General features: G+C 45.9%; 2 protein-coding genes across 6 annotated transcripts; both read left to right on the forward strand.

The window, feature by feature from the left end:
* The first annotated feature begins 28658 nt into the window (after positions 1–28658).
* Positions 28659–121098, forward strand: ALKBH1 (alkB homolog 1, histone H2A dioxygenase). 5 transcript variants are annotated; one of them, XM_068131162.2, is made up of 6 exons: positions 28659–28769; positions 69583–69691; positions 76866–76972; positions 99349–99439; positions 105168–105361; positions 120183–121098. In XM_068131162.2, the coding sequence occupies exons 1-6, from the start codon at positions 28750–28752 to the stop codon at positions 120607–120609; spliced, it is 948 nt and encodes a 315-aa protein (XP_067987263.1). In that variant the 5' UTR covers positions 28659–28749; the 3' UTR covers positions 120610–121098. The 5 variants fall into 5 exon arrangements, with proteins under 5 accessions (XP_067987263.1, XP_067987262.2, XP_067987259.1 ...); XM_068131161.2 differs by having other exon boundaries at positions 28660–28799; XM_068131158.2 differs by having other exon boundaries at positions 28668–28799; positions 76825–76972.
* On the forward strand, positions 43325–51774 carry LOC144894348 (uncharacterized). Its single transcript, XM_078787073.1, has 2 exons — positions 43325–43414; positions 49857–51774. The coding sequence occupies exon 2, from the start codon at positions 49860–49862 to the stop codon at positions 51675–51677; it is 1818 nt and encodes a 605-aa protein (XP_078643199.1). The 5' UTR covers positions 43325–43414; positions 49857–49859; the 3' UTR covers positions 51678–51774.
* Positions 121099–121896: the final 798 nt, after the last annotated feature.

Raw genomic sequence — 121896 nt, forward strand, 5'->3', positions numbered from 1 at the left:
GTTATTTATGACAAGAGTGCGGCATTTATAAGAAAGAGATCGCAGCAGTCCTTCCCATCGTTTCAACCGGTGTGTAATTTGTTCAATCATTCCTTCCCAGTTCTTCATTTCTACTTCCTGGTTGCCAAGATAGACACCAAGATATTTGACCCCATCTGTTTTCCACTCTAAATTATATGGGAGTGACGGTGGCAGTGTTAAAGAAAGGTTATCTGGACCACACCATAAGGCCACACTCTTGCTCCAATTTACTTCACCGGAAGAGGCCGCAGAGTAATCTTTAAGGCAACGCTGCACTGCAGCAACACGACTTGGGCCTTTAATCAGGACGCAAACATCATCAGCATAAGCTGTGACCACAAATCTTGAACCAACAATGGCTCCCACATCCTGAGTTATTCACTGCCTGATGGATGCTAAGAGTGGTTCAAGGGCAATTATATACAGAAGTCCAGAAAAGAGACAACCTTGACGGATACCCTGTCGGAAAGGAAAGGGGGAACATAAACTGTTGTTTACTTTCATCATACAGAAGGTATTAGTGTATAACAGCTTAACATAGGAAATGAAAGTTTCGCCAAAACCCATCCGCTCCAGAACAGAAAACAAATATGTGTGATCAACTTGATCACAAGCCTTTGTTTGGTCAAGAAACAACAACCCAAAACTGGCACACAAGTACTTATTACAAGAAATAATATCCCTTATCAAAAATATATCATAAATTGACCTTCCTGGTACACAGTAGGTCGGGTCAGGGTGCACAATAGAGCTGATCACAGTTCCCAAACAGTTTGCTAAATCTTGTCATCCGTGTTTGCTAAATCTTCGACAAAATCTTGTAATCCGTGCACAGCAATGAAACTGGCCACCAGTTCTCGAATAGTTGAGCGTCCCCAGCCTTTGGCAACAGGCACATGACTGCTCTTCTGCAGGTCAGGGGAAGCTCTCCAACATGAAGGCATTCATCAAATACCTCAAAATGGTCAGGTCCCACAAGGTTCCAAAAAGTCTTATAGAACTCTCCGGGCAAACCATCAATCCCAGAGGCTTTACCACCCTTCAAGCTCAGCAGCCGAAACTGACATTTTCAGCTGCGTTGCTGGTCCTCCTCAAGTCTGGGAAGCCCAGTAGTCAGCTCCTGCAAGGTCTCATTACTTATGCTCGGGGGGAGGGGGGGCGGGGGCGGGGGGAGTACAAGTTTGAATAAAAACCCTTCAAAACAGACCATCTCCTGTTGGGAGGTCACTATTGACCCATTAGCGGCACATAGTCTGTTGTAATTTTTTAACAGAGTTCTCCAAACTAAAAAAAAGCCTTATTTGGCATATCCAACGTTAAATAACTCATTCTCATGCGTACCAGGGTGCCCATTGCCCGCTACCATACCAATTCAGTCAAGATTGCCTTTTTAGTCCATAACAGTCGGTCACCTGTAGTGTCTTTCCCAACCCTATTAATGTTTTGCTCCAAGGCTGCAATTTCAGCCTTTAATGAATCAATTGAGAGATTTTGCAATTTAGTGGTATAAAGACTATATTGTTGACAGAACGATTTTGACCTGACCCTTTGCGAGGTCCCACCACAGTCGAAGGTTAGCATGCTCAAATTTGGAGGACCGAATTCTTTCCCACACAGCTCGAAAAGCATCTTTGAATTTCATATCATTCAGCAGGTGGGTGTTAAGTGACCAATACGCACTACCACCTGAGGCCAGAGGCAAATTAAAACCCATTGAAACCAGGTAATGGTCTGTGAAACCAGTTGGGAGTATCTGGGTTGTGGCCATCACATTTAGCATTGGCTTATTCACGTAGAATCTGTCTAGCCTTGCCATTGATATTGTCACACGAATGCCCTCGGTTAATACTGTGGGCTCGCGGATGGCCAAACGGACTTAAATGGAGGTGACGATCAATTACGGATTTGACTATGCTGGCACGGGAGGGAGAAGGAAGAGGAAGAAGCTGCAAGCTCTTACCTGACGGCCCGTGCGCGCCAGCGTCTTCAACCTGCAAGGTGATTAAACTTACACGAACACCGGATTTTGAATAGAAAATAAAATAATACAAGGATTTATTTACAATAAATAGCGGGACAGGAAAATAATGCACCAGTAATCACTAAACCCCTCTAATGGAGCGCTCCCACACTTGACTTCAAATACAAACAAATGGGAATGAATTATATCAAAGAAACCGTTGTGTGTGCGCTTGTGGATGTGAGCTTATCTCAGTCTGGCTGGATGTGTCCGTCAGGAATCGCCCAGGCTCGGGCGCTCGTGCGAAGCAGGCCTCCGTCCGCCTTGCTCACGCTCTGTTAGGCCCCGAGCCACCCACTCGCCCTGGTCTCGCCCGCTCAGCGGCACACGTCGGTCGCACGCGAGGTCCCGTTTACTCGGAGCACCAAGCCTTGCTCCAAGCACCAAGCACTAAGAGCACCAAGCACCAAGAGCACCAAGCACCAAGAGCACCATGAAGAATTCAGGGAAGAAAGCACCAATAGCACGTGCAGAACCCAGAAATGAATGAATGAATGAATGATCGTTTTAAGGCCATTTTCCCCGCGAGAGCGGGGGTTAGCCTTGCGGGCCCCATGACAATCATGGTTCCCTGTTTGAGGCAGAACCCAGAGCGAAGAGAGCAAAATGCCCACAAGCGAGTCGTTTTGTCCCCCCGTGGTGTGACGTCAGCCCATTCTCTCCCAATCAGTCCCTCACTTATTGGTGGTCTTTTCGTGCCTTCCGACGTCACCGGCGCTTGTCCTCCAACCAGCGACCTGCTTTTAAATAGTGTTTCCGTGCCTTCCGCACTGATTGGCCAAGTGTTCGTGCCTTCTGCACCGATTGGCCGAGGTGTCCACGGTCAGTGGCCAATCAGTGTGCCGCTTCCTTCCACCTTCCTTTCACCAATCAGTGGACAGCTTCTTACTCCAACCAATCACACGTTCCCTGGGCATGGCTCTTGCTTGTTAGCACGATGTTTGACGCCCATGCCGGCATTGTATGCGGCCGCTTCCTGCTTGTCTTTCCGGTTTGTTTTATTGTGAGGGAGGGGATTTAATTAATGTGGTGCACTAAGGGCCTATCTAAGTGTCTATGGGAGTGCGTTGCCATAAGGGACTCTGGGTTGCTCACAGAGGGAACGATAAACGAGGGAATTTTACCCATGATCCCTGTACTAATTAGTATGCCCCGCCCCCCCATGGCAGTGACACAGATACAACTTATTCCAACATCCCGCTAAACATAGAACTTATTACAGATAGATTCCCTTTCACGACAGTCGAGTACCTACCTATGCAGACCTACCTGGATCTAGATATTCCTCTACCCCTAATTCATAACAATACTTTCTGAATGCACTGTGCATACATACATACATACATACAGATAGGTATGTAGATATGTATGTACGATATGATATGATATGATATGTATGTATGATATATATGTAGTTATGTATGATATGTATGATAGGTATATAGATATGTATGTAGATATGTAGATATGCAGATAGGTATGTAGATAGGTATGTACGCATATCCCCCGTACATACTTGCAAATAATAATTGCAGAAACACATAGGATATGTACAAACAATGAGTCAATGCAACACATTGATGTATACAATACACATCTGTGCCACCACTGTTGCCTATTATAGGTCTATTTAGACCATCATCCTTGATTGTTACAACAGAATGTGAGCAACAACCATAATCACTCAGCACCCGAGACTGCTCGTTGTCACAAGGGACAATGGTTTCATCATCACAACCAATACTGGTGCTTTGGTTTTCTTCAACAAGAGCAAGGGGTGAAGTCCTATTCTCATCTGTTTCATCACCACCTTGCCCATCTTGCCAAGAATCATCAGGATAGTCTGAGATACTGTTTGCCTGTACGAGTATCACTTTACTACCTTTGTCTTCAATTTCGGCGCTCAAAAAGGTATGTTTCAAGTTCTTCTTAGCCTCGGTGCCTTTCATCAATACTTCCTCATAGACCATATTATGTTGAGGTTGTAGCCTCTTGTCCACATCGACTGGATGCTCTGCTGCTGCATTGACCTCAGCAACACCACCACCATTTGCCACACCAGGGGGGGCCGACCCAGCTGCTGTCGCGTACGTCTTCTTGGCGTCTGGACAATACTGCTTCGTGTGTCCGTGTGCTCCACATCCGTAGCAGATCAGGGTCTCGGTAGCCATGAAAATCCTATATTCATGCTCGTCTATTTTAAAGGTGTGGGAGGTGCTCAACTGTTTCGCTGCATCTTTTAGAACAACAAAACAAAAACGTCTAAACGATTGTACTGTAGCGGCTACCGCTGGGTATACACAATCGCCTTGCACCTACCGAGGACGCGGAGCGATCACCATGCCGGGCTCGCCCAGGATGCCCGGGCACACCCAGCCTCGCCTTTCCAGGGCTCGTCCAGGACGCCCGGGCATGCCCGCTCTCGACTTGCCAGGCCTCGTCCAGGACGCCCGGGCATGTCCAGACTCGCCTTTCCAGGGTTCGCCCAGGACGCCCGGGCACGCCCGGTCTCGCCTTTCCCGGGCAAACGCTCCGGGATAATGTGTATATATATTGTTGCGGATATGGGATTTGCATCCATCCATATCCGCTTGTAAATATTCCCCTATTTCCTCAATACTTCCCAACTATCCCCAATCCCCCATTCCCTAGTCCCATTTTCTGTAAACAACACTCTGTAGACCCGACCTCCCCCTATTTCCCCCATTAAATGTCGTGCCCAGGTTCACCGCATCTCATGTAAGACAACTATAGGACATCTTGCTAGTTATTCTTAGTCTATGTCAGTTAAGGACTCGTTTCCATTAATTCTGACCCTTCGTTGCACCAGAATGTGATTGTATGGCACCGTTAGGAAGTTTAGGACCTCCCGATACCTCCCCGCAGCTCTTCCTCACGGTTCAGCAACAACAACAACAACAACAACAGCAACGGCAGCGGCGGGCGCGGGAAGTGCGCGTCCTCACTCCGGCTTGGTTGGTAGGGGGTGTTGGGAGGGCACCAGGCCTTCCCAACGAGCCGCCATCGAACATGTGCTCGACGGGGTTACCAAATAGGGGCTCCCTGTCAGCTCCTCGTCAAGGGCGGAGCCCGGTAACCCCCGCACCCAATGGAAGCGGCGGACCGGCCCCAGTGGGGCAGAGCCAACCAGCCGAGGGCGTGTCACTCCCCGGCTAAGCATGCGCGGTGAGAGGGGGGTGACGTCAGATGCGCGCAGAGCTGAAGGAGAAAGGACGCACCCTCCGAGCGCCGAGAGACCTCTGCCATTAAGAAAGACCTCCCAAAGACTGAGCTGTATCCTGTCCCCGAGCCAAGGTGCACCTTGTGCCATCGGTCTACCTGCCATCAATCCCTGTGTGAGTCAGCCTTGTCCGTTTGTCCGTGGTCTGTCTGGGCCTAAGTAAGCCAGTTAGATAAGCTAATCTTTGCACTGTGTCACCTGCTGTAAATAACCTTGACTGCTCCTTTTCGTTTGTGTGGTATAAATAATAAATCCTGTTCCTCTTCTGTACGTCTTCGTCCTCTTCTTCCTCTTTCCATTCGATCGCTTTAGAGTTTTCCCCAATTGAATATCTGTGACGCGATTTGGCCAACGTTCGGGGTAATCGGGTTAACTGTACGAACACGGCGGCCATTCCGCTCGGTCAAGCAACATCTTTAGCCGTGTCCGTAACAATTGGTGTCAGAAGTGTCGGATTCGGACCTGAAGCGTTTAACGCGCTCAAAATTACAAAGTACCGAAATTGCTTTTGTTTTACAAAACCCGAATTTTGAAATCGCGCCATGGAGAATCAAGGCGATCGGATGTCGGTGGAGGAGATAGACGGGTTAGGGGTAACCCAGGACTTAGGGGAAGAAAGGGAGGAGGGGAGCAATGAGGAGGCGGTTGAGGGGGTATCAGACGCACAAAATGGCGTCCTCGCGCACGAGGCTTCAGGTGCACAAAATGGCGGCCTCGCGCACATGGTTATTGTGGCGCCAAATGTAGCCACGCCCGTGACCGTAACAGCGCCACCGATGGATTGGGGCCTTTTTATGATCCAAATGAAGGCCCTTATGGATGCTCAGAGTGAGCAAATGGGGAACCGAATGGATGCTCAGAGTGAGCAGATGAAGGCTCAGAGTGAGCAAATGGGGGAACCGAATGGATGCTCAGAGTGAGCAAATAAGGGCTCAGAGTGAGCAATTGGGGGTAATGGGGGGCGAAATGGGGGGCAAAATGGGAGAAATGGGGGGCAAAATGGGAGAAATGGGGGAACGGCTAGAAGCTAAATTTGAGGGGTTAGACAATAATCTTAAGGGATTAGACAAGAAATTTGAGGGATTAGACAGTGGGTTAGAGGGGGTGAAAAATGGGTTAATGGGGTTAGAAAATAGGATGGAAGACAAATTGCGGGAAATAGGGGAGCAATCCGCCCGGGAAATCAAACGAATGGGGAACCAGATAGAGGAGGTGCAAATCGGGTTAGAAAGTAAACTGGATGCTCAGAGGGATGAATTGGGACAGATGAGGGTGGCATCTACAAAAGAGATGGAGGAGATGAAAGAGGGGATACGACGAGGTGTGAGTGAGGAGGTTTCGGGGCTACGCGAGGAGGTAAAGCGAGGTGAGAAGCGTATGGAGAAAGAGGTGAGGAATAATACGGCTAGGTTACAGGGGGGAATAGAGGGTCTGACGAAGGGAGTAGAACAGCTGACAGTGGGACAAAAGGAACTAGTGGACCAAGTGGAAAAGAACACGGCAATAATCGGGGGGTTAAAAGCGACACAAAAAGACATTAAAAACGAATTAATAGCGACACAGAAGCAATGTCAGATGGTACGTGAGGGACTGACAATGAGGGTGGACGAGGTGACAGAGATAATGGAGACGAAGGACCGGCAGGTGAGGATGCACATAGAGACGGTCACGGTAGCCTTAGAGGACGAACTTGAGGAGACGCACCGGGAAATAAAAGAGGTGAAGCAAAAATTAGAGGAAGTGGAAGAAGAGGTGAATGAAATTAAGAAGAGACGGACAGAAACTAAGAGAGAAATACGGGAGGAGGTGATGGAATATGTACAAGGTCGGTGCTCAACTCATGATGTGCTTCTCACTAACCAAATAAAGGGTTTGCAGGTGGCAGAAGAGGTGCGACGAAGAGGTGCCAAGGTGAGTGGCAATATAATCAGAAATGTACATGATGTGAGGGGAGCTTCGGTCGGCTTGGGGGTTGATGTGGACCCGGGTGTTCGTGAGAGGCCGTTGGTGAAGTATGCGACAGGTCTGGTGTGCGAAAAAAGAGGTGTGCGAGAATGTCCGACCATGGGGTGTATGAGGAAAAAGTGCGCGCCGAGGAGTGAGGGTGCTGTCGAGAGTGAGTCGGTAGTAGCGCGTGTGCGAGGGAGCACATGGAAGCGCGGTGTGGTAAGAGTTACGGAGGAAGTAACGGGAGAGTGTGCGCAAGAGTGTGCGCGAGAAAGGTGTGTAACGGACGTGTGCATGGGGAAAGAGTGCGCTGTCAAGAGTGAGGGAGAATGCACGCCTGTGGTGAGAGTTACGGAGGAAGTAACGGGAGAGTGTGCACAAGAGTGTGCGCGAGAAAGGTGTGTAACGGACAGGTGCATGAGGAAAGAGTGCGCTGTCAAGAGTGGAGGTGAAAGTAGTGAGAGTGACACGGAGCGTGAGTTGGTTGTGACAAGTGAGCAAGGATGCACACCTGGAATGGTAGAGCGTGTGTGGAAATGCACACTTGAGTTGGTAGTGAGGGACGTGGTTGGGTGTGCGAGTGAGAGCACCCCTGTGATAGTCACAGAGGAGGTGACCGAGAAGGGGGCGCGAAGAGGTGTGTTGGTGAGGTGTGCGAGCGACGAGTGCATGCAAAGGTGTTCGGTGGTCAGGTGTGTGACCAAGTCTGTGAGCGGAATGAGTGTACCTGGGTGTGTTAGAGAAGGTACGACGAGGAGCATGGGAACAGCTGGATGTATGGGCAAGAAAGGGGTAGCGTATGCGTGTAAGCATGCAGGTGAGGCATCGACGGTAACCGGGTTAGCGGTTAGAGCGACTTATAGCCGAATCGGGCCCTCGGTGCGTGCCGGGCTTCGCGTGCCGCGAGCACCAGCGGGGATCCGAGCCACGGCGGGTTCGAAAGGACCGCCGTACGTGATCCACGCTGGGCCTCGCTTGGAACGGCCGCGTCCGTGCTCCACTAGGCGGAGCGGGCAGCCCGATAGGAAGGGTCGTCATGGCGACCACTTTTTATTGAGACGTTCCGGCAGGTCGAGATCGGGCAATTGGATGGCTCCGCGCCGAGGTGGTGCGTGGGATCTCGGCACGGGTAAGCCCCCGTCCCTGCACCGAATGTCGGACGCATCCAGCCGCCGGCACCAAAGAACCCACGTTCATTGCTCGGCTGTACGAAGCCGAGCTTTAGAAGTGAATTGGCGCACCGAGAGGATGTAATAAGTAGACGGGTGATGAGGTTAGTGTTTTGGACCCAAAATTAGAAAAAGGCAAAATTTGATGATTGGTACGGTGATTAGCAGTAAATGGCAAATTTTTGATTTGTTGGATTTGGACGAGCGAAATTGATAGTAGGATGCCCCACGTGATGGGATAGCAACTCTGCCATCCCTCACGGGGGGGGGGGGGGGGCAAAGGAGCACTAGCTTATGGGGTGTATGGCAGTGAAAACTAGCCCGGGTGGGTTAGGATATCGTGTGTAGGGATCTAGCGAAGATGACATTAGGTGACGTTAAGGTTAGTTAGTGACAAGGATACCTGTAGAGGGGACGCAGGTAGATTAGAGTGGATGATAATGACGAGGGAGCGCAATAGTTTAAAGGGACGACTGGGAAGCGCAAGTTTCAGAGGGGAGTAGTTAGATGAGATGATGCTGTGTGAGAACTGGACAGGTGTGTGGAGCAGTGTATGAGTAGTGATTGTTGTGGATCAGCGCGAATGCGCTTGGGGGAGAGAAGGGTGCAGGCGGCACCAAGTATGAGAGCACAGGTGTGCAAGCACAGGTGTGTGGAATACACCATGTGGAATATCTGGAGTATTGGAATGGATGGTCGTGGAGTGAGTAGGATGGGAACTGTGGAGTGGAGTGGATGGTGCGGAGGTGTGAATGGGGGAAGAGTGGACCCCCATCACGAATACCCGGGGCGGGTAGTGTAAGTGTTAGGTAGAGGGTATAGGTAAATTGTGGTTGGATATTGGCATCTGTGGTGCGGGTGGAAGAATGATGATTGGATGGGTGCATTAGTGTTGTGGAAATGGCTGGGCGTGTAGCCTGTTAGTGTGTGTAGTTGGTTTGGGCACTCCACCACTGTGAGGATGTCGGCCAGGTGAGGCCGCAGGTGGGCTCTGGGAGCCGGTAGTTGTGGATGGGGCCCGAGGATCCGGAGGACGGACCCGGGTAGCCCAGTGCCAGAGGGCACCGAGTGGGGTGACAGAGCCAGGAGGGGCCTTCCCCAATTAGATAGGTTAGGTAAGGAGCAGGTAAGCTCGGGTGGCAACTACAGTGGTGGAGGTGTGCAGGTGGGTAGACCTGCTGGGAGAGCTTCACGTCACAGCCCAGAAATTGTGCAAGGGCACCGGGAGATGAATCGGGGGAGTGAGACCCCAAATTGAGAAGCACTACAGTTTGGTCAATGGGAATTGGTTTTTAGAACCCATAGAGTAAGTTGGCCAATGGATTGGCAGGGAAAGACCCCGGGTAGTGTAAAGTGTGTTAATGTCATTTAGAGGATAGTTAGGATTGAAGTCTCCTCACACCATCTACATGCACTCACCTGAGATGACGTACCTCCACACCATGCCATGTTTTGTTGTTTTATTGTGCAGATGTTTGGAATGTGAGACGCATCATGACGTGGGTGTGACATTGTGCTTGATGTTCCATCTCTTCCTCCTTATGAGGATTGATGACGAATTGGGTGATGGCAAATTTTGGCTAGAGGGATTGTGATGACGAATTTGGTATTGGAGAAATATGGGGAGACGGGACATTAGCGACGAATTTGTAAATGTGTAGATTTTGTAAATATGGGGTAAGGGCAAGGGTAGTGTAGATGACAGGGGGGGTGACGTACGGTAGGGACGAGCTTTCTCATTTCGCTCTCCGTACGCATTTCGCCTTGCATTGCCTTATTGATGTGTACCCTTGTGACCTTACCCCTCGCTCATTTGTCTTGTCCCCCTTTTGTCTCCCACATGACCTGTGCGCCATTGGGCGCCGAGGGGAGCGTGCGTGAGTCGGCCATTGTGCGCCCGGAACTCCCAGAACCAGCTGTCTGCATCGATGCACCACATTATGGACCACATGTCTGTGGCCGAGCCCCACTGATGGACCCCATGGGTTGGGGCATGGCCCCTCTGCTGGAACCGGCCATGAGGGCCCGAAATCTTGCTGGCGGACCTTGGCCACAGGGCACCGATGCCCCACAGGTGAACCACACTAGTCGGCCCTGTGGGCCATAAATAAATAAAAATGGACACGTTGGGTGCATTTCATTTTATGCTCAAATAGGCCGCCAGTAAGAAAATGAAAGGAAATGACAACATCTGGAAGAAAGTAAATAGCCAGCAGAGGGAGCCGAAGAGCAAGAGACCACCTGCAGGGTTAGGGGTTGTTGGTTTATTTTTATTATTGAACATTGACGAACTATGATGACTGGGCACCGATTGGTGCCTGAGGGTGTATTGGTGCGTTTTGGGTGCTTTCATGGTGCATTGATGCAGAGCAGACTGTCTCCCCCCCAGAAAGAACAATCACAGGTCCTGGGTTAGTCTTGTAAATAAAGTAGCGTCAATTGTAAATAATGCTCCCTACCGGCTGTATGTTTAGTTTGAGGATGCTTTCCGCGATTCGGTTATCCTGTGGGTGTGTTTCTGTTAGGAGAAGGGTGCAACGTCACAGGGGGACATATTTACTCATTTGTGCACATCTGTAAAACTGTCGCACTCAGGGTTGAGTTAATAGTAGAGGGAACTACATCTGAGTGCCACACTAAAGTAGGTAAAAATTTATCGGGTCGGGACGCCCCGAGGTAGAGAAGGGTGCAATGTTGCGGATATGGGATTTGCATCCATCCATATCCGCTTGTAAATATTCCCCTATTTCCTCAATACTTCCCAACTATCCCCAATCCCCCATTCCCTAGTCCCATTTTCTGTAAACAACACTCTGTAGACCCGACCTCCCCCTATTTCCCCCATTAAATGTCGTGCCCAGGTTCACCGCATCTCATGTAAGACAACTATAGGACATCTTGCTAGTTATTCTTAGTCTATGTCAGTTAAGGACTCGTTTCCATTAATTCTGACTCTTCGTTGCACCAGAATGTGATTGTATGGCACCGTTAGGAAGTTTAGGACCTCCCGATACCTCCCCGCAGCTCTTCCTCACGGTTCAGCAACAACAACAACAACAACAGCAACGGCAGCGGCGGGCGCGGGAAGTGCGCGTCCTCACTCCGGCTTGGTTGGTAGGGGGTGTTGGGAGGGCACCAGGCCTTCCCAACGAGCCGCCATCGAACATGTGCTCGACAGGGTTACCAAATAGGGGCTCCCTGTCAGCTCCTCGTCAGGGGCGGAGCCCGCTAACCCCCGCACCCAATGGAAGCGGCGGACCGGCCCCAGTGGGGCAGAGCCAACCAGCCGAGGGCGTGTCACTCCCCGGCTGAGCATGCGCGGTGAGAGGGGGGTGACGTCAGATGCACGCAGAGCTGAAGGAGAAAGGACGCACCCTCCGAGCGCCGAGAGACCTCTGCCATTAAGAAAGACCTCCCAAAGACTGAGCTGTATCCTGTCCCCGAGCCAAGGTGCACCTTGTGCCATCGGTCTACCTGCCATCAATCCCTGTGTGAGTCAGCCTTGTCCGTTTGTCCGTGGTCTGTCTGGGCCTAAGTAAGCCAGTTAGATAAGCTAATCTTTGCACTGTGTCACCTGCTGTAAATAACCTTGACTGCTCCTTTTCGTTTGTGTGGTATAAATAATAAATCCTGTTCCTCTTCTGTACGTCTTCGTCCTCTTCTTCCTCTTTCCATTCGATCGCTTTAGAGTTTTCCCCAATTGAATATCTGTGACGCGATTTGGCCAACGTTCGGGGTAATCGGGTTAACTGTACGAACACGGCGGCCATTCCGCTCGGTCAAGCAACATCTTTAGCCGTGTCCGTAACAATATTGCTGCCCGATAAACGGGCTTTTCAGAGTACCCGAGTTGATTTGACACAATAAAGAAACTCGGACGAATTCCAGCTTTTTGTCGCGTCCATTCTTCCGATTTACGTTGGAGCACAGCTCCTACAGTACGTGCTTCAATCTGCCGTTTCTCGTACGTAGAGGAACCCTCATGATTCGAGAGACGACAGTGCCAAACTCACCTAGCTTGTGTAGGATTTCCTCGTTACCTGGCGGAACATTGCTCAAAATGACTTTAACTGCGGGCGTGTCCATCGACGACACAGGAACAAACAGATCGTCTCCCAAGGTCAAACCGTTCTGCACAACAATATCGCCAGACTTACTTGCGAAACAAAAACCACAATTTTGTGATTCATACGAGACGTGGCACAAATGTTACTCACGTCGATCAAATCCCCAATCGCGAGCAAAATGTCATCCATTTCAACTCCCTCCGGCGGGACAAGGCACAGCCACGGACGTATATATCGTGCGTTTATATATAAACACTAGAACTAGAAACAGTCCTGTAAAATAAATAAACAGTCCAATAAATGGTGATGTTTGATGTTGACGAGGAGATTGAAATGATGCAAATAATCCACACAGAGGATAGAGTATTGAAGTGTGGCGCTGCGCACACAACTTGCTTGCCAAAGAGGTAGGCCACAACGCGTTTGATAAAACCAAGAGTCTTTATTATGAAAGCTCGAACTGCAGCACTGAGCGGGCCCGAGCTTAGAGCCCGCATATATGTGCCGAGGCCATGCCTCGTCCCCGGGCGTGGCCGGTCGGTCGATAGGCGGGGCATGCATTCCAGTTCCCCGCCTGGACGTTCGCGTCACCTGCTGGTGCGCTGAATTCGTGTACCTTGCTTGTGTCCGCCACAGTATCATCTTATGTCAGCAATAGTAAACAACCAGGGAAATGATTTTTAAACCCAAATCAAGCTGGAGGAGACGTTCTCCAAAAGTAGCAATAGCACTGTTGTTAGCGGCATGTAATGAATATACCTGTCAATTTCTCCTCTCTGCAGCAGACGGCGGCACAATGCCCACCTCTGCTTTTGTATTCAGAAGGAAACGAAACCCGCAATTACAATTCACAAGGACGAGAAGGCGACTGCCGTATGGCCCAAGTGAACTGGTTGCCATTAATTGTGGGCCTCGTCGTTTCCCTGTAGCTGGTACGAGCACGGTGATCTACACTGATGAGCATTAGCACCGAAGGTCACATGTCACCATCACCAAACTGGAGTGTTCATGGAAGGTGAGGGTGAACGGCGGCTCGAGGCATGGCATTTGTCATTTCTTCTACCAGGGATACCCACCCCAAGATGAACACGACTGGCATTGCACAGCATGGAGCTCCAGGACAAGCTTCTTAAGGTCCTCAATTTTGTATTGTACTTCTTGTTGTATATCCCTGGACAGTTCTCTTGACAAGCCCGCGGCAGGGAGACAACGATCAATCTCACAAGAGTGACCCAGAGATCCCCCACATCCGGGGTGGTGTACCCCTGCCTTCACAAAGTCAGGGCCACAACAGAGTTCGAGAGGGAGAGAGACAGAGAGAGAGAGAAAAGAAAGAAAGAGAGAGAAGAGACAGAGGCAAGAGGGAAAAGGCCGGTCCATGGGGACTGATCTGTACTCTGACCATGACCGCACTGCCCTGATGCGTCCGGGCAGCAGGGAAGAATGGGGAACATTTGGCCCCCGACTTGGGTTGGGGTGTACAACTACCACGAAGAGGCGTCCCGATAGTTGGTAGATTGTAGTTGTATGATGTGCTGTGCTGGAGGTGTCACATTATCCACGGTCGGTGTGACGGTGTCAACAAGATGATCAGCCAGGTCCGCAGCGGCGGGTAGTGCCAGCCCTGCATTAGCTGCAAGTATCATCCAGATGTTGGGTCATAACCAAAATAGTCAGACCCTGCTATTCGCGGTTCCGCTATTCACGGGTTCCGCATATTCACGGTTGATAAAATGCGACCTGTTTCTCTATTCGCGGAAAAGTGTCCCGCAAATTCGCGGATTTTTTTTTCTGTTTGCGGACGTGTCCCACAAATTCGCGGATTTTTTTTCTATTCGCGGACGTGTCCCACAAATTCGCGGTTTTTCAGGGGCACAAAAAAAAAATTCACAAGCCGCGAGCTTGACACATTTATAAAACTCATCTTTCACCAGCCATGCACAAAGCAGCTGAATATACGCAAAAAAACATATTCTATGAGCCGCGAGCATGACCTGTTCTGCATTTGCTGCCGCATGTTTCGCGTTTTCATGTATTTCGCGGGATATCCCATCATTCACACTGTGAATAGCTTCACATGATATCCCACCACCGTTCACAGGTAAGCAATGTTTCACGGGATATCCCACCAGCTGCATAACACGTCATCCCTGCGAGTTACTGTATGGAATGAAAACGCTCCACAGTATCTATTAGTGCAATTAGCTGTTTCCCTTTTCCCCATTGAAACAATGGCACAGCATGCATTTGTGGATTTTCATCGACATTCGCAGATTATTGCCGACATTCGTGGGTTTTTTATGTTGTTTCACCCCATTCACATCTCGCAGTTCGCGGCATTTCCCAGGAACGTATCTACCGTGAATAGCGGGGTCTGACGGTAAATCGTAACCGTAACCTGTTTGCATAACCCCTGTTTGCGAAAATTAATTTAGCCATGCGAAGAGTGCTTTAACTTCAGCATTGTAAAGGTAAAAAGTGAATTGTAATGCCCTCTGCTTCCACCACCAGGTGGTGCTACAGGTGCACATCTGCCTAGATAATTTATGCCCCTTCCGGCCCACACACTCCCGTGGGAGGTTGCCGCCACATAGCCTATGTTCCCCCCACTCCCCCAAACCCCCCTCCCCCTTTCCACAGAAATTGTATTTGTACCACGAGTTTGGAGTTTGTAACTTAAAAGATGTGGCCGGACATAGAACACAAACACACACACACACACACACACACACACACACACAGAGAATTTTTATAGGTATAGATTGATTAAATAGCACTTCCAACTCCTCGCATTCTACTTTATTGTTAGTGGAAACAAACAGGTTGTTTATGGGTTAAGATACACTACCGGTCAAAAGTTTTAGAACGCCTCAATTTTACCCGTTTTTATTGAAATTTACGCAGTTTAATGTCTCAATGTACTCTGAAATTAAGCATAGAACAAATAAACAATTGGAGATAAAAAGAAATCATAGAATCATTTTGCTTAACAAAATTTAATTTAAATTTGTGACTCAGCAAAGTAGCCACCTTTTGCAAATATAACCGCCGAACACACTCGTGGCATTCTTTCTACAATGGAAATCAAATATTGTTCGGGAAGTTCTTCCCAACACTGTTGCAGAAGTTCCCAGAAATGTGCTGCACTTGAAGGTTGCTTTGCTTTCACCCTTCTGTCCAGTTCATCCCAAACCAGCTCGATGGGGTTTAAGTCTGGAGACTGTGCTGGCCATTCCATGATTTGAAGCCTACCATCTTGTTCTTTTCCTCGAAGGTAGTTTTGACATAGCCTGGAGGTGTGTTTAGGGTCACTATCTTGCTGTAGGATGAACCCCTGACCAACTCGGCGTATACCAGAGGGTATTGCATGGCACTGCAAAATGCTGTGATTTTCCTTTTGGTTCAGGGTGCCAGTCACTCTGTTCAAGTCACTGACTCTGGATCCAGTAAAAGAGCCCCAGACCATCACGTTTCCTCCTCCATGTTTCACAGTTGGTGTCACACACTGAGGAACCATCCTTTCGCCTACTCGACGGCGTACAAAAACCCTGCGGGATGAACCAAAGATTTCAAATTTAGATTAATCGGTCCGTAAGACCTTCTTCCAGTCTTCAGTAGTCCACTGGCGGTGCTTCATGGCCCAGGCAAGCCTCTTTTTCTTATTTTGCCATCTTAGCAATGGCTTTCTTACTGCCACTCGACCTGTCAAACCTGCAGCTCGAAGTCTTCTCTTCACAGTTGAAACTGAGACTTGCTTACTTCGACCAGTGTTAAGCTGTGCTTGAAGCTTGAAGCTCCTGTGAGCCTCCTATCACGCAAACTGTTGACTCTCAGAAACTTGTCTTCTGATTCTGTTGTGGCTTTGGGTCTGCGAGACCTCTTCCTGTCAGAGTTTCCTCCAGTTTCCAAGTGCGTTTTGATGGTGTAGGAAACTGTACTCACTGACACCTTGGCTTTCTTTGCAATTTCTCTGAAGGAAAAACCAACACTTTTAAGGGTTATAATGGTCTGTCTGTCTTCCTTTGTTAATTGCCTTTTTCTCGCCATTATGATAGCAATATACTACTTCCTGCAGTGCAATATTGTCCAAATAATGCTTCAGAGGGTGTAATAACAGTCTGTTCCAATACTGCTTTTATACAGACAGGGGGTTTGTAATCAAGTAATCAGCAAAGGTTGGGACACCTGTAGGAATTGTTTGCATCAACTTCCAAGGCTTCATTTAATTACATTGCTGCAGAACAGCTGCAAATTGTTAACCCATTACTTGTTCCCTGAAGAAGGCCTTTTTTTACAATATACAGACTTGGCATTTAATATGGAATATTTTTTTTGTGGGGGTTAACTTACTTTTCAAGATGTCTTAGAACCAAAAGTTCATTGGAATTATGTTGAAATTATTCTAGATTTTGTTAATGTGACCTTTAAAAGAAACAAAAACCACATTTGACAATTCGAAACAAATAAATTGATCCTTGAAAGTGATGTTAACTGATATCGAACTCAATTCATGGACAGTACTGTGTTAAACTTCTGTACGTTTTCCAGAAGTATCTCTTTATTTTGCACATTAGCCAAATTTTTTTTAACAAAAACAAAAGTTAAATTACGACTGGGATTACGGACAGTAAAATTACAGTTCAGTACTTCGTGTAACCCCCACGAGCATTCAGGAGAGCACGTACACGTTGAGGCATGCTGTTCACAAGATTTGCCAAGGTTTGGACAGGAATTGCTTGCCATGCAGTGACAATAGCCTGCTGCAATTCACGCACAGAGGTCGGCTGCTGGTCCAAGTGGTCGATTTGACACGTTAATTCTGCCCACAAGTTCTCTATCGGATTCATATCCAGGGACATGGCAGGCCACTCCATATGCTCGACACCACGGTCAGCAAGAAAGTGTTGGATCATGCGAGCACGATGAGGCCGTGCATTGTCATCTTGGAAGACAAAGTTTCCTCGAAAGGCTTCACGAGCAAATGGAAGCAATGTTTCTTCCAGAATGGCCCTGTACTTGAACTGGTTCAGGTTTCCATTCAGAACAACCAGGTCAGTTTTGCCCCCTGCATGAAAAGCAGCCCAAACGGTCACCCCACCACCTCCAGCTTGGACTCTTGGCACTATACACTCTTTGTTGTAGGCTTCATGCACTTGTCTGCGCACTCGGACGCGGCCATCTTGATGATAGACCAGAAATCTAGACTCGTCACTGAAGATCACGTGATTCCAGTGTCCTGGCTGCCATTGACGGTGCTCTCTGGCCCACTGCAATCGACGCTGGCGGTGTTGTCTGGTCAGGCGTGGCTTTCTCGGGGGACGCCTGGCACGATAGCCTGCTTGAACCAGTCGTTGGTTGACTAGCCTTCTGGATACAGGCACATTTGTCAGTTGCTGCCACTCAGCCCTAAGCCGATTAGCTGACTTGGTACGGCCATTGCGGACTAACCGGTGCAGCTGGCAATCATCCCTCCTTGTGGTTCTGTGGGGACGTCCTGGCCTCGGTATTGGAGTAGGGATACCCCTCTGAGCATTTCGTTTCAGGATCTTTGACACCTGACCTTGAGTGATGCCATACTGCCGAGCAATAGCACACTGTTTCATGCCGTAATTTCGTAAAGCCACCACTCCATGACAAACAGCATTGTCGAGTTGACGGACCATCTCCAGAGGAAGCGGCAATAACTTTTGGAGACGTGCAGCAGTTGTTTTCCACTAATACAGAACGCAACAACCCTTGTATACCCGACTGTGAAGCCAATCATCAAATGCACCTGTCTGTCCATTTTGCCACGCCACCTGTGATATAATCCTGTTGTTGACTTTTGCTGCGATAGACAATCAGTGACATGGTTCTTTTTACAAATAAATCACCAAAGTGTAAAAGAAACTCACCAGATTGATATACTGAGTTAAGAAAGTAAACCCAAGTCAAGAAAAAATATATATTCCATATTAAATGCCAAGTCTGTAACTGTGCAATTCGCATTATTTTCCCATTTTTGCTAACCTAAACTTTTTTAAAACCTCGAGCAGTTTACTGCTTACCTTTTTACCATTTCAGGTTATTCACTGGACTGGAATTGCTTAAATTTCAATAAAAACTGGAAAAACTGAGGTGTTCTAAAACTTTTGACCGGTAGTGTATATATATATATATATTGTAACGGTTTTGAGAAGTGTAACGAATTTGAGAAGTGTAACGGTTTTTGAGAAGTGTAACAATTTTGGAGGAAGTGTAACGAATGTGAAAAGTATGGTTTTGTTGTGTGTAACACCCTCGTAATGTAAATAATGGTCGCAGCCGTCCTCCTAGTTAATTCCATGAAACTTACACACAGGCCACGATATATCTTTTTAAATAGTGTATTTTCTTATTCTATGTAGGCTAAATATGTGTTTCCCACTAGATTGACTGCATTGTATCAAACGAAATAAGCGTAGGCCCCTTTCAATTTCCCCAATCATCTCCGCTCCCCAAAGTTCCTTTCAAAAGCGGTGCGAGTGGTGTTCAATCCCGCAAGCCGCCATTGCCCATGTGCTCATCTCAGGAGAAGAGGGGGGTAGGAGCCGCCAACTCACAGGCGTGGCACGTCGTCCTGATCAAGGGGGGAAATCGGACAGCCCTAACAGCCAATGAGCACCGCGGTGAGCGACCCGGTAGGCGTGCCCTCGCAGCCGGCGGCTTGATTCCGCCCCGAGTAATAAAAGCGACTGGAAGGGACTGCTTCAGGAGATGACCTGGGAGATGACATGAGAGAGGACATGTGAGCGGTGAGCTGTGAGCTGTGAGATGAGAGACGCTCCAAACCGAAAAGGAGAGATACTTGGAGAGGAAACCAGCTTTAAAGAGACGCGCTGAGAGGAGGGAGACGGCTCCACCAGAAGGAGAGGAACAGGTGTGACCGAGCCAGCGCGTGACGTCTACAGCATCGGCAGCGGATACGCGGCCGAGGGTTTTCCCGCCAAAAACGCGAGGAATTGAGAGCTGCTGCCTCCGACCCTGCCTCCCTCTCCAGCAACCCACCTCAAGCCATACCTGCCTGCAATATCCCCCGTGTAAGTGTGAACGTCGTCTGTCCTAATCGTTGTCCTGGGGTTAAGTAAATTGAATAGTATAAGCTAACGATGCACTGTGTGACTGCTTCTTCCATCCATTGCTTGTAAATAATTTTGGTCGCTCCTTCTTTTTGCTTGTGTGTGTATAATAAATCTGTTCTTCCTCCGTACTCTGTCTTCTTCTCTTTTCCTTCTCTTTCGGTCGCTTTAGAGGTTTCCCGATTGAATATCTGTGGTGCGATCTGGTCAACGTTGGGGGGAGTCGGGCCAATTGGGGATCCTGTTAGGTCGCGGTTGGAACATCCGCTCGGCCCATCATAACATCAAAACCGCGATCCGTAACAATATATATACTAGCAGAAGTACCCGGCATTGCCGGGCGGGGGAGGAGGAGGGGAGGGGGAAGAGGAGGGGAGGGGAACGGGGGGAGGGGGAGTGGGGGAGGGGGAGGGGGGATGGGGGGGAGGGGGATAGGGACGGGGGAGGGGGAGGGGGGAAGGGGGAGGGGGGAGGGGGGAGAGGGGGAGGGGGAGGGGAAGGGGGAGGGGAAGGGGGAGGGGAAGGGGGAGGGGGGAGGGGAAGGGGGAGGGGGGAGGGGCCCTTCTTCCCTCGGGCACCCCCACACCGCTCGCAACGGCTTCAAGCACTTCCGCATTCGACCATTTAATGAACGCCATACGCCACGCCCATCAAAGCGCGTACGTATTAAACGAACATACAGTGGCCCATGTTTCGATTCCCTCCCTCTTCTGCTAGCGCTCCTGCACTAATGCGCTAATTTTAAAACCCGAAGTTTTTTAAAATTTAAGGTGTGCTGTAGTTGCTCTGAGACGTACTGATTCCGAATATGCCTTTGGTTTTTCTCTGCGATGAGTAGTTCTCGAGTTATAAGAGGACAAACAAATAAACATACTTTACTGCTTTATATATACTAGGGCATGCCCGTACTATATATATGCCCGTACTATATATCTATCTAAAATTATATCCCCCCCCTCTATTTACATGAAATGGTTTGGTCCATTCGCAACGCCAAAGCGAACGGCGAACGGCTTGCGAGTACAGTGACAATCCCCCCCCTCTATTTACATGAATGGTTTGGTCCATTCGCAACGACCACAGAACCCCCCCCTCTATTTACATGAAATGGTTCGGTCCAAAGCGAACGGCTTCCGGAGTTTGGTAAAGAAATCGCCATCGCGTACACAAACGCGCAGGAAAGCGAATGAATCGCAAATTCGTTTTTATTAGTTTTAAAACATCGTTTAACGCCAACATAGCGCCAACATAGTTTGCAAACGTGAAATAAATGAATACGCTCTCAAATGTGCCATCCGAGGCAGAGTGTGTCCGCCACGTTCGGCACACGCGCTAGTTCGCTGCTCTCTGATTGGTTGAATCGTTTTTTGGACATCGCTCGGTAAGTAATTGTCCGATTAATATGAAACCTTGAAAAGGCACATCCTCGGGTCCCCAGCAATATACCTGGCAAGTTAAAAGTATATCGGACCCGTGGTTGTCGAGAAACAGCGGTCACAGACAAACACACAGACAGACACACACACACACAGAGATTACTGGAATTATAGATAGATAGATATATATATTTCAATGTTCTCCTGTAAACGATGTACTCTTGGAGGTCCTGACCTGGGGAGGGGAGGCTAGCTGGAGGTCAAACTTTGCACTATAGTTGTGTACTGCATGTAATAACCAGAACGGCACTCAATCGAGAGCATACCTCCGCCTGGTGAACAGTTTACGTTTTGTATCTCAGAGTAGACCAGAAAATTCACAATACAGAATTTATATAATGTAGAAACATTCTTCGATTCTTTCTTGTCACACACACAACCTGTGCAACAAGTTTCGTCCAAATCCGTCCATAACTTTTTAAGATATCCTGCTATGTATCGTTTTTGGTCCTATCTCCCAATGCAATGGTGAAGAATCACTTAAAAAAATTCTGGTAGCCAGATCCGAATCTGGATCTTCACCAAAATCTAATCATTTCGTTATTGTCACATACGCTACATCTCTGCCAAATTTCGTCCAAATCCGTCCACAACTTTTTGAGATATCTTGTTCACAAACGGACAAACAAACGGACAAACAAACAGACAGACAGGGGTGAAAAAACCTCCATCTACCTTTGGTGGCGGAGGTAAATATTTGAAACAATTTCTCTAATTTGAAACCTAATCATCGAAAAAATAAATGGAGAAATTATGTATCATATATGTAATTAGCATTACTATATTACATATTAATTTACAAAATTATGCAATAACAATATAGAAATCATTTACAATACCAAAGCCATGCGACTGCGTTGCCAATATGCCTCCGCGTAGTCCCTACCTATGAAGAGTAAATGCCCCTCGTTGACTGTTCTAAAAACAAGTGAATCCACTTGGATTCCGCCCAGGTTGGCACATGGAAATTATGATGTAGCATAATTATCATCTCGGGTCAAGATTTGAAATTATGCCATGGTTTTTGTAAAATCATTTGGGTCCTCTGGGTCATTTGGGTCCTCTGGGTCATTTGGGTCCTCTGGGTCATTTGGGTCATTTGGGTCATTTGGGTCCTCTGGGTCATTTGGGTCCTCTGGGTCATTTGGGTCCTCTGGGTCATTTGGGTCCTCTGGGTCATTTGGGTCATTTGGGTCCTCTGGGTCATTTGGGTCCTCTGGGTCATTTGGGTCCTCTGGGTCATTTGGGTCCTCTGGGTCATTTGGGTCATTTGGGTCCTCTGGGTCATTTGGGTCCTCTGGGTCATTTGGGTCCTCTGGGTCATTTGGGTCCTCTGGGTCATTTGGGTCCTCTGGGTCATTTGGGTCATTTGGGTCATTTGGGTGCTCTGGGTCATTTGGGTCCTCTGGGTCATTTGGGTCCTCTGGGTCATTTGGGTCCTCTGGGTCATTTGGGTCCTCTGGGTCATTTGGGTCATTTGGGTCCTCTGGGTCATTTGGGTCCTCTGGGTCATTTGGGTCCTCTGGGTCATTTGGGTCCTCTGGGTCATTTGGGTCCTCTGGGTCATTTGGGTCCTCTGGGTCATTTGGGTCCTCTGGGTCATTTGGGTCCTCTGGGTCATTTGGGTCCTCTGGGTCATTTGGGTCATTTGGGTCATTTGGGTCCTCTGGGTCATTTGGGTCCTCTGGGTCATTTGGGTCCTCTGGGTCATTTGGGTCCTCTGGGTCATTTGGGTCCTCTGGGTCATTTGGGTCATTTGGGTCCTCTGGGTCATTTGGGTCCTCTGGGTCATTTGGGTCCTCTGGGTCATTTGGGTCCTCTGGGTCATTTGGGTCCTCTGGGTCATTTGGGTCCTCTGGGTCATTTGGGTCCTCTGGGTCATTTGGGTCCTCTGGGTCATTTGGGTCCTCTGGGTCATTTGGGTCATTTGGGTCATTTGGGTCCTCTGGGTCATTTGGGTCCTCTGGGTCATTTGGGTCCTATATTCCTATCCTATAACATATATATCCTATAACCTATCCTATATATATCCTATATCATATAACATATATCCTATATATCCTATAACATAACATATAACAAATATATCCTATATTATGTACTAGCGAGCGGCCGCGTACCAGCCAAAGGGGTAGCCCATGGTTAGCCTAAATATAGATTTGATGACGTCATGTTTACACATCTGAGCGACAGAAACTGTGTTACACATCTGAGCGACAGAAACGAGCTTCACTTTTGGAGCGACAGAAATTCCCAGGCAAACGCTATAACGCACCAGGTTTACAACCTGTGCGTTAATAAACAAGTTTGATTTAAATCCCTTCAGCTGTTCTCAAGTATCACATTTTTACCAGACATGACATGTTTCACATTGATCAGTGAAGCAGTTTTGGAGAAAGGGGTGTTTTAAATATCGGCTTTCAAGCTAATATGGCTGCCAAACCATGTGACAAATGACGTCAAAAATGTACTCTGCATATGTATGGGAAGGGGATCACGCTTGTGAAGTTTCATGTTCACCGGATGAGGTTCGTTTTTCTCTCCAAGGTGGCTGCCAAACCACGTGACCTATGATGTCATCATTTTCAAGCTATATGCAGCAATGGTGTTGTCTTTTGGAAAGTTTTGCATCGATAGGGTTATTTAATTTTATGCGGTTTATGATATATAATTATTTCATATTTTCCTTCATTCCAATATGGCTGCTAAACCATGTGACCTATGACGTTTTCATGATCAACTTTTATCTACCATGCTTGGTAGATGACACACGTAAAGCTTTGAGTCAATCGCTTCGGTGGTTTGGGAGAAGATGCATTTTAGGGTTTTAGGTTAAATCAAATATGGCTGCCAAACCATGTGACCTACAATGTCATACATTTAGTATTTCAATTCAAATGTATCAGATCATGTGCATGCAATATCACATTTTTAGGCGAAGGCAATGAATTAAAACATTTATGGCTGTTATACCATTCACCGATGATGTCATCATTATCATGTGTTTGCTCGCCAATGGGAGTATTTGACAATGTGCCAAGTTTCAAAATTTTCCATTCTGCGATTTCCGAGAAATACTTTTACGGCATAGCCCATAGGGCAAAGCCGTCTAGGAAAGTGTGTGTCCATCTGTATGTATGTCCCCTCAAATGTATACCAATCAGAGCTGAGGATCTGGTCACATGACAGGGTGATGTGATTACGTCTGATGTCATTACGGCGGTACGGCGGTTGACTCACCACACTCCGGTTAACTCTCCACACTCCGGCATTTTGATTCCAATTTCGTTCAAGCCAAACATATCGTCGAACCTGTCTTATATCACAATCGCCATGCTCTACCTTTAAGTTTTTCATTCAGTGTGAAACACAAACAAACCGATTGTTAAAATTAATCATCAAATATCGAAAGCATCGGCGTTACATCACTTCCAACAAAACGGTACGTATCGGCCTTCGGCTTCATGCCTCACATTCGGGCCGCTTCAGACAAATGAAGCCCAGGTTTCTTAATACAGTAGTGTATCGTTTCAGTAGTATCGTTTTCGTAATAGTAATAATCTAGTAAATATGACCATAACACTTTTATCCCAATGTCGTGAATACAAGGTTCATGGATTGAAGCGGTGTATGGTGCATGAATCAATGATGAGCGATGTACAATGCTAACAACCGTACATCGCTTCGGTTTTCACCTCGGTTTTTTGATAGCATATTTTTTACCCAATCCATGTGATGTATATAGATTACAGTAGATCTTCCCTCAGGTCTGTAAGTAAAACTTTCCTCACAGATGTTGGGATTCCTCCAAATTTCTTTGTTCAACATTATAAACAGCATTAGCGACTGTTTAAAAAGCTAATCATGTGTGTTTGTAGTTTATAATATTTTACAAGCCCCGCGAAGGCCATGGTCCCATAGAGCCTGCTTTGGTATGCGATGGTCTACGATGGTAGGATCGTGGAGCATCGTGGAGCATCGTGGAGCCCATCCTGCATCGACGTACGATTTTGTGGCCATCGTAGGTTGGAAAATCATCTTTTGAAATGTTCAAAAGATGGTCTACGGTGGTCAACGTCGTAGACCATCGTACGACCATCGTACGACCGTCGTACGACCATGTGAGACAATCGTACGACCACGTAGATAACTTTCACCTGTCCACAATGTTACGGATTTGTCACTTCCGTTGTGGTGGTTTGCATCCACTGTAAATATTTCCGATTCCATGTATTATTATTGTTGTCATTTAAAGGGAATAGATATTTCTAGTTTCAAAAGTTAAAAGTTAATGTTAAAAGAAACAGGAAACCGGATCGGGAACCGGACGACAAACCGGAAGAAGACGAGGAGAAAGGAGGCGGAGCGAGTGAAGTCAGAGAAGATGCGAGTCGTTTCTTTGTCCTGAGCGAACGTTGTGGAGCAAGAGTCACGAGTGAACTTTGGGTTTCTTGGAAAGGGATTCCTGCGATAGGGTTGTTAACGCTGTGACTGATCAACCTGCATGTCAGGTTTGGCATTGGATTCCGAGGAATCATCGTTGTGTCATTACGTCTCAAGTATGAACCGTCGGCCATTTTGACTCGCATGCTTTGCTTATCACGAAAGGTCTTTGCTTCGCGTCAGCCGTTTTCACCATTCAGACGTCTATCTGGGATGTGTGTGTGCAACGCGAATTTTGAAGACAAACCTGAGGTTCGCCGATTTGGAGCGGTAAAACATTCATACCCGATGGTGTGAATTTCCCAGTCTCCTTGAGTGCGCCTTTTCGCAGCTGTTGGCCGCGTGACCCTTTTCTGCCGCTTTGGCCACGTACGCCTTTGTGCAGTTTTGGCGGCATGACTGGGCCTGTCATCTGAACGGGATTCGGGTTTGGATTCGACATCTTTCTGACGATCGCTGGAGGGGATCAACTTGAGCTCGAAGACGGGAATATAGTGACATTGGGGAATGTTCTTTTTTCACTCACTTGGAGCACAGTGAGTTACCTGATATTAGCTGATGGTACCATCATAAGATATATGTTGATTGTACTTTTGATTGCTATCATTGTTGTACTGTTATTCTTGTGTGATTTTTAATACAATATTTGTTTGTTAGTAACAATTGGTGTGGTTTCACCATTGATTTTTGACACAGAATAACACATTTTTCTGCCGTGACTCCTCTCGGGGCTTGGAGGTACACCGCGACCAGGGGGTCGGGGAGGAGCACGTAACAACAAGGAAATGCCAGACACGTACAATATCGTACGACAACGTACTACAATCCTGCGAGGACGCAGGATGATCCTGCGTCCTCGTGCGTCCTCGTGGCTACTTTGGGGGTAGCTACTTTGGGGGTATATAAACCCCAGCCATCAGCCATCACTTCATCATCATCAGTTCATGCCGACTTGTTCAGAGTGATCATCATGGCATTGATTCCACCCCAGAGGCTGAGGAGGCGTCAAGAGCGAGATGACGTTGACGTTGACATGATCGCTACAGCTGTTCTGCTGAGGAGGCGTAAAGATCAAAGAAGAAGAAGACAGTTTTGGGTGAGGCCCTGGATAGCCAGGCGAGAGTTGTTCGGCACGTATCATCAGCTGATGACCGAGTTGGAGCGGGAGTCTCACGGAGATTTCAAGGGCTACCTGTGCATGGAGCCGGCCATGTTTCATGAGATGCTTGAGAGGCTGACCAACAGGGTTGAGAAGACCAAGACCAACTGGAGAACACCCCTTGGGGTGGGTCTCAAACTTGCAGTGACCATCCGCTACCTGGCCTCCGGTGACAGCTACCGAAGCCTCGCTTACTCCTTCCACGTGCCGCACAACACCACCTCCAAAGTCGTGCGGGAGGTGTGTGCCTCAATTGTGGATGAGTATGGCCCAGAGGTGTTCAGCACGCCCTCAACCCCTGATAGCTGGCATGTAGTAGCTGACTGCTTTGGTTCCCGGTGGAACTTCCACCATGCGTGCGGTGCACTGGATGGCAAACACATTGCCATCAAATGCCCCAAAGACTCTGGTTCACTATACTACAATTACAAGGGCTTCTTCTCCATCATAATCCTTGCTCTTGTCGATGGGGACTACAAGTTCCTGTGGGCTGACGTCGGGGCCAACGGCTCCGCGTCTGACTGCTCCGTGTTCAACGGTTCGACCCTTATTACGGCCCTGATGGATAACACCTTGGGACTTCCCCCTCCTGAACCTCTACCAAATGATGACAGGGACACCCCGTACTTTCTGGTGGGAGGTGATGCATTTCCACTGCGAACATGGATGATGAAGTCATTTTCTCACCATTTTCTCAAAAGGCTGGGTGTTCCGAAAACCACTCTGCCAGCTCGGTCTCCTGTTCCTCCGTCAAAAGGTCTGACACGGATGTTGTCTGCACAGGCCTGGTCTTGGTCTTCCTTTTCTTGGCTGGGCCGGCCGCTATTATTATCTCCTCATCACCGTCACTGTGCTTGTCACTCTGGTCAGGGTCTCCCCGGTGGTCTCCTTCCGCCTCTGCCTCTCCCTGCTGAATCAGGTCTTGTTCTTCTGGGTCTTCCTCCACAACAGGTGCCGGCTGCCTCCCCTTGTCCTTGCCCTTGCCCTTGCCACCTTTTGGAGCCATCTTATTTTATCTTCAAATAGTTGTGTACTGAACTGAAAGTGGAATTGAACTGAATTATATACCACCCTGTGATGACTCACGACGTCGTAGACTGTCGTACGACCACGTGAGACAATCGTGGGCCTATCGCAAGATGTTCGCGCGACATCATATGATGTCGTACGACGTCGCCCATCTTGTACGACTTTATCGAGCTATATCGGAAGCTATATCATACGATAACGCACGTCATCGTACCATGGTCGTACGACGACGCGCAATAGCATAATATTTTATTGTCTACCCATCGTAGGTTTGGGCCATCGTAGCCCATCGTATACCAACGCAGGCTCTATGGGACCGTGGCATAAGCCGTTGTTAGACTTTCGGTCTTCTTTTAATTGTTTGCGTTTAATACAAGATGGCTGCCATACCACGTGACCTATGACGTCACAATTAGAAAAACATTCTGCATGGGTGTCGCTCCTCCTCTGCTCTGAAAGTTTCATCTCAATCGGACATGTGGTTGCTGAGAAAAACGATCGGACATGTCTGCACCCCTTCTTTTTATCTTCTACATTTAAACGACATATGCCTATCATGGTGCGTAGGTAATAAATAGATGGTTCCAATGCAAACTGCAGGAAACAGGAAATGACGATGGACTTTTTGCCGAGCACATTGGAGAACGATTTCCCTGGAAATAATATCAAACGCAGCGACGTGAGAGACAAGCCATTGCGAACATGGGAAAAGAATTTACCGGTACTGAAAAGTTTTTTCAAATGTTTTTCATACATATCTACTTAAATGTTTTTCATACATATCTACTTAAATGTTTTTAATGTACTCTAACATCTATATTGAAATAACTGAACGAATTTAGCGATAAACTGTTGTTTAAGCGGTGTATGCTCAAGATCACTGTCCGCAAAGGTTGCAGGTGAGGGTTTATTCGAAGAATGACCTTATGTAAGAAACTTTTTACATATAACACTTGTTAATAATCCTAGTATTCTATTTGATTTCGAAAGATTTGAAGGGGAACGAAAACGAAATTGAAGCAAATTTTCGGAGGCGGCAAGGGGGAAGGAAGCATGGCGCTCGCTACAGATTCCATATTGACACTGTTTAAACTGTACAAGCGCCGAGATCGACCTCCTGATGTGCGTGCCGTACTCAATGTAAGAGATGCTGCTTCTGGTTGTCCGCAGGTACGAATTCACGTGTCCATATTACAGGCAGATGGTACTGCAGGTACGAATTCACGTGTCCATATTACAGGCAGAATTCTGATCTAGATGGTGGACTGAGGAACTTGGGCTTGTGTTTTCACGATGTAATTGCTTTTGATGAATAGTTTAATGATTCTTATTCCACAGAATATACGTGATTCTTATTTTGTTTGCTTTGCTTGAAATACATTCTTCACTAAAAGTTTGTTTCCAAGTTACAGTGTTACCGTGGTGTGCCGTGTACATCAGCATACTGTCAATTTTTACTTTATTCGGGCAGATTAAAACCAAACATAAGCTGCACAGGTGCAATCTTCGTGGCGTCATGGCAGACAGAATTCAGCACATACACAAACTCAGAAACATGAACATCCCATGACTTATGATCAGTGCTGATGTATGTTTGGATGATACCTGTGAAATTTCTATTCAAACCTTCTACCTAATACACGACCTTCCAGATGACGTAATCCACCCTCTCCTCTCCCCCAGAATGTTCGGTGCGCATGCGCAGAAACGTATATAGTGTGTGCGGGATTGGGATTGTAACACAAAGTGGGTCACAAAGCTTCTGAAATAAGCCGAGGATACTTGGAAACGTACCTGTCAGAGAGCGGTGTGCCTCTGCACAACGAAATATTTGGAGAACTTTCTGATGAACTCTCTCAAAGAGTTACAATACTGCAGCCCGTACTGAAAAAAACTCCAGACGATGTGGGCCTGTGCAAGGTCCAAAGGTTCGTAGATTGATGTGTTCTACTGAAAGTCTTTTGTGGTTCCCATTCCTAATATTCCTTTAAAAAAAAAAGATGAAGTACTAGTGACTAGTCTGAGTTATAAACCCAGACAAAGCCACCAAGCAAAGTAAAGGACAGCGAGTTTAACCTTTTTGATAGGTGGATTTAATTCCATGATGAAGCAACAGTATTGTCACGTTTGTGGGGGTAAACAATGAAATACCTCAGTCGAGATAGAATCGTGTTGATTAAAATGCTCCGAATGCCGGGTAGAGGAATGTTGATGTGTCTAAGTAGGCCGTCTGTCTGGGTAAGAGTGTTTGCATGTCGCTATAAGGGGCGTGGCTTTGTGTTAAGTAACTCTCTGGCTTAAAGATTAATTCCCCAGTATGTAATTTTCCCCTGTGATCTTCCCTCCGTCTTTATTACAATTAAAAAGCCTGCCAAACTGCAACAAATGACTCAATTCGCTCACAACACCGCCAGGGCTAACCAACACCCAGGACATTTGCCGATCGTGCCAGTCAAGCCCCGCCTCACGGCCTTCGACATCATGCGAACATTCGGAGAGAGAGACTAGACTCCGCCCCCCGAATGACTCGTAACGGGGAGGCCACGCCCCGGCCTTCCTGATTGAGTAGCGCTCGATGATTGGACAGAGTGTGACATCATCGTGGAATATTCGAGAGCTGGAAAAAAAAAGACTGGTCTCGCCATCTTCCCCTCTCTCTCTCGTTATGGCTGTCTTGTGGACGCTTTTGGTGAGGAGGCTCTCGGGTTCACTGGTGAGGCGACGTGTCGAGGCTTTGGGACTTTTGCAACGTGGAAGGAGGTGGTGTTGGTTGACGGTGGTGCTCTGCCAATAAGGAGAGGGTCACGAGCGGAACAAAGAGGGATCCTGCCTGCTTGCCTCACGCCGGCGGCTGGCTACAGGTGCGGTTCCGCGCCATCTTGTGTGCTTCCCGTGCGGTGACTGGTTCGACGACCAGCAAGCCCTACCAGCCATTTGGGGACGCAAAGTTAAGTGCCGGCCTGCAATAAACAAAATATCATTTTATTTTTACTTTTGTTTTCCCCTTGTGTGTATACGAGTCTGAATGGAGATGTCTCAAGTTCGGAAATAGTTTTTACCTCACATACATTTTTATTGTCTTTGCATTTATTTTCATTAAATCTTTATTTGTGACTTTTGAAATTAAATTTCAAATTAAATTTGAAAGATGATGGGAATAGAGCCTGTGATTGATGCTGTGAAGAGGAACAGGTTGAGATGGTTTGGTCATGTGTTGAGGAAGGATGAAAGTGACTGGTTGAGAAGAGTGATGGAAATGAATGTAGAAGGAAGTAGAGGACGGGGAAGACCGAGAAAGACTTGGCTAAAGATGGTGGAAGAAGAAATGCGGGCAAGGCAAGGGGGTTAACAAGGAGAGATGCAGAAAATAGGGCAAAATGGAGAAGATTGTCATGGGGACCGCAAGGCTAACCCCTGCTCTAGCAGGGAAAATGGCCTTAAAATGCATGTTGTATTATTTGTGACTTTTATTTATTGTCTTGTTTTGTTTCTTTGTTTGTGAGTTCGGATTAACCCCGTGTGTCCCTGATTAGGTAAGGCTCGGGCCTTCCCGCGCGCGCCAAAGATAATCCCGCCAAGGTTCGGAGTACGCCTCGGAGTTAAAGCTCGTTTTGGTCATTCGTCCTCTTGGGTTCTTAACCCCGGGGAAGCGACAGTATATACTCTGATATGACCAGGAAGTTAAGTGTACCTATCAGACTTGGCCAACAATGGTATTGCCAATATTCCAAAATGTAAATTTTCAGTCCCAGTGAAAGATGATGTTTCCCAGTTTCCCAGTTTCCCAGTCCCATTTCAGTCCCAGTGAAAGATGAAAGAAAAACAAAAAGTGTTCCCATTTGTTAAATTGCGCTGGTTTGGCCATTCTTCTGGTGGGGGTGTGGGTGGCCTGCTAAATGAGTCTGGGAGGTCAGTGGTTCGAACCCCAGCCGAGTCGTACCAAGGACTTGAAAAATGGTACGTGCTGCTTCTTTTCTTGACATCCAGCATGTAAAAGGATGGAGCATGGAAAAAAAACCTCATGGGAAGGTGGAAACTCCTATTTGATGACCACCGAGTGCAGAGAGAAAAGCAGTCATGAAGATGATGTCACTGGAACTGCGAGTGCTTTGGGAAGTAATGTCACCAACCCTAATGTCCTGCGGCTGTGTTTGTGTGAAAGTCAAGTCTGGTGTTTTCATTTATCTTTCTGCATGTTGATTTGATTGATTTATAATTTGTGCTATAGGTTTACCATGAGCCTTAGATACTATAATAAAAAATAAATTAAGTGTTTATCTAGATGAAATTGGTTTGTATTATGTGGAAGCATACTAAAAAATAAATATTTTCTCATAAAATATCAATCTTTATGAACAAAGATTCGAATTTGGCCATTTTTGAAAAACACGTTCTTCTCAGGATCTCGCTAAAAGGGTAAAATTATAAAACTATTTCCGAAAGGAAGAGCAAATTTTGAGCAAGCCACATGGCCTGGCCAACATTTCTCGAGTGAAAAACAAATATGTATGTTTTCTTTACTCTAAAGTTTCGATTTTGTTCATAGAGACGCTAGTACTTGAATGGCATGCGGGACGACGACCTCGGTGTACTTGTGCATGAGTTTCAAGGACATTATTAAACAATAAATGCACATGGTATGTGGAATTTGAACCTGGGTTCCCTCCATCATGAATGACCAAGGCCTTCAGATGGGAATGATAAAAACGCCAAAGGCATTGGAGTGAGACACTTTGAAACAAAAGCTGGGATATGGCAGAAATACAATTGTAAAACATAATCATCAAGAAGTGCAACAAGATTGAAACCAAAAGCAAAACAAATAAATGATCAATAAATCAGTCGTTTTTGGTGTTTAGAAGAGTTGCCTTTACAACTGTTAAACTTTACCTGTTGATGAGATTCGGGTCCCATGAAGGTGCTGCAACCTCTTGCGCTTATTTCAGAGACTCGTTTCCCAATCCCATTTCTTCTACCTTCAAAAACATGAAAATAAAAACTTTCCTCTTTCCTCCCAGTGGGTTACATACAGACTTGGCATTTAATATGGAATATTTTTTTTTTCTTGACTTCGGTTTACTTTCTGAACTCAGGATATCAATCTGGTGAGTTTCTTTTACACTTCGGTGATGTCTTTGTTGAAAGAACCATGTCACTGATTGTCTTTCGCAGCAAGAAGTCAATAACAGGATTATATCACAGGTGGCGTGACAAAATGTAAGGGCAGGTACATTTGACGATTGGCTTCACAATCGGGTATATAAGGGTTGTTGCATTCTGTATTAGTGGAAAACAACTGCTGCACGTCTGCAAAAGTTATTGCCGCTTCCTCTGGAGATGGTCCGTCAACTTGACAATGCTGTTTGTCATGGAGTGGTGGCTTTACGAAATTCTGGCATGAAACAGCATGCTATTGCTCGGTCGTATGGCATCACTCAAGGTCAGGTGTCAAAGATCCTGAAACGAAATGCTCAGAGAGGTGTCCCTACTCCAATACCGAGGCCAGGACGTCCACGCAGAACCACAAGGAGAGATGATCGCCAGCTGCACCGGTTAGTCTGCAATGGCCGTACCAAGTCAGCTAATCGGCTTAGGGCTGAGTGGCAGCAACTGACAAATGTGCCTGTATCCAGAAGGCTAGTCAACCAACAACTGGTTCAAGCAGGCTATCGTGCCAGGCGTCCCCTGAGAAAGCCACGCCTGACCAGACAACACAGCCAGCGCCGATTGCAGTGGGCCAGAGAGCACCGTCAATGGCAGCCAGGACACTGGAATCACGTGACCTTCAGTGACGAGTCTAGATTTCTGGTCTATCGTCAAGATGGCCGCGTCCGAGTGCGCAGACAAGTGCATGAAGCCCACAACGAAGATTGTATAGTGCCAAGAGTCCAAGCTGGAGGTGGTGGGGTGACCGTTTGGGCTGCTTTTCATGCAGCGGGCAAAACTGACCTGGTTGTTCTGAATGGAAACCTGAACCAGTTCAAGTACAGGGTCATTCTGGAAGAAACATTGCTTCCATTTACTCGTGCAGCCTTTCGAGGAAACTTTGTCTTCCAAGATGACTATGCACGGCCTCATCGTGCTCGCATGATCTAACACTTTCTTGCTGACCGTGGTGTGGAGCATATGGAGTGGCCTGCCATGTCCCCGGATATGAATCCGATAGAGAACTTGTGGGCAGAATTAACGCGTCAAATCGACAACTTGGACCGACCAGCAGCCCACCTCTGTGCGTGAATTGCAGCAGACTATTGTCACTGCATGGCAAGCTATTCCTGTCCAAACCTTGGCAAATCTCGTGAACAGCATGCCTCAACGTGTACGCGCTCTCCTGAATGCTCATGGGGGTTACACGAAGTACTGAACTGTAATTTTACTGTCCGTAATCCCAGTCATAATTTAACTTTTGTTTTCGTTGAAATTTTTTTTGGCTAATGTGCAAAATAAAGAGATACTTCTGGAAAACGTACAGAAGTTTAACACAGTACTGTCCGTGAATTGAGTTCAATATCAGTTTACATCACTTTCAAGGATCAATTTATTTGCTTCGAAATGTCAAATGTGGTTTTTGTTTCTTTTAAAGGTCACATTAACAAAATCTAGAAGAATTTCAACATAATTCCAATGAACGTTTGGTTCTAAGTCATCTTGAAAAGTAAGTTCACCTCCACAAAAAATATATTCCATATTAAATGCCAAGTCTGTATATTAGGGCTCAGACACGTGTGTTCTGCCGAGTCTATTTTGAAGGTCAGCCTTGTCGAGAGACAAACTTAATTAGTTTGTTGTGCAGGTATCTTTGCTGAAATTCTGTATGGTAGATAAACAGCATATTTTCAGGCACAAGTACATTTGAAATATTTTTGATATTTTTACAATCTCAACTTTATTACTAGCTGGGATACCCATTGTACGAATGGAAATAATTAGTACGTTTTGATGCCACTTTTTGTTGCAAAACTGCACCACACCATACTATTCATAACTCGTGAAAATCTGTGGCTTTACCATGGGAAGTTTAATTGAGAATTCTGTTTACACGCAAGATTTCTGTTGCCATTGTTGAGATCTCTATTTATTGTGCTTTGAGGCCCGTCACAAAGAGTAAGATGTCTCGATTGGGAGCTCTGTTCAAAGCATAGTAGGTCGTAAGCAATATTCATCACTTTCATAAAATGTAATAATGCTGGCTTCTGCTCCAGCCCAAGGGTAGCAGGTGCGATGGTTGTGGGAATAAGGACTGCCGAGAAGGCAGGCCCTGTTGTAATATAACCCACCATTACAGCAGGTTCTGTACATTTAAAAAATCATCATTGGATAGCTTAAATTGACTATTTTTTGACTATAAGGCTTCTTTGTACACAATATTTTTGTTCATCTTCAAAAGCAAAAATGTGCAAATTATTTTAATTCCCAACTCTGGAACATCCAACATATAACTCGTCGTGTGAAAAGCAAGTCGATTCCAAGTTTAGGCCAACCATCTTCAAGGACTGTCCTTGTGCCTTGTTAATCAACATGGCAAAACTGAGTTTGATGTGGAAATTGGACCCGCTTTAATTCAAAGGGCAAATCTGAGGCAACGATTGGAATCCTTTGCAGGAACACATCCTCTCCTTTTTAAGTTTCCATTGATGATGATAGGAACAGTCAGAGGTGGGGGAGGGTCAGAGCAGAGCCGTAGATAGAGAGAGTTCGGTCAACCCGGTTTCAACTGGTCTGCCCTATGATTGGTTAAGCGCTGTCATGTGATTCACAGGCGCCATGTTGTTACCCAACCTCCGTAACTAGCAGAACGCGCATCGCATTGCATGCATTCGCTTTGTGGAAGTTGGGATGGATGAGTGGAAGGAGGGATGGATGAGTGGAAGGAGGGATGAATGAGTGGAAGGATGGATGAGTGGAAGGAAGGAGGGGTGGATGATGAGTGGAAGGAAGGATGGATGAGTGATGGATCTTCCACTCATCCCTCCTTACTTTCACTCATCCATCCAAAGTTCCACTCATCCATCCCAACTTCCACTCATCATCCATCCCTCCTTCCTTCCACTCATCCATCCATCCTTCCACTCATCCATCCTTCCTTCCACTCATCCATCCCTCCTTCCACTCATCCATCCCTCCTTCCACTCATCCATCCTTCCTTCCACTCATCCATCCCTCCTTCCACTCATCCATCCCTCCTTCCACTCATCCATCCCAACTTCCACTCATTCACAACTGACTAAAGCAATGTATGAAACTCAGGAACATAAAAATAAACCCGTCCCTAATAGCAGTAAGTTGCATGCACGCTTGAACGCACGCGCGCGTGCACTTGACCTTGGGTAACAACATGGCGCCTCTTGTTTAGTTGGCCAAACTCTCTCTAGCTACAGCTCTGGGTCAGAGGTAGGGAGGGGAGCATGAACATGGAGGGAGGTATAATTAACAGCTTTCCATCCAAATTTGACGTGTGTTCTTAGGACCCTCCACCAAAGAGTGAGGCTTAAAAATAAAGAATCCCGTCATCTCTGATTGTTCGCGCACCACCAGTGATCACATGAGGTCGCCGAAGTTGAGGCTGCGGAGCTGCCACACAACAGATATGGAGGTTTACAGGTGCGGGAGAAGTTTGTCATGGGCAAGCTGTGTTTCCTGGAGAGCGAAACCCCCCCCCCCCCTCCCCCAGGCAGTGTATACGCTTGAACCTCGCTTGAGGGCTGAAGACCAAACGGCTGAGGCCTACACGTACTAGGGCCTTCTCAAGGGCTGTGAAACGCACCATATAATGTATAGACAAATATGGGCTCATGCTTGCTTTACAATGAAGGGAAAACATAGGGAAGGCATGGGGATTGCAAACGCTGTACAAAACTACAACACTTATCATAGCAGATGGCTTTGGCTTACCGCAGCACAAAAATAGCGAACGTATTATTTAATTTGGTTACAATTGTGGGGTGGTCATGTCAGCTGTCCAGCGAATGTGTGGAAGACACTGCTTGGCAAATTACATATGCTAACCTTCGCCCATGTTATGTGTCACGTGATAGCTGTTATCCAATCAGATTGTATATAGTAAATACAAAGAGGGAAAAGTGGCTTTAAGGTTGAAGTGGTAAATGTGGTGGTTATCGGCCCAGCGGTCTTTGCAAAAAAAAAAAAAACGCAAACAGACAGACAGACGACAAATTTTATTTATAAGATAAACTATGTAGAATTATTTTTAGTTTTTTTTTGTTTGTTTCAAATAAATCAAAAATATGTCTTTTGAGGAGAAAGTCTGAAAGCTAGGTCACTTCAGCGCATCCCATTTAATCTCATGTTTGTGTGTTTCGTTATTTATTTATTTTGACTTTCTATTCTTTCAACCACAGCTCCAAAACAGCAAAGCGTTTTTCTTTTTCTTTTTCTTTTTCTTTTTGTACCTGGTGTTGGGCTAGCGGTGTTGGGCTAGCGGCTAGGGTGCCGGCTTAGGATCCTAGGATCCTGGGTTCGAATCCCGGTCAATCGCTGAATTAACGCCAGGGGGGTTGACTCAGCCTGTGATCCTTCCGAGGTCGGCTAATTGAGTACCAGTTCACTGGTAATTCCCTGTTTGTCGTTAAAGGCGGCAAAAAGGGTTGGCGTCAGGAAGGGCATCCGGCCGTAAAACATTGCTTCAAAAAGGGGACCAAAAAAAAAACGACAACAACCACGGTTCCCGAAAAAGGCCAACCCCCGCTTTGCGGGGAAAAATGGCCTCTGAAGGTGGTTTTTTTTTTTTTACTCCGCCCCTCTCTATTCCATCTTCAGGTGCTGCACAATGTTATTGCCGGGCGCTGAAGGCCATTATAATTTCTTGTCGCCCGGTGATGACTAGTGCCGAAAGGACGTACTCGGTTTTCACTCCGTTTGTTTGTTACCCTCACCAAAGGAGAGGGTAATGCATTTGAGTCCGTTTGTCTGTTTGTGTGTGAAGCATCCAATGATTGTTATTCATCACAGTGCACTGTTCCTAGGAAGTTCCAACTTTCCAAGAAAAACATTTCGCCAGCAGTGCTGTGATTATGCCGAGAAGGCAGAGACCCAAGAAACGCGCACTGGCAGCCAATAAGGGATTGAGACAGATGCATGCCACAGAGTTTTCATTCACAAGTTTGAAAACAATTCTTGACCATTCCTGCGCTCATTTAGCATGATCAGCCACACACCAAATTGTGTGGCAATTTTAAGCTGGATGAGGCAAAATATATTGCCATAGGCAATGCTTTCCGAAATTATAAACGACGCAGGATCTTCCCATGCTACATCTCTGAGGGCATTCGTATGAAAGTCGCCAGCGATGCAATGGCAGCATCATTATTTGCTGTCATGACTTATGGCTCTACTGTTTCTTCCCAGGTCTTCCTGTACATCAGCCACACTCAGAAAGGGACAATTCACACCAAGCTCATTGGGGATAAGCCAACTTGAAAGTGAGCACTGACACTATAATCTCAGCTCGATATTGGGAAATCGGAGAGTCTCCGAAGGTTGTGTGGTTTTGCACCTGATGGTGCAAGCGTAAACCTCAGCATTAATAATGGAGTTGCTGCCCAATTAACTTAGTTGGACTGTTTTCGCTGTCTCATTCAGTCAGTCCACTGAAACACCCACCATCTCTTGGCCTCTCCTACAAGGATGGACCAAAATGGAATGCTTATCACACCAGGTTCAGGAACTGTTACTGGCTGCAGCATGGTTTATACATTTTGGCCTATCCAAAATTCGATGCCATTTCCAACCCATTTCAGGTCCGTCTAGTATTTTCCAGGCCAGTTTAACCACACAACAACTCTTTTATTCCTCCCTCCTCCCAACTGTGGTATCACCTCCCAGATGCTGTTCTGTCTCACTGATTTCCTCCAGGATTTCAAGCAAGCAGTACAGTCATCACTTGTCATCCCCTATTCTGTCCCATGTTCTTTATTGTCCCCATTAACCTTTCCTGATGTATTCAGTGTTTTATCCTCTCCTCCCTTTCCTCTTATCATGTTTGTTCATTAGTTTGATGTTTATCCCACTGTCAGTTCTATCTTGTTCTTCCATGAACCTCGCTTCTGTATGTAAAAAAAAAAGAAAAAAGTATCCCTCCGTTTGTTCCTCAAACATGTTCTTGGTGTTTCCTCCCATTCTATTATCAGCTTCTTCTTCTTCTTCTTCTTCGGTTCTGGCCCGTTGTGTTATCTCATCCACGAGTCTCGACTGTATACAAGAAAGTACAGCTGATTACTAGACAGGAAAACAAAAAGGTGTGTTCTGTGGGTTGAATGGATGGGTAGAAAGTGACTTGTTTGTTTTTGCCACCACCATTGAAACAGAACCTCAAAATGACTTATCGCTGGGTTTTCATTTGAAGCTGGCTACCTCCAGAGCTTTGGCGGCTGTCAACTGGTCTACCGCCGGATACTTGCCGTGCTTTTCCTTTCACAAAAAGTTTTTTTATGCCTCCTCAGACGAAGTTGGCATTATGCTTTCAGGTTGTCCGTCCAGCTGTCCGTCCGTCCGTCCGTTCATGATAGGTTTTCGTTCCCGCGATAACTTGAGAACGGCTGAAGGGATCTTTATCAAACTTGGTGCAGGTATGTACAATGAGGTAAAGATGAGCTGATTATATTTTGGAGTCACGAGGTCAAAGACCAAAGGTCATGTTAGGTACAAACCCTGTTACTGCGATAACTTGTGAACCAGTGATTGGGATTCTGACCAAATTTGGTACAGGTATGTATAATGATGTAAAGATTAAATGATTAGATTTTGGGGTCAAAGGTCAAAGTCTGTTATAGGTCTATAACTTGAGAACGGCTGAAGTGATGCAATTCAAACTTGGTACAGGTATGTATAATGATGTAAAGATTAAATGATTGGATTTTGGGGGCAAAGGTCAAAGTCTGTATTAGGTCCTTTTCCTTTGCTGCACCTCCGCTCTGGAATGACTTGCCTTCCTCTGTTCGACATGTTGACTCTCTTCCTGCCTTTAAAACCTCCCTCAAAACCTATCTGTTTCACAAGTCTTTCAAAGTCTAAGTCCTGTTTTCCCTTTGGTTTGAGGTGGGACAGAGATCGAAAGTATGTCTGTGTACATGTGCGGGGGAGGAGGAGGGGGAGTACACATCTGTGGGTTTTGAATGGGGAGGGAGAGGAATAGGGCAAGAGTGAAGGTGTGTCTGTGTGTGTGTGTATGTGTGTGCGGTGTGTGTGCGTTCGCATGATAATGTAAAGCGCCATGAGGGTCGTTTACTCTGCTTGATGGGGCTATATAAGACTCCTTTATTATTATTTATTATTATAACTTGAGAACGGCTGGAGTGATATAATTCAAACTTGGTACAGGTATGTATAATGATGTATATATTAACTTATTAGACTTTGGGCTCAAAGGTCAAAGTCAAAATCTGTAATCGGTCTATAACTTGAGAACGGCTGAAGTGATATAATTCCAACTTGGTACAGATATGTATAATGATGTAAAGATTAAATGATTAGATTTTGGGGGCAAAGGTCAAAGTCTGTATTAGGTCTATAACTTGAGAACGGCTGGAGTGATATAATTCAAACTTAGTACAGATATGTATAATGATGTAAAGATTAAATGATTCGATTTTGGGGTCCCAAGTTCAAAGGCAAAGGTCAGAGGTCATGTCAGGTAAAAATGTGAAAACTTGTGAACAGCTGAATGGATTTAAATCAAACTTGGTAGAAGTATTGTAATGATGTAATAATGAGGGCAGAGGCATCTCAGTCGACGTCGTGACATTGAAGAGTGCCGTTCTAGTTTTTTTAAGTTGGAGGTGTTTTGTGCTCGATTCAATTCAACCGAGTCAATGAATGTCGACTTGGTTAAAAAAAAATTGTGATTGGCATATTTCATTTAAATTTTATAATTGTTCCATCCTTCCATTTGCCAGACCAAACAAAAACCACCCCACGTGTGACTCCAATGGATAACGTTTCTGCACTGTTACATTATTCAACTAAATTACAATGAAACAATTGTGTTCTATTGTCCTTACAAACCCCATTCCCTGGACCACTATAAACCCCAAACCCCATTTCCTGGACCACTATAAACCCCATTTCACAGGCCCTTACAAACCCCATTTCACAGGCCCTTACAAACCCCATTCCCTGGACCACTATAAACCCCATTTCACAGGCCCTTACAAACCCCATTTCACAGGCCCTTACAAACCCCATTCCCTGGACCACTATAAACCCCATTTCACAGGCCCTTACAAACCCCATTTCACAGGCCCTTACAAACCCCATTTCCCAGGCCCTTACAAATCCCCAATCCCGGGACAGATTAAGCCGATGGACCTGATGCAGAGGTATCTTCTGTTGTCATAACCAATTATAGAAGTATTTTCTAATAGAAAGTAACGCATGCTGAAGGCATGTTTGGTTGTGCAGCATAAGCCATCAAAAATGAAAGCAACGGCAAATTTCCCTTTGTTTTGTTTTGAGAATCAAACACCAAGTGCATATACAGTCGTTGCCAAAAATATTGGCACCCTTGCACTTTTTTCAAATAACTCACAATTTTCTCTCTAAATAAGTTGAAATTGACGAAAGTATTTGGTCTCCACAATTCTTTATTTCACTGTTAATATTACAGAACCTTTGTTTTTGATTCAGAACTTAATATTTCCTTTTAAATCAGAAAATAAAAAGAAATGGCATTGACAAAATTATTGACACCCGAGACTTAATATTTGGTAACACAGCCTTTGGACAAAATAACTGCAGTCAAGTGCTTCCTACAGCCATGAATGAGCTTCCTACACCTCTCTACTGGCAGTTTGGCCCACTCTTCTTGTGCAAACTGCTCCAGTTCTCCCAGATTTGAAGGGTGCCTTCTCCCAACTACTGTTTTCAGATCTCCCCACAGTTGTTCAATGGGATTTACATCTGGACTCATTGCTGGCCACTTCAGAACAGTCCAGTGTTTTGTCTTGAACCATTCCTGGGTGCTTTTTCAAGTGTGTTTTCGGGTCATTATCCTGCTGCAAGACCCATGACCTTCGACGGAGACTCAGCTTTCTGACACTGGGTTGAACATTGCACTCAAAATGCCTTGGTAATCTCCTGATTTAATGATGCCATGCACACATTCAAGGCACCCAGTGCCAGAGGCAGCACAGCACCCCCAAAACATCACTGAACCTCCTCCATGTTTGACTGTGGGGAAGGTGTTCTTTTATTTGAAGGCTTCATCTTGTTTTCTGTAAACATAGAGATGATGTGCTTTACCAAAAAGCTCTAATTTGGTCTCATCTGTCCACAGAACATTCTCCCAGAAGGATTTTGGCTTGTTCAGGTGTGTTTTGTAAAACTCCAGTGTCTTTCTTATGTCTCTCTCAGCAGTGGGGTCCTCCTGGGTCTCCTACCATATAACCCCCTTTCATTGAGTTGTTGACAGATGGTGCGAGTTGTAACTGTCATACCTTGTGTCTGAAGGTCAGCTTGAATCTGGTTGGCAGTTGATTGAGGTGCTTTCTCCACCATTTCAACAATCCTTTGCTGCAATCTTTGATCAAGTTTTCTCTTGCAGCCACATCCAGGGAGGTTGGCTGCAGTGCCATGGGCCTTAAACTTCCTGATAACATTGCATACAGTGGACACAGGAACATCAAGGTCTCTGGAGATGGACCAATAGCCTTGAGATTGTCCATGCCTGGCTACAATCTTGTGTCTGACCTCCTCAGACAATTCTCTGGTTTTCTTTCTTTTTTCCATGCTTATTCCATCACACACAGTGACACAAAACAGCAGAATTACTCCTTTTTAGCCGCGTCGCAGACGCTGGTCATAGAGTGCCCTCTGCTGTTGTTGTTCTTCTTCTTCTTGTTCTTCTTCTTATTGTTGTTCTTGCAGAGAAGACAAAACCTCAAAGCTCCACCCATTCTGGGAACCATAGCTCCACCCATTTTGGGAGAGGCTTCATATAAACAAATATCCACCATTTTATTAACTCACATAGCTTTGAGGCCTGTTTTGTAGGTCTGTGGTGTCTTCCTCTCTCACACAGTTTTATTTCAAATCAAATTCGATATATCATTTCATTTTTCACAGTCGCTAACATAGTTTTAGACTCGGTTGAAAAAAAACGGGAAGAAAATCCGATGAAAGTTGCCCTTTATAGAACGAAATGAATTCTCAAAGGCCTGTAACTTCAAGTCCATTGAGATTTTTTTTCTTTAAATCGCGGCATGGTCAGTCATACACCGCCCGAAATAACAGACGGGAAAATGCTGAGATATATTTAAAATTCGTCCATTTGATGACAATCGTCACGATGAAATATTTAATTTATACGTCGTCACAATAATGTGGAGAGAGGAGCATAGCTTCGTTCACGTGTCGCCACATACGGGAAATTGCCGAGATATATATTTTTTAAATCGCGGCATGGTCAGTCATACACCGCCTGAAATAACAGACGGGAAAATGCCGAGATATATTAAATATTCGTCGCCACACACGGGAAATTGCCGAGATATATTTTCACTTTGCACAAAAATAACATCAAGTAATCGAATCAATAGGAATGTCCTGTGCCTATAACATCGACGTTATAGGCACAGCTGCATCTAGGCATTGTGTAACATCGACGCGGCTTTTGTTTTCATTAAAACTTTTTGTACTTGTTTCTATTCAAACTGGTTGAATGAGTGATTTTTATATTGCAGGCACCTGAAACTCACCACAGATGAGTTCAATTCCAAAGTAAAGGAGAATCACCTGCTTGAAATCTAATTATTTCTCACAACTTCTAAAAGGTGCCAATAATATTGTCTGGGGCATTTTAGGATTTCTGTGTGGAATAAGCTAAGATTTGGTAATTCTTTCAGCTTTTTTTGTTTTGTTCCACTGCAAACCAAAGAAATACATAATTATGTGGATACCAAAAGATTTTTTAATTTCAACAATTTTCTGGAATAAATGGTGCATTATTTGAAAAAAGTGCAAGAGTGCCAATATTTTTGGTCATGACTGTAACCTTTAAATCTTTCTGCAGAGATTGAAGAAAGAGCTACAGTATAGCTTTATCGAATGACGAATCATTAATTGTAATTGGGTGTTCATTTAGAATGTTCAGAGCATGTCTGTGTCATGTGTTTTAGTAGTACTAAGGTTGTAGGCCTATTGTACCATATGTCAGTATGACAACTTTCCCTCTATCTCAACCTCCATCCTTTCCCTCATTCTCAACCTCCATCCTTTCTCTCATTCTCAACCTCCATCCTTTCCTTCATTCTCAACCTCCATCCTTTCCTTCATCTCAACCTCCATCCTTTCCCTCATTCTCAACCTCCATCCATTTCCTCATTCTCAACCTCCATCCTTTCCCTCATTCTCAACCTCCATCCTTTCCCTCATTCTCAACCTCCATCCGTTCCCTCATTCTCAACCTCCATCCTTTCCCTCATTCTCAACCTCCATCCTTTCCCTCATTCTCAACCTCCATCCTTTCCCTCATTTTCAACCTCCATCCTTTCCCTCATTCTCAAACTCCATCCTTTTTTTTCCTTCTTTTTTTTTGTATACTGAATCGAGGCTCGTGAAAGAGCTAACATTTATTTCACAAACAAATCAACCAGACGAACAAAATATATAAAAGAGGGAGCGGAAGACAAGATGGGGAGAGAAGGGGAAGCACACAAACACAACATTTGAGAGCAGGGAGAAGTGTGGGAGGGAGAGGGCTTGGGGGGAGGAGGCGTGGGAGGGGAGGTATAAAACACAAGGAGACCAAGGACTTCCAGGACAGAAGTTGGTATTTCAAAAAAGTGTAGGATTTGGGGTGAAATTAGCGGGGGTAGAAAAGATCAAGGTTTTGGATGGGGGAAGATAAGAGATGGTGGTGAACAGCTGTTTTAAAGACCTGGAGGGTGGAGTGGGATTGAAGAGAGTGAGGGAGTTTGTTCCAGAGGCGGGAGAAAAGAGGAATGAAGGAGTGAAGGTGAGCAGAAAGTCTTGATTTTGGCAGTTTAACCATAAGAGGGTTGCAGGCAGATCTTGTGCGACCTGTAGGAATATTTGGGGGACAGAGCCCAGAGAGAGCTGGGGGCGCAAGGCCAGAGAGGAGTCGGAGAAGACGGAAAGACCACCAACCTGCCTGCGGTGAGTGAGTGAAAGGCCCTTGGAGTTAGCTTCATCGCGGGAGAGTCCAATGGTTCTGAACGCTTTGGTTTCAACAGCGTGAAGATGAACTAGGTGTGAGGCAGGAGCACCAGATCAGAGGGGAGAACAGTATTCCATAGAGCTGCAGATGAAAGCCTATGGCAACAACCTGGCAACAACCTCTGGACTACTACACACTCAACCTCACCACACCCAATGGATATTCCTACGTCAATAAACCACGCTCGGAGGGCCGAGGTGGTGGAATTGCCGTTATCCACCGTCAAGACATCAAGACCAACCTCATCTCCATCTCATCTGCTCCATCATTTGAACACCTGGCTTTAAAACTCTCTGGTCACACGCAGTCAGTCATGGCTGTCGTCTACCGCCCTCCCAAACCACACCCATCATTCCTGTCTGACTTCTCCTACTTTCTGACCCAGCTATGTTCCCTCTCCCCCTCAATCCTCCTCCTTGGTGATTTCAATATCCACATGGACTCCACTGACTCCACAATAACCACTGACTTCACTGATTTACTCACCTGCTTTAACCTCACTCAACATGTCGACTTTCCTACCCATATCCGTGGTCACATTTTGGACCTTGTCTGCTCCACTGGATTAAATTTGCACCATCTCTATGGCTCCGACCTCACCCTCTCTGACCACTTAGCCATCACTCTGACCATCAACATCCCCGCCCCAACACCAAGGCATTATCGCACAATCAACTTCCGTAAGCTAAACGCTCTTTCACCTACCTCATTCTCATCCACCCTCTCTGAAAAAATGTCCACTTCTCCCTTCATTGACCTCCACACCCCTTCCGACCTCACTGACTACTACAACCACACTCTCTCCTCCTGCCTTGACCAGCTTGCGCCTGTAAAAACCAAAACAGTTTCTTTCACCCATTCTGCTCCCTGGTTTACCCCTGAACTCCACCTGATGAAAACTCGTGCTCGCCAACTTGAAAGACTCCGCAATAAAACGGGTCTCACAGTTCACTCCCAAGCCTACAAGGACCACATACAACACTACAAAGATGCCCTCTCCCGCGCCCGCTCTGCCTACTACTCTCAAATTATCCACTCTGGCTCCGGAAACCCAAAAGCACTCTTCTCGACAATAAACAAACTCCTCCGCCCCCTGAACACCACCACCCAGTCATTCACAGTAGACAACTGCATCTCCTTCCTCTCTTTCTTCCAACGCAAAATTGACAACATCTACAACAGCTTGACCACCGCCGCACCCGCTCCCCCTCCAACCACCTGCCCCCCCTTGTCCTGCCATCCCCTGTCTCGGTTCTCCCCAATCTCTCCTACTGACCTCTCTGAACTCCTCATAGGAATGAAAACTGCCACCTGCACTCTTGACCCCATCCCCTCCAGCTTTGTCAAAGCCTCCCTCCCTGCTCTCTCTCCACTTATCATTGCAACAATAAACTCCTCCCTGTCTACAGGCATCGTCCCACCTTCCCTCAAAATTGCTGCTGTTACCCCCATTCTAAAAAAACCTGGTCTAAACCCTGACACCCTAAACAACTTCAGACCCATCTCCAACCTACCCTTTCTGTCAAAAGTTTTGGAACGCGCTGTAGCCACTCAACTCAAACATCATCTCTCTGCCAATAACTTGTATGAAACATTCCAATCCGGATTCCGCTCCAACCACAGTACTGAAACTGCTCTCCTCAAAATCACCAACGACCTTCTCCTCTCCTCTGACGCTGGCAACCTCAACATTCTCGTCCTCCTCGACCTCAGCGCTGCCTTTGACACCATCGATCACACTATCCTCCTCACCCGACTTGAATCCACCTTTAACGTCACCGGCACTGCCCTCTCTTGGATTAAATCATACCTCTCTGACAGATGCCAGTTCATCTCCATCAATAACTGCAAATCCCCCACTGCTCCCCTCCCCCAAGGTGTCCCCCAAGGTTCAGTTCTTGGCCCCCTCCTCTTCATCCTTTACCTGTCCCCGCTCGGTCACTTAATCCGCCGTCATGGTCTCCAATTCCACTGCTTCGCCGATGACATCCAGCTTTTCATCTCCACCAAGTCCGTCTCCACCGACACCCACTCTATCCTGACAAACTGCATCACTGAAATAAAATCCTGGCTTCAAATCAACTTCCTCAAGCTTAACTGTGATAAATCTGAAATAATCATCATTGGCCCAAAAACGCTCACAAAATCCACCCATAACTTTGCCCTCAACATCGACGGTATCCCAGTATCCACCTCCCCTCACATCCGGAATCTTGGCGTCATCTTTGACCAAACCCTTTCCTTCGACAAATACACTAAACAGATCACAAAGTCAGCCTTCTTTCACCTGAAAAACATTGCCCGTCTCCGCTCATCCCTCTCCTCCACGGCTGCAGAAACCCTCATCCACGCCTTCATCACCTCCCGTCTGGACTACTGCAATAGCCTCCTCTATGGTTCACCCTCAAAAATCACCAATAAACTCCAATACATTCAGAACTCCGCTGCCCGTCTACTCACTCATTCCCGGACCCGTGACCACATCACCCCCGTCCTTTACAAGCTTCACTGGCTCCCCATCCCCCAGAGAATCCAGTACAAAATCCTCCTCTTGACATACAAAGCCCTCCATAACCTGGCCCCATCCTACCTGGCTGACCTCCTCTCCAGACACACTCCCACCCGCAACCTCCGCTCTGCTGGTACCAACCTCCTGACCCCCTCCATCCGGACCAAATTCAGATCCTGGGGGGACAGGGCCTTCTCCATCGCTGCTCCCACCCTCTGGAACTCACTACCTCACACCATCAGAGACTCCTCCTCACTCACCACATTCAAAACATCACTAAAGACCCACCTGTTCAACGCTGCATTCAACATTCAACCCACAGCATTTAACCCCTGACTATCTCTTCTCCTTCTCCCTCCTTTTGCTTTAAATATTTCCCTATTGATTCTTGTCTTGTCTTTTTGATTCTTGTCTTATATATATGCCGTATATCGCTGCTGTTTGTTTTCTTGATTCTTGTCTTTTTGCAATTGTTGTTTTCATGTATTGTTATGCATTATGTTTTCCACTCTGTCAAAGCGCCTTTGGGCTTCTGGAAAAGCGCTATACAAAATAAATGAATTATTATTATTATTATTGTATGTGGTGAGGAGCTCAGGTGTGCCAAGGAAGGACTTCGCACGACGGAGGATGCCCAGTCGGCGACTGGCTTTGGAGGCCAGATTTGAAATGTGGTTTTCCCACGAAAGATCATGGCAGATAGTGAGACCCAAAAGCTTGAGTGACAGAACTTCTTGGAGAGGATTATTCAGAAAGTGGATGGGAGGGTTGTCCAGTCGGTCTTTTCGGCGAGACATCGTAAGAGTGTGAGATTTGTCAGGATTGAAAGACATGTTCCACTTGTTTGCCCAGTCTGTGATTTTGTCCAGGTCTGCAGAGAGTGAGGAGGCTGCAGACTGCCGATCTGAGGGATGAGGAATGGAGCGACAGAGTAGAGTCGTCAGCAAAGAGATAGAGAGGATTTTCAAGAGAGTCAGAGAGATCATTGATGAAGACCAGAAAAAGCACAGGGCCCAGAACACTGCCTTGGGGAACTCCAGCCTGAACAGGAAGAGGAGATGAGAGAAACCCATTCAGGGCCACACGTTGACTACGACTAGAGAGGAAGTCCGCCAGCCATGCGTGGAGATTTCCATGGATACCAAAGGAGGAGAGTTTGGTGAGCAGAGCGGGGTGCCAGACCGTATCGAAGGCATGTGAAATGTCAAGGGAGACAGCTCTAATTTCCTGTTTGGTGTTGAGGACCTCCATTCATTGTTGAGAAAGCAGAAGCAGCATGTCCAGAGTAGAGTGACCAGGTCTGAAACCAAATTGATGGTCAGAGATCAAGCCATTGGAGAAGAGGAAAGATTTCATATCTGAAGCAATGATGGATTCCATGACTTTGCTGATAATTGGGAGAAGGCTGATTGGTCTGTAGTTGCTAGGATCTGTTTTTGCACCTTTTTGTGCAAAGCGGTGATGTTGGCTGATTTCCAAGCAGATGGCAGATGACCTTGAGCAAAAGAGGGTGAAGAGAGCAGAGAGAGGGAGTGAAAGAGCAGAAGAACATGATTTTAGGACCCGTGGGCTGATGCCGTCAGGACCAGTTGCAGAATCAGAGTCGAGGGTTGACAGAAACTTTTCTACCTTGTCAGGAGGAAAGGACACAGAGTCCAGGAGCAGCTGGGTACGACTGGGTACGGTGGGTACAGAGAGGGATGGGTTTGGGACACAAGATTTATAGGCAAACACAGAGTTGAGGCATCAGCTTTTTCACGTGCGGAGTCAGCCGTGTAGCCGTTTGAGGTGAGGGAGGGGATGGGATGGAGGGGGAACAAACACCAGAAACAGATTTGACCAGACGCCACCAGGATTTGGAAGAGGGAGACAGATAAGAGAGTTTGGGCTTGAGAACGGAGAGATATTGTTTCCTGGCTCTCCTGAGGGTGGACACACTTGTTTCGGGCTTTGTGAAAGGAAATGAGATTTCCTTCCGTTGGATTTGCTTTCCAGGAGATGAAAGCAAGTTGTTTCTGGGCAACAGCCTCACCACAAGATTCCGTGTACCATGGACAGGAGGAAGGATATGACAACTGAAGACGAGATGGGATAAATCTGTGCATGAGAGAGCGCAATTTACTTTGGAAGAATTCCCAGGATGAGTTGATGTCAGAGGCGGTAGAGATGGAAGACCAGTCCAGATGATTGATGGCTTCTTTAGTAAGGGAAACATATGAAAATCTGTTAACTAAATTGTTACCAAAAAATTTCTTCACCAATATGTTTGTAAAGGTGTGTAATAACATCTGTTAAAATGTTGAAGGTCAACTCCCGTGGGAAACCCAGAAAAAAAGCTGTTGAATTTGGGTACCGAAAAATTATTTTCGAGAATTTTTATTTTTTTTAATCGGCCCTTAAGTAACTTATGAGGGGTCAAATAAGGGTTTTTCATGATTCTGAGTTGATTGTTAACATTTATATTTCACCACAGACACTCCTTTGTGGAAAAATAATTTCTAAATATATCTCATTTTCTACTTTGCAGGACATGGAGTCTAGCAATATGGATGAAGACGTTACTCCACCTGTGCTCAATTGCTTCATCTGTGCACGCTCGGATACACCAGCTGAAAGGCTCATACAGGCAACTCCAAAGGGATACTCAACTTTATTGAAACAAGCAGAAACTGTCGAAAATGTTACTGTTGTGGAATGTATGAAGGAGGCTCAAAAGGAAGGAAAACTGAGGTACCACCAGAAGTGTAAAAATGATCTGTACAACAACTTTGTTGCAACCACCAAGAAGTCAGCTCAAGCATCAAAGGCAGAGAAAGAGTCATCAAAGTTGAAGAGAAGACGCACTACTTGTGAGTTCAGTTCATCAACTGGCTGCAGTTTTAGAAGATCACAGTCAGTTGACCTCCTGTATAAGGATGTATGCATTCTTTGCAACCAACCAGCCCAGCTCTACAAAAATAATCCAGCACAAGCTAGAAAGAAATACAGAGTGCCAGATAATTTGACTGCAGATACACTGAAGGCAAGCTTGCTGAAGACAGCACGGAGTCGCGGTGATGACTGGGGCACTGAAGTCACTGGACGCCGCCTGGAAGGGATCAACGACTTGGTAGCAGAAGAAACACTGTACCATTTGCGATGCAAACTTATGTTTGCGAGAGGTGACAGTTTGTCCAAGACTGATGAGGAAGGAAAAAGGAAGAGAGGACAGAGGAGTATTGATGAGGAGCGAGAGGCAGTTTTTATTGAATTCTGCGAATGGTTAGACTCAGAATTAGAGCATGGGGTAATGGACATGGACCAAGTCCATGAAAAGCTGCAGGAGTTTGATCAGTCACCAGAGAAGAGCCTTTCTTATTCAAAGCATTGGCTAAAGACAAAACTTCTAGAGAAATACGAAGACACCTTGTATTTCACAACACAGGAAAGAAGGGCAGATGTACTCTGTCTCAAAGATGGCACCGACAATATTCTGCGAGAGCATCATGCTAATCTTGACCATGGAGATGAGAAGACTCAGATCATAAAGATGGCACTCAAGTTCATATCCAATGATATTGCCTTGATTGATTTAGGTCCAAAGTCATACCCCACCACACACAGTATGACTGACGTCGATAGTCAGCTGACACTTGTTCCTGCAAGCCTTCAGATGTTCTTGAGACCGATTGTCAAGACAGACGACAGAGTTGCCGTTTGGGGGCAGAATTTTATTAAGGCCTGTCGACCTCGGTCTGGAGTATTGCCACACCAAATGGGGCTTGCCATACAACTTGATCATAGGTTTGGGTCAAAATGGATGCTCAACAAGTTCCACCGGCTGGGATACACTGAGTCTTACACGGAGACACAAAACTACAAATACTGCTTCCTTAATAGTAGGAGTGGAGATGATGTTCCAGATACTTCTGGCACTCTTGACACCATTGTGGAGGAAACCGATGAACAGATCAATGATGAGGTTGCGGTTGATGCTGCGCTTGAGGATCAATCAGTGATGACAGCCAAAGTGCCAGCCAGTGAAAGTGAATTGTCAAGTAATGATCAGGTGGTCTTTATGGAGGTTGGGGAAACAAACAATGCAGTCACTCAGTTTGTTGGAGACAATATAGATTTAAACATTGTCTCTATTCACGGAAACACTCCCTTTCACTCAATGGGTTGGATCGAAGTCACCTCTCCGGCACCACCTTTGCCAGATCCACAGACAACAGCAGCTTTCCCCCGGGTGAAGTTGAAGGCACTCGACAAAGCTAAGATCCTGAGAGGAACTGAAGTAAAGATTATTCCATTTACGAACAGGAAACGGATAGGAACGAACGCGATCATGTTTCTCCCCCTCGCTTAGCTTTCCTCCTCCCTGGCTCATGATCAGCCACTCCTCACTCCAGGTGACACACTCTGGGCAGCGGGGTGGGTGATCAAAACCAACGATCCTGAGTTCCCACACTCCAACTGGAATGGCTGGATGAAGAGAATCCATGCTAATGATGCAAAGCAGAGCACACAGATCGAGTTCCTCCCAGTTATTGAAGGAGACCCTAATGACCTCAACACCATCTTCACCACTCTGAAAGAGTGCATACGGCGCGCTGGGGTCGCTATAGTGACCTTTGATCTTCCGATTTGGCTGAAGGCTGTGAATATAATAAAGCAGGCAAATCTACCCGTCATTCCAAGGTTGGGTGGTTTTCACCTGCTGAAGTCTTATCTTGGATCAATGGGTAACATCATGGAAGATTCTGGACTACTAGATGTGATCCAGTTGATCTATCCTGGAAGTACGACAGCCAACCACATCATGGTTGGAGGATGTTTTGACAAGGCAATCCGTGTTCACCTCCTCATCGATGCAGCCATCTATCAACACATCATGAAACTTGCCTTCACTGAGGAGGAGCGTGGTGACATGAAGACCTTCATGGAGAAGGAGTCTGAAGAAGACATAGACAATGACTGTTGAAACTTCTGACATTGTGAATGAGAAATAACTCTTGAGTATTATATATGTATGTGAAATAAAAGCTACTTTGTGTGTAAATGTAAAAGTGAAAATATAAATGTTAACAATCAACTCAGAATCATGAAAAACCCTTATTTGACCCCTCATAAGTTACTTAAGGGCCGATTTAAAAAAAATAAAAATTCTCGAAAATAATTTTTCGGTACCCGAATTCAACAGCTTTTTTTCTGGGTTTCCCACGGGAGTTGAACTTCAACATTTTAACACATGTTATTACACACCTTTACAAACATATTGGTGAAGAAATTTTTTGGTAACAATTTAGTTAACAGATTTGTGAAATATCTCATAAAATGCCCTTACTACTTGAAGACCGTGCCAGTTGGCCTGAGTGAAATGCCAGACTCGTCGACGCTGAGGAGGCTCTCTGACAATGGTCAGAGAGATGTCCACTTTAACAAGCAATCCTTTCCTTCATTCTCAAACTCCATCCTTTCCCTCATTCGCAAACCCCATCCTTTCCCTTATTCTCACACTCTATCCTTACCATCATTGTCATAGAACATTCTCAAGACACTTGCCCAACATAACCTGCATTTCACCAGTGCATCAATCACTTAACTGAGGTTCCAATGAAGCAGTGTGGGCATTCCCATGAGTATTGGACACATGGTACGACCCTTCTGCCAGCCCTTGAACCAGCAGCCCTGCCCCTCGTGCTTTAAGTTAGTACTGAAGGAGAGAGGAGAGATAGCCCTGTTCGAGAGAGTCAAATCCAGAGAGTGGCAGTTCGCCAGGTACCTCAGCCAGGCTGAAGAGGCTGAAAAGTTTACGTTTTGTAATCGACTGATCGGCCGTTTCTGGATCCGTATCTGAACCAAAATCGAATCGGCTTGTTCATGTCACCTAACCAACTCGTGCACCTACTTTTCTCATAACTTGTCCACAACTTTTTAAAATATCATTCCATATATTTTTTTTGGCCTTATCACCTGCTCCTTTGATTATGATCTCTCAATGGTGAAGAATGAATGAATGAATGAATGATCGTTTTAAGGCCATTTTCCCCGCTAGAGCGGGGGTTAGCCTTGCGGGCCCCATGCCGATCATGGTTCCCTGTTTGAGGCAATGTTTTTATGGCCGGATGCCCTTCCTGACGCCAACCCTTGGTCGCCTCTTACGCGCAGGGATACGGTGTACCTATTCTAAACTGGGGTACACACCAGGATCAATATTGCTTTTAGAAGAATTGCTTATAAATTCAAAAAAAATTAGGGGATTCGAATCTTCACCAAAATCTCACAATTAAGTCCTTGTCGCACTCCCAACATGTCCACCAATATTTGTCTGAATCTGTCCACAACTTTTTGAGATATTCTGTTCAGTGGCAAAGAGGGGTGAATGCATAATCTCAGTCCACCTTCAGTGGTGGAGGTAACAAGTTTGCCACTGTTCTACCAAAAGAAAGAAAAATCAAAGTTCTGTTTTGGGTTGTAGTTTAGAGGATCGAAAGTCCTGAGATTTTTTTTTTTTTTTTTTTTTTTTGTATACAAGATCGAGGCCCGTGAAAGAGCGAACATTAATCACACAGAAGGACAAACCGACACATAAAACATATAACATAGGGAGCGGTAGACAAGATGGGGAGAGAGGGGGAAGGACACAAACACAACATTTGAGAGCAGGGACCGAGAGACATGGAGACATCAAGAGATCTGAGAGAGGGCGAGGGCTTTGGGGGGGGGGGGGGGGGGCGTGGGAAGGGGGCGGTGGGAGAGGTATAAAACATATGGACACTGCCAGGACTTCCAGGAAAGAAGTTGGAATTTCAAACAAGGTGGATCTGGGGTGAATTAGCGGGGGTAGAAAAGATCAAGGTTTTGGATGGGGGAAGATAAGAGATGGTGGTGAACAGCTGTTTTAAAGACCTGGAGGGAGGAGTGGGATTGAAGGGAGTGAGGGAGTTTGTTCCAGAGGCGGGAGAAAAGAGGAATGAAAGAGTGAAGGTGAGCAGAGAGCTGAGATTTCGGCAGTTTAACCATCAGAGGGTTGCTGGCAGATCTTGTGCGACCTGTAGGAATATTTGGGGGACAGAGCACAGAGAGAGCTGGGGGTGCAAGGCCGGAGAGGAGTCGGTAGAAGACAGAAAGACCACCTACCTGCCTGCGGTGAGTGAGTGAAAGGCCCTCAGAGATAGCTTCATCGCGGGAGATTCCAATAATTCTGAAAGCTTTGGTTTCAACAGCGTGAAGCCGAGCTAGGTGTGAGGCAGGAGCACCGGCCCATAGGGGAGAACAGTATTCCATTGAGCTGCGGATGAAAGCCTTGTATGTGGTGAGGAGCTCAGGTGTGCCGAGGAAGGACTTCGCACGACGGAGGATGCCCAGTCGGCGACTGGCTTTGGAGGCCAGCTTGGAAATGTGGTTTTCCCAAGAAAGATCATGGCAGATAGTGAGACCCAAAATCTTGAGCGACAGAACTTCTTGGAGAGGATTGTTGAGAAAGTAGATGGGAGGGTTGTCCAGTCGATCTTTTCGGAGAGACATAGTAAGAGTGTGAGATTTGTCAGGATTGAAAGACATGTTCCACTTGTTTGACCAGTCTGTGATTTTGTCCAGGTCTTCAGAGAGTGAGGAGGCAGCAGACTGCCGATCTGAGGGAAGAGGAATGGAGCGGCAGAGAGTGGAGTCATCAGCAAAGAGATAGAGAGGATTTTCGAGAGAGTCACAGAGATCATTGATGAAGACCAGAAAAAGCACGGGGCCCAGAACACTGCCTTGGGGAACTCCAGCCTGAACAGGAAGAGGAGATGAGAGAAACCCATTCAGGGCCACACGTTGACGACGACTAGAGAGGAAGTCCGCCAGCCATGCGTGGAGATTTCCATGGATACCAAAGGAGGAGAGTTTGGTGAGCAGAGCGGGGTGCCAGACCGTGTTGAAGGCACGTGATATGTCGAGGGAGACAGCTCTAATTTCCTGTTTGGCATTGAGGACCTCCATCCATTGTTGAGACAGCAGAAGCAGCATGTCCAGAGTAGAGTGACCTGGTCTGAAACCAAATTGATGATCAGAGATCAAGCCATTGGAGAAGAGGAAAGATTTCATATCCGAAGCAATGATGGATTCCATGACTTTGCTGATAATTGGGAGAAGGCTGATTGGTCTGTAGTTGCTAGGATCTGTTTTTGCACCTTTTTTGTGCAAAGCGGTGATGTTGGCTGATTTCCAAGCAGATGGCAGTTGACCTTGAGCAAAAGAGAGGGTGAAGAGAACAGAGAGAGGGTGAGATAGAGCAGCAGAGCAGGATTTTAGGACCCGTGGGCTGATGCCGTCGGGTCCAGTTGCAGAATCAGAGTGGAGGGTTGACAGAAACTTTTCCACCTTGTCAGGAGGAAAGGACACGGAGTCCAGGAGCAGCAGGGTACGACTGGGTATGGTGGGTACAGAGAGGGATGGGTTTGGGACACAAGATTTAGAGGCAAACACAGAGTTGAGGCATTCAGCTTTTTCACGTGCGGAGTCAGCTGTGTAGCCGTTTGAGGTAAGGGAGGGGATGGAGGGGGAACAAACACCAGAAACGGATTTGACCATACGCCACCAGGATTTGGAAGAGGGAGACAGATAGAGTTCGGTCTTGAGAACGGAGAGGTATTGTTTCCTGGCTCTCCTGAGGGTGGACACACACTTGTTTCGGGCTTTGTGAAAGGAAATGAGATTTCCTTCCGTTGGATTTGCTTTCCAGGAGACGAAGGCAAGTTGTTTCTGGGCAACAGCCTCACCACAAGATTCCGTGTACCATGGACGGGAGGAAGGGTATGACAACTGAAGACGAGATGGGATAAATCTGTGCATGAGAGAGAGCAATTTACTTTGGAAGAATTCACAGGATGAGTTGATGTCAGAGGTGGTAGAGATGGGAGACCAGTCCAGATGATTGATGGCTGCTTGAAGACCGTGCCAGTTGGCCTGAGTGAAATGCCAGACTCGTCGACGCTGAGCAGGCTCCCTGAGGATGGTCAGAGAGATGTCCACTTTAACAAGGACATGATCAGATGATCCGATCGGAGCAGAAGAAGAGCAGCAGACATTTTCAGGGAAGTTAGTCATAACCAAGTCCAGAAGAGAAGATGTTCCGTTGACTGAGATCCGGGTCGGGAAATTGACAGATTGTGTCAGTCCCAGTGAGTCGCAGAAGTCCTTTGCTGAGGAGCCATGGCTGGTGAGAGAGGTACCCACACCCAGCCAACTGGCATGATGACAGTTGAAATCACCACATATGAGGAAGAGAGAGTTGGGATGAGTAGATAGAAGTTGGTCCATATCATCGGACAGCGAGATGTAGATGGAGTCATCACTGTTTGGTGGACGGTACAACACACATATGAACAAGAGGTGGGAGCGAAGGGGAAGCCGTAGCCAGAGGTATTCCTGGGGGTGAGGTGGAGAGAGTGCAGTGCAGGGCGAGTGAGGAAGAGAGTTTTTGATAAAGATAGCAACCCCGCCTCCAGGACGAGGCTCAGGTCTATCATACCGGAGGAGCGAGTAGCCCGGGAGAGATACTATGGAATCAGAGACATCATAAAGGAGGAAAGTTTCTGTTAAGCAGATCACGTCTGGTTTGACAGAAGCAACCTGTATGGAGAGATCACTTAAGTTTGAACGAAGGCCCCGGATGTTTGAGGTCCATACCGTTAATGAAGAGGAAGGTGGAGCATCAGATACAGAACAGGGGGGAGGAGGGGTAGGGTAAGATGTGGAAGAGGTGGAAGAGGTAGGGAGAGCTGTTGAAGGTGTGTCAGAGATTTCAGAATAGCTCGGAGAAAGGGAAGGATGGGGCGGACAAAAGGTTTGATGGTGATTGGGTGAGCCACAATGAGGTGTTATTTGAGGAGGGGGAAGAGCGAGGCAGAAGGTTGGGGGAGATGGAGGTGAGAGTTTGAAGGGGTAAGAAGCGGGGAGGACGCTTTGAGGAGGGGGAGTGAGAGGGGGGAAATTGAGAAGCAATGAGGGTGGGGAGATTTGAAGGGGAGGGGTGAGGGGGGAGTTTGGGAGGGAAGGGACAAGGGGAGGGATTTGAAAGGGATGGGATATGGGGGAGATTTGGAGGGGAGGGGTGAGGCAGGAGTCTAGGAGGGGAGGGGCGAGGGGGCGTCTTGGCAGGGAGGGGTGAGGGGGTAGTTTAGGAGGGAGGGGGCAAGGGGGGAGATTTGAAAGGGATGGGTGATGGGGAAGATTTGGAGGGGAGGGGTTATGGGGAAGATTTGGAGGGGAGGGGTGAGATTGGATTTTTGAAAGTGTACGATTTATGGGAAACGAACATTTATTGCAAAATGAGTTTCTTGTGACCTTCGAGTTAAAAATACGTTTAAGGACGCTGGATGGAGGATGGAGTGCAGGAGAGTTTAGGGAATGTAGAAAAAAGGCACTATAGGAGATGGATATTTTTTTTGGGATGAATTGATTTGGTGAGCAAGTCGAAAGCAGCCTTTTAAAGAAGAAGAAGAAAAAGGTGTTATAAAATATGGCGGAATACATAACTTGAGGGGAAAGTGTAAACATTGAAGGTTAATGAGTGAAAACTATCTGGGGAAATGGGGGAGAAACACGTGGTCGAAGAACGAACGAACGAATAAGAATGAATAAACGAATGAGAACAGAGAAGGAAATGTTTTTTTGTTTTTTTTTGAGTTGAGATTTACACAAGGAAGTAGGCTATGGGTGAAAAGACTGGGAATACAGAGAACGAAAGTTATTGGATCACAAACGACGGACCGCTGAGAAAAACAAAGCCTCAAGGTTGTACAGTGCACACTGTACAAGGCCTCAAGATACGACACGAATTAACACGATTTTCAATACAGGTATGAAAGATTTGCACCGAAAAATCTTCGTCGGGACACAATATACGTACAACACCATAAATAAATACAGTTTTAACGAAAATACAAATGGGAACAATCACTTAACTTCGATTTCAAATCGTTCGCGACGCGGCAAAGGCCTTGCTCGCGACACGGCAAACAGACGATCAATTTATGAAAGATAAACACCGAGAAACAACCAAAGTTGCACACAATAACTTCACACACCGAAAGATAAATACAGTTTCGACAAAATACAATTGTGAACAGACTTAACTTCGAAAAACGTGGAGACCGTGTGGAGCTTCGAAAATCCCTGCCGCCGTCTCCAAGATCTCGCGAGCAAGAAAAGATTTTGTGTTATAATGAAATTATGAAAATGTAGTGGAATTTATTTGTCCGTCTTTCAATGAGAAATGACTTTCCTGCATAAGCATAATATACATTGTAATTAAAATAGATATAATTGTTATGTACAGTGTTTCCCCAAAAATATTGTGCCCAACCCCTTCAATTTATTTATTTATTTTCATTTTTAATGAAACTTATTTTAAATGATTTTGTGCAGACTTATTTTCAACAGAAACAGTTTGCGTAAAACACATGGAAGAATTTTGCCTTGAATACCATGGATTTTTCAGGGAATTTGTCAAGCTTGAGCTGCTGAAGTTGCCAAGCTCCATTAAAGGTCTCCTGATGCTCTGATTAGTGTGGCAAACTGGTTTCCTTCCTTACCTTCGTGAAATAAGCTTGCCATGAGTTTCTTGGTGCATTTTCGTGCATACACGTTTCTTCGTGCATACACGACAAAGGTGCATTTTGACTCTGCATTCACCTTTTTGATTAGATTCGCACAACGCTGTTGAGACGCAATATCTACTCAGATGCAGAAAGCGAAATTTAATTTGTCAACTTGCAGCATTTCGTGCCTTAAATATTTAATTTTTAATCGCCTGCAAAACGATCAGTTAGCAACGTAGGTACATAAAATATTGATGTAATAAAATATTAAGGATGTACTATTAAAGTCCTGCTTTTTTTCTTATTTTTGTCATGTGTCGTTCCTTGAATTACCAGTGCAACAAACGACAACCTTTCAGTTCGCTGTGTGCTTTTTGCTGGGCTTTGTGGATTGGTGCCTCACAACAGATTAAAGACTAGGGAATTGACTGTGAGTGAATTGATTATGATTGGTACGAGGACAATATCTATGCTAATAGTAATTGTACACCTGTCAAATTTCATCTCATTGGTCATGTACATCAGTTGAATTGGTTCAGTCAAATAGGGCCCTGTGCAGACTATTCTCACCAATTTGAAAATATTCAAAATAGACCTTTTTCAGTTGAAGAAATTACTTCAGTAGAGCAATTCAGATCTGTCCATTTGCTTGTTTTACTCTACTGTGCATTTCAATTGTCTACTTTGAGAGTGTCTCTCAATGACGATGGATATATAAACACAAAGTACAAAATGATTTTCTGCATTAACCTGTAAATACAATTTTAGAACGTTGTGCCAATGAACATTGAGATTGCAATCAAACGTTTTGTATAAGATGGTGATGCATCTCCACAGAGCATAGCCAAGGTGGACCCAGGCACCGTTAGTCTCGCACACCAACCACATGGGTTAACATTGCACTCCGCTAATCCACCGAGCTACTGCTCTCTGCTCTGCTCCATCTTGGGGATGATCTCATCTTTACTTTGCCGACAGCAGGTGACAACCGTGCCATTACAAATGATCAAGGGCTTATCCTTTTTAAAAATTACCTGCTCCTTATTCCAAATCCATTCCCAAACGAACATCTCATTGTTATTTTCTTTAAAGGGCAACCCAAACGCATTTTTTTTCTTTCTGAAAACCATTGACAATCGTTAATGATGGTTGCGTTTGAAGTGTGGTTAAAAAAAAATTGCCAATCAAAGTCTTGGAAATAGCCCGAAAGTGTTGATTTTTGATTTCACCCATTATGTCACCCATGCTCTCCCCATGATCCAAATGACAGTTTACATAGAGAAACAGTGCATGTCGAGCTTGAATTCCAATACTGATTCCATCGTTGTCAGCAACTCTGAAGGTTCTCAGTATATTGAAACTGATCTGTGGGATGTTGAAGAAACTATTGAAAATATAATTAGTGATGGAAACGCTTTTGGAGGAAATGTGGATCCGTATCGTTTCGAACCTTGTGCGTGTGATTCAGATGAAGATAGTTTTCGTGAAGATAGCGGTGTTGTGTTCGTAGTGAAGATGAAAACGTCGGTCGCATGTTCACGACAGATTGGTTGGTTTTGTTTTTCCGTTCAATTGACGGTTTATCAGGGATTTTGTATTAATTGATAAGTAAAATCAGTTGTATTTAACTACCGAATAAATACGGCATGGACACGACAAGGAACAGACTCAACACTTCCACTGCCCGGCCACACGGTTGATGTGGGATTATGAAGGGGGTATGGCATTGTGATGGGTATTGTGGGGGTGATCTGGAATGGAAGGAGGGTGTGGGGTGGTGTAAGATAATTGCCCTATTTGCCAGACCTAAGCTGTGGCATACTCTTGTGAGATCTCACATGATCCTGCTCAAGTCGCAAGAGCATATATATTATTTCACAAAACACGGAACAGGAACAGCATTACATGACATCTCCTCTCCTTCAGAATGGAAATCAATTTGAAGATGAAGTTTGGCTCGATGTTCGTGTGGGGTGGTGGGTATTGTGGGTGTGATTGTTCATGGGAGGATTGTCGGGAGATAGTGGATGCATGGTGTGGGGGGGAGGGAGGGGAGCGTGTTGTGTGGTCGTGGCTATTGTTAGCTAGGATGACCTTTGATGGGGGTTTGTGGGGGGATAGTGGAAGTGTGGTGTGGTCGTGGGTATTGTTAGCTAGGGTGACCATTGATGGGAGATTGTGGGGGGTGTTGGAGGTGGGGGGTGTTGTGGGGTGGTCATGGGTATTGTTAGCTGGGGTGACCTTTGATGGGGGATTGTGGGTGGAGGTGTGGGGTGGTCGTGGGTATCGTTAGCTCGGATGACAGTTGATGGGGGATTGTGGGTGGAGGTGGGGTATGGGGTGGTTCTGGTCGTGGGTGTTGTTAGCTTGGGTTTTTGAGCTCTTCAGATGCATAGGGCATGTTGGTGGTGATGTTAACCAGCACATCTAGTGAGGTGAGATCGGTCGCCGGCAGATCAACACAGGTGTTAGATTCACCAATCAAATTGCCCGTGTCCATATGCTGGTAGCTCCGTAGAGATCACCTTACAATTTTGAGCGACGGCTGTTCCTTATGCTTAATTGTGGGGATGGTATCCTCTCCTAATCATGGCGGATAATCACAATACCTATAGTCATCTCTGTTGCTTCATAATGGTTCTCTGTAAAATGTTTTGAACACAAAATAAACATTTTGTAGGTCCGATCCACACTTCCATATTTTGGACAAACCATCCAATTTCTGGCAGCCCTCGGATCTTTCGGCCATTGGTGTAGCATGAAACCATCTTAGCTTGTATTACTACAGCCACCAAGGATGCATCACCTCGGCATGTTTGTGGAAATTCGAAAATGATTCGCTGTTTGAGTTAAATTGTTCCTTGATATTACCACCCCCCCCCCCCCACCCCCTCTGATGAAGAAGAGGAGGATTTTGACTTGTAATCGCAAAATTTAATTTATATCCATTTTATTTTCCATTTTAGCATCCATATCATTTTAATTTAGCCCCTATCTATCTATAATTCCAGTAATCTCTGTGTGTTTGTTTGTTTGTACGTTTGTACGTTTGTTTGTCTGTGACCGCTGTTTCTCGACAACCACGGGTCCGATATACTTTAAACTTGCCAGGTATATTGCTGGGGACCCGAGGATGTGCCTTTTCAAGGTTTCATATTAATCGGACAATTACTTACCGAGCTATGTCCAAAAAACGATTCAACCAATCAGAGAGCAGCGAGCTATCGCGTGTGCCGAACGTGGCGGACACACTCTGCCTCGGATGGCACATTTGAGAGCGTATTCATTTATTTCCCGTCGGCAAACTATGTTGGCGCTATGTTGGCGTTAAACGATGTTTTAAAACTAATTAAAACCCCGGGGGGATTGTCACTGTACTCGCAAGCCGTTCGCCGTTCGCTTTGGCGTTGCGAATGGACCAAAACATTTCATGCACCAAACCATTTCATGTAAAGCGTTCGCCGTTCGCTTTGGCGTTGCGAATGGACCAAAACATTTCATGGACCAAACCATTTCATGTAAATAGAGGGGGGGATATAATTTTAGATATAGATATAGTACGGGCATGCCCTAGTATTGCCAAAAGTAAACATAATTGCACCCTGAATCTCACATTCAAACACACCTGAACAACTGACAATGGCGTATCTATCCTTCTGTGACGCCTGTGGGAGAGGGGCTCCACGTGACTCGTGCGTTAGGGGCTCCACGTGACTTGTGTGTGAGGGGCTTTACCTGACGCCCGTGGGAGAGGGTCTGCATGTGGTGACGCTGGTGGGAGAGGGTCTGCGCATGGTAATGCCCGTGGGAGAGGGTCTCCGCGTGGTGACGCCCGTGGGAGAGGGTCTCCGCGTGGTGATGCCCGTGGGAGAGGGTCTCCGCGTGGTGATGCCCGTGGGAGAGGGTCTCCGCGTGGCGACGCCCGTGGGATCGGGTCCCCGCGTGGCGACGCCCGTGGGAGAGGGGGGGGGTCTCAGCGTGGCGACGTCCGTGGGAGGGGTCTCCGCGTGGCGACGCCCATGGGAGGTGGTCTCCGTGTGGCGACGCCCGTGGGAGGGGGGGGTCTCCCCGTGGCGACGCCCGTGGGAGGGGGTTCTCCCCGTGGTGACGCCCGTGGGAGGGGGGGTCTCCCCGTGGCGACGCCCGTGGGAGGGGGGTCTCCCCGTGGTGACGCCCATGGGAGGGGGTCTCTACGTGGCGACGCCCTTGTGAGGGGGTCTCCGTGTGGCGACGCCCATGGGAGGGGGTGTCCGCGTGGCGACGCCCATGGGAGGGGGTCTCCACGTGGTGTCGCCCGTGGGAGGGGTTCTTGTGGCGACGCCCGTGGGAGTGGGTCTCCGCTTGGCGATGCCCGTGGGAGGGGGTCTCCGCATGGCGACGCCCGTGGAGAGAGGCTCCGCGTGGCGACGCCCGTGGAGAGGGGCTCCGTGTGGCGACGCCCGTGGAGGGGCTCCGCGTGGCGACGCCCGTGGAGGGGCCCCGCGTGGCGACGCCCATGGGAAGGGCTCCGCGTGGCGATGCCCGTGGGAGGGGCTCCACGTGGCGACGCCCATGGGAGAGGGGCTCCGCGTGGCGACGCCCGTGGAGAGGGGCTCTGCGTGGCGACGCCCGTGGAGAGGGGCTCCGCGTGGCGACGCCCGTGGAGAGGGGCTCTGCGTGGCGACGCCCGTAGGAGGGGGGCTACGCGTCGCGATGCCTGTGGGAGGGGCTCCGCGTGGTGACGCCCGTGGGAGAGGGGCTCCGCGTGGCGACGCCCGTGGAGAGGGGCTCCGCGTGGCGACGCCGGTGGAGAGGGGCTCCGCGTGGAGACGCCCGTGGAGAGGGGCTCCGCGTGGCGACGCCGGTGGAGAGGGGCTCCGCGTGGCGACGCCCATGGGAGGGGGTGTCCGCGTGGCGACGCCCGTGGAGAGGGGCTCCGCGTGGCGACGCCCGTGGAGAGGGGCTCCGCGTGGCGACGCCCGTGGAGAGGGGCTCCGCGTGGCGACGCCCGTGGAGAGGGGCTCCGCGTGGCGACGCCCGTAGGAGGGGGGCTCCGCGTGGCGATGCCTGTGGGAGGGGCTCCGCGTGGCGATGCCTGTGGGAGGGGCTCCGCGTGGCGACGCCCGTGGGAGAGGGGCTCCGCGTGGCGACGCCCGTGGGAGAGGGGCTCCGCGTGGCGACGCCCGTGGGAGAGGGGCTCCGTGTGGCGACGCCCGTGGGAGAGGGGCTCTGCGTGGCGACACCCGTGGGAGAGGGGCTCCGTGTGGCGACGCCCGTGGGAGAGGGGCTCCGCGTGGCGACGCCCGTGGGAGAGGGGCTCCGCGTGGCGACGCCCACGGGAGATGGGCCCCGCGTAGCGACGCCCATGGGAGAGGGTCTCCCCGTCGTGGGAGAGGGGCTCCACATGACGCAAGGAGTGGGGGAGGTGCCTACACTACTCTCCCCACTCGCCTCACACAGGTCGGCTTCACGACCTCACACAGGGGATGGAAAAATGACACGGGGTTTACCGAACCATACTGTACAGTGCCGTACCGTACCGTTCTGTGCAATGGAAAAAGCACCATAAGGTTTTTTTTGGCACTTTGTGATTGGCAATTTTTTTTAAAATTCCCTTCAAATTAGACCGTAATTAATGATTGCCAGTGTTTTTTCAGGAAAAAAAATTGTGGTTGAGTTCCCCTTTAAAGGTTTTCTTTGGGGGGCTTCAGGGTCTTTTCAAACGTTTGGGTCTTCAGGGTCTTTTGGGTCTTTTCCGTTTTTGTGTTTTTTGGGGACTTCAAGGATATTTGGGGTCTTTTGGGTCTTTTCAGTCTTTTGGGTCTTTTCATTATTTTGGGTCTTTTGAGACTTGAAGGATATTTGGCGTCTTTTCATCCTTTTAGGTCGTTAAGGGTATTTGGGGTATTTTTGTCTTTTCGGTTCCCGGTGTGTACCCTGGTTTAGAATAGGTATGCCGTATCCCTGCGTGTCGAAGGAGGCGACTAAGAGGGTTGGCGTCAGGAAGGGCATCCGGCCATAAAAACATTGCCTCAAAAAGAGTCTAACCATGACAATTACAACTACATATGGGCAGGGTACAGCCCGAAGTGGAGATTGGTTTCTGAGGTTTGGGACATGGAATGTAGGGACAATGACCGGGAGATAAGGAGAAGTGGTGGATGTATTGATCAGAAGGAGAGTGGACATGTGTTGTGTGCAAGAGACGAGATGGAAGGGAAGTGGTGTGAGAATGGTGAAGGTTAGGCAGGGACAGAAATACAAGTTTGTGTGGCAAGGGTGCCCGGAGGGCGTGAATGATGTTGGTGTCCTGTTTTCTGAGGAGTTTGTAGACAGTGTGGTGAGTGTGACTAGAATGAGTGATAGGTTGATGATGGTGAAAATGATGATTGGAAAGCTCTTGGTGAACGTCATCTCGGGATATGCTCCGCAGGTTGGTCGGAGCGATGAAGAAAAGGACAAGTTCTGCTGTGCGATAGAGAAGCTGATGGAAAATGTGAAAGATGAGGAAGTTGTTGTGGTAGGAGGAGACCTAAATGGACATGTGGGAAGGAGTATGGACGGTTTTGAGGGAGTTCATGGGGTTTACGGATATGGTGTGAGAAATGGAGATGGTGAAAGGATTTTGGAGTTTGCTGATGGAGCTAATTTGTTGATTTGTAATACTCAGTTCCAGAAAGAGGATAATAAGCTTGTTACACGTCAGGTGGGTCGATGACAACCGTTGACTACCTGCTGGTGCATAGGTGAGATAGGGGGCACCTCCGGGACACAAAGGTGATCCCGGGGGAGGAGGCTGTTTCACAGCACCACTTGGTTGTCTGCGACATAAGGGTGAAAGGTACAAGGAGAGCTCGGCGGGTGAAGTACCAACCGAGAATGAAGGTGTGGAGGTTGAAAGAGGTGACAGTAAGGGAGGCATTAAAAGAGAGGCTGAGTAGGGTCGAGGATGATGTGGTTGAGCCTGAAAGTGGTTGGATGTCAATGAAAGATAGTCTGTTGGGAGCCATTGGTGAGGTATGTGGATGGACAAAAGGACCACCGAGGCACTCGGAAACATGGTGGTGGGATGATGAAGTTGGAAAGAGGATTGACGAGAAGCGGAAGAAGTTCAAGGAGTGGCAGAAGGCAAAGGGTACGGGAGCAGAAAAAGCAGAGCATGAAAGTTATAAGGCAGCCAAGAAGGCTGCAAAGAAAGAGGTAGCAAAGGCGCAGGAGGCATGTCGGAAAATGTTCGGAGAATGCTTGGATTCGGAAGAGGGTCAGAGAGCGGTATTCAGGATTGCAAAGCAGATAGCGAAAGAGAGGTGTGATGTGATGGGTGTGAGTTGCTTGAAGGATGAAGTGGGACAAATCGTTGTGGACCCAGATGGAATTCAAGGAAGATGGAAAAGATATATGGAAATGCTGTTGAATACAGAGAATGAATGGGATGGCAACATAGAGAGTAACCCAGATTTAGGACCGGCAGAGAAGATAACTGAGAAGGAAGTTGAGGAAGCGATAAAAGCAATGAAGAGTGGAAAAGCGGGAGGGCCGACTGGAGTTGTGGGAGATATGTTGATGGCAGCAGGAAGTTGGGGTGTGAAGAGAATGGCAGAGATCTGTAATCTGGTGGTGAAAGAAGGCCGCATTCCAGTGGATTGGGAACTGAGTACCCTCGTCCCTCTATGCAAGGGGAAAGGTGACCCTCTGGAGTGTGGCTCGTACCGAGCGATAAAGTTATTGGAGCATGGAATGAAGGTATTGGAAAGGGTGTTGGAGAGGAGGATAAGGAAGAAGGTGAAGATCGACGAAATGCAGTTTGGATTTATACCAGGAAGAGGAACGACAGACACGCTCTTTATTGTGAGGCAGTTGCAGGAGAAGTACATGGAGGAGAGGAAGAAGTTGTTTCTTGGGTTTGTTGATCTGGAGAAAGCATTCGATAGGGTTCCACGCGAAGTATTGACATGGGCATTGAGGAAGTTAGGAGTGGAGGAATGGTTGATCAGAGTAGTGATGGCAATGTACAAAAGAGCGTGCAAAGCTGTAAGGACGAAGGACGGGAACAGTGGTGAGTTTGAGGTGAAGGTGGGAGTGCATCAAGGGTCGGTACTAAGTCCACTACTATTTGTTACTGTGATGGAGGTGCTGGCTCAGAACGTAAAGGAGGGTTTACCGTGGAAGTTGTATGCAAATGATCTGGTGTTGATTGCGGAAAGTATGGATGGACTGAAGGAAAAGATGAACAAGTGGAAGGAATGTATGGAGACAAAAGGTCTGAAGGTGAATATCGGAAAGACAAAGGTGATGGCAAGTGGTAAAGCATGTGGTGAGGTGGAAAGAACTGGGAAGTGGCCATGTGCTGTGTGCAGGAAGGGTGTCGGAGTGAACTCTATTCAATGTACAATGTGCGCTGAGTGGGTTCATCAAAAATGTAGTGGTCTGAGAGGGTCATTAACCAGTGTAGGCAGCTACATTCAAATGTAAGGTGTGCACAGAGGGAGCTGCAGATGGAGGAAATGTTGAGTTGGATCTTGGAGATTGCATGAAGCTAGAAGGTGTGAAAACATTTTGCTACTTGGAGACCTGCTGAATGTAGAAGGTGGATCAGACTCGGCAACGATTGCTTTAGTGAGATGTGCATGGAAGAAGTTTCGGGAACTGAGTGGCGTGCTGATGAGGAGGGGAGTGTCGTTGAAGCTGAAGGGAAAGGTGTATGCTGCTTGTGTGAGAAGTGTTATGATTTATGGGAGCGAGACATGGGTAATGAACGTAGAGCAGCAACGAAGGCTGGAAAGGGTGGAAATGCAAATGGTTCGGTGGATGTGCGGAGTATCGTTGAGAGAGAGGAAGACAAATGATGAATTACGAAAGATGATGGGAATAGAGCCTGTGATTGATGCTGTGAAGAGGAACAGGTTGAGATGGTTTGGTCATGTGTTGAGGAAGGATGAAAGTGACTGGTTGAGAAGAGTGATGGAAATTAATGTGGAAGGAAGTAGAGGACGGGGAAGACCGGGAAAGACTTGGCTAAAGATGGTGGAAGAAGAAATGCGGGCAAGGGGATTAACAAGGAGATATGCAGAAAATAGGGCAAAATGGAGAAGATTGTCATGGTGACCGCAAGGCTAACCCCCGCTCTAGCAGGGAAAATGGCCTTAAAATGCATGTTGTTGTTGTGTTGTTGTTTGTCTTTTTGGTCTTCAAGGATCTTTGCGGTATTTTGGGTCTTTGGGGTCTTTTAGATATTTGGGGTCTTTTAGATATTTGGGGTCTTTTAGATATTTGGGGTCTTTTAGATATTTGGGGTCTTTTAGATCTTTGGGGTCTTTTCGATATTTAGGGTCTTTTTTATCTTCGGGGTCTTTTGGGGATTCAGTGTATTTTGGGTCTTTGGAGGTCCATTGGGACTTTTCAGTCTTTTAGGTCTCCAGGGTCTTTTAGGTCTCCAGGGTCTTTTCGGTCTTCAGGGTCTTTTGGTCTTCGGGGTGTTTTGGGTGTTTGGGGTCTTTTCAGTCATTTTGGTCTTTGGGGTCTTTTGGTCCTCTGGGACTTTTGGGTACTCGTGAGATTGGAGTGTGCGGGGGGGGGGGGGGGGGGGCTCTTTTTGGTCCTCTGGTTACTTTAGGTTCAGTATTTCAGGTTTTAATTGTGGGTAGTGTCATGTCAGCTGTCCAACCAATGGGTGAAGAGCGGACATACGTACATGCACACTTGCTCCATTATATATAGATTAGACAGCAATGCCACAATGATAACTTCATTGGACTTGGAGCATGTTAGGCCGTTTCTTAATTTCTCCATTTTTTTGCACATAGTGCATGACCTAAAATCAAAGCACAGAGCTTTGGTTGCCTCAGGGTAGATTACCACTTATGTGATAAGAGCATTCTAATGGGAGTAGCCTCATTAAAAATTAGTTGCCAACCCAGAGGGATTTGTGGAGGACATCATTCTCAATATTTGCAAAGAGAGCAGTGGTTGATTCATTAATTGTTTTGGAATTGCAAAAACTTTTCTTGTTTCATTCTTCAGCCACTTCCTTAACCCTGTTTGCACAAGAAATTAAATCCAGTCTGGCTCAAAACCACGAGCCGAGCACAAATTGCTTCATTAGAATTGTACCGATTAAGAGATTGTGTGCTATCAGGATTTCCAATGTTTGCATTGTCAGCAGGCCAGAATCTCTTACCTTTTTGTCAGCCTTCGAGGCTGGAAACGAAGGAAACAGACCAAGTTTAATTGGCAGCAGAAACCACAAGAATAAGATTGCTGTACTTTGTGCTGCTGCAGCTGTCATAAAGTAGCTGGTACGCATCTGATGGGCTGAGCAGTACTTAAAGACTACCTTCAGTGATTCAATCAATGGGGTGTATTCACCAACCCATCGATGAAATAGCTTCTTCGGTGGAGTATTTATCCTCAGGTTTTCCAAGCTCACTTTCTTAGTCTTGATTGTCCATTCGAAATCACGACAGGACAGCTTGCAAGACGTATTGGCAGATTGGTTTTTCCCATGTCCCCATAATTGCATTTAAGGAAGCTTCAGATAGCCTGAGAGCCTTTCTCTATTCTCAATGATATTACTTCTCGTTCAACATTGTCCTGGCACCGCAATTGGAAGTTGGGTTATTTTTGACATGGATATGTTGTTTTGTTTTATTTTATTGTAGCTGACCTCTAAAAATGCATCTATTTCTGTTATCCGACAAACCTTTTCAGGTGTTCAGCGTGCATCTCAACTCGTCTGCTGTCTCAAAAGAAAAAGCTCAGGCATTGGGCTTGCAACCCATATCCCAATGGAAGGCATTTGGACTACTTGGGTTCCCAGGTCAGGCCCTTTGATTTATGCATTTGATGTCCTCATTTTGACGTTTTCTGAAAGCTGTGGTGAATTCTAACGATTGCTGTAATGTTTTGTTATTTCAAAATTACCACCATCATTATTTTTACCACCGCCACCAAAGGTGGATGGAGGTTATGTTGTCACCCATGTCTGTCTGTTTTGTTTGTCTGTCTGTCTGTGAACAAGATATCTGAAAAAGTTGTGGACAGACTCGGACGAAATTTGGCAGAAATGTAGCGTATGTGACAAGGACAAAATGAATCGATTTTGGTGAAGATCCGGATTCGGATCTGGCTTGTAGGATTTTTAAAGTGATTCTTCACCATTGGGAAATGGGGCCAAAAACGATACAAAGCAGGATATCTCAAAAAGTTGTGGATGGATTTGGACGAAACTTGGTGGACAGGTTGGGTGTCTGACGAGGTCGAATTGATTCGATTTTGGTGAAGATCTGAATATGGATTCGGATATGAGAATTAGTAAATTTTAAAGTGAATCTTCACCATTGAGAGATCGGGTGAAAAGCGACATATAACATGATATTGTTATGAATTAGGGGTAGAGGAATATCTATAATCCAGGTAGATCTGCATAGGTAGGTGCTCGACTGTCGTGATAGGGAATCTAGATGTAATAAGTTCTGTAGCCCGAATGTCAGATTAAGCTTGTATTTTCGTCCCCGCCACGAGGGGGTGGGGCATGCTAATTAGTACAGGGATTATGGGTAAAATTCCCTTGTGTGTCGTTCCCTCGGTGAGCATCCCAGTGCCCCTTATGGCAATACATCCCATAGACATTAGATAGGCCCATTAGCACACCACACATTAAATAATTTCCCCGCCGCTACAATGACTTTGGAAGAACCAAGAAGCAATAGCCACACCCAGGAGAACATGTGATTGGTTGGGGGTAAGAAGCTGGCCACTGATTGGTGAAAGGAAGGTGGAAGGAAGCGGCGCACTGATTGGCCACCGACCGTTGACACCTCGGCCAATCAGTGCGGAAGGCGCGAACATTCGGCCAATCAATGCGGAAGGCGCAAAACGACTACTTAAAAGCAGGTCGCTGATTGGAGGACAAGCGCCGGTGACGTCAGAAGGCGCTAAAGACCACAAAGAAACGAGGCACTGGTTGGGAGAGAGGAGGGCTGACGTCACACCGCGAGTGACAAAACGACTTGCTCGCCGGCATTTTCTTTCTTCCCTGGGCTCTTGGCTGTCTCTTCGCTGACTGGCTCTTGGCTAGTTCTTAGCTGTCTCTATGCTGGCTGGCTCTTCGGTCTCTCTTCCTTGCGGTCTCTTCCCTCACTTCTCTTCCCTTGCCCTCTTGCTCCTGACTGTCCCTTCGCGCTGGGCTGTCCCTTCGCGCTGGGCTGTCCCTTGCTTCGAACCTGGTGGAGGAATGAGCAGTCCAAAAGATGGTGGAGAGAAGGAACGCTGTCGATTCTCTGCCTTGCGTTGGTGTGTGAACGACGAGCGGGGCCTGCGTTGGAGCGCTGATGAGCGGGCGTGCCGAGGGCCGCTCCGCGCCAAGGACCGGGCAGTTCGCACCAACCAGAGCTGCGTCAGACGACATGCTCAAGCATCAACCCGACGCTACACTGCCAGACACCGATAAGCTCGCATTCACAAATACACGACGAGACATTCATTTTATTCATTCTCCCTTTGTCTCATATTTGAAATCTTTGTGGAATGAATTTTTTTTTTTTTTTTTTTTTTTTTTTTTGTATACAAGATCGAGGCTCGTGAAAGAGCGAACATTAATCACACAGAAAGACAAACCGACACATAAAACATATAACATAGGGAGCGGTAGACAAGATGGGGAGAGAGGGGGAAGGACACAAACACAACATTTGAGAGCAGGGACCGAGAGACATGGAGACATCGAGAGATCTGAGAGAGGGCGAGGGCTTTGGGGGGGGGGGGGCGTGGGAAGGGGGCAGTGGGAGAGGTATAAAACATATGGACACTGCCAGGACTTCCAGGAAAGAAGTTGGAATTTCAAACAAGGTGGATCTGGGGTGAATTAGCGGGGGTAGAAAAGATCAAGGTTTTGGATGGGGGAAGATAAGAGATGGTGGTGAACAGCTGTTTTAAAGACCTGGAGGGAGGAGTGGGATTGAAGGGAGTGAGGGAGTTTGTTCCAGAGGCGGGAGAAAAGAGGAATGAAAGAGTGAAGGTGAGCGGAGAGCCGAGATTTCGGCAGTTTAACCATCAGAGGGTTGCTGGCAGATCTTGTGCGACCTGTAGGAATATTTGGGGGACAGAGCACAGAGAGAGCTGGGGGTGCAAGGCCGGAGAGGAGTCGGTAGAAGACAGAAAGACCACCTACCTGCCTGCGGTGAGTGAGTGAAAGGCCCTCAGAGATAGCTTCATCGCGGGAGATTCCAATAATTCTGAAAGCTTTGGTTTCAACAGCGTGAAGCCGAGCTAGGTGTGAGGCAGGAGCACCGGCCCATAGGGGAGAACAGTATTCCATTGAGCTGCGGATGAAAGCCTTGTATGTGGTGAGGAGCTCAGGTGTGCCGAGGAAGGACTTCGCACGACGGAGGATGCCCAGTCGGCGACTGGCTTTGGAGGCCAGCTTGGAAATGTGGTTTTCCCAAGAAAGATCATGGCAGATAGTGAGACCCAAAATCTTGAGCGACAGAACTTCTTGGAGAGGATTGTTGAGAAAGTAGATGGGAGGGTTGTCCAGTCGATCTTTTCGGAGAGACATAGTAAGAGTGTGAGATTTGTCAGGATTGAAAGACAAGTTCCACTTGTTTGACCAGTCTGTGATTTTGTCCAGGTCTTCAGAGAGTGAGGAGGCAGCAGACTGCCGATCTGAGGGAAGAGGAATGGAGCGGCAGAGAGTGGAGTCATCAGCAAAGAGATAGAGAGGATTTTCGAGAGAGTCAGAGAGATCATTGATGAAGACCAGAAAAAGCACGGGGCCCAGAACACTGCCTTGGGGAACTCCAGCCTGAACAGGAAGAGGAGATGAGAGAAACCCATTCAGGGCCACACGTTGACGACGACTAGAGAGGAAGTCCGCCAGCCATGCGTGGAGATTTCCATGGATACCAAAGGAGGAGAGTTTGGTGAGCAGAGCGGGGTGCCAGACCATGTCGAAGGCACGTGATATGTCGAGGGAGACAGCTCTAATTTCCTGTTTGGCATTGAGGACCTCCATCCATTGTTGAGACAGCAGAAGCAGCATGTCCAGAGTAGAGTGACCTGGTCTGAAACCAAATTGATGATCAGAGATCAAGCCATTGGAGAAGAGGAAAGATTTCATATCAGAAGCAATGATGGATTCCATGACTTTGCTGATAATTGGGAGAAGGCTGATTGGTCTGTAGTTGCTAGGATCTGTTTTTGCACCTTTTTTGTGCAAAGCGGTGATGTTGGCTGATTTCCAAGCAGATGGCAGTTGACCTTGAGCAAAAGAGAGGGTGAAGAGAACAGAGAGAGGGTGAGATAGAGCAGCAGAGCAGGATTTTAGGACCCGTGGGCTGATGCCGTCGGGTCCAGTTGCAGAATCAGAGTCGAGGGTTGACAGAAACTTTTCCACCTTGTCAGGAGGAAAGGACACGGAGTCCAGGAGCAGCAGGGTACGACTGGGTATGGTGGGTACAGAGAGGGATGGGTTTGGGACACAAGATTTAGAGGCAAACACAGAGTTGAGGCATTCAGCTTTTTCACGTGCGGAGTCAGCTGTGTAGCCGTTTGAGGTAAGGGAGGGGATGGAGGGGGAACAAACACCAGAAACGGATTTGACCAGACGCCACCAGGATTTGGAAGAGGGAGACAGATAAGAGAGTTCGGTCTTGAGAACGGAGAGATATTGTTTCCTGGCTCTCCTGAGGGTGGACACACACTTGTTTCGGGCTTTGTGAAAGGAAATGAGATTTCCTTCCGTTGGATTTGCTTTCCAGGAGACGAAGGCAAGTTGTTTCTGGGCAACAGCCTCACCACAAGATTCCGTGTACCATGGACGGGAGGAAGGGTATGACAACTGAAGACGAGATGGGATAAATCTGTGCATGAGAGAGAGCAATTTACTTTGGAAGAATTCCCAGGATGAGTTGATGTCAGAGGTGGTAGAGATGGGAGACCAGTCCAGATGATTGATGGCTGCTCGAAGACCGTGCCAGTTGGCCCGAGTGAAATGCCAGACTCGTCGACGCTGAGCAGGCTCCCTGAGGATGGTCAGAGAGATGTCCACTTTAACAAGGACATGATCAGATGATCCGATCGGAGCAGAAGAAGAGCAGCAGACATTTTCAGGGAAGTTAGTCATAACCGAGTCCAGAAGAGAAGATGTTCCGTTGGCTGAGATCCGGGTCGGGAAATTGACAGATTGTGTCAGTCCCAGTGAGTCGCAGAAGTCCTTTGCTGAGGAGCCATGGCTGGTGAGAGAGGTACCCACACCCAGCCAACTGGCATGATGACAGTTGAAATCACCACATATGAGGAAGAGAGAGTTGGGATGAGTAGATAGAAGTTGGTCCATATCATCAGACAGTGAGATGTAGATGGAGTCATCACTGTTTGGTGGACGGTACAACACACATATGAACAAGAGGTGGGAGCGAAGGGGAAGCCGTAGCCAGAGGTATTCCTGGGGGTGAGGTGGAGAGAGTGCAGTGCAGGGCGAGTGAGGAAGAGAGTTTTTGATAAAGATAGCAACCCCGCCTCCAGGACGAGGCTCAGGTCTATCATACCGGAGGAGGGAGCAGCCCGGGAGAGATACTATGGAATCAGAGACATCATAAAGGAGGAAAGTTTCTGTTAAGCAGATCACGTCTGGTTTGACAGAAGCAACCTGTATGGAGAGATCAGTTAAGTTTGAACGAAGGCCCCGGATGTTTGAGGTCCATACCGTTAATGAAGAGGAAGGGGGAGCAGCAGATACAGAACAGGGGGGAGGAGGGGTAGGGTAAGATGTGGAAGAGGTGGAAGAGGTAGGGAGAGCTGTTGAAGGTGTGTCAGAGATTTCAGAATAGCTCGGAGAAAGGGAAGGATGGGGCGGACAAAAGGTTTGATGGTGATTGGGTGAGCCACAATGAGGTGTTATTTGAGGAGGGGGAAGAGCGAGGCAGAAGGTTGGGGGAGATGGAGGTGAGAGTTTGAAGGGGGAAGAAGCGGGGAGGACGCTTTGAGGAGGGGGAGTGAGAGGGGGGAAATTGAGAAGCAATGAGGGTGGGGAGATTTGAAGGGGAGGTGTGAGGGGGGAGTTTGGGAGGGAAGGGACAAGGGGAGGGATTTGAAAGGGATGGGATATGGGGGAGATTTGGAGGGGAGGGGTGAGGCAGGAGTCTAGGAGGGGAGGGGCGAGGGGGCGTCTTGGCGGGGAGGGGTGAGGGGGTAGTTTAGGAGGGAGGGGGCAAGGGGGGAGATTTGAAAGGGATGGGTGATGGGGAAGATTTGGAGGGGAGGGGTGATGGGGAAGATTTGGAGGGGAGGGGTTATGGGGAAGATTTGGAGGGGAGGGGTGAGATTGGATTTTTGAAAGTGTACGATTTATGGGAAACGAACATTTATTGCAAAATGAGTTTCTTGTGACCTTCGAGTTAAAAATACGTTTAAGGACGCTGGATGGAGGATGGAGTGCAGGAGAGTTTAGGGAATGTAGAAAAAAGGCACTATAGGAGATGGATATTTTTTTTGGGATGAATTGATTTGGTGAGCAAGTCGAAAGCAGCCTTTTAAAGAAGAAGAAGAAAAAGGTGTTATAAAATATGACGGAATACATAACTTGAGGGGAAAGTGTAAACATTGAAGGTTAATGAGTGAAAACTATCTGGGGAAATGGGGGAGAAACACGTGGTCGAAGAACGAACGAACGAATAAGAATGAATAAACGAATGAGAACAGAGAAGGAAATGTTTTTTTTTTTTTGTTTTTTTTTTTGAGTTGAGATTTACACAAGGAAGTAGGTAGGCTATGGGTGAAAAGACTGGGAATACAGAGAACGAAAGTTATTGGATCACAAACGACGGACCACTGAGAGAAAAACAAAGCCTCAAGGTTGTACAGTGCACACTGTACAAGGCCTTGCTCGCGACACGGCAAACAGACGATCAATTTATGAAAGATAAACACCGAGAAACAACCAAAGTTGCACACAATAACTTCACACACCGAAAGATAAATACAGTTTCGACAAAATACAATTGTGAACAGACTTAACTTCGAAAAACGTGGAGACCGTGTGGAGCTTCGAAAATCCCTGCCGCCGTCTCCAAGATCTCGCGAGATCTCCATGAATGAATGAATGATCGTTTTAAGGCCACTTTCCCTGCTGGAGCAGGGGTTAGCCTTGCGGGCCCCATGACAATCATGGTTCCCTGTTTGAGGCAATGTTTTTTTTTATGGCCGGATGCCCTTCCTGGCACCAACCCTTAGTCGCCTCTTACGATGCGCAGGGATATGGTGTACCTATTCTAAACCGGGGTACACACTGGTGGGGACGTCCCAATTTAGAATTAGTTCTTCCGTCGCGTTTCTTTGTATCGGGTTCCGTAAAATAAACCTGTTTATTTTTGTACATTTTACCCCCGTGTTCGTTTGAGTTCATTCCCTTCAGGATTTGTAGGTGCCGGTGAGATCGCTACAGGTAAGAGCTTTCGCCGCTTCTTCTTCTTCTTCTTCCTTCTTCCTCGTGCTGTGTAGTCAAATCCGTCATTGAATAAACGCCTCCAATCTCCATTAAAGTTCGTTTGGTCATCCGCGATCCCACGGTATTAACCGAGGGCATTCGTGCGACAATATTTTAAAAAGTTATGGACGAGTTATTACTAAACTTGGTGGATGAGTTTGTGGTTAGGTGACAAGAACAAGCCGATTAGATTTTGGTTCAGGTCCGAATCCAGATCCGGCCTATCAGTGGGATACAAAACATAAACTGTTCAGCCTGGTGGAGGTATGTATGCTCTCTACCGAGTGACGTTCTAGTTTTTTCTGTTGTTTGATACGACCCAGCACAGTCCACATTTTAACCTCTTATTCCTGAGCTTCACTTTTCTCAATGGGTTCTACCCTTCGAGTTTAGGTTGGCTTTGGACTTGCATGAACAAAGTAAGTGTAGCTCAGTATGACATTTGCATTTCTGCCTTTGCAATGCAGGTTTACTCCTTATCGTTAACCCATTCACATCACATGCACAGCGTTACTGGGTTTGCCAAGCTTTGAAGAACTACCCTTGCAAACCAAATGTCTGCAACGTTGATGCCCACGAACCAGAACGTGGAGATCCATGGCAAGATGGGTTAAGGTAAATGCTGTCCCAGTTTTACCTATCGAGGTGTGATCTAAAATTAGAGAGCAAGCAATTCATAAATTTCATCCAGCCATGCATTGTAATTTTCTATTGCATTTTTCACTGACCATTTCTATTATTCCACTTTCAACTCGCCCTTAAATATTCTTCCTATAACCTTGTTTGGGAACATGCTTAATGGTATCATTGATAACTTGTTTGTCAAAAAAAAAACCTTTCTCCCATGCTCAACAAAATAGATTCATTTTTTTCTGATCATTCATCTGGCCAATACACCGCACAAATACAGGGATGAGCAATTTATTTGATAAATGAAGGTTTTTATTTGTAATTTCAACTTTAATCCAATTTGTCAAGATGAGTAATATAAAAAATACTGAAGGGTCGCCGGGCATCATCAACGAACGACGACTGCAGGCAAAATTTGCGGAATCACACAAAACGGTGATAATTCCTGGCATTGCAATACAGCTCACTGACTAGTCCTTTCCATTAGTTTGCCAATGATGTCAGTTCCCACCACAACTGGCATTTGGCATGACAATAAATAAATTGTGAGGCTCAAGATCAAACTTTGCAAAGAGATTAATTGTATGTACCTGTGTGATCCAGTTTTCACACATGGCCAACTATATCTTGATGCTTCTTGCATTTGCTGTCTTAAAAATATTCATTTCGCAGCAGCAACAGATTCATTCAACACAACCAAAAACGTTGTTTATAAGGGAAGTGCTTTGAATTTTTTGGTGAGATAATTTTTTTTGGCCATAACAATGTTTAAAATCTTTTTGCAAGGAACACCGAAAGAGCGATTTATTTATTTATATATATATATATATATATATATATATATATATATTGTTACAGACACGACTTTGATGTTAAAGTGGGCCGAGCGGAATGGCCGTCGTGTCCGCACAAATTACCCGACTATACTCGACGTTGACGAAGTCGCGCGATGCTGGCTCAATAAGAAAAAGAAGACACCCGGCTGGATTACAATAACACAATACGACACCAGGGGTTCAGTTCTCAAGACCTCCGGAGGAGGTTATATTAAGGCGGAAGGTTAGATTACAACTACAAGAGGGACAGCATAGAAAGACAAGCACTTAGACACACTCTTATATTAACCCCGGACAGACGACAGACAAACGGGACAAGGCTGACTCACACGGGGGTTGATGAAAAGGACAGCGGGTATCGATGGCTCAAGGTGCACTCTTGGCTCAAAGCAGGGTCCAGTACGGTCCGGTCCGGTCCAAAGATGCGGGGAGGTATCGTCGCGCTGGGGGTGGCGGTGGCTTCTCTCTCCAAGCTGAGGCGCATCTGACTCAGCGCTCGCAGGTGGCTTTCCTTCTCCAAGCTGGGTGCGCATCTCACGTCACATCCGGCGCGGGGCCGCGTATATCCGGCGGGGAGTGACACGCCCTCGGCTCGTTAGCTCCGCCTCGTGGAATCGGCACGTTGCTTCTCATTGGGTGCGTCCGGGGGGTTTACCAGGCTCCGCCCTTGACGAGGAGCTGACAAGGAGCCCCTTCGTGGTAACCCCGTGGAGCGCATGGTCTATGGCGCTAATCGAGCCGGTGTGAGGACGCATCCTCCCCCGCTCCGCCGCCATCTCCTCTGTTGTTGTTGTAATTGTTGGGGAAGAAGATGGAAGGAGGTATGGGAAAGGCCCTAAACTCACTACTGATGCCATATAATCACATTCTGGTGCAACGAAGAGTCATAATTAATGGAGACGAGGCCTTAACTGACATAGAATAAGAATAACTAGGAAGATGTCCGAAAGTTGTCTACGTGTGGTGCGGTGGACCTGGGCACGACATTTAATGGGGGAATAAGGGGAAGGTCGGCTCTACTGATTGTTATTTACATGCAATGGGACTAGGGAATGGGGGATCGGGGAAAGTTGGGGAGTATTGGAGAAAATAGGGGAATATTTACAAGCGGATATGGAGGCCAAATTCCATATTCGCAACATTGCACCCTTCTCTACCCTCGGGGCGTCCCGACCCGATAAATTTTTACCTACTTTAGTGTGGCACGCAATGTAGTTCCCTCTACTATTAACTCTACCCTGAGTGCGACAGTTTTACAGATATTCACAAATGAGTAAATATGTCCCCCTGCGACGTTGCACCCTTCTCCTCACAGAAACACACCCACAGGATAACCGAATCCGGAAAGAATTCTCAAACTAAACATACAGCCGGTAGGGAGCATTATTTACAAGACTACGCTGCTATTTACACTACGATCCAGGACCTGTTTTTGGAGGAACACATGCAGATGTTATGCATAGAGAGAGCGCGCTTGCCAACATCGATACACCAACCCACGAGTGCTCTGTGGCCGACGGCCTTTAATAACGTGCAGAGCACCCTTCCCGAGCATCAACAGCACCACCCCACCACCAATCGGTGCAGTCACCATTGTTCATTGGAATAAAAATAAATTCGACAACCCCTAACCCTGCAGGTGTCTCTTGCTCTTCTTGTGGTGCACTTGGTGGTGTTAACTATTAGTGGTTCACCTGTATGGCATAGGTGCCACGTTGATCCATAGGTCCATCCCCGGGTGGTGCTTGGCCGCAAACGAACTGCGGTCCATTGTGGGTGGCCACAAACATTGCGGTCCATATGGTGTATCGATCCCGGCAGCAAACAGCGAAAGTGCAGGCCCACAACTGCGCAGCCAGCACCTCTCTCTCCTCTCTCTCTACCCCAAAGCCAGATCCTCGGAGGTGGGAGACAAAAGAAGAAACAAGTGAGTAAGGTGGTAAGGGCGCAAAAGTGCACGCAATGTAAGGTGATGCACACTGGGGGCACATGGGAACCAGGTGAGACAGGTACGTTCCTATCGTACGCCCCCCCCCCCACCAGGTAACCTACATGGCCCCTCCCTTACCCCTTACTGTATCCACAAAACACAACACTACCTATAAACATCTACTTTACAAATCAACAAACATCCCTACTGTCTTCCCCGTTCCTCCCATATACCAAATTCGTCTTCTCTCCCTCCTAACCAATCAAATTTGCCATTTTCAACTCTCATCAAAATTTGCCATCTCCAACTCAACATCAAAATTTGCCATCACCAATTCATCATCAGTCCCTCCTAGGGAGGGAGAGATGGAATCACCCCAATGTCTCATCCCCGTCGTGATGCGTCTCACAAATCCAACAGCAATTCTCATTTCTGCAACACAAACAAAGAAAACACAGGTGTGGAGTCATCATCATCACCACAGGTAAGTGGCTGCGTATGGTGCGACAGGTTCTTCAATCCTAACTATTTCCTAAATGACTTTAACAACTTTACACTACCCGGGGTCTTTCTCCGGCCAAACCATTGGCCCTCTTACTCTATGGGTTCTAAAAACCAATTCCCATTGGCCAACCTGTGGTGCTTTTCAATTTGGGGTCTCACTCCCCCGATTCATCTCCCGGTGCCCTCGCACAATTTCTGGGCTGCGGCGTGTACCTCTCCCAGTGGGTCTACCCACCTGCACACCTCCACCACTGCAGTTGCCTCCGAGCTTACCTGCTCCTTACCCTAACCTAACTACCTGGGGAAGGCCCTCTGGCTCTCTCCCCACTCCGTGCCCTCTCTGGCACTGGGCTGCCCGATCCACACCCGGGATCCTCAGGCACCCACTCACAACTACCGGCTCCCAGAGCCCACCTGCGGCCTCACCTGGCCGACATCCTCACAGTGGTGGAGTGCCCAACCAACTACACACACTAACAGGCTACACGCCCAGCCATTTCCACAACACTAATGCACCCATTCACAACACCATTCTGCAACCGCACCACAAATGCCAATATCCAACCACAATTTACCTGCACCCTCTACCTAACACTTACACTACCCGCCCCGGGTACTCGTGAAAGGGGTCCACTCTTCCCCCATCCACACCTTCGCACCATGCACACCACTCCGTACCACTCACTCCAACTCTCTCCACACACCTGTACCTGCACACCTGTGCTCTCACACCTGGTGCCACCTGCACCCTTCTCTCCCCAAGCGCATTCGCGCTGATCCACAACACTCACTACTCATACACTGCTCCACACACCTGTCCAGTTGCACACCTGTGCAATCACACCTGTTCAATTCTCACAAACACGGCATCATCTCAGCTAACTACTCCCTTCTGAAACTTGCGCTTCCCAGTCGTCCCTTTAAACTATTACGCTCCCACGTCATTATCATCCACACTAATCTACCTGCGTCCCCACTACAGGTATCAGTCACTAACTAAACTTAACGTCACCTAAGGTCATCTTCTCTAGATCCCTATCAATATAACCTAACCCACCCGGGCTAGTTTTCACTGCCATACACCCCATAAACTATTGCTCCTTTGCCCCCCCCCCTGTGAGGGATGGTGGATTTGCCATCCCACCACATCGGGGGTCTCTCACTACCAATTTTGCACAACAAATTTCAACAAATTAAAAATTTGCCAATCACTGCCCATCATCTGCCAATCACTACTGCCAATCCCTTGCCAATCATCAAATTTTGTTTTTCTCTAATTTTGGGTCCAAAACACTAACCTCATCACCCAGTCTACTCACTACTGCCTCTCGGTGCGCCAATTCCTGTCCAAAGCCTGGCTTCGTAAAGCCAAGCAATGGATGCTGGTTGTTTTGTGCCAGCGGCTGGATGCGTCCGGCACTCGGTGCAGGGACGGGGGCTTACCCGTGCCGAGATCCCACGCACCACCTCGGCGTGGAGCCATCCAATGCCCCGATCTCGACCTGCCGGCACGTCTCACCAAAAAGTGGTCGCCATGACGACCCTTTCTATCGGGCTGCCAGCTCCGCCTAGTGGAGCCTGGACGCGGCCGTTCAAAGCGAGGCCCAGCACGCACCGAGGGCCCGACTCGGCTATAAGTCGCTCTAACCTCTAACCCGTGTAACGTCGATGCTTCACCTGCATGCTTACACCCCGCAGCCCGTTCCTTGCTCACACATCCAGCCGTGCCCATGCTCCTCGTACCTTTCCTTACACACCCAGGTACACCCATTCCACTCACAGCCTTGGTCACACACCTGACCACCGAACACCTTGGCACACATTCGTTGGTCGCACACCTCACCAAAACACCGCTTCGCGCCCCCTCCTCTGTCACCTCCTCTGTGACAATCACAGGTGTGCTCTCATTCGCACACCCAACCACGTGCCTCACCACCAACTCCAGCGTGCATTCCCACTCACGCTCTACCATTCCAGGTGTGCATCCTTCCATCCCAGGTGTACATCCTCGCTCACCTGTCACAACTAACTCACGCTCCATGTCACTCTCACTACTTTCACCTCCATTCCTGACAGCGCACTCACCCTTACTCTTGACAGCACACTCTTTCCTCATGCACCTGTCCGTCACACACCTTTCCCGCGCACACTCTCCCGTTACACCCTCTGTAACACTCACCACAGCTGTGCATTCTTCCTTGCCTTTGACAGCGCACTCTTTCCCCATGCACCTGTCCGTCACACACCTTCCTCGCGCACACTCTCCCGTCACATCCTCTGTAACACTCACCACACCGCGCTTCCATGTGCCCCCTCGCACACGCGCTACGACCGACTCACTCTTGCCAGCACACTCACTCCTTGGCACGCACTTTTTCCTCACACACCCCAGAGTCGGACTTTCTCGCACACCTCCTCTTTCGCACACCAGACCTGTCGCACACTTCACCAACGGCCTCTCACGAACACCCGGGTCTATCTCGACCCCCAAGCTTATTAAATCCCCTGGCGCATCATACGCACGACCATATTGGTCACCACTTACACCGGGTCCTCTTTCTCTTCGCTTCTCCTCCATCACCTGCGAATCCCTCATCCGGTTAATGAGCACATCATCACGATCCGAACACAGACTTTGGACCAATTCTTTTACTTCCTCCTTTATCTCTTTCTTATCCTCTCTCCGTCGCTTCTTAATTTCGCTCACCCCTTCTTCCACTTCTTCTAATTTTTGCTTCATCTCCTTCATCTCTTCGTGCGCCCCTTTAAGTTCTTCCTCTAACTCCACTTTATTTTTTTCTATGTGCTCCCGCACCTCCCGCTCTTTAACCTCCATTACCTCTACCACCTTGTCCATTTTCCTCGTCAGGTCCTCATGTACCGTCTGGCACTCTTTTTTAATTACCCCTACGTCCTTTTTCATCTCTTTCTGTGTCGATTTTAAACCCTCTATTACCGCTGTGTTCTTCTTTACCTGGTCCCCCAACTCCTTTTGTCCCACTGTCAGTTGTTCTACTCCCAGCGTCAACTCCTCTATACCACCTTGCAATTTTACAGTCCCCTTTCTCACCTCTTTCTCCATGCGCTCCTTACAGTGCCTCACCTCCTCGCGCACTCCTCCGACCTCCTCACTCACTCCTCTTCTGATCTCCTCTCCCATCACTTGCATCTCCTGCCCAGATGCCACCCTCATCTGCTCCATTTCCTCCCTGTGAGCATCCAGTTTGGTTTCTACCCCCATTCTGACCCCCTCTATCTGCTGCTCCATTTGTTTAACTTCCCTTTCCGCTTGGTCCCTCATGTCCCTCAATTTGCCTTCCATACTGTTTTCTAACCCCTCTAACCCATTTTTCACTCCCTCTATCTGATTCTCCTGGGCAGCCATTCTATTTTCTACCCCCATTAACCCATTTTTCACTTCTTTTATCCCGTTGTCTAACCCCTCAAAATTATTGTCTAACTTCCCAATTTTCTTGTCTAACTCCTCAAAATTATTGTCTAACTTCCCAATTTTCTTGTCTAACTCCTCAAAATTATTGTCTAACTTCTCAATTTTCTTGTCTAACTCCTCAAAATTATTGTCTAACTTCCCAATTTTCTTGTCTAACTCCTCAAAATTATTGTCTAACTTCTCACCGGTACCCCTCGCTTCGTCCCTCATTACCCCCATTTGGTTTCCCATTACCCCCATTTGGCCCTCCATTCGCCCACTATCAACCCTCATTTGCTCACTCTGAGCATCCATCCGGTTCCCCAATTGGTTACTCTGCAGTTTGAGGGACGCCTGCATTTGCGCCATAAATTGCTCCATGAGGACCTGCATCTGGGCCATCCCTCCCACTTGTGCAGCGGGTGCGGCCGCCGTAGCTATGTGCGAGGCGCCATTTCGCGCGTCTGCTACCCCCGCTGTTTCGCTCTCCTCATGTCCCTCATGTCCCTCAATTTGGTCCTGGACCGACCCTGCTTCACTCTCCCCTACCGGACCCCAGCCGTCTTGATCCGCCATAGCGCGACTTGCAAAATTCGAGTTTCGTAAAACAAAACAAATTTCGGCCGCTCCAAATTTTGACCAAATTTTTTTTTTTTTCTCTATTCGTTTTTTTTTTTTTTTTTTCAAAATTTGGTCGGGCCTCGAATCTCACTCCCGACACCAATTGTTACAGACACGACTTTGATGTTAAAGTGGGCCGAGCGGAATGGCCGTCGTGTCCGCACAAATTACCCGACTATACTCGACGTTGACGAAGTCGCGCGATGCTGGCTCAATAAGAAAAAGAAGACACCCGGCTGGATTACAATAACACAATACGACACCAGGGGTTCAGTTCTCAAGACCTCCGGAGGAGGTTATATTAAGGCGGAAGGTTAGATTACAACTACAAGAGGGACAGCATAGAAAGACAAGCACTTAGACACACTCTTATATTAACCCCGGACAGACGACAGACAAACGGGACAAGGCTGACTCACACGGGGGTTGATGAAAAGGACAGCGGGTATCGATGGCTCAAGGTGCACTCTTGGCTCAAAGCAGGGTCCAGTACGGTCCGGTCCGGTCCAAAGATGCGGGGAGGTATCGTCGCGCTGGGGGTGGCGGTGGCTTCTCTCTCCAAGCTGAGGCGCATCTGAGTCAGCGCTCGCAGGTGGCTTTCCTTCTCCAAGCTGGGTGCGCATCTCACGTCACATCCGGCGCGGGGCCGCGTATATCCGGCGGGGAGTGACACGCCCTCGGCTCGTTAGCTCCGCCTCGTGGAATCGGCACGTTGCTTCTCATTGGGTGCGTCCGGGGGGTTTACCAGGCTCCGCCCTTGACGAGGAGCTGACAAGGAGCCCCTTCGTGGTAACCCCGTGGAGCGCATGGTCTATGGCGCTAATCGAGCCGGTGTGAGGACGCATCCTCCCCCGCTCCGCCGCCATCTCCTCTGTTGTTGTTGTAATTGTTGGGGAAGAAGATGGAAGGAGGTATGGGAAAGGCCCTAAACTCACTACTGATGCCATATAATCACATTCTGGTGCAACGAAGAGTCATAATTAATGGAGACGAGGCCTTAACTGACATAGAATAAGAATAACTAGGAAGATGTCCGAAAGTTGTCTACGTGTGGTGCGGTGGACCTGGGCACGACATTTAATGGGGGAATAAGGGGAAGGTCGGCTCTACTGATTGTTATTTACATGCAATGGGACTAGGGAATGGGGGATCGGGGAAAGTTGGGGAGTATTGCAGAAAATAGGGGAATATTTACAAGCGGATATGGAGGCCAAATTCCATATTCGCAACATATATATATATATATATATATATATATATATATATATATATATATATATATATATATATATATACATATATATATATATATATATATATAAATAAAATTTAGGGTGGTCCTCAAATGTAAACATTAACTTTTCTAAAGTGCTTTTCCATTTTTTTATTACACCTGTAGAGAGAACAAATTGGGTAAAATTTCATTTCATTTTGAAAACTTTTACCACTGTCACATGGCCCCTGCTAATCTGCTAATCAGCACTATACAGAAATTATTTCGGTTTGTTTCAGTTATGATGGCGAGTGCAAGTACTTCAAGAAGAGCAACCAGAAAAAAGAACCATGTGTGGCTGATAGTCTGCCATATTGAAAAACTACCAGAAACTCGGCTCCCATCTTGGCAAGAGATTCTGCAGCGATACTTTAAGCTACATCATGCTGAGAAATTGGACATAAGCAGTGCCGTAACAACTGTTGTTCATGAGACATTATGCATCTGGGAGAAAGCACGGATCCCCACTGCAGATGAGCGGAATATCATTGCAAAACTAGAGAGAAAAGTAGAACAATACAGATCCATCCTGAAAGGAAAGAGCCGGCGATCTGTCCCTCAGATAAAGAAAGAAGAGCAGTTTCAAACCGGTCTACGTGACTTATTTGACATTGCTCATGTTGATGTCCTTGATCTGATCAAAATACCAGAGGACCGTGAATTCCTTAAGGCACAACGGGAGCCAGGTCGACGGGGCTTTATGGTTGGTGTGGACAAGGTGCTAGCAGGAAAAGAGGAGCGGACACATCAACGCGACAAGGTGTTGACTGAAAGAGAGCAGCATGAAAAAGAGAAGCAAGCAGCCCAAGAGGAGACTCTTGAGCTAGCATCATCAACAGACAGCAGTGCTGAAGCCAGTGATCATGACGACTCTGCTGTCTATCTGCTTCAAAGAGGCAGAGCCGAAAGCGTGCAAGTTGCATTGTTACACCGGACCTAACAGCAGCTCTCGACCGCACCAAGGTTAGCGATCGATCAGCTGTTCACATCTTGTCAGCAGCAGCCTCTACTCTGGGACATGACCCTTCAGAGTTGGCCATCAACCGCACATCGATCAGGAAATCCAGGCGGATCCAACGGAAGACAATTGCAGGTGACATCCAGGCATCCTATGCTCCAAACACAAGTCTGGTGGTTCATTGGGATGGCAAGCTCCTTCCAGACGATGGGACTAAAAAAGTTGATCGCCTTCCTGTCATTGTCAGTGACCCACAAGGAACTGGAAAGCTTCTGGGTGTGCCAAAGCTGCCAGCAGGAACTGGACTAGCAACAGCTGCTGCTGTTATGCAATGCCTCGAAGAATGGCATTTGCAAGACATGGTGGCAGGTATGAGCTTTGACACGACAGCCAGCAACACTGGTTCAGCACTTGGTGCGTGCACTATTTTGCAGCAAAAGCTTGGACGACCACTATTACATTTTGCATGCCGGCATCACATTCTGGAACTAGTGGTAGAGGCAGCAATGGCAGCATTCAAACCATTTCTTGGTCCATCAAAAGGACCTGAGATAGCTGTCTTCAAGCGTTTCCAGTCAAACTGGAATTCCATTGACCAAAGCAAGTTTAAGCCAATGATGCCTGATGACCTGGACTCTGTAGTTTCAGGTGTATTTTTAAGTTGCAAAGCAGATGTCGTTTCATTCTGCATCCAGAAACTGGAATCGGGCCAACTACGAGATGACTACCGTGAACTTCTTGAGTTGACTATTATTCTGTTTGGTGAGCGTCCTCCGAGAGGATTCAGGTTCATGCAGCCAGGAGCCATGCATCGGGCAAGATGGATGGCCCGTGTGATTTATGGAATCGAGATCTACTTGTTCCGTGATCAGTTTTGACTAACCCCAAAGGAACTCACTAGCATAAAGCGTTTTACAGCATTTGTTGGAGCAGTGTATACCAAAGCCTGGTTCAGCGCTCAATCTGCCATTGGTGCTCCCGCTGGAGACCTAGCTCTCTTAAAAGCACTCGTTTTCTATCCTGATTCAGTGATTGCTGAAGTCACCAGCAAAAAGCTTTCCAATCACTTGTGGTACCTCAGCGAAGAACTGGCAGGACTTGCTCTGTTTGACGATAGTGTTGAGCTTGATGTCAAGCGAATGATAGTAGCTGCTCTTAAAGAAGAATGCCAAGAGAATCCTCAACCACGGGTACATGTGGATCTTACAGCAAAAGAAGCCATCGCTGCCAAGACTGTTGCAGATTGTGTTACTTCTGCCTCACTGCGAATTTTTACTGCATTCAAAGTCAATACTGACTTCCTAGAAAAGGACCCTGGTGAGTGGGCCGATGACCCATCATTTCAGTCATTACAGCAGGTCTTGCACGGTATTGCCACTGTCAACGACTTTGCAGAACATGGTGTAGCATTAATACAGGACTACAATCAAGTCTTGACAAAGGATGAACAGCAGCGCCAGTACCTGTTGCAAGTTGTTGAGTGGCATCGCCATCAGTTCCCCGACGCAAAGAAGATAAGGAGGAAATAATTTACCACAGAACTTATTAATGAGGAATCGATGGTCTGGAGGACTCTTACTCTGTGTGTTTATGATGATTGTCATACATTCTTACTGATTTGGGATTACATCTGAGTGTTAGTTGATTAAAAACAATTTTGTGTGTCGATACTGAAACATTGTAATTTTCAACCCATGTGTGACAGTAGTAAATAAAGTCGTATAGAAACCATCTTTGGCACATTTCATTTTTTCACAATAAGGAACAATTTTAGCAACAATCACCTGAAAAAAGTCAAATTTTATTTTTTGGTGTACATTTGAGGACCACCCATATATATATATATATATATATATATATATATTATATATATATATATATATATATATATATATATATATATATATATATATATATTGTTGCGGATTTGAGAATCATGTGTAATTGTTGTAAATATCACCCTCTGTAAGTGTAATGAATTCTTGTAAATATCTCCGTTTGGTGTGTAAAGGTCAAAGGTCCTCCTAGTTAATCCATATACATACACGCAGGCCACCATATACCCTTCTAAATAGTTATTTCTTTATTATGTGTATTAGCTTAAGGCTGTGTTTCCCATTAATTGACTCTGCATTGCACCGAATTCAAATAAGATAGATCCCCTTTCAATTCCCCATTTGTCCGCAATTGCCAACTGCATTCGCCCTCCATTGAATACGCGGTCGGTACGGAGAAGAAAGGCGTGTCTCCGCCCTCGTCATCGGAAGGAGGAGTGAGCCAGCCCTTGCCGACCAATCAAGCACGAGGGGTTTGGCTTGAGAGGGCGGAGAAAGAACGATCGGGGAGGTTCGCGAAGATTCGAGGGTGTGGCCTATATAACCCGTCACGCGACGCCCCCACCGGGATGATTGAGGGAGAGAGATGACAAAAAGAGTCCACCGAGAGAAGGGAGAAGTTCATCAAAAGGAGTTTACCGCAGCGTTGAGCAAACAGCAGGTTTGAACAAACCGGAGCTGAACCAACGGCAGTTTTGACCACAGCAGCTTTGAGCGTCGAAAGCGGTTTTCGGCCGCGGCTACAAAGCGCCGCCGCCGTGCGAACACGCCTGCGGAGGGGCGGCGGCTGCTCACTCCCGGCCCGACCATTCTCCTGCTCCAACTGAACCTTCCTCTCCTTCCAGCCATTCGTGCCATTCATCCCGATCATCATCCCCCCGTGTAAGTCTGATTGTCGTATCTTGTTACGGATCTCTACGTCGGCCTTTTTCCCCTTAAGAAGGGGGGATTAATCCCCTTGTGTGCGACTGACCGACGTGAGTCCTGAAGTTGCCCAAGCTCCCTCCGGAGAGGCAGGTGAGCAACCTCGTTCGCGACCACCGACCAGATGTTAATTGCCGAGCGGATTAGCAGCCGCGGCACGAACCATTAGCAAGTAACTGACCCGATTCTTAAACGTTGGCAAAATCGTGCCACAGGTGTTCAATGTGGAAACCTCAAAGATGAACGGATGTGAAGAAGAAGAAGGCAAAAGTAGGACGAACAAATATGATTTATTACTACTATTATGTACACAATGAAAAGTAACCAAGGAGAAGGAAAGATAAGAAAATAAAGACAGAAGGATGGAAGGACCAGAAGGACACAGAGCAATTTCTAGCTTATACAGGCTTACTTAAACCCCAGGACAACACAGAAGACGGACGACAATCAGACTTACACGGGGGGATGATGATCGGGATGAATGGCACGAATGGCTGGAAGGAGAGGAAGGTTCAGTTGGAGCAGGAGAATGGTCGGGCCGGGAGTGAGCAGCCGCCGCCCCTCCGCAGGCGTGTTCGCACGGCGGCGGCGCTTTGTAGCCGCGGCCGAAAACCGCTTTCGACGCTCAAAGCTGCTGTGGTCAAAACTGCCGTTGGTTCAGCTCCGGTTTGTTCAAACCTGCTGTTTGCTCAACGCTGCGGTAAACTCCTTTTGATGAACTTCTCCCTTCTCTCGGTGGACTCTTTTTGTCATCTCTCTCCCTCAATCATCCCGGTGGGGGCGTCGCGTGACGGTTTATACAGGCCACACCCTCAAATCTTCGCGAACCTCCCCGATCGTTCTTTCTCCGCCCTCTTAAGCCAAACCCCTCGTGCTTGATTGGTCGGCAAGGGCTGGCTCACTCCTCCTTCCGATTACGAGGGCGGAGACACGCCTTTCTTCTCCGTACCGACTGCGTGTTCAATGGAGGGCGAATGCAGTTGGCAATTGCGGACAAGTGGGGAATTGAAAGGGGATCTATCTTATTTGAATTCAGTGCAATGCAGAGTCAATTAATGGGAAACACAGCCTTAAACTAATACACATAATAAAGAAATAACTATTTAGAAGGGTATATGGTGGCCTGCGTGTATGTATATGGATTAACTAGGAGGGCGACCTTTGACCTTTACACACCAAATGGAGATATTTACAAGAATTCATTACACTTAGAGGGTGATATTTACAACAATTACACATAATTCTCAAATCCGAAACTATATATATATATATATATATATATATATATATATATATATATATAAATATATATATATATATATATATATATATATATATATATATATATATATTGTTACGGTTCGCGGTTAAGGATAGTATGTTTGCCGAGCGGAGGCACCGCAACCTAACAGTTTCCCCGATTCACCCAAACGTTGGCCGTATCGCGCCACAGATATTCAATGTGGAAAACTCTAAAGCGACCGAATGCAAAGAGGAAGAAGAAGACGTACAGAAGAGTAACGGGATTTATTATTTACACACACAAGCAAAAGGAGCAGTCACGGTTATTTACAGGGGACATGAAAAAGCAGGTGACAGTGAAAATTACTAGCTTACCTAACAGGCTTAACTTATTCCCAGGGACAAGACAAAAGACAGACTACGACCACACTTACACGGGGAATGATGATGATCGGGATGGCAGGTGGATGGCTGGCGGGATAGGGAGGTCCAACTGGTCCTGCAGCACGATCGGCTCGTTGGGCAGCCGCCGTTCCTTCGCGGCCCTGCTCCAAACTGCCGTCCAGGCCCCAAGCGGCTGTCGGGTGTTGTTGCTGCTGTGGACGCTGCTGCTGGCGAGCAAGGCGACGAATAGCAGGCTTTGTGCTTCCCTGGATGATCTCCTTTCTCTCTCTTGGACCTGAATCGCTGCTGGATGATCTCTTCTCTTTCTCGGACCTCACAACCCAGCTCTCCTCTGACGACCCAGCTCTTTGCTTTGCACCTCACCACACAGCTCCCCTCTGATGACCCAGCTCTTTCTTGGACCCCTTCCACGCAGCTCAGCTCAGCCCTTGGACCTTACAACCCAGCTCTCCTCTGACGACCCAGCTCTTTGCTTTGCACCTCACCACGCAGCTCCGCCTTGGACCTCACAACTCAGCTCTCTCTTGGACCCTTTTCGCGCGCTCTGCCTTGGACCTCACAACTCAGCTCTCTCTTCTGACGACTCTTGCGCGCGCGCGCTCTTATAGCGCCGCCGGCGATTAAGCCGCCGGCCTTCAGGACACGCCCATCGGTGTGCTCACCTCGGCCCTGGTTGGTCGCGCGACCCTCTGGCTCCGCCCTTGATGACGACGGGCGGGCACGCCTTTCTTCCCCAACCCTGCCTCGTGGCCAATGGCGGCAATTGTAGTTGGCAATGCGAATGGCAATTGACAAAAGGGGAAATGGAGGTTTTGGGAATGGGAATGAAGGATGAAGGGAATCTATCTCTTTCACTTGGTGCAATGGAGTGTCATTCTTATGGAAGACAAGGCCTTACCCTAAAACACCTAATAAGGATATAAACTACTGAACAAGGGTATTATAGTGTCCTTCAATGGATGCTTTATGGAATTAACTACCGGGACGCCCTTTTAACCTTTACACAAAACTGGAGGCAGGAGGGGCCAGAATCAAACAATGATTCATAACAATTTCCAATACAATACAACACAATCAAAAAAATACAATCCTCATATCCGCAACAATATATATATATATACACGCATATATATATATACACATACACATATTTTCCATGCATATATATATATATATATATAATATATATATATATATATATATATATATATATATATGCATGGAAAATATGTGTATGTGTATATATATATATGCGTGTATATATATATATATATATATATATGTATATATATATGTATGTATATATATATATATATATGTATGTATATATATATATATATATGTATGTATATATATATATATATATATATGTATATATATATATATATATATATATGTATATATATATATATATATATGTATATTGTTGCGAATATGGGATTTGGCCTCCATATCCGCTTGTAAATATTCCCCTATTTCCCCAATACTCCCCAACTATCCCCAATCCCCCATTCCCTAGTCCCATTGTCTGTAAACAACACTCTGTAGAACCGACCTTCCCCTTTTTCCCCCATTAAATGTCGTGCCCAGGTCCACCGCATCTCACGTAGACAACTTTCGGACATCTTGCTAGTTATTCTTAGTCTATGTCAGTTAAGGACTCGTTTCCATTAATTCTGACTCTTCGTTGCACCAGAATGTGATTATATGGCACCAGTAGTGAGTTTAGGACCTCCCCATACCTCCTCCCATCTTCTTCCCCAAACAACAACTACAACAACAACTACAACAACTACAACAACGGCGCGCGCGGGGAGTGTGCGTCCTCACTCCGGCTCGGTTAGCCGCCATTACCCATGTGCACCGACGGGGTTACCACGAAGGGGCTGCCTGTCAGCCCCTCGTCAAGGGCGGAGCCGGTAACCCCCGCACCCAATGAGAAGCAACGGGCCGATTCCATCTGGGGCGGAGCTAACGAGCCGAGGGCGTGTCACTCCCCGCCGGATATACGCAGCGACTTACCGGACGTGACGTCAGATGCGCCCCCAGCTTGGAGAAAGAAAGTCACCTTCGAGCGCTGAGTGAGACCTCCCGCATCTCTGGACCGGAGCGGGTCGATTCTGTCCTTGAGCCAAGAGTGCACCTTGAGCCATCGACTACCCGCTTTCCTTGCCATCAATCCCCGTGTGAGTCAGTTTTGTCCCGTTTATCTGTCGTCTGTCGGGGCTAATATAAGAGTGTGTCTAAGTGCCTGCCTTTCTATGCTGTCCCTCTCATTCCTGTAATCTGACCTTCCGCAATATTATAACCTCCTCCGGAGGTCTTGAGAACTGAACCCTTGGTGTCGTGTCATTTTAATCCCAGCCGTTGTGTCTTTTCCATCATTGATTTAGCATAGCGCGACTTAGTCAACGTTCGAGCATAATCGGGTAAACTGTGCAGACGCGGTCATACCAAACCGCTCGGTAAACTAACATCCACAACCGCGTCTGTAACAATATATATATGTATATGTATATATATATGTATATGTATATATGTATATATATATATATATATATATATATATGTATATATGTATGTATATCTATATGTATATATGTATGTATATATGTATGTATATCTATATGTATATATGTATGTATATATGTATGTATATCTATATGTATATATATATATGTATGTATATATGTATGTATATATGTATGTATATATGTATGTATATATGTATGTATATATGTATGTATATATATATGTATGTATATATGTATGTATATATATATATGTATGTATATATGTGTATATATATATGTATGTATATATGTATATATACACAAAGAATTAAGTTAAGCACCCCCCCCGTTTTTTTACAACCTCGCACATTACAAGTTTGTTGTCGTCAAAACAGTGTAATATACCCATGATATTGCTATATTTTCTGGAGAAGTGATATTATGGTCACATAAAAACATAACAATCATGCCGTTTTCAATATTTTATTCTGAATAATTTAAGGTGAAATTTTTTGGGAATTTTAGGCATATTTTCACCTCAATTTAAGTATGGAGCTATAGGTCCATCACGGACAGTGTGGATGACGTTTATGTTTTCTAACGTACAGTCATTGTTCTGAGAAGACCTCTAGCGATCTTTGCGTCAATAACGTGTGTAGGACCCACGTGATCGGATCACTGACTCAACCCTACGTCTCATAGACCCTGTAAGCCGTCGTATGCGTTGCTGTGGCAGGTTGTTCCATTCCCGATGTAATGCACGTTCCAATTCATCCAGATTGGCTATTGGAGGGACCATCTTCGCAATTTGCCAATGTATACATATACACAAAGAATATATATTAGGGGGTGCTTAACTTAATTCTTTGTGTAGGGGTGCTTAACTTAATTCTTTGTGTATATATATATGTATATATATATGTATGTATATACAGTATATGTATATATATATGTATGTATATACATATATATGTATGTATATATGTATGTATACACAAAGAATTAAGTTAAGCACCCCTACACAACGAATTAGGGTAAGCACCCCCTAATATATATTCTTTGTGTATATGTATACATTGGCATATATTCTAAGGTATGTGAGATCAAATAATGATTGGTATGACATTAGCAATTATCCATTGATGAAATGCAGATGAGTGCACTCATCTGTGACGCCCATCGAGTCAGTGATCCGATCACGTGGGTCCTACACACGTTATTGACGCAAAGATCGCTCGAGGTCTTCTCAGAACAATGACTGTACGTTAGAAAACATAAACGTCATCCACACTGTCCGTGATGGACCTATAGCTCCATACTTAAATTGAGGTGAAAATATGCCTAAAATTCCCAAAAAATTTCACCTTAAATTATTCAGAATAAAATATTGAAAACGGCATGATTGTTATGTTTTTATGTGACCATAATATCACTTCTCCAGAAAATATAGCAATATCATGGGTATAGTACACTGTTGTGACGACAACAAACTTGTAATGTGCGAGGTTGTAAAAAAACGGGGGGGGGGTGCTTAACTTAATTCTTTGTGTATATATATATATATATGTATGTATATATGTATGTATATATATATATATATATATATATATATGTATCAGTCACTATAAAAAAAAAAAAATAACCACCTTTAGAGGCCATTTTTCCCCGCAAAGCGGGGGTTGGCCTTTTTCGGGAACCGTGGTTGTTGTTGTTTTTTTTGGTCCCCTTTTTGAAGCAATGTTTTACGGCCGGATGCCCTTCCTGCCGCCAACCCTTTTTGCCGCCTTTAACGACAAGCAGGGAATTACCAGTGAACTGGTACTCAATTAGCCGACCTCGGAAGGATGACAGGCTGAGTCAACCCCCCTGGCGTTAATTGAGCGATTGACCGGGATTCGAAACAAGGATCCTAGGATCCTAAGCCGGCACCCTAGCCGCTAGCCCAACACCAGGGATTGGTATGATGTATCATGTATGATGTATGATTGTATGATGGTATGATGGTATGATGTATCATGAAAACAGATTCTAATTTGGAAATAAAACGAAGGCGTGCACAATGAAACAAAATCTCTTCAGAATCCAAAGTCGTGCCGCGGAACGTGGTGACGTCACTGCGTTTACAGGCTTAAACGGCAATTTTATATAAGTTAATATTTTGAATAACTCGGTCAATACCAGTCCGATTTTCGCCAAATAAAGGTTCCCGTTATCCACAGATACCCCTGTATCCTCCTAGAGGCAAAGTCAGGATGAATTTCGCAAAAAATAAAGTCCTTCGGCGACGAAAATTTAACATGGGGTTTTCCTATGTAAATTTACCCTGAAGTAATTTTACCGAAAATCCTGGAAATTTCGCGGGGCCAGTTTCTGTCGAGTGTTAAGACATACTAGCGACTGCGAAATCCGGAATCAGAATTAAAATCCGAGCCTCCGTTAGCTCTAATCATACATCATACCAATGATGTATCAGTCACTATGCGACCCCCATATCATCAGTGGAGAACCGCCAGCAAGGTGTCCCATACAGCTGCTGCTGCACCTTGCTGGGAGCGATAAGCACCGCCTGCCACACGGTAACGTTATCTCTGGTATCCACTCATCATATGGAGTCGACCAGGCATAGTTGCCCTGAGGCAAGTGCATGCCTGATGAGTTCTAGCCCTGATGCCCCAACAAGGGCGAAACCAGGTCGGTAACTGTGAGTTTTGCATGCACTTGTGACAGTATCTGGATTTATAATCCGTAATGACGCACTGCTAGATGGTTCCTCTGGAACTTTGCAGGCAATGCGGACATGCATGGCGATGACGTCATGCTGTCCGCTCATTAGGTTGGAGAACCAGATTACAGATACCATTATATATATGTATATATATATATATGTATATATATATGTATATATAATATATATGTATATATACAGAGGCCACTGTGCTCTTGGGAACCTTCAATACAACAACAACAACAACAACAACATGCATTTTAAGGCCATTTTCCCTGCTAGAGCGGTTCCCTGCTGGAGCCCCATGACAATCTTCTCCATTTTGCCCTATTTGCCAAGGTTCTTGGGAACCTTCAATGCAGCAGAATTTTTTTTTTGTCGGCTTTCCCAAATCTGTGCCTCGACACAATCCTGTCTCAGCTCTGCAGGCAGTTCCTTCGACCTCATGGCTTGGTTTTTGCTCTGATATGCATTGTCAGCTGTGCGACCTTATATAGACAGGTGTGTGCCTTTCCAAATCATGTCCAAGCAATTGAATTTACCACAGGTGGACTCCAATCAAGGTGTAGAAACATCTCAAAGATGATCAAGAGAAATGGGAGGCTCCTGAGCTAAATTTCAAGTGTCATAGCAAAGGGTCTGAATGCTTATGTAAATGTGATATTTCAGTTTTTTATTTTTAATAAATTTGCAAAACTTTCTAAAATTCTGTTTTCTCTTCGTCATTACGGGGTATTGAGTGTAGATTGATGAGGGAAAAAATGAATTTAAACGATTTCAGCATAAGGCTGCAACATAACAAAATGTGAAAAAAGTGAAGGGGTCTGAATACTTTCTGAATGCACTCACTGTACAGTATTTGTATTTGAACCCCGAGTAAAATATAAAAGTGTTTATCGCTGCAGTACCCAGCATTGCTGAAGTGAAAAAGAAACATTAACAAATTTGAAACGAGGGCAAATATAATGGGAAAACAATTACATCCAAATCAGAATCCATCACAAATGTCAAATCATCATTTTACCTTTGTTGAATATATGCTGGTGAATGTGCCTTTGATCACGTTTCTGAGTTGAGTATGATAATGTTCAGAAAGAAGAAGAAGAAGCCTTACCACCAACTTCGACCGCTCCCGGAATTTTTTTTTATTTGTGTTCAAATGCCAAGTAATGGTTTTGTATTTATTTATGCGAATGCGTACTTGTATATAACTGTCATTAATCAAAAAGGCTTGGGCGATTTTGAAAAAAAAAAATCCTAAAAAAAAAACTTTTTTTTTTTTTTTTTTTTTGCCAAAAACATCCCCAGGCAATCACTGATGAACCTCTGAAAGTTTGAAGAAGATCCGTTCAGCTATCTCTGAGAAAAATGGCGATACAGACAGACAGACAAACGGCTCTCTTATATCGTAGATGATTAGACAGGATAACATTTGTGACATGCAAGTCAATACAGATGTATTTTTCATGAGTGATATATTGTGGAAAATTATTTGGTGACTTGTTGGCCTCATGCACCCCCCAAAAGAAAAGAAAAACCGATTCGAGCTGTGCTGTGAGTGAGTGTGTCCACACTGGTTCTCAGATCTACTGCAATCTATACCCCATTATGAGGCTCTGCATTGTTAAACTCTCTGCCTTGTTGCCCTAGCCAGAGAAGAGGGTATTGCATTTTGGTCTGTTTGTCTGTCTGTCTGTCTTTGTCTGCACAAAATGTGCTCGCATCAGCCACAATCACCATCTAGTGGCAGACAGTAGTACACGTTCTTTTTTTCTTTTTTTAACCAAGTACCTCTTTAAAGTACAATATGTACAATTAGAATGTGAGGACATCTGTGAAGTGCGTACGGTACAATTATAATGCGAGTACGTGAACAAAATCACACAAAGCAAGCCCTGTTTTGACACAATGGTGTGCAATTGTTGATTGCTCTTTCTAGTTTCTTCTTGTAATGTTTTTGTAAAATAAAATCTCACAAAAAATATTAATCTTGCATTACACACAACTTAAATGGGGAAAAGCAGATCTGTATCACAAACCAAAAAGACCCTCATTTTCTGCGTAATGGAGATTTAACCAGAAACTGTTCATTGTGTTTCAGCAAAACTCATTCTCCTTGTACAAAAGTACGATTACTAGCATAAAATGCACACCCGCATAAAGACAGGATGGTGCACCGAAAACGATTTGTAAAGTTGAAACGGTCTAAACCAAGCCCACGTGAGACAAGGTTTTTACCCAAGGTTTTTCCCGTCGATTTGCTAACGAATTTAATCAAAAGACGGCAAGTTGTACTTCACAAACATTCTGCTCTATTCACGCTATCATTTGCCTAAGGTCATCGTCCATCTGCTTGGAAGTCAGCAAGCATCACCTTCATCAACGATCCTTGCTGCTTATATATGGAGTTGGTTAAAAAAAAAAAATTCACTCATTGGGTGCTTTGGTTTGAACCTCCACTTAAAGCAAAATGAAACATTTTGAAAATTTTGAATTATTCTCTCAGATTTCAACATCACAGTAATCCATTTTGTCAAATTATTTCAACTTTCTTTCTATAAGAAGAAGATGATTTGTAATGCCGGATCCACCAGGTGGCATAATACGATACACATTTGCATATATAATTGGAGTGTAACCCCCTCCCCACCATGGTGAACCTCTGAATAAATGCTGCCCTGACAGAAATGTCCCCCAGATATGCTACCCTGACAGAAACCATACTTGGGATACCCTTAGGTAACATAAAAAATTAGGTTGTGTTTAAAAAAAAAGTTTTTGAAGCATATATAAATAAACAAATCCTGTATACAATTGCACTTTTATAGTATACAGTATATTCAAAATGGCATTATTTCGATACATAGTTCATTTTTGTTGTGAATTTAACGTTGGGGAAGGTTGTAGTGATACATTGTTCAAATTCAGTGCATTATATAATTCATAGTGCGGTGAATTCTTACAAATTGTTTTAGTAAGGTTCAGCTGTCTGTGCTTGGATGGGTTTGAGGGTGGAGGAGTAGCAGCCGAAACCCCAAATCCAAACCAGGTTCCTCCTGATGATTCCATCTTTCCCTATTCGGGTTCCTCCTGATTGCCCCAATGTGGTATTTGGTATTTTATTTGATTAGGCGTTTTAATTGGTGAACTCTTATTTGCTGACAGGACAGGAAAGGACGATGCACACCGGCCCAGGAGTTTGCTGGAGCGTTTAAGATGGGTCACACTCGGGTTCCACTACAACTGGGATTCTAAGGTGGATTTTGCTGTTGTTACTGGTTTAGTTACATTATTATAAAATAAACCCTTGTTTTACTTGGGGGTTACATTCCTGGAAACCCCCGCGTAAACCAAATCCACGAAAAATAAGGTCAGAGCCTATGTGAAAAAGGAAGTCGGGTTCAGAGCTCAGTCCTCTTACCTATAAACTCACGCGTCATGTAATGGAGTGGTGTACGGCAGTCACCCTCACGCGCAGTGAAAAAACATAGCATTCACTTCCGCTTATGTTTCTGCTCATTTCTTTGACAGATACTGGACTCGTTAACACCATAATGTCTGCCCATGCAGTGACACCACACACTCTCGCCTCAACCAAGCTTATCCAAAACCTCCACTTTCAGTGTCAGACATCATTTTCCTCGACTTTTTGCACTTGGTTCACCATTAACAACAGTTTTCTTCTTAGGAGCCATGATTTAGTATCACCAACGGCAATAATAGCTGAAAATAAATGAATTTATTGTGTAAAGAAACCGAGTATGTCTGATTTAAACTAGATTAAAATAATGCTTTAGGTATTGGACCCATTTTTAGCTCACCTGGAACAATGTTATGGGGAGCTTATGCGATTGCGCTTCGTCAGTCAGTCCATCAGTCCGTAAACACTTAAAACTTCTTCTCCGAAGCCGCTGATGGGATTGCGATATGAATTTGCTTTTGCCTCTGAAACTACACACACTATTTCGATGAAACTTTACCACAACCTTCATCACCCGTGATGTACCAAAGTTTGGGTTGCCCCCCAAAACAGGTATTTGTTTTTTTTCTCAGAACCTACACACACTTTTATTGAAACTTCACCACAACCTTCATCATCCATGATGTACCAATGTTTGTTCAAGGCATTGTAAAAATTGGGGTCTAAGGAGGTACACAGGGTGGAAGGGGTTGGGGGGTGGGTGGTTGCCCCCCAAAATAGGTGTTTTTTTGTTTGTTTGTTTGTTTAAAATCTTATGATTATATGTTTGTATGATTCCACATGCTGCCCTGTCTTCTAGCAACCATTGAAATTAGTTTAAAATACATTCAGTCAGTGCAGTATACTGTTTATTCTACCAGGTGAGTGCCTGGGGTATTTCCCCTATGTTTTGAAGTAATCTTTCTGCCTCTCTCCCTCCCTCCCTCTCTCTCTATATATATATTTCTCTGAAAGAACCGTATGGGCAAACCCTCCCATCAAGTTTCTTAGAATTCCTCTTGAAGAAGTTTATTCACTCTTGGTTCTCACTATCAGCCATGATCTTTCTTAGGCAAACGACATTTTAAAGTTGGCCTCCAAAGCTAGCTGTCAACTTGGCATCCTCCATCGTACAAAATCTTTCCTTGGGACACCTGAACTCTAAGCCACCTACCAGGCTTTCATCTGCTGCTCGATGGAGTACTGCTCTCCACTCTGGGTTGGCACCCCTGCCTCAAGTCTTTCTCATCTTGATGCCATGGAAACCAAGGCCTTCCAGATCATTGGAATCAACCATGATGAAGCTGAGTCTACAGTGCATTCAGAAAGTATTCAGACCCCTTCACCTTTTTCACATTTTGTTATGTTGCAGCGTTATGCTGAAATAGTTCAAATTCATTTTTTCCCTCATCAATCTACACTCAATACCCCATAATGACAAAGAGAAAACAGGATTTTAGAAAGTTTTTCAAATTTATTAAAAAGAAAAAAAACTGAAATATCACATTGACATAAGTATTCATACCCTTTGCTATGACAGTTGAACTTTAGCTCAGGTGCCTCTCATTTCTCTTGATCATCTTTGAGATGTTTCTACACCTTGATTGGAGTCCACCTGTGGTAAATTCAATTGATTGGACATGATTTGGAAAGGCACACACCTGTCTATATAAGGTCAAACAGCTGACGATGCATATCAGAGCAAAAACCAAGCCATGAGGTCGAAGGAACTGCCTGCAGAGCTCAGAGACAGGATTGTGTCGAGGCACAGATCTGGGGAAGCCTACAAAAAAATCTCTGCTGCATTGAAGGTTCCCAAGAGCACAGTGGCCTCCATAATTCTTAAATGGAAGAAGTTTGGAACAACCAGGACTCTTCCTAGAGCTGGCCGCCCGGCCAAACTGAGCAATCGGGGGAGAAGAGCCTTGGTAAGAGAGGTGACCAAGAACCCGATGGTCACTCTGGCTGAGCTCCAGAGATCCTGTGTGGAGATGGGAGAAACTTCCAGAAGGACAAACATCACTGCAACACTCCACCGATATCGGCTTTATGGCAGAGTGGCCAGACGGAAGCCAAACAGTTCAATCTTGGTTTCATCAGACCACAGAATCCTGTTTCTCACAGTCTGAGAGTCCTTTAGATGCTTTTTTGCAAACTCCAAGTGGGCTTTCATGTGCCTTTCACTGAGGAGAGGCTTCCGTCTGGCCACTCTGCCATAAAGCCCAAATCGGTGGAGTGTAGCAGTGATGGTTCTCCTTCTGGAAGTTTCTCCCATCTCCACACAGGATCTCTGGAGCTCAGCCAGAGTGACCATCGGGTTCTTGGTCACCTCTCTTACCAAGGCCCTTCTCCCCCGATTGCTCAGTTTGGCCGGGCAGACAGCTCTAGGAAGAGTCCTGGTTGTTCCAAACTTCTTCCATTTAAGAATTATGGAGGCCACTGTGCTCTTGGGAACCTTCAATGCAGCAGATATTTTTTTGTAGGCTTCCCCAGATCTGTGCCTCGATACAATCCTGTCTCTGAGCTCTGCAGGCAGTTCCTTCGACCTCATGGCTTGGTTTTTACTCTGATATGCATTGTCAGCTGAGACCTCATATAGACAGGTGTGTGCCTTTCCAAATCATGTCCAATCAATTGAATTTACCACAGGTGGACTCCAATCAAGGTGTAGAAACATCTCAAAGATGATCAAGAGAAATGGTAGGCACCTGAGCTAAATTTCAAGTGTCATAGCAAAGGGTATGAATACTTATGTCAATGTGATATTTCAGTTTTTTTCTTTTTAATAAATTTGCAAAACTTTCTAAAATCCTGTTTTCCCTTTGTCATTATATGGTATTGAGTGTAGATTGATGAGGGAAAAATGAATTTAAACGATTTCCGCATAAGGCTGCAACATAACAAAATGTGAAAAAAGTGAAGGGGTCTGAATACTTTCTAAATGCACTGTATGTGCTTATCACTTCGCCATTGCAAACAGGTCTGTGGTCTTTTTGTCTCCTTCCTCCTTCTTTCTGGTCTTGCTCTGCCCTCTCCTTGCTTCCCCCCCCCCCCCTCCCCCACCATTTCCCACCCTCAGGTTTCTGTCGGTCACATTCAGTCCACCATCAACCCCCTTCCAATGAAACTCCCAGAATCGCTGCTCATCTCCACTCATTTGTTCCTATTTTTTTCCACCTGTGGAATCGACTTCCACATTCTCTTCACCACTATCCCAGATCATCCTCCATCCAAAACCATTATCCTTTCTACCACTGTTAACTCCCCACCCCTAATTCCCAGTTGTTCATTCCTGAGAATTAGCTCCTGTATCCAAGTTATCCCCCACTCTCCCTACCCTCTCCCCCTCTCCGTATTGTCCCCTACCACTCAACCTTCCATGCATCCCTTGATGTTGGTCTCGGTCTATTCTGTCCGTCGGCCCTGCTGGTGTCATTCCCCACCCCCCACTCCCCCCCCCCTCTTTCTGCCGTTCCTTTTGTTCTTTTGTGTCATGATCTGTTCTGTGTTCTTGTTCCTCTGCGAGACTTGCCTCAGTATACAAATTATTTATTTTGTATGAAGGATGCTACCGAGATGGGCAACTATTCAATATGTTGTTCATTCCGCCATCTGCAAACTGGTAACGATATTTTTCCAAGTAGAGAGAAACCATGAATGAAAAACCAAGATGATTTGGCCCAAAGACATTGCTTTGGGCATTGTTGCCTGTACTTGTCGAGTAGTTGAGAAGGAGCTACAAAGAACAATGTACCAGCCAGGCATGAAAACTGCTTTGAATGTCAAGTACAGAGTTTAGTAAGCATGGCCAGGTGCCAAATTGTTTCCGGGCCTGCAACCATTGTTGAGAGAAGCAACATGGTCAGGAATGAATGAATGATCGTTTTAAGGCCATTTTTCCCCGCTAAAGCGGGGGTTAGCCTTGCGGGCCCCATGACAATCATGGTTCCCTGTTTGAAGCAATGTTTTTATGGCCGGATGCCCTTCCTGACGCCAACCCTTGGTCACGCTCTTACGATGCGCAGGGATACAGTGTACCTATTCTAAATTGGGGTACACACCGTGATTATTCATCCCAGCAAGCTGGTACTCAAATTTGCCGACCTCGGAAGGATGACAGGCTGAGTCAACCCCCCTGGCGTTAATTCAGCGATCGACCGGGATTCGAACCCAGGATCCTCGGATCCCAAGCCGGCACCCTAACCGCTAAGCCAACACCAGGCTCAGGTCAGGGTGCAAACCAAACTGTTGATTGGTGATTCGGCTATTGGAGAAAAAAACGAGTTGATATCAGCAGGAATTAAGTGCAGTAGCTTTCCTTACTATGGTAAACAGGAAACAGGACTGCACTGTCGGTGAGTGGATCGGCCTTTCAACCTTTCTTGTGGAGTGGGCTGGGGGTGGGGGAATGTCTGCCGTCTTCCAAGCAGATGTGAGGTGGCCCGAAGTGAAGGACAAGCTGAAAAGTACAGACAGAAGTGACATCAATTTGCGGAGCGTGTTTTGAGAACACTGGTGCTGATACGATCTGGGTCTGTTGCCAAGGAGATGTCTCGGTCATCTAGGTCACACTAATGGCATTCTTAGCTGGAGCCATTGGTGTATAAGTGGCAATGGGTTAGGGAAGATAAAGAGAGGATGAGAAGGGATGGTTTGGGAACTTTTACTTTGAAGCCAATGCTGAGTTCAAGCTTCTTCTCCTTGTCACATGCAGAGTCTGCTGTCGAGCCATTTGGAGAGTGATTCATTGGAAAGGAGCATTGAGCTGATATGTCTAACTTTAGAATTTGTCGATGAAAGAGGAGCTCGTCACTCAAAGGTGCAAGCAAGTGTCGTGCTCTCTTGAAGACCCCTGTCACAGTCCATTGATGCTTATTCCTGTCTTCCACGAGCAATTTACTCGTCTTTAAAGTGGATTTAAAACACAAAGATCAAATATCATGACACGCATCCTTTCCAACCGAACAGAACCATCAAATTGTATTTGAGTTGCCGCTTCATATCGGTCGGTTGACTTAGGATTGAATGAACAGCTCCGCTACATAACACACATCTGTATCCTGCCCTCTTGTTGCGGCTTTATTGAAGCGTTCTCGGTTTTCTGCTGCCATTGCTGTTCCTTCATCCATCAGTTTTTGTTCACTTCCAACCCATCCCATTTATCAACTTGAGAAATGACATATAAAGGTAGCAACATTATTGATGATTGTCAGAGGAACATAAAAGCTTTGTTTTACTGCGGTGCTGGTAATCCGCTGCAGCTAATATGCTTTGGCTTGTACTTTCTAACCCCAATTTTGCTTCCTATTCCTTTCTTGCACACTTCCATTGTAACACATCCGTACCGATTTTCACCATCGGGCAACCTTTGTAACCCCATCATCTTCTTTCTCTCTCTCTCGTCTTGTCCCCTCCACCTTGTTCACCTTTTGCACTGTCTGACATACTCAGAAATCCTCATTCTGCTTCTCTACTATTTATATAATTGTATTTTTATGTTGCCATGAAAACCCTTACACCACAGAAGTACACGGCCCAGCATTGGTCACCATTCCCCACCGATCTGGGGAAGCTCTCTTCCTGCCTGTTACGAATATGCGGATTTCCAATGTTCTTGCCGGAAGCAGCGATAATCAACTACTACAGGCTGGATTCGACCCTCGGAATCCATACGGATTCTTCGGAGTTGGATCTCACGCAGCCCTTGCTCTCTCTCAGGTCTGCCTCTCACACATAAAATGTAAACTCGAGGGGCAAGTAACAAATGACGAGAATAATTTATTTTTTACTTTAAGAAAAACATAAATTAAGGACAAATTTTGCTGTTGGAATGCAATAGTAACTTTTGTATTTCACAATTGCATACATTGATTGCCAGCAATTTCAAAAATTGAAAATATATATCCATATTTAATGATTCGGATAAATAAATAAAAAATCGAATATTTCCCTCCGCCACCAAAGGTGGACAGAAGTTGTGTATTCACCCCTGTATTGTCTGTCCGTCTGTGAGAAAGATATATTTTAAGGGTTATGGAAGGATTCGGACGAAAGTTGGTGGACAGGTTGGTTGTGTGACGAGGACGAATTGATTCAATGTTGGTGAAGATCCAGATACGATGATCTTTCAAACTCTGAAGTGATTCTTCACCATTGAGAGATCGGGTGAAAAGCAATATATAAAATGATATTTAAAAAGGTTATGGACGAGTTATGCCAAAACTTGGTGGATGAGTTGGTTTGGTGACAAGAACAGGCAGATTCGATTTTGGAGGTCGGGTTCCAGATTTGGCCTGTCGGTGGGATTCAAAACGTAAATTGTACAGCCTGGCGAAGGTATGCGCTCTTCCAAGTGCAGTTCTAGTTAGTTTACATCTTTAATGACATGCAGTCTGTGTGTGAAAGTGAAAACTTGACTTTTGAAGATAAATAATTCTATTTCTTAAATGTATCAATTTCTCTGTCAGGTCAGCCTTTTGGGACTGCCACTGTTAACATGTAACCCAGTGCTATCTGCCGCATGGTCGGGTTCTCGACGACTAAACCGACACCTCTTACTGGCTTTGCTAGTGGGGAGGGTGACTGTTACACCATGCTATGACCAAAATCAGCACCTGACAAAGGGTGGATGAGCTCCCTTCGGGACGCAACGGCCATCCAGTTTGGATATGGTATCTCCTAAAAAAACGCACAATGGGAGTAGGAAAATGTATTTTTCTACCTGGCCTAGTTACCCTTACTGCACAGTTGTCCTGTGAAGAGGTATCCTTGTTCCAGGACTAGGTGAAGTTTTTGCCAGTTTTTCCTCATCTTTTTCTTTGTAACCCCTCACATTTAGTGGCTCTCAGCCTCGTTTCGGGAAAATTTCAACAAACAAATAATAATAAATTTGAAGTGTGCAAATGTCTTCAAAACTACAATGAGTTAGAGATATTTTTTTTCCCCCTTTAAAACCAATGCTCGGAAGTCTGATGTTTTGACCTAACATCCTAAATGATGAGTTATGTGTGAGCATTTACCTGACAAGACAGGCCACGCTGCTGCCGAGTCATTCCCCCCTATATGCATTTGTATTCTTGGCACGATAAAACAGCATTGTTAATGTTTGCATTTGTAGTGGATCATCAGCAATGCAAGTTGATATTTAATTCATACAAGTGAGGTTTTGGATGATGCGACATGAAATGCACACTTTCATTGGATTTGCTCCTCAAGTTCATATGCTAAATGGGTAGATATTCTCCACACATCACTTCGTGAAAATTTTTTTTTTTTAACGGTCCACATGACAAAGGTGTTTGTGATTAATTTGCAAACTTCATTGCCCTTCTCTTCTCTTCCTTTTGTGCTATGCCAGAGCAGCGGTTTCCACCTCTGCTCCTGCCCCTCTTCTTCTTAGCTGCAGATGAAGGGTGGAATCCAGTACCCATCTACAACAACAACAACAACAACATGCATTTTAAAGGCCATTTTCCCTGCTAGAGCAGGGGTTAGCCTTGTGGTCCCCATGACAATCTTCTCCATTTTGCCCTATTTTCTGCATCTCTCCTTGTTAACCCCCTTGCCCGCATTTCTTCTTCCACCGTCTTTAGCCAAGTCTTTCTCGGTCTTCCCCGTCCTCTGCTTCCTTCTACATTCATTTCCATCACTCTTCTCAACCAGTCACTTTCATCCTTCCTCAACACATGACCAAACCATCTCAACCTGTTCCTCTTCACAGCATAAATCACAGGCTCTATTCCCATCATCTTTCGCAATTCATCATTTGTCTTCCTCTCTCTCAACGATACTCCGCACATCCGTCGAACCATTCGCATTTCCACCCTTTCCAACCTTCGTTGCTGCTCTACGTTCATTACCCATGTCTCGCTCCCATAAATCATAACACTTCTCACACATGCAGCATACACCTTTCCCATCAGCTTCAACGACACTCCCCTCATCATCAGCACGCCACTCAGTTCCCGAAACTTCTTCCATGCACATCTCACTTGAGCAACCGTTGCCGAGTCTGATCCACCTTCTCCATTCAGCATGTCTCCGAGGTAGCAAAATGTTTTCACACCTTCCAGCTTCACGCCGTCTCCAAGATCCAACTCAACATCTCCTCCATCTGCAGCTCCCTCTGTGCACACCTTACACTTGAATGTAGCTGCCACACTGGTTAATGACCCTCTCAGACCACTACGTTTTTGATGAACCCACTCAGCGCACATTGTACATTGAATGGAGTTCACTCCGACACCCTTCCTACACACAGCACAGGGCCACTTCCCAGTTCTTTCCACCTCACCACATGCTTTACCACTTGCCATCACCTTCGTCTTTCCGATATTCACCTTCAGACCTTTTGTCTCCATACATTCCTTCCACGTGTTCATCTTTTCCTTCAGTCCATCCATACTTTCCGCAATCAACACCAGATCATCTGCATATCCATCTACATGTGTGTTATGTGTATACATGTGTCTACATCTACTTGTGTCCATCTACATATCCATCTATCCAGGACCCATCTACATGTGTGTTAAATCTAACAACCCCAAAACAAGAAGGCACACCTACATTCAATGCAACAGCTGCCACGAATGGCTTCATCTAAAGTACTCAAACCCAACAACAACCTTGCACTACAGTAGGAACTGCACATGCTGCCAACCACCTCAGACAATGTGGCCTGCCTTTTTACCTGTAACCCTACACAATATATTTAACAAGAACAAACCTACTCTCACAAGAATAAGCTTAAAACACCAGTTCCAAATATCAATGGGATATTTAGAAAACAACTGAACCGAATCACTTCCAACATGAACACAACATCCACATCCCTTTAATCCAAGAAACCAAACTCCCATAAACCACCAGAATACCAAAATGTGATAGCTATTCCACAGTTAGAACAGATAGACCACAGGCCTCCTCACCCTTGTATACAAGGACATTTGTTTCAATAACACAACTCAAAGTAAATCAGCACTACCCCTTGCTGACACGACCATTGGAATAGACTCAGTTAAAATTAGAGTAGCCAGCAAAGCCTACAATTACATCAACATTTACATTCCACTGGTCACTTCATGTCCATCCCATTATACTCCAAATTTACAAGCACTTGCAGGAAATACACCCAACCTTGTGTTCGGGGATGATTTAAATTCCCATAATGCCACTTGGTTGACATCCAGAGCAGAAAACCAACATGGACAGCAAATGCACAATCAACTTCAACAGTAAGCAATATTAAATGATTGCAAACAACCCACCCGACTACCACAATGTTATGAACAAACGACAACCTTTACCTCACCTGAACTGGCCATATTTTCTACTTGGAACGCATTATATGAAATAACATCTCGTCACACATCAGTCACATAAAAGCACAAATTCACCTCAAAAGTAAAACTTTCATCAGGCCAGGTGGTTACCACAAGGTTATATAAAGCAGATCAACCCTAACTTTTCCCCAGAAATCAAGTACCTCATCCACACAAGAGAAACACTTCATAAAATCACACCGCCTTGCATTAACAATTGGAAAAATCTCCATTCGCAATAACAGCACCGAGCTAATACAACAACAGCAAGGACAACTTTCAGGGATGCCTATTGTGGTGGTTGTATGCAAGTTGAGTGCCAAATCTTCCCCATTCTTCCCTGCTGCCCGGATTTGTCAGGGCAACGCGGTCACAGTCAGAGTGCCAATCAGTCCCCATGGGATCGGCCCTTTCTCTCTTCTCTCTCTCCTCTCTCTCTCTCTCTCTCTGTCTGTCTGTCTCTGTCTGTCTCTGTCTGTCTCTCTGTCTCTCTCTCTCTCTCTCTCTCTCTCTCTCTCTCTCTCTCTCTCTCTCTCTCTCTCTCTCTCTCTCCTCTCTCTCTCTCTCCCCAACTCTGTCGTGGCCCTGACTTTGTGAAGACTGGGTACACCATCCTGGATGTGGGGGATCTCTGGGTCGCTCCTGCAAGATTGATCGGCTGTCTCCGTGCTGCAGACTTGTTCAAGGGAACTGTCTGGGACAAATCAACAACAAAAACAAAACTGGCAACAGCACATCAAGTCTTTGAACTTTAAAAATGAATCCAAACAACTTTGGCAAACAATTTAAAACATTCGTAAATCCAGCATTACCCCAACCCCAACTCATGAAGCAACAACACATACAACAAACAACATTCCTACTCACAAAGAACAAGCCGACCACCTCATGAAATATGACTCGCACAACATATGGACCCATTCGCAGAGACAACAGACACATAATCAAACAAACATGAAAAATTAATATAAACAATTATGTTCCCCCGTTTACTTTATAACAAATATCAGACACCATTAGAAAAATTAAAAAGTCATCCACAACAAGTTAATATCGCATATCCAACATGTTAAAACATCTTGGTGCACACAACCTGCAAGCACGAACAAACGTATTCAACGATTCCTGGCTTCACAATATGATCCTGGGAATTTGGAAACGGGCCACAATCATTTCCATTCCAAATCCGAACAATAAGGCCATGCCTCGTATCACCCCATATCACTCCTTTGTTGTATGGCTAAAGTACATGAACCCCCATCATAGGTGTTCCTCATGCTCTCTCATATTAACCCTCATGCTCATCGAGCTCATCAACAATATGGGTTCAAACCTCTCCACCCTACAACTACTTATCTCACCACCTGCAGTTCATTCCAGATAGGTTTAACCACCAAAATGCACCTTACTCACTACCATAGACATTGGCAAAGCTTTCGACACTGTACCTTGGCACACACCGATACAAAAGATTCTCTCAACAAACATGAGCAGCAATGACAAACTTTGGATTTCAAAGTTTCTTTCTGGCAGACAAGCACGTGATACAATCAACAACACCTTTTCCTTATATGCTGTACAAACTTCTCAAATGGTGTCTCGCATGGAGCCATCCTTTCTGCATCACTTTTTAACCTCTTTTCCATGACATTCTTGAATCTCTTCATGTGACAATCCTTAGTTACATATATGACCTTTCCCCAGCAGCACAAGACCACACCATAAATACAACTCTCTACCCTTAGCTCATGAAAAATATCTTGAAAGTGGCTCTCACTAGTTTCTGTGTTTCCGCCTTGCTCTCCTGCATTCAACAACATATCTCTTATTGTTGTATCGCTCGCCTTCCTTTCCCTCTTCTGCCATGCTCGATGCGATCTCTGACAGCATTGACAGGGCTACCTTACTCCACCCTTCTGCACAAATCATGGTATTTGGTGACTTCAACATTTACCACAAGGAGTGGCTGGTACACTCTCACTATACTGACACTCCTGGTGTCGACACTTCTAATTTCTCCATCTCTCAAAATCTCACCCAAATTGTTTCCTCTCCCACTGGTATTCCTGACCGTGCTTCTGAGGGAAGATACTTGCTTGATCTCTTCTTGTGTTCCGATCCTAATAACTGTTTTGCCAATGTTTTGTGTCCAATTGGTAACTCGGATCCTGGATTCCAAATGTCTGTTCCGCAAAGCAAGTAACCACTGTAGAAGAGTGATTGAAGATGCCGAGCAACAATATGCCTCTTTCATGGACCTGAGGTTACTTAACCTCTGGATAAGGCAAACCTCTTTTCAAATAACTTTGTTTCTAATTCTACCCTCAATGATCAGGGATACCCTCTTCCTGATTTTCCATCTTGTACAGACTCTGATATCTCTGTTCCATTTATCCTAAGAAGGTTGCCAGAATTATTCATACTTTAGATGCCTCAAAAGCGACTGGTCTAGATGGAATCCCTGTGATTGTATTGAAGTGTTGTAACCCCTGGAGGTTATAGCAGTCCCGAACTGTCACCAATTCTTGCCAATCTATTCAACATTTGCTTGTCTGCTTCAGTGTTTCCTTCATCATGGAAAGTGGCTTCTGTTGTCCCTGTTTTCAAGGGTGCCAGCGAGCATTCTGAGTCAGGTAACTATTGCCCCATCAGCCTGCTTCATGTAAAAATAAGGTATTTGAATGCTTCATCAATGAACAACTTCTTTGCCATCTGGAGGACAATGAACTTCTCACTGATTGCCAGTATGGCTTTCGCTATTCTCACTCTACAGGTGATCTGCTATCCTTAATTACAGATCATTTCAACAGGGCATTGGAGCTGAAGGGTGAAGCTCGATTATTTGCTTTGGATATCTCAAAAGCCTTTGATAAAGTATGGCACAGGGGTCTGCTCCACAAGCTTCAGTCATATGGTGTATCTGGAGTGATGCATTCGATCATCTCAGCTTTCCTTACAAATCGCAAGATGAAGGTGGTACTTGAGGGTCAATCTTCTCCTACTTGCTCCATCAATGCCAGTGTCCTACAGGGCTCTGTCCTTGGTCCCACATTGTTCCTTGTTTATATCAATGATCTTCCTGATAATGTTCTGTCTCAGCTACTCATGTATGCTGATGATTCCTCACTTTACTCTACATCTGCTGATTCACTCGATGCCACTCGTAATGAGGTTGGAGTTTCACTGGACAATGATTTCGAGAATGTGTTGAAGTGGGGGCACGACTGGCTGGTAACCTTCAATGCAGAGAAAACTAAATTGTTGTCCATATCTCACTGTTGTCCATTGTCTCACCTCCGGGACACAAAGGTGATCCCGGGGGAGGAGGCTGTTTCACAGCACCACTTGGTTGTCTGCGACGTAAGGGTGAAAGGTGCGAGGAGAGCTCGGCGGGTGAAGTACCAACCGAGAATGAAGGTGTGGAGGTTGAAAGAGGTGACAGTAAGGGAGGCATTAAAAGAGAGGCTGAGTAGGGTCGAGGATGATGTGGTTGAGCTTGAAAGTGGTTGGATGTCAATGAAAGCTAGTCTGTTGGGAGCTGTTGGTGAGGTATGTGGATGGACAAAAGGACCACCGAGGCACTCGGAAACATGGTGGTGGGATGATGAAGTTGGAAAGAGGATTGACGAGAAGAGGAAGAAGTTCAAGGAGTGGCAGAAGGCGAAGGGTACGGGAGCAGAAACAGCAGAGCATGAAAGTTATAAGGCTGCAAAGAAAGAGGTAGCAAAGGCGCAGGAGGCATGCAGGAAAATGTTCGGAGAACGCTTGGATTCGGAAGAGGGTCAGAAAGCAGTATTCAGGATTGCAAAGCAGATAGCGAAAGAGAGGTGTGATGTGATGGGGATGCGTTGCTTGAAGGATGAAGTGGGACAAATCGTTGTCGACCCAGATGGAATTAAAGGAAGATGGAAAAGATATATGGAAATGCTGTTGAATACAGAGAATGAATGGGATGGCAACATAGAGAGTAACCCAGTTTTAGGACCGGCAGAGAAGATAACTGAGAAGGAAGTTGAGGAAGCGATAAAAGCAATGAAAGGTAGAAAAGCGGGAGGGCCGACGGGAGTTGTGGGAGATATGTTGAAGGCAGCAGGAAGTTGGGGTGTGAAGAGAATGACAGAGATCTGTAATCTGGTGGTGAAAGAAGGCCGCATTCCAGTGGATTGGGAACTGAGTACCCTCGTCCCTCTATACAAGGGGAAAGGTGACCCTCTGGAGTGTGGCTAGTACCGAGCGATAAAGTTATTGGAGCATGGAATGAAGGTATTGGAAAGGGCGTTGGAGAGGAGGATAAGGAAGAAAGTGAAGATCGACGAAATGCAGTTTGGATTCATGCCAGGAAGAGGAACGACAGACGCGCTTTTCATTGTGAGGCAGTTGCAGGAGAAGTACATGGAGAAGAGGAAGAAGTTGTTTCTTGGGTTTGTTGATCTGGAGAAAGCATTCGATCGGGTTCCACGCAAAGTATTGACATGGGCATTGAGGAAGTTAGGAGTGGAGGAATGGTTGATCAGAGTAGTGATGGCAATGTACAAAAGAGCACGCACAGCTGTAAGGACGAAGGACGGGAACAGTGGTGAGTTTGAGGTGAAGGTGGGAGTGCATCAGGGGTCGGTACTAAGTCCACTACTATTTGTAGCTGTGATGGAGGTGCTGGCTCAGAACGTAAAGGAGGGTTTACCATGGGAGTTGTTGTATGCAGATGATCTGGTGTTGATTGCGGAAAGTATGGATGGACTGAAGGAAAAGATGAACACGTGGAAGGAATGTATGGAGACAAAAGGTCTGAAGGTGAATATCGGAAAGACGAAGGTGATGGCAAGTGGTAAAGCATGTGGTGAGGTGGAAAGAACTGGGAAGTGGCCCTGTGCTGTGTGTATGAAGGGTGTCGGAGTGAACTCCATTCAGTGTACAATGTGCGCTGAGTGGGTTCATCAAAAATGTAGTGGTCTGAGAGGGTCATTAACCAGTGTGGCAGCTACATTCAAATGTAAGGTGTGCACAGAGGGAGCTGCAGATGGAGGAAATGTTGAGTTGGATCTTGGAGATGGCGTGAAGCTGGAAGGTGTGAAAACATTTTGCTACCTCGGAGACATGCTGAATGGAGAAGGTGGATCAGACTCGGCAACGGTTGCTCGAGTGAGATGTGCATGGAAGAAGTTTCGGGAATTGAGTGGCGTGCTGATGATGAGGGGAGTGTCGTTGAAGCTGAAGGGAAAGGTGTATGCTGCATGTGTGAGAAGTGTTATGATTTATGGGAGCGAGACATGGGTAATGAACGTAGAGCAGCAACGAAGGTTGGAAAGGGTGGAAATGCGAATGGTTCGACGGATGTGCAGAGTATCGTTGAGAGAGAGGAAGACAAATGATGAATTGCGAAAGATGATGGGAATAGAGCCTGTGATTGATGCTGTGAAGAGGAACAGGTTGAGATGGTTTGGTCATGTGTTGAGGAAGGATGAAAGTGACTGGTTGAGAAGAGTGATGGAAATGAATGTAGAAGGAAGTAGAAGACGGGGAAGACCGAGAAAGACGGCTAGAGATGGTGGAAGAAGAAATGCGGGCAAGGGGGTTAACAAGGAGAGATGCAGAAAATAGGGCAAAATGGAGAAGATTGTCATGGGGACTGCAAGGCTAACCCCCGCTCTAGCAGGGAAAATGGCCTTTTAAAATGCATGTTGTTGTATATCTCACTGTAGAAACAGGTCTTTCCATTTTTTGCACATGGGGTCCGCAACCTGAACAGAATCATCTGGTCTTTGGCTTCTTGGTCTGGACATCTCTTCTGACCCCTGTTGGGAAAGTACATTTCTGGTATTGCTAAGAGTGTTTCCAAACGAGTTGGTTGTCTTTATCAAGCGTATATGTATTTACCTCCTGAGGTGTTTTGTACCTGTACAAGACAACTATACATCCACTCATGGAGTACTGTTGTCACATTTGGGTTGGAGCACCAGCCTACCACTTATCTTTACTTGATAGGCTCCAGAAACGCATAGTCAACCTGGTTGGGGTGGAGATGGGTTCAACTCTTCAAACGCTCTCTCACCGGAGGTCGATTGTCACTCTTGGTTTGTTCTACAGATATTTTCATGGCAAATGTTCTGTTACACTTTCTAACTTGGTTTCTACCGTAGGAGTGATTGGACGTAAGACTCGGTTTGCCATCTCCGCTCACCCATACACTATAGCTGATCCAAAGGGCAGAACGAAAGGATATGCAGATAGTTTTATCCCTCGTGCTGTCTCGCCCTGGAATTCACTACCTGTAACATGCTTCCCATTATCCTACTGTCTACACGGCTTTAAGAGGAATGTCAATTCCTACATCTTTGGGGTTTAATCACATTTTACCTGATTTCTGCAACTTCCTGTGTCTTGGATGTTTTCTTGTTATTTTTTTCTTTATTTTTATTTTGTTTTGCTTTATCCTTATCTTTTTCTCACCTTCCCTTAGCCGTATACCGAGAGTGGCTTTATGCCTTGTTTGGGGTGATTTCCATTAAAAAAACTACTCGATTACTCCGACAATACATTACACAATTCCAACACTGGATCACACTTATCAACGTCTTGTCAACTAAATCAGCAATCTCATTTGTTCATTTTCCCACCTGTGGAACCAACTTCCACATTCTCTTCAATCTCATTCTTCCCTTCAGGTCTTCAAGAAATCTGTTCACCACCATCTCCGATCATCCCCCATCCAAAACCATGATCTTTTCTACACTTGTTACCCACCTCTTACCAATTTTTTGCTTATCCATCCTTTGCATTCTCCCCTACCCCTCAACCTTACCAGCACATCCCTCGTTTGCCCATCTCCGTTTATTTTCTCCCTCGGTCTGCTGTTGGCATTTACCCATTCTCTTTCTGCTCTTCCTTTTGTTTTGTTGTGTCCTGATCTGTTTTGCATTCCAGCTCTTCTGTGAGCCTTGACTCTGTATACAAACGTGAATCAAACTACCACCCAACAATCACAATGTACAACCAACAACTCGTGAATAAAAAAACCCAAAATATATGGAAGCACAATTGACCTTCACATGACTTTCACTAAACACATATAATGAAAAACAACTAAAGTCAACCAGAAACTTAATACACAAAATGCACTAACCAATACCAAGTTAGGTTAACAAAAAGTATCCCTAACCACAATTTTCAAGTAGTTTATCTGAACCACTGTTAACTATGCCAACCCAAGTTGGGCACCCATCATATCCAAAACAAATCTGTTAAAACTTCAAATAATACAAAACAAAGCACTTAATCATCACAGGCCGCACCCAACTCACCAGCACAGACCATCTCCACATTGAAACAAAAATACTTTTCCTCCAACACCACCTTGATATCAGAAACGCACATTTCATTGTTGTACTCCAACACCCGTGTCCCAACTAGTCCAATTGCTTACCACCTCTCACACACAAAAATATCCCACCAGCAACTTACTACAACATGTTTTCAAATGTGCAACCCCCACCTAAAAACACAGCCTCTCGAAAAAAACAACATTCACAATCACACCACCATCACTTTGCAACAACAGCTCAACAATAAAATACTCAACAAAGCACACCCTGTGATCAATCCATTTGAACAAACCATCCCATGCTCCTCCAGAGTAACATTATCTCGACTTTGTTGCAGTTACCAACCCGCACTTGAAACCTATCAATACAAACTCGAATCAAGTCAGGGCCTGGTCTGCCTGCACTGTCACCTTGAACTTGACCATTTCACCTTGTACATGTTACTCCTTGCCCAGCAGTGGATGGATGACCTGAACCAGAAGAAAGAGGTTAGGGCCATCTCTCTGAATATCTTCTTCCATGAACCTTGACTATGTACACGAAAAAAAAATCTCTTGGGCCTTTAACACTGTCTGGCAACCAGCCTTGATCTCAAAGTTTTCTTCTATTGATATTCAGGAAGCTCTGCTCAAGTGGTTGTCTGATTTTATATATGACCAAACATAGTGGGTGGCCCTTTTAGAATGTCCTTTCTCTTCAGGCTCAGGGTTCCACAAGTCACTCTCTTGGATTCCACAAAGCCAACGTAGGTTTTGTATGCATGATCAAGGCTCATGGAGGAGCTGGAGAGGAATGGAAAGGGGGAAACACCAACAGCAGAATTTAAGTGAGAGTGAGATCAAAGAGAGAGGGAGAAGGACACACAGGGAGTGAACAATCTTCCACAGCAAGAGGAAGAAGAGGAAGGGGAAAGTGGGGATGAAACAGAATGTTGTTCTTGATCTGTATCAATGATTCATCTTTTTCTTTTGAAAACGAACTTGGATACAATAAAAGGTCTACTATGTTTGATGGCTACTTGCTGCAACAATATGGCCCACTCCCATAAATGATTGGACCTGCCCAAAACTTAAATATTTCATGGCATATTGTGTTAAAATACGACATTGTAGGTGTGCGGATACGTGGCAAGTAAACAAATTCGATGCTAACGCTGCAATTGCATTCCCCACGGTCGGAGAAATATCGCCGGGCACGGCCATGGGAAAATCTCCCCAAATCGAACGCTTTTGCAACCCTTTCAGCAGAGCCAGGATGACTGCGCATTGGGACAGAAATACAAATTTAAGAAATCAAACCGTACACCTCACTAGCAAAGCCGAGTTCCATTCCTATAGAATTGTTACATTCGATTTTCTGTTTTATTTTATCATCCCCTTTTTTTTTTTCTTTTTTTTTTGAAAATTATTGTTCTGGTTTTATGGTTAAACTGAATTAGCCACAGGCACCGAAGTTTTTTAACGCAGCATGGCGCTGTTTGGTTCAACCAACCACCCAAACGGGGCAGCGATTGCGCAAATGCTATTCAATGCCTGTTTGGTTGATCGATTTTATTTTAACCAGATTGGTGCGTAAAAGTGCTGTTTAGCTTGTTGAAATGCATTTCAAGGCCAACCTATTCATCATGACTTCCAAACCCTCGCCAAAAAAGGAGATTGCTTGGTCATTTTACATGGTGGTTGCACTTTAATCTTGGGCCTCTCTCTCTCTCTCTCTCTCTCTCTCTCCCCCTCTCTCCCTCTCTCCCTCCCTCCCTCTCTCCCTCCCTCCCTCTCTCCCTCTCTCCCTCTCTCCCTCCAAGCTCTAATCGAAATATGGCATTAGCGGAGGTTGTACTTTCTCATCTGTGAGAACAATGGTTTCTGGTGAACCAGATTTCTCTTGAAGTTTGAGAAAAATGAGTCGTTGTGGGATTTGAACATGAGCTAGAATTACCTCCGCCATCAAAAGTGGATGGAGGTTATGTTTTCACCCCTGTCTGTCCGTTTGTGAACAGAATATCTCAAAAAGTTGTGGACAGATTCGAAATTAAATTTGGCAGAGATGTAGTGTATGTGACAAGGACGAAATTATTAGATTTTGGGGAAGATCCGGATTCGGATCCGGCTACTAGAATTTTTTAAAGTGATTCTTCACCATTGGGAGATCAGGCCAAAAACGATACATAGCAGGATATCTCAAAAAGTTGTTGATGGATTTGCACGAAACTTGTTGGACAGGTTGTGTGTGTGACAAGGAAGAATCGATTCAATTTTGGTGAAGATCCGGATCCAGCTAGTAGAATTTGTCAAGTGATTCTTCACCATTGAGTGATATGGCCAACCAGGCAGAGGTATGCTCTCCACTGAGTGTCGTTCTAGTTGGTAATATTTTCATGATCTGTTGTTTGTTTTGTTTATTTTTTTATTTTTTGAGGATGATTGAGTCGAGAGAATCGACTCACTTTTTTTGGTTTTCATTTTTTATCTTGCCTGATGCTTTCGTTGCATTGTCACTTCGGCAATGCAGGCATCGTATGATGTGCCTTAGTCCCCTACCCGGTGGGGACTATAGGTTTGCTCTTCGTCTGTCTGTCCATCATACCTGTGGTTTTCTGCACTTTTTTGCCATACCTTTCAACATATTCAACTGAAACTTGGTGCATTGCTTCATTTTGATAAGTTACAGAACAAGTTTGAGTTTCATCAAAAAAAAATTATTGGTTAAGAATTTTAAAAAGATGCATTGGTGCCGGTAGGTAGGGGACATGTATTGCAAAGCAGTTCTCGCTCTTGTTGAAGTTGCTACTGTGCAATGTCTCTATTCATGCCAATCTTTTTTTTTTAATGCAGCGTTATAGAAGGGATTAAAATGTATAATTGATCATCTATCTATAATTCCAGTAATCTCTGTGTGTTTGTTTGTACGTTTGTACGTTTGTTTGTCTGTGACCGCTGTTTCTCGACAACCACGGGTCCGATATACTTTAAACTTGCCAGGTATATTGCTGGGGACCCGAGGATGTGCCTTTTCAAGGTTTCATATTAATCGGACAATTACTTACCGAGCTATGTCCAAAAAACGATTCAACCAATCAGAGAGCAGCGAGCTATCGCGTGTGCCGAACGTGGCGGACACACTCTGCCTCGGATGGCACATTTGAGAGCGTATTCATTTATTTCACGTTTGCAAACTATGTTGGCGCTATGTTGGCGTTAAACTATGTTTTAAAACTAATAAAAACCCCGGGGGGATTGTCACTGTACTCGCAAGCCGTTCGCCGTTCGCTTTGGCGTTGCGAATGGACCAAAACATTTCATGCACCAAACCATTTCATGTAAAGCGTTCGCCGTTCGCTTTGGCGTTGCGAATGGACCAAAACATTTCATGGACCAAACCATTTCATGTAAATAGAGGGGGGGATATAATTTTAGATATAGATATAGTACGGGCATGCCCTAGTTGTAACAATTTTAATATATCAAATTGAAAAAAGAAAATGTTTTTCCATATGCAGCACATTGCTGCAGGTTGCATAATTTTATGGGAGTGTGGCTGTGCCACCGATTTAATGGCCCCTGGAGGTTATAGCAGGAATTTCTAATTTATTGCAGGGTGCCGGCAATAACTCACCTACTCTTTGCGAAGGATGGCAAAATCTTTAACATTCACTAACTAATGCTAGGAAATGGGACGCCCACTTTAACGTCCATCTGAGGAACGGCACACACATTGAAATGCCAGGATTACAGTTTATAGCTGGGTCGGGATTCAAACCTAGGCTGGACAGCACAGAGGCAGGTGTGCATACCTGCAGGAAATTCTACCAGCCCCAAAAAAATAACTTGACAAAGTTACAAATGAAAATGTAAACATCGGTGCCTGTGGTGGTGTTTGAGCATTTCTCTCATGTTCTTGCAGCTTTGGACAGTCGGCTATCTTCCTTCTTGGAGGGACTCAGCGTGATGACCCAGCTGTTCCACTTTGGTTGCACAGTGGGGATGTCATGGTCATGTTTGGGGATGCACGGCAACGCTTTCACGCTGTGCCACGCATTGTAGCTGCAGCTGGTGGGGGCCTACCTTCCAGCCTACTGGACTGTGACAATTGCAAAACCATGGACAGTTGTACCTTTCAGCATGTAGCAACGGATACAAGTGGCCTTTCTATCAGTGCAGAAGAATGGGATATCTGCAGTCGGTACTTGCTCAAAAATCGAATCAATGTGACTGTTCGACAGGTTCTTGGGCCTGGGTTCAGCTTTCCGGATGAACCCATTGCTACAGCTGACTCTTTCTGCAAGAATCTGGGAATGGATGGCTCTTGCCACCCTGATGTCATGTTATAAATTTGAGAAACAGAAGATCATGTGTTTGTATTGATTTATTTTTTTTCAATTGGTTGTGCGGACAGGTACATCTCATCATCATCGAGTCAAGGGTTAAACACCAAGGGGGCATTACTCACGTTGTGGGGGATCAAATCCAAAGCAAGGACTCAATACTGACAACGTCACCATACTTTTGGGCATTGGAAAATAATTATTTATTTATTAAGGACTTGTTTTGTGAGAATTAAATTTTACATAAATGCATTTAGTAAATTTATCTTATCTCCGAGTGACATGCTTCCAAAGGTAAGTAAACGGGGCCGCGTTTGTCTTTATTGCCGTCGATTGTTGTCTATTTTGATTGTTTCGTATCATATTAGTCGTGTTTGCATGTCTTTTTGGTTATTTGATCTTGTGCATTTGCCTCGGTTGGTTAGACCATGCACTTGTTTAACATGCCTGCTTTCTCATTCATTCACTCTTTGATAAACTTTATTCTTTCCTCAATCTCCCTTCATTTGACTTTCTTTTTTTTTCACCTGCCTCAAAATTTTATTCCTTGTTCTTTCTTTCTTCTCCAAACAACCGCAAGTATATAATCAAAAGTGATTCATAATTTCTTCACATTCTGATCTCGTAACTCAAGTCATTCAGTCTCAAAGTATTTATTTCTTCATCTCTTTTCCTCCTCCTCCCCTTCATCTTATTCTACACAAAATCCTTTATATGACTAATTTTGTTTAATCTTTGCACACTCTAATTTCCAAATACTAGCAACGGTACCCGCCCTACGGGTGGGGCTTCAATTGGGAAGCCCAAATGAAAAGGCAAAATATCAGAAATTGAAGGCTTTTTTTATTTTAAACGATTCATATAAACATCCTTTGAATCATATCACACGCAAATCATCAAAATCTAAACAGTACATGGCACCCATTTTAAAAAAAGATTGAATTCTGCAAAACGGAAGTGGCCGCTACACGTCTTTCTCAGTCGCACGTTTGTGTGAAGAGTGCACGCCGAATCTGTAACACGGAAGCGGCCGCTACACCTGTTTCTCAGTCGCTTTGCACACACTACCGTGTTACTTCAGAGCCGCACGTTTATATAGGAAGAGTTTGTCAGGAGTCGATCTACTCTCTCCTGGTACGTAGAATTTCAACAAAAGCCACATCACTGTTCATATCGGTAAATATTATTAAATATTATTCCATCGTGTTTGGAAAAACTGGAAATTTGGAAAATTGGAAAAACAATATAGCCTATCTTACTCCAGGGGGTACCAGTTCACTGGTAATTCCCTGT

This window comes from Myxine glutinosa, chromosome 11 (genome assembly GCF_964187855.1).
Source record: "Myxine glutinosa chromosome 11, kmMyxGlut1.1, whole genome shotgun sequence".
In the NCBI taxonomy this organism is placed as follows: Eukaryota; Metazoa; Chordata; class Myxini; order Myxiniformes; family Myxinidae; genus Myxine; species Myxine glutinosa.

Coding starts and splice junctions, on each gene's coding strand:
- ALKBH1 (XM_068131158.2), top strand. CDS start 28,683: ATGGCGCTCGCTACAGATTCCATATTGACACTGTTTAAACTGTACAAG. Junction 99,440..105,167: donor ACTACAACTGGGATTCTAAG/GTGGATTTTGCT, acceptor CTTACACCACAG/AAGTACACGGCCCAGCATTG. Junction 105,362..120,182: donor CAGCCCTTGCTCTCTCTCAG/GTCTGCCTCTCA, acceptor ATGTTCTTGCAG/CTTTGGACAGTCGGCTATCT.
- LOC144894348 (XM_078787073.1), top strand. CDS start 49,860: ATGGAGTCTAGCAATATGGATGAAGACGTTACTCCACCTGTGCTCAAT.